Source organism: Ochlerotatus camptorhynchus, unplaced genomic scaffold (assembly GCF_037179485.1).
Source record: "Ochlerotatus camptorhynchus isolate MF236.1 unplaced genomic scaffold, CSIRO-AGI_Acam_v1.1 ptg000151l, whole genome shotgun sequence".
Classification (NCBI taxonomy): Eukaryota; Metazoa; Arthropoda; class Insecta; order Diptera; family Culicidae; genus Ochlerotatus; species Ochlerotatus camptorhynchus.
In genome coordinates, this window is record NW_027040641.1 from 1,371,409 (window position 1) to 1,485,386 (window position 113,978).

General features: G+C 43.2%; 1 protein-coding gene and 1 non-coding gene across 5 annotated transcripts; one reads left to right on the forward strand and one right to left on the reverse strand.

Annotated features, from left to right (window-relative positions):
• Window positions 1-24,227: 24,227 nt before the first annotated feature.
• On the forward strand, window positions 24,228-24,300 carry TRNAK-CUU (transfer RNA lysine (anticodon CUU)). Its single transcript has one exon. It is a non-coding gene; the product is annotated as a tRNA-Lys (tRNA).
• Window positions 24,301-25,371: 1,071 nt separating this feature from the next.
• LOC135701210 (uncharacterized) lies at window positions 25,372-105,911 on the reverse strand. Of its 4 annotated transcripts, none has more exons than XM_065221971.1 (9): window positions 105,443-105,537; window positions 88,399-88,753; window positions 54,835-55,084; window positions 38,497-38,835; window positions 37,000-38,427; window positions 36,668-36,938; window positions 36,124-36,408; window positions 35,784-35,963; window positions 25,372-26,009 (listed from the first exon to the last, which is right to left on the reverse strand). In XM_065221971.1, exons 3-9 carry the CDS (start codon window positions 54,963-54,965, stop codon window positions 25,833-25,835), a joined length of 2,811 nt encoding a protein of 936 aa, XP_065078043.1. In that variant the 5' UTR covers window positions 54,966-55,084; window positions 88,399-88,753; window positions 105,443-105,537; the 3' UTR covers window positions 25,372-25,832. The 4 variants fall into 4 exon arrangements, with proteins under 4 accessions (XP_065078043.1, XP_065078042.1, XP_065078041.1 ...); XM_065221970.1 differs by lacking the exon at window positions 105,443-105,537 and adding an exon at window positions 105,550-105,911 and having other exon boundaries at window positions 25,373-26,009; window positions 35,784-35,972; XM_065221969.1 differs by having other exon boundaries at window positions 25,373-26,009; window positions 35,784-35,972.
• Window positions 105,912-113,978: the final 8,067 nt, after the last annotated feature.

Below are 113,978 nucleotides of genomic sequence, written 5' to 3' on the forward strand. Positions count from 1 at the left end.
GATCGGCCCAAATTTGAGTTTAGTTATCTCAGAAAGAAGAAATAAAGTGCAGGAACTCAGCGATGAGTAAATTTGCCTCATGTTTTCCAGGATTTTCCAGGGAAAAAATCGGATTTCAGAAAAGTAAAGATAGGATTCACTCAGTCTATTGGTACTACTCCGAGACTGAATAAAATTTTCGTCAATTTCCTCATTTTATGGCAGATTTTTTAGGTTTTCCACAGGAAACCATGAGACAAATTTACTCATCGCTGAGTTCCTGCTTTTTTTGGCAATTATGAGTGAACTAAACTCAAATTTGGGTCGTTCTCATTCGCCGTGTACGCAAAAGGAAAAGAGCCAATGTCGTTACTTGTTAGCAAACTACTCATAATGGGAGGAGTCTTTGTAGCTTTTATACCACTTGGTTGCAAATCATTCTGCTTTAACCTAAAAAGATATAAAAGAGCGCTGCTGTATGGCATAAGCTCATTTTCGCTTCGGACGGCGTGGTGAACAACAATAGCAGCAGTAGGAACAAGCAACAATTGACTGGTCGTGGCAAAGGAGGAAAAGGTCTTGCGTCATCGCAAAGTTCTTCGAGATAACCGCCATCGGTCATCTGGCTCGCCGTGGTGGTGTCAAACGTATCTCCAGTCTGATCTACGAGGTGTGCAGAAGGTGTTCCTGGAAAATGAGGTCCGTGATGCTGTCACCTACACTAAACACGCCAAGCGTAAGTGGCCATGATGTCCTCTTCAATAAAACGGCCCTTTTCAGGGTTATCAAGCTTACATCAGTAAAGAGTTGGAAAAGAATTTATCTGTGCTTGTTTGTCCATATTCAGAACCACAAGCCCCCAACGACCACACAAAATGCTCTCCAGAGTTGTAATCTTGTAACCAAACTTGGAAGCAGGGGTACAAGTGATTTTGATTGATTCTCTTAATCAACTTTCACTTGGAAAAAAAATACTACAAATTTGGTACGCCTACAATTCAAAAACGGAAAGAGCTTAGATAATAGATGATTGATCAATTAAAAGAACTAAATGCTCTTCACATTTATTCCGTCCACTAGCGGTCCTACGTCAAGCTTCCGTTCGTGCCCCTAGGCACAGACCCTTCTACTTTTTTATTTCTTTTCCTCCCCCATTAGTTAAATTTTCATTTTATATTTCTGTGTTTGTAGTGTTTTCTGTGTATTGTGTCTGTGCGTTCAGTGGGAAAGCGTTTTGCGCTCCCACTAGTTGAACAAAATGGATGTTTTGTCAGAAGACGACATGGATGACCATTCATCTCAGAAAAATGATGATGTCATCCATGGTTCGTCGTCTCAGTCTGTCAATGAGCAGGCTGAGAAAAGCTCCAGATTGCGGGCCTACCCGAATGTTGTCTATTTTCAGCCCAAAAACAAACCCTTGAATGTTGTTCAGATATCTGATGATCTGACAAAGCGATTCTCTGCCGTGACCGAAATAACGAAGGTTAGGCACAACAAACTTCGTGTGACCGTCGCTAACCTGAAACAGGCCAATGAAATCGCTGTTGCCCAGTTTTTCACACTGGAATATAGGGTGGAGAAGCAAGCGGTTGGCCGATTCAAGAACCCCTTGCTTCCTCCGGTAAAGATACTGGCCGTTCATAGAATGAAGTCAGTATCGCTCAGCGAGGGTAAAAAGAGTTTTACCCCCACAGACTCGTTTCGGGTGACCTTTTCTGGATCTGCCCTTCCTCAATACATCGAGCTGGGAAAACTTCGTCTTCCTGTGCGGTTGTTTGTACCTCGGGTCATGAACTGCCAGAATTGCTAGCGGTTTGGACATACGGCCTCCCACTGCGGCAACAAGGCACGCTGCTCCACATGCGGGGAGAAGCATGAGGATGGCGCCTGCGCAGCTACTGCACCAAAATGCGTGTACTGCAACGGAACTCCTCCTCATGCTCTCTCGTCGAGGCCGGCTTACAAACAGCTCGGGGACAAAATGAAACGCTCCCTTAAGGAACGTTCCAGGCGGTCTTTTGCAGAAATGCTTAAGACAGCCACGCCATCGACCAATGACAAAAATCCCTTTTCTCTTTTGTCAGATGACGAGACAGACTCTGACTTGGCTGAGGAGGGAACTTCTTTCAGTTTTCCGGAAGGTTCTGCACGGAAACGAAAGCGCATCCGTTCGCGGATCGTTGCAAATAAAGAACCCCAAATCAGCTTGCCCAAATCAAGGAGTGGTGGAAAAAAGGAGTCTTCTACTCCTCCTGGATTCCGCAGAACTGACTATACCCAGGTTTTTCCACCTCTTCCGGGGACATCCAAAACCCCTGATACCCCAATTTTAAGAACAGAGACCCCTTCTTCATCTGGGTTGTTCTCATTTGATGACGTTTCGGACGGTACTCAAATACCTCAACATTTCTGATCCTCTGAAAAGCATTGTCCTCACATTGCTTCCCACTGTGAAATCCTTCTTGAAGCAATTGACTTCAAAATGGCACCTTCTTGCAGCTATCATCTCCTTCGATGGATAATTTTCCAAACGAGGTCGGGGATTTGATCACTGTTCTACAGTGGAATTGTCGAAGTCTTATTCCGAAATTAGATTCGTTCAAGTATTTAGTCCATAACAATAATAGCGATGCATTTGCCCTCTGTGAAACATGGCTCTCTTCAGAAATTGATCTCCCTTTTTACGATTTTAACATTATTCGATTGGATCGTGAGGATTCACGTGGAGGAGGGGTACTTTTGGGGATCAAAAAGTGCCATTCCTTCTATAGAGTGAATCTTCCCGAATTCCCCGGTATTGAAGTAGTCGCATGTCAGGCTACCATTAAAGGTAGGAGCCTTTGTATTGCTTCTGTATATATTGCTCCTAGAGTCTCTGTTAATCGCAAACAACTTTTCGACATATGTGCGGTATCAGATGAGCATGTAGACCAGTGCAGTGATATATTTACACAGGGTGTCGACTACCTGGAAAAACCTGGAAAGTCAGGGAATGTCAGGGAATTCTATTTATGATCTGGAAAGTCAGGGAATGTCAGGGAATTTTAATGTAGGTCAGGGAAAAAAATAATGTTGATCACATTGCAAAAAATCATGTGTGGGACACATAAAACAATCTTTGAAATTTTATCAGTGCATGACGTCAAAGTTTTTGGGAAGATCCCGGGCATCAGATCTATTTGCGTGGTATCTACAATATCTTCAAAGATGTACCAGCAAGACGAGCGTTTATCACGATGTATTCTGGATCTACCATATTCCCGCTAAAGTTTTGCGGTCACTGATGGTTGGAAAATAGTGCTGCTGTTCAGAGAGCAATCAAAATTACTCCGCAAATACGAAAATTTATTCAAGGCGTCCAGAAAGACAAAATTGAACCAACGTCAGCTTCCTACCAAGATGTTAAAAACTGTTTGAATGTCTCGCTGCTGATGGCTAATAGTACGTTCAGACTACAGATTTATAACATGTTATAGCACTATCTTGATGGTGGTTTCTGTATTGCAATTATTTGACAACCGTTATAACATGTTATAACTCTGTAGTCTGAACGTGGTATTAAGCTAGCTTTCTTTAAATCAGTTGCTGTCGAAGTTGAGCCATTTCAATGCGAATTTCAGATGGACAACCCTATGGTGCCTTTTTGGTGCAACGCAATGTCTCAAATGGTTAGAGGCGTTATGGAAAGGTTCATTAAAATTGACCATCTGAACGGTGTACATTCCCCCTGAACGACGTCTCGACTGTAGCATAATGCAACTTCATATGGATGCTGTAGAATTTGCTTCTTCTATGGCTAATTATTCGGATATCCGGAGTGATTTGTCCAAGTCCATCGCCGATTTATCGCGAATAAAAGCTCAATTTTGAAAACTAATAACACTGCGAGGTAGAGGTATGATTCCTATATCATTTGGTATAGTTTGTTTATAATATTGAGCTTTTATTCACGAGAAATCGACGATTGACGTGTTTGTTTACAAATACAATTACGCCCAAATCTCAAATCACTCCGGATATAATTCTTATGCTCGGTGATTTCAATCAAACTGGGCTTATCTGGTCGCACTCAGGTCAGGGATTTACATATCCAGATCCAATAGCATCTGTTACTACTCCGGCCAGCCGCTTGCTTGTGGACGGTACTGGTTTTCATGGATTGAGGCAGATATATAAATCTAGTTCCCAACTTTCAGTTTCATTTCCTAGACTTGGTGTTCGTTAGTGAAAATTCATTTCTTGACTGTACCGTTACTGAGGCGCCTGATGTCATCGTTCCTCTTGACAACTTCCATCCTGCTTTGGATATTTCTATCGCAAATAGATCTCAACTTCACTTTGATGAAACTTCGATTGTCTATCGTCTCAACTTCCGGAAGACTGATTTACGTTTGCTGCGACGTTCCTTGTCAGAGATAGACTGGAAAGTGTTGAATGACCTGGAGATCGACATAGCTGTCGATCGCTATAATTGCTTTCTGCGCGACTGTATTTCTGCTTCTTGACCAAACGGAATTTTTCAATTGCCAGTAACAACTATCGCCGCTACAACAAGCTTCTCTACCAGCGGTATGTAATTCGCACTGAACGCAATCTGCGAAGCAATCCTAGGGGATTCTGGTCGTTCGTAAATACTAAAAGAAAGGAAACTGGTGTCCCGTCGAAGGTGTTTCTGGGCAACGACGTAGCATTGACAACTGAGGATAAATGCAGACTTTTTGCAAGGCACTTCTCGAGCGTTTTCTCGAACGACTCACCATCGCAAGCTGAAATCAATCTAGCAGTCCGCCATGTGCCAACCGATGTCGTAAACATGGATGTTTTTATTGTGGATGTTGAAATGGTTCTCTCTACGATAAGGAAAACTAAATCTTCTTTTTCACCCGGACCGAGTGTTATGCCATCTGCTGTGCTGGAAAAATGCTGTGATATCTTAGCCGCCCCGATGACCCTGCTTTTTAATCTATCGCTCCATCAGCGTAAGTTCCCCACGCTTTGGAAATGCTCTACTATGTTCCCTGTTTTCAAGAAAGGAGACAAATGCAATGTGGAAAACTACCGTGGGATTACCTTGCTCGGGGTCGAATCTAAAGTGTTCGAGTCACTGGTCAATGAGAGATTGTTTGGTTCCTGCAAAACTACATTCGAGTGCGGTTAGGCATCTTGATGTCATTTGTGACACCGTTTCCGTTCCGCTTCTGCCCACATTGCGTTTGGGCCTTCAGCCGTAGCGCGACGTCAGATCTATGATGGTGTTACTCATGCAAGCGGGTTCGAAAACTTACAAATTTTGAATGAACTTTTCAGCGAGTTCGAAAAATCGCATTCGCTTTCCATGTAGACAAGGATCGTCGTTTACAGGAGAAAATTTTTCTGCTCAAATGATAAACATTTTTAAAAGTAATCCGAAAATAAACACATATTCAACTTGCAATTTCTCGTTGTAATGTGAACTCACTGAGAGAATAAAATGTTAATGATAATTAAACTTATATTATTTTACCATGTCTGCGGTTGTCATATGGAGTTCCAGAGAGTACGAAACTGACTAATGCATGAGCAGTGCATCCTCAGGTTCGGTTGCCAAAACAAGAATAATCACTGCTCTGTTATTTTACAAAAAAAAATATATGTAAAGAGAAAGGATCGTTTACGGGCTGTGAAATTATGAACACAAATTGAGAGCTTGGTGACTATTATTACTTTTTTTTTGTTGGGGGGAGTTGAACCACTGCGTCCATTATTTGATCTTTTGTGGTGCCCCTTACTTAGTAATGAATAGGGAGCCTAGTTGTGAGTTGTGTAGTTATTCATTATTATATTATAATATGTATCTATAGCCCTAGGTCTATTCACATCCTTCGTAGGTAGTCGGTCATATAGTCTGTAAAAATTGTATTAGTATTAAGTTCTGTTGTAAGTGCCATGAGTATGCTATTCTTGATATTTTCGAAAGCTTACCCTGCTGCTCATTTTAAACTAACCTCAACTTACGCTACGGTATAATAAAGCACATCACGTTGTAGCTTCTTAGGTTAAAATAACGAAGTTTTGTGGACTGGAATTTTTCTGAAAACCGACTGGAAAGTCAGGGAAAGTCAGGGAATTTTATTTTCGACTTTGAGTCGACACCCTGTTACAATTCCAATTATTAAGTCTACCGACCTTTTGTTCCGTTCCTTCAAATCGTTTTCTGGTTGGCACGGTACGATCTAGGTGGCTTCTGAGTCAACTATACATAGACGTCAAGGACCATTGCTCTGCAGGTTTCGATGGCATCTTAATCGCTAAGAAGAAATAACCTCTTCGGTTCGATAATGGGCGACCTTGCCTTTGTATACCAACAGTGAGTATCGGGACCAATTCCACAAAGCGACCACCAAGCGCCACCATCTCGCTACAACAAACGGTTGACCAGAAAGTCGTACAGCCATCGCTACAACCTTCAACAGATCAACCAATCAAATCACCATGTTGCCACCAGAATCGGCGCAGCACCGGAATATGATTCAAAATCTCATCGCATCCGCTCGTCGGATTGTCAGAGTATATTAAACCATACATTTGGAAAATACCGTGTTGAAAGTTGATCGATCCATTTGAAAAAAATATGAAATTCAAAAACTTAAGCACATTCTTACGTCATCCTTTTTTTAGCAACTCTCTAATTCAGATCAGAAGAACATCAGCCAATGCTGGTATTTTATTACTTCTTGGCTGTCTAGGGGGCATATTTGAAAGAATATCTTGTTACTTATGCACCTTCAGGAAGTTCATTGAGCTTTTCAAGATTTCTGACAAACCCTGAAGTCGTCTATATCTACGAAATTCCCTGAACTTTTTCAAAATGCCCTGTACTTCTATGAAGTCTAAGAAATTTCCTGAATTTGTGCGGAATTATCTGAACTATTTCGAGTCCATGAGATTTCATCAAAGTGCTCTGAAGTTATAAAAAAGGTCACTGAATAATAAAGAGGTTCTCTGACATCAAACAATTAACTTCTACGGAGATCCCTTAGCTTGTATAAAGTTGCCAATTCTACGAAGTTTTATGAACTTTTCCATGATCTCAGAACTTCAAATAATTTCGCTAAATCTGATATTAAAGCATAAAACAAAATATTAAAATAATACCAAAAAAACATTCAAAATCAGCGACAGCATGAATAGCCTCACTCAGCCCATACTGTCAATTTCGAGCTGCAAGGTGTATGAAATGTAGCTATCATATTACTTTTTCAGGTGCGTAGTCTTAAGGGCAAAGTAGCTCTGAAGAAGCCATGGTTTTCCGCAAAAAAAAATTAAAAAAAAAAAGATTAAATGAAATCTCAAGAAAAGATATAAACGCCGTATTTTCGATGGCAATGTGATAAATAAACATAAATTGATAAATCATGAAAGAACACTCATAAAATTAAACTGATTTTCACCAGAAAAACAAAAAAAAATGTAAATTGGTAGGGGGGTGGATAAACTTTTTTTGCATACTGTATGTTGAGTGGACTCAATTTGTACGATACCAATTCAGCTTACAAAAGGTGAAAATACTGTGCGCCGGAATTTCTAGCGGCAAAACCATTCTTAAACACGGTTCATAGAAATCTATACCCCATCTCTCAATCCATCCATCTGTCACAGGCGACCAAACTCGGCAGTCTTCTATAGCCAGCAAAACGCTCATTCTCCACGCCAAACACACCGACCGGACCCCGCCGATGATGCCACCGATCTCGTGTGGGTGAGCATCACTCTGCCTTTGCCCTACCTCGGAGTCCCGAGTGCCGAACGTGCATAATCGGAACATTTCTCTCACCCGGTTTCCAACGACCACCGGCCGAACCTCGAGCGACGACACCGCGAACGTACACGGAGATCTCACTCCAGAACGCTTTCTCGGAGCATCGTACACGGCCAGCATGATTCCGATGGGGGTAGGTCGGTTCACAGTCGTTCGCTTCGCGCTCATTCTGCAAAAGGCACATCGCGCGCGCAGTTTTGGCGCGAAACAAGTTCAAGGTCACCACCACCACCTAAGTATGTGTTCTATACGCTTTAGTACAGCGTTTCTCAAACTGGATTGTCCTCAGGTGGGTCGCAGAATGTTGAGTCAACTTGGCCAAATGTTCTTAAAATTTCTGAATCAGTTTGTGAGTCATCTCCCATAGAAATATTGAGCGTTGACCCAAAATTAGATTACTTCAAAAAAATATAACTCAAAAACGAAAAATTTACTGATTGTGTAAAAAAGCCTACATTTTCAAGGAAAAATATAAACACAGATTGCGCCGTCTGTCTACGAACCATTAAAACCATTAAAAAACAAATACAATCAAAGCTTTTTAATGCAAACTCCCAATTTTTTTAAATCATTTTTATTTTCCTAAAAAGTATTTATATAAACATTATTTTGATATTTTGATGTTTGAAATCGGCTCAGTGGTTCGAAAGTTATGAATTTTTGAAAAAGTAATTTTTGAAAAAAATCGAATCATGGAAATGGTCACCCATAATTTAAAAAAATATGAGTCTAATATTTTGCGATAAGGAACCAAACTACCACTAAATCGTTTTGCTATGGAACGGCTGATTGGCGTTTCAAAATCATTTAGGAATCTCAATGCCATTTTTTATGATTAATGCGTTGTTTTTTCACAGTCGTATTATTGTTGATATTTACAGTTTTGAAAATAGTCATTTTTAAGAATGTAATAGTAACAGATTTTTTTTTAAATGCTTAGTGAATTTTTGTGTTTTTAATTCAATCGTTACCGGCTATTTTTGTAAAGCAATTTTGTTAATTACAGGCTAGTTTAGCTATTTAGAGTCCATTTTTGGAACATTTACACAAGCCATTTTGGCGTATTCAAGATTATTTCGAGAGTTAGCAGGACGTTTTAAATAGTAATGTTTCTGAGTGTTTAAGGTCATTTGGTTGTATTCAATATTGGTCGATTAACTTGTAGAATTTCCCAAAACGAAAAAAAGTTTGACAACCACTGCCTTAGCATATGGTGGTGTAGTGACCGATGCGCGAATGAACGCCGGCGAGAGAGCGATGCTCGGAATATAGCACACGAAGCAGCATGCCACCACACTGTACTTCCCCCCCATGAAGGTGCCCTCAGCCGGGGCCAGAGTTTGCAAGGATATTGGACTGGTTTCAACTTTGACCGAATCTACGCATCAACATACAGCCACGTTGGAGGTCGTTTTGCTGTCCTATGTGGCTGGGTTCGGAATTGGAAGAGAGAGAGATTGCATCGAACGATGTTCCGAATCGAATGCCTGATGCGTAATTGCGAGTTCCCAACTGAGTGAGTGTGTCTCTCTCGATACCAGATTTTTTTTTTTTTTTTTTAAATAAAAGTGCATTGGACTTTTCTAGAATTTTCATTGTAAAAGGCGTCTACTAGTAAACTCTGCTAAATAATTACCTGTTTTATTCAACGATGATCTCTTACAACCTATAATAGAATCAACATCCTGCGACATATGTTTACGTTTGAAAAACACTACTTCCAAGACTTCAACATCAAACTTTCTTCAGGAAAATGCCCTTAAAGCTCTTTTTTCTCCGGATGCACTTTCCTCAGATCCCATGCGATCGAAGATGCCTGCCGAGTTCCCGACGAAGGACCCGGAAATATTCGGCTTTCTACGATTTCGTCACTTTCCAAGATGTACCATTATTGGCTAGAACACCGAGAAGAAAGAGCGCTGCTTGCAAAAACGGAAAACTCTGTTCTGTTAAACTCGCAATCGCGGGATGGGTCCGATACACGTCACGGTTTTCACAGGACTATACCAAGCTGCAAGGAGGAAACTTACCAGGATGCACCCAACCAAACTTCATACACAGCTCAGTACGGTTCGGGTCGGTTTGCTCTTGTTTTGACGCCAGCTGCAACGACGATTGATGCGACGGTGGCATGTGAAAATGCAGCTCCATATGGGACCACCCATCCGCCCTGCTCACCTGCTTGGAAAATTATGCCACAGAACTGGTCCTCCAAAACTTGGCGCCATCGTGTGATGGGAGCGTGGGAGAGAGCACTCTGGGGCTGCCTGAAAGCACGATGGTGTTGTGAGTCGTGAGAGCGAGAGATGCAAACAATGTGAATACCTACCAACGTGATTGCTGCAATGAGTGAAAGTGAGAACAGTCGTGGATACACGTGATTCTGGTTGAAGTTTGGAGAGTGATGGGTACCCGATGAAAATTGTTGCTCTGTTTAGTTGTAGAATTAATTTACACAATGAGAAGAAAACCCTTTCATGATTTGGCCCAGAAAAAAAAATAGTCAGGCGATGAGTACGAACCAAGCTAGGTACTGTGTCCATTTTGTCCACGAACATGGTTGGTTTGTGTTTTGGAATTTTGGATTATTCTCAAAAAATCAAAATAGCCATATCTGTTTAACCATTGAAAATGAATCATTTTTACTCCCGGTCGTAGGTGAAGACGAAGCATTACAATTATTATTCGACAAAATATCTTATTTTGGTCTTAATCAAATAAACCATGTAAAAAATCAACAAAACTCATATTTAGACCTTTTATTTACAAATTGTACTGAAGACTTCTGTGTGGATACATCATTAGCACCTTTATGGAAAAATGAAGTGTTTCACACAGCAATTGAATACTCAATCTTCGTACAAAATTCTTCTTCCTCCAACGATTGGGAATACGAGGAAGTGCCGGAATACCTTAAAGCAAATTACGAAGAAGCCAAACGTAGACTATGTACAATAAATTGGCAAAATTTAATAAGTATTGAAGGAAATGTCGATACTGAAGTAGAAAAATTTCACTTAATTCTACAAAACCTAATCTTAGAAACTGTACCATCAAAAAAAAGAAGACGAACACAAAACAATAAACTACCCGCATGGTTCAATCCACAACTGAAAAATTTGAAGAATAAAAAACAGAAAGCTCATAAACTATACAAAAAAGAAAAAATTGAAACCAATTTGCGAAACTATCACAACTTATGCAACCAATTACATACAGCCACCAACTCTGCATATGAGGACTATAACCGCAAAGTCGAAAATGAAGTCAAATCATGTCCTATAAGAACTTTTTTAATTATGTAAACACGAAATTAAAAAGCAGCAATTTTCCTTCGCGAATGAATTTATACACCACATTTTCCGAAGAAGATCGTGACCGCGATTTCTTTGCATTCATTCCTGAAATTTCTAAAAACATCTCTGTCAACCAACTTTCTCAACATGAAGTCCTCAATGCACTAAAAAACTTAAACGCGTCGAAAGGGTCTGGACCTGACGGCATCGCACCCATATTTTTGAAAAACCTTTCTGAAGAACTCGCATTTCCTCTAGAGCGTCTTTTCAACATGTCTCTGAAAAATGGAAAATTCCCTGAAATTTGGAAATCATCTTATTTGGTACCTATTTTCAAATCAGGTGCAAAATCAGACATTCGAAATTATCGTGGAATTGCTATTATTTCTTGCATTCCAAAACTTTTTGAATCAATCGTAAACGGCAATATTTTTCAGCAGGTGAAAAATCTAATTACAAGTAAACAGCACGGCTTTTTTAAAGGTCGTTCAACTACCTCTAATCTTCTAGAATATGTATCTTTCATTATTAAAGCATTGGACAGTGGCAAGCACGTTGAAGCGCTATACACCGACTTCAGTAAAGCATTTGACCGCATCGACATACCATTATTAATCCTCAAATTGCAGAAAATAGGAATGGAGCCTGGACTTTTGAATTGGCTTCAATCATACCTAACACATCGTAAACAAATAGTTCGCTTTCAAAATAAACTTTCAGAACCAATTTCAGTCACCTCTGGGGTACCCCAGGGTTCTCATTTAGGCCCACTTCTTTTTATTTTGTACATAAACGACATTTCCTACATACTTAAAAAAATAAAATTGCTTGTATATGCAGACGACATGATGCTCTTTATGGAAATTAGTAATTCTAGCGATGCAGAAGAATTCCAGAATGAAATCAATATATTCCACACCTGGTGTAGTAAAAGTCTACTTAAACTGAACGTAAAAAAATGTACTGCAATAGCATTTAGCAGAAAAATTGAAACACCGCATATTGAAATATCATTAGGCAACCAAATAGTAGAAAAAAGCAAAATTGTAAGAGATCTAGGTGTAATCCTAGACTCCAAACTAACTTTTATAGAACATTATAATACTATCATTAGTAAAGCAAACAGAATGCTAGGCTTCATCAAAAGGTTCAATCATAATTTCGAAGACCCATACACTATTAAGATTTTATATACCACATATGTAAGGCCAATTCTGGAATACTGCCACCTAGTATGGAATCCATACATTTCCATACACGAAGAACGCATAGAATCTGTCCAAAAACAATTCCTTTTATATGCTTTACGTAAATTGAATTGGACTGCATTTCCATTACCATCTTATGAAGCGCGCTGCATGCTCATCAATATACAAACACTTAAGGAGCGCCGCCAATTTGCAATGCTTTTCTTCATCAACGACATTATTTCAATGCGCATAGATTCGGCAGAAATTCTCGCACAATTAAACTTTTACACACCTTGTCGATATCTTAGAACACGGAATTTATTTTCAGAAACATCGTACAGAACAAACTATGCAAAAAATAGCCCAATCAATCGAATGATGCGCCTATATAATTTGCATTGCGGAACTATTGACATCACTATGTCCAAGCAGCAAATAAAAACTAAGCTAAAACAGAATAGAATTAATGCATAGTATGTAAGTAAACATTGTAATAATCATTGTATGTAGTCTACACTGGCTTGACGAAATGGAAATAAACAATCTTTCGGGCTGGAAAAAAAAAAAAAAAAAAAAAAAAAAAAAAAATAACCATGCCACCAAATGATTTCAAATTTTAATAAAAAAAATATCGAGGTTTTAAACCGTGGGTGAACCGGTTTTAAATCAAAAACAATAAATTGTCAGATAAGGGGATTCCCTAAACCCGAATCAGGTGCTAAAATCCTTGTGCGAAGTGTATTTTCGGCAGAAATTACAAAAACGATTTCTTAAAATGCATGGTTGCGCCTAAATGTAGGCAATATTTTTAAAAATCTTTTAAGAAATACAACAATCGTTGCTACTCTATGACTGTTTGTTTGAATGCTGATATTGAATACTATTGAACGTTAATTAAATAAAATTTAATTTTATCCAGTAAAATCTTCTTTTCTGCCAAAAGAAACGCGTCAGAGTCTAATGATGAAATATTATCAATATTTATCTTGATATCTATCACCGAAAATGTTCTGCGCGATAACTAAAAACGCAACCCATAATTATCAATATCACCCGGTAGCAAAATATCGATTTTGCTCCACCAAGATCGATCGATTTTAAATCAAGTCCTGATCATTCTCCCAAAATGTGAACTCCTTTGGTTGCCATCTCATACTGCTCTGGCGGTGACAGTCCATTTCACCAAAGGCGACAACCAGGGTTGGCTCCACTCACTTGCTATAAAAAATTGTTTTGACGTAGGACTACGTCTTTGATTTCTATATGGAGGTACACTTTGTTAAAACCGAAAATGGAACATGTAACAAATTAAGAAAGATTTTGAACGTTAATAACTCAGCTACCCCTGGTCCAATTTCAATAATTTTATCACCAATCGATCAGAAATATGGCTACGCATTGATAACAATGCTTCCGAATGTTGATTTTCAACAAGAAACTATTGAAAAACTGGTAAATGTTCAGCATTGTCCAAAAGCGTCGAATTAACTAACAAATCCACCAATTACCTACATGCATATGCTGCTTCCCCAGCACAGTCGTCAGAGAGTAGTAAGTAGACGAAACAAGTCGAAGTGGCATTCGCCTCCGATCCTCGGGCGCGTGCGAATAGGGAGCCATGTTCAGAACCAAACGCAAATTCTTCGAGATAACCACCATCCGTCGTCTGGCTCGCCGTGGCGGTGTCTGACGTATCTCCGGTTTGATTTACGAGGTGTGCTGAAGGTGTTCTTGAAAAATGAGATCTGTGATGCTGTCACCTACACTAAACACGCCAAGCGTAAGCGGCCATGGATGTCATCTACGTTTTTGAAGTGACAGAGACGCACTCTGTTTGGTTTCAGAGGTTAAATCATCACCAACATTGGAAACAAAACGGCTCTTTTCAGGGCCACCAAGCTTATTACAGTAAAGAGTAGGAATAGAATTCATCTGCCTGTTTGCCCATATTCAGAACCACCGACCACACAAAATGCTCATGTGATCAAACTGGAAGCAGGGATACAAATTGTTTTGATCAACCTTGATCAACTTTGAATCGCCACGGCCGAATATTTTCGATGGAAGAAGCAACAATCTAGCATCTAATTCGACGAAGACGGCAGGAAACATTTCTGGATCAACAATAGAATAGGGCCCATCAGCATTTGTAAACAAACCGTTCCAAAGCCTCACAAATCGAAGGCCGCTCACACAAACCAACACCAACATCTTGTAGGTAGAAGTTTCCCCTATCCGATGATGGTGTTGGTTTGTGTGGGTGGCCTTCGCTTTGTGAGTAAAGGGCTTTGGAACGGTTTGTTTACAAATGCTGATGGGCTCTTTTCTATTGTTGATCCAGATTTGTGAAGCCGAGTTATTAACGAAAGAGAGTGTCGATGAAGAGAATCGATCAATGTAGATAGGAGCTATTGAAAAGTGCCGCGAGATTTGTTTTCCGTATACTGAGCTCCAATGCTACCGACGCAAGGGAGGCAGCTCCCAGAGATGTTATGCCTTAGAACATGCCGATGGCGCCGATTGAGATTGGACCCAGGCCTGCTGGGGTGAGAGGTAATCACGCTAACCACCGGCGCCGATATCTATCACGGCGAATGAGAACGACCCAAATTTGAGTTTAGTTATCTCAGAAATAAGTGCAGGAGCTCATCGATGAGTAAATATTCCTCATGTTTTCCCAGGTTTTTCCTGGATTTTCCAGGGAAAAATTCCCGAATTTGAAAAAAGTAAAGATTGGAGTCACTCAGTCTATTGGTACTACTCCGAGACTGAATAAAATTTTCGTCAATTTCCTCATTTTCTGGCAGATTTTATAGGTTTTCCACAGGAAATCATGAGACAAATTTACTCGTCGCTGAGTTCCTACACTTTTGGCGATTATGAGTGAACTAAACTCAAATTTGGGGCGTTCTCATTCGCCGTGTACGCAAAAAGAAAATAGCCAGTGTCGCTACTTGATAGCAAACTACTCATAATGGGAGGAGTCTTTGTAGCTTTTATACCACTTGGTTGCACATCATTCTGGTTTAACCTAAAAAGATGTAAAGCAGCGCTGCTGTCTGGTATCAGCTCATTCGCTGCCAGACTGTTGAGCAGTTCAGTCGATTTGAATTCTCTCTAGTTTCTTTCGTTCGTTCGCAAGTCGAATTAGCTCCGCGTTGTGTAGTGACGCTCTCGCTGACCCAGCCATGGGTAAGAAATCGCGCGGTAACGCGAGTGCCGGTTTACCGGGAAAACAGACTCTCCCAGGAGACGGCGCGACCACCGAGCCAGCCCAGAAGAAGCAGAAGAAAACCCCATTGCCCATCCCGACAGGCGTTGCGGACCCGCAGCCGGGGCCTCCCGAAACTAAACGACCCAGACCTGAAGACAGCAGCGCCACCGTATCAGCAGCAAAAAAGCTGCTGAGCAACAATCCGTTCTCCGCCCTGCAGAACGGAGCGCAGGCGCAGTCGGACCCTGAGACGGTGCCGAAAAAAGTTAAGTTGCCACCCTTCTATGTGAAGGGCTTCCCTCCCGGGCTATGGGAGCAGCTGGATTTCTACATTAAGCAGGGCCTTCGCTGCACCATTCAACGGTGCACGGAAGGCTACAAACTGATGGTCCCGGCCGAAAAACACTTCAACGCAGTTCAGGCCCTCTTGGACAGAATGAAGCTGGAGTACTTCTCCCACGACATCGAGGCCACCAAGCCGCTGAAAGTGGTGCTGCGCGGGCTCCACGACATGGACACCACCACCTTAATGGACGAGATTAAGGCGAACGGCCTCAAGCCGGTCGAAATCCACAAGATGACCCGCAGCAAGGCCATCAAGTATCGTGACCAGCTCTACCTGGTCCATCTGGAGAAGAACTCCACAACCGTGAAGGATCTCCAGACGACACGCACACTGTTCCACATCGTAGTGAAGTGGGAGCGGTATAAACCCACCCACCGTGGCGTCACTCAGTGCTCGAACTGCCTATTGTTCGGGCACGGCACCAGGAATTGCCGCATGGCCAGCCGCTGCATCAAATGCGGCAAAAACCACAAGATCGACAACTGCGACAGCATCGAGGAAGCCACTCCCACATGCGCCAACTGCGGTGCCGCCCACAAGGCCACGAGTAAGGCCTGTCCGAAGCGGGCCGAATACGCCGAGATCCGGAAGAAGGCCTCGTCCAACAGCCAGCCCGGTCGCAAGAAGGTTCCAGAAAACAACGCGCAGAACTTTCCTCCGTTATCACCGGTCCAATCACGGCCAATTCCAGTGTTTTCGCCGCTCCCGCTCAACCAACAGTTGGCTGCCGCTGCAGTACCCGGTCAAGCCTCCGGGCCATCGACGGATCCCCCTGCTCCGGGATTGGCCGGTACAACCGGTGAAGCTACAGACGATTCTCCGCTGTCAACGGATGAGATCGTCACACTGTTGGCCCAGGCCATCATCATCAAGCGCACCTGCGCAACAAGAACACAACAGCTCCAAGCTATCATCTCCTTCGTCGCTAATTATGGACCGTGAACCCATAAAGATCGCCAACTGGAACGCTCGCTCCGTAGGGGCGAAAAACATTGAGCTTGCAGACTTCCTCCGCAAGCACGACATCGACGTGGGCCTTCTCACCGAGACCCACCTCAAGACCGGTGACAGCTTCTGGCTGCCCGACCACAACATTGTCCGGCTTGATCGCACCAGCTCCAGGGGGGGCGGTGTCGCGGTCATCATCAAGAAAGGCATCAAGTACTGCACCCTACCCCACTACCGCACTTCCATCATCGAGGCCGTCGGCGTTGAGGTGGAAACATCGACCGGAAACGTCCGGTTCATCGTTGTCTACTGCCCCCGGCAATGTACCGTTAGCAATGGTACAGCACAGCAGTTCAAGAACGACCTTGCCATCATAACCCACACCAATGCCCGCTTTGTAATCGGAGGGGACCTGAACGCCCGGCACGAGGCCTGGCGGAACTACCAGCAGAACCAGAACGGCCGCCTGCTATTCGACCATTCCCAGCATGGTCTCTATTCCGTCTGGTTTCCGGACGAACCAACCTTCACATCACCGACGGGCAACCCATCGACGCTGGACCTGTTCTTGGCAAACACCAGATTAGCCAAGCCGGTTGCCGTCAACGACCTGAGTTCGGACCACCAACCGGTGCTGACCGAGCTGGGCTACAACGTGGCCCCTGCACCGTGCCAGCGGAAGGACTACCATCGAGTCAACTGGGTCCAGTTTCGACGCGTGGTCGACCGCCACATCGACGACAACCCACCGCTCGACACAGTGGATGACATCGACCGGGCCCTGGAGGGTCTCCATCAAGCCATATCCGTGGCTGACGAAGAGTGCGTTCGACGAGTTCCTGTGAGGGGTAAGTTTCAAGCAATTGATTCCCACACCAAACTCTTGATTCGGCTCAGAAATGTTCGTAGACGCCAGTTTCAGCGGACTGGGGATCTGCAGCGTAAATACGAAATGGTCGATCTGAATCGGCAGATCGCTTCCAGAATGGTCTCAATCCGGAACGAGAGTTTCGGGCGGCTCGTTCAGAACCTGGACGACCGTTCCAGACCATTCTGGAAGGTTGCCAAGGTGCTGAAGTCTCACCCCAAGCCCATTCCACCACTTAGAGTCAATGACGAACGGCTTATCACCAACGAAGAGAAGGCCAATGCGATTGGGGAGCACATTGCCCAGTCGCATTTGCTTGGCTCTAAAATCCCAAGTCCACTCGAGAACCAGGTTGCGCAGTGCGTCCTGACGTTAGATGCCTCCCCTTGTGCCGTCCCTCCAGAAGAACGGATTACAGAGGAACAAATTTGCTCAGCGCTGAAATACAGTAAGATCATGAAGGCTCCCGGGTTTGACGGAATATTCAACCTAGCGTTGAAAAATCTCAGCCCGAGGGTGCACTCGCTGCTAGCTGCCACCTTCAACAGATGCTTGGAGCTGCACTACTTTCCAAGCATCTGGAAGGTGGCAAAAATCATCCCGATCCGCAAACCTGGGAAAGACCCTTCACTACCGTCAAGCTACAGACCGATTAGCCTGCTCTCAGCACTGAGCAAGCTGTTCGAAAAATTGATCCTCAGCCGACTAAACAAGTTTGTTGAGGAACATGACATTCTTCTTCCGGAACAGTTCGGGTTCCGTAAGGGGCATTCCACCAATCATCAGCTAGTGCGGGTGATGAATAACATCCGGAGTAACAAAGCTGTATCCAAGTCCACAGCCATGGCCTTGTTAGACGTCGAAAAGGCGTTTGACAATGTCTGGCACGACGGACTTATATACAAGCTTTGTAACTCCAACTTTCCACCATACCTTGTGAAACTCACCCGTAACTATCTCCAGCAAAGGTCGTTCAGGGTGTCGTTGAATAGTTCCCTTTCGGGACAATTTCCGATCCCAGCAGGTGTTCCGCAAGGGAGTCTGCTGGGACCACTGCTTTACAGCATCTACACGTCGGACATCCCTCCTCTAGGAGACGGTTGCGTGTTCTTTCTGTTTGCAGATGACACCGCGATTGCCGTCAAGGGTAGGATGCCTCGTGAAATTACGAACAAGCTCCAACGATGCCTTGACACCTTTACTGATTATGCCACCACGTGGAAAATCAAAATCAACGCCTCGAAAACCCAAGCGATCATGTTCCTTCACAGACAATCATTAAAACTTAAACCGTCTCCCTCCTGTACCGTAATAATGGATGGTACAAGGGTCGAGTGGTCCACTGATGTTACTTATCTCGGGATGTTGTTCGATGAGAAGCTCCTGTTCCGCTCGCACATAGAGAAAACCCTAGTTAAGTGCTCCGCCTTGGTTAGGTGTTTGTATCCGCTCATTTGCCGCAGATCCCGCCTCTCAAGGCAAAACAAACTGGCTGTTTACAAACAGATCATAGCCCCCGCGATCTTCTATGCCGCCCCGGTGTGGGAATCGTGCGCTCAGACCCACAGGAACAAAATCCAGGTTGCACAGAATAGAGTGTTGAGGATGATCCTAGATCGTCCATTCGACACAAGAATAGCAGACCTCCATCAAGAGGCAGAAATTCCCAAAGTAGATTCCAAAATTGATGATATGACAACTAAATTTATTCAAAAATGCAATCTTTCTGAACATGCTTTAATAAGCAATTTGTATATAGTAGGTTAAGTGTATATAGTAGAGTAGGTTAGTTTTAAGCTGTAAATAGTAGTATTAAGTAGTTTCTCTTCAAATTCTAAAAACAAAACAAACCAATCCCACCAAGGTGGTCGACCGTGTACTAAGTCTAGGACTAATTCTGTAAAACAAATTTTGAATTTTGCCCATACCTAAAGATGAAGAAAGCAATTAAATCACTTAGTAAAAATTTATATGGTAATCGTCCAAGTTAAACTAAAATAAAGATCATTTAAACTAAAACTAAACTGGTATCAGCTCATTTTCGCTTCGGACGGCGTGGTGAGCAATAGTAGCAGTAGGTCGTGGCAAAGGAGGTGCCAATCGTCATCGCAAATTCTTCGAGATAACCACCATCCGTCGTCTGGCTCGCCGTCGCAGTGTCTGACGTATCTCCGGTCTGATCTACGAGGTGTGCTGAAGGTGTTCGTGGAAAATGAGGTCCGTAATGCTGTCACCTACACTAAACACGCCAAGCGTAAGTGGCCATGGATGTCCTCTTCAATAAAACGGCCCTTTTCAGGGCCATCAAGCTTACATCAGTAAAGAGTTGGAATAGAATTTATCTACACAGTTCGAAAAGTATTGTAAATTTCTGTTCAATATGATGCACACAAATGGAGCGTCATATATCATATAAGTTTACATTATATATCATGTAAAGTTCTAGCACAATTCATGCAATGGAGCAAATATTGTATACAAAAGCCCATCTTTGTAAACAACATTGTTTACAAGTTGCTCGGTTGTGTGAAATTAAATTTAAGTTTACGTGAATGAATGTTTACATCACAATTAAAATTCAGAATTTTTATCTGTGTATGCTTATTTGTCCATATTCAGAACCACAAGCCCCCAACGACCACACAAACTTGGAAGCAGGGGTGCAAGTGATTTTGATTGATTCAGGGTGGCCAGCAAACCGGGAAATCCGGGAATACCGGGAAATATCCGGGAATTTGGAAAATAACCGGGAAAAACCCGTGAATTCTGCAAGAAAACCGGGAAAATAAATTAACCATATCATAGGAACAAATTTTTACATCAGAATTTCAGAATAAACCATTAAAACAGTGATCCTTTAGCAAATGAATGTCTTGCTCTATTTGTTGCATACTTTTCTTCAGTATACCGTCTTATTGTTTTTAGAATTTAATCACTCAGCAATATTGCAAATTGATTTTTGTCGTTTCAATTTCAGATGTAAAGTGCATGGTCCTCTAAAGAAAAGATTGAAGATGCTGGAGTTTGGAAACAAATATTTGTAAAAACCGAAACTGAATTATTCTTTTCCGGGGTTTTAAATTTTCGTTGCTCAAAATTCTCATGATGAATTCCAGAATTAACTTGGAATTCTGCTCTGAATTATCTTGAAATTGTTCTGAAATAAACCAGAAAACACTCCGCGTAATAATTACCGTTGAATGCTTTTAGGAATTTTCTTCCAACCCCTTCTAAGAATTTATTGGAATCCTTCATATAATTCCCGTTCCCGCCTATCCGGAGACTTTGATTCCTTTAAAAATCTTTTCAAACATTCCTTTTAACTCTATTCAAAACAAAAGAAATCTTTCGAAAATTAATTTATAAACCCCTTGGAGTATTTTAAAGAATTTCTTTCTAATTATCAGCAAATTTTTTGGAATCAATTTTGTTTGGGTTATGTGATGAATCATTCGCACTAGGGTTGAAATTATTGCCAGAACATTTTAAGAACTCTGTTTCTTGTTGAATTCCGATCATAATTCTCTTGGAATTCTTCTTAAAATTCATCTGTCATGTTCCTCACGATGCCCATACAAATCTCATCAGAACCACGTAGGAATTTTCTGCAATGTTTTATTTTTATTTTCACAATTCTTTTTTAAATCCACTAAAATTACCTAACAGTTTAATTTAGAACTTGCATTCTTCTCCAAAGAAATCCTTCCAAATTCATCAAACAATTTCTATGGATTTCATGTAAGAATAATTCTGGAAATCAGCTCTTCTCCTTCGAAAACTGTGTGGGAATCCTTCTCAATATTTGTTTTTAATCAACACTTTGAATTCTTTTAAATTTTACTAAAAATTCCAGGGTTTGTCCGCCAGATTCTACAGATTGCTATGTAATTTGTTATTACCCTTAAAATGCTTCCAAGTCTCAGAGCGTGACAATTATGACTCCACGACTCATAAGTATGATGTTTTTTTTTTATAAATCTGTGATCTTGAAAAAATTTAAAATTTCACATTTTAATTATTGTTTCTCCAAATCTTGCATCACGAAGCATGTTATTAATCACAAATTTTGAAGAAAAGTTCTAGTTTCAGACTCTACACAAATTTCAAAGCTCCAGAATCTTGGGAATCTTCTTAAATCACATTTTTTTTATTCTATCAGTAAATTTTGTTTTTTTTTTGTTGCATATTAACAACCGGGAATTTTTAAGATTTGAACCGGAAAAACCGGGAAAAAACCGGGATTTTCAAAATGAAAATTCACTGGCCACCCTGATTGATTCTCGTAATCAACTTTCTTTTTGAAAAAGATTACTACAAATTTGGATCGCCTGCAATTCAAAACCGGAAAGAGTAGAGATAATAGATATTAAATATCTATTATTTTGATCAATTAAAAGAACTTAATGCTCTTCACATTTATTCCGTCCACTAGCGGTCCTACGTCAAGCTTCCGTTTGTGCCCCTAGGCACAGACCCTTCTACTTTTTTTGACACTTAATTTTAAAAGCATGACATATTTTTCAGAAATTGATGTAATATTCAGGCATAAGACGCTATTTCACATCTAGATGTGTTTATTATTAAATGTCGACCTTTTTTTTTTTAAGTGCGTCTATGTGCACATAAAATTAAGTCGTTTGTCGAATTACATGACAAGAAAATTAGATAATACGTCAATTCAAGCTCGTGTAATTTTCAGTTTTTTTTAGAGTGTAGGGTAGAGAGCTACTTCAGCCTAATTGCCCATATTGGGCCTATCGAGCAGAAAACATCAAATAAAACCATGATTTCGGATATAAGTCATATGGTCAATTATGCGTTTGGTACGTTACTTCTGTTCAAAATCTACCGAACGAAGTCAATTAGAACGTGTAATATGAATGTTTGCACCCATTGTTCTCGAAAACTAAAGGTCAGAGCGCCTCTGACCGAATCAATTTTTATCTTCATCCGATAGGCCGAAGTGAATTCAATTGCTTTTCAATGGCGTTTCAATGCGTTAGGCCGAGTTTAGAATCCGCAGGCCGAGTTTGAGGTCAAGAAGCAGTGCTATTTTTTTAAACAATATATCAACAATGTGTTACTCTTTATCAAATCTTACGATACGTACGGAAAGATAAATAAATTTGCAGTGACAACATTCCATTTTGTGAAAAATAGAGGCTAAGGGCGGGTTGTGCTTAGTTACTAGGCCCAAAATTAGATCTAAGTCCTACTTTTGCTTTTTGTTGTACAGAATCTTACAGAAAAGCAAGTACGGGAACAGAACTATTGTCAAACAATCATGATAGGGTAGGTGTTCCAGTAATAGTGGTGCACCTATAGTTGCAGTATGGGGACTATGCTGGAATAATGGTGGAAAACCAAACTAATTTATTTTTCATCCGTAACACTCCTAAAATAAAGTTGATTAGCATATTAATCCACTATAATAGGAACCACAGTTAGCAACTACAACAACTACTGAACAGTGTTCCTATTAATTGACGTTTTTCAAAAAATATGCAATTTTTTCACAATGTAATCTTATATATGTAATAGAGGTGTAAAGGAATAGATTTACGTTGAAACAATGTATGAAGAACATAGTTGAAGGGCCTAATTTCAAATAACAGACTGAAGTGGTAATTTTTATACGATAGATGAGGAGATGAAAGCATAGAATTGATAGTTCCGTTTAAAGTACGGCAGCGTGAAAATTGCATAAAGAGAGAGAAAGCGAGCTAGAAAACTTTTAGGAAGGTACAAATCAGTTTTATCATCGCTCTTTACCAAACTCCCCCTTTGGAAAGGGATCTCACTTCAGTCTGTTATTTGAAATTAGCATCTTCAACTATGTAAATCGTTGACTTTACGCAGAAGTAATACTAAACATATAATCAAAGTATGAAGAACGTTTACTTACATTTTAATAATTAAATTTACTTAGTTCCTCCACTACTAGCACACCCAGCCTAACAATTTCCGTTTTCATGGACAACATATTTTCATTTTTATTAATCTGACAAATTACAAAATAATATTTACGTTATAATAATTAATTATGTATTGCCTTTTGATATGCATCGAAAATAAATCAATACTTTCCGTTTTCTCCGGACTGTTGGACAATGTGCACCAGGTAGGTTGGTAATGTGAATGATGGAAGCGTTTTTCTTGAAAAAAAAACAAAACCAAGGAGGCATGATTCAAGGAGATGAATACCTCATTGGGCGTGGTTAAGCTATGAAAATCTTCCGGCTTCTTTCTGCACTCACTCATTGTTTCCTCATGGAAAAAAATCCAGTTGGAAAAACATTATCCGATTGAAACTCAAGTACGAATGAGGTTAAGAATACAATCGGAAAGATCAGAAGTAGGCTGATCAAATCTAAAACTAAAATACATTCTAATGCTAAAAATATGAAAAATAACACATTGGCAATATAATTGCGTCTAATCTTATAAGAATTTCCACACCACCACGTAACATCGTATTAGATTTCCGGCTTAAGACCAACTGCCACGTATACAGTCTTAGGATGGGAAATGTCTTCTTAGAAGCTGTAGATAATGATAGTCTGTGAACCAACGGTGCCCATGTCTGCCCGGCTAGCTCAGTCGGTAGAGCATGAGACTCTTAATCTCAGGGTCGTGGGTTCGAGCCCCACGTTGGGCGCTTAGCTTTTTTGCATCATCATCATCATTCAGTGTTTGCCTTAATTGTTGACAAACATTTATTTGTGAGAAAAATCAGAACTATTCAAACACAATCAACCCTAATTCCTCTAGCTATACTAGCTCTTGTAAAAACAAACTCACCACCTACTGCCATTAAAGCCCTTCAGTAAAAGTATGGAGGACTGTCAATCGAACTGTCAAAATATGGTACAATCGATCAAAGCTAGTGAAAATAGTCAAATCAACGTAATTACTTTTGAAAACTATAGGGCTATAGCATAGGGGTTCAAACGTCCATTTACCAAAACTGATAACTTGCCCACGCTGTCCCCCAGCAGGAAGGGGAAATTTTCCCCTGTGTTAATTTCTGTGGGTGAGCTGATAGCTGATAGTTTCAATGAATTGACATTTGAAGTCATCGTTTACAATTTACTCTAGCCTCTGTTCGATCGGAACAAATTGTGACAGTTCCATTGGAACATCGTGGTGACAGTCGTCTATACTTTTACTGAAGGGCTTTAGCTGCGACGACATTGATACATCGATATTCCCCTTTATTCACCATAGACGAAGAAACGTTTCACTCAGTTCCACTATTCACCACCAGGCACCGTCACATGGTTTAGATCTTGACAGCGCAGAAAATCAACACAAATATACCCAGGGGTGAAACATTTCAAACACATCGCCACTTTTTTTTTTTTTGCTTTTTGATTCTATTTTATTTCCACCAGTCCGGTAAGCGTACAATAGTTTTATATAAATCGTTTTTTGTATAATGTTTCATTTATTTAACATACATTGTTCGGGTCGTTTCGCCCTGCTTTTTCTGTATCTGTTTCAGCCAAGCTTGCATTTTCGAACGAATGTTCTGTTCATTGATGAAATCTTTTGCTGTTAATAATCGTTTAAGCGTTTCCTAAATATTAATCATTATCGTCATGGTTGTTGGCTCTTTCCGTACAGCTGCTGTAGTTTCAATAATTGGAGTAAGTTTACTTCCTGTTTGGATATTGACATTTGCTGAAGACATTAGATTACGCTAGAACTAGTTATTTGGTTTGTTTTGAAATTCGGTAGGTTTGCCTCCCACATATGCCACTTTTTCACTGGTAAAAAATGGTTTGCTACTAATTCCATAAGTCTTTTCCCATAATGCCTATCTATCAAAAATGATCACTACTTGCATTTCGCTTGTCTCACTTGTCATGTATGTATAAAAACATGTTGCCTATGTATATCGGTGCTATTTTTGTTTACTATTATAAGTCGTCGGAGGAAGACTTCATCTTCTGGTTGTGTATAAATGGCTCCGTGTTCACTTGGCCTGAACTCTCATTTTAACATTGAACGCTTTTGTGAACTGGGTTCCCTCTTCTCCTACCGGGAGACATCAGGGTGTGTAACAATAATTATTGCTTCTTTTGTTTACATGAATTTACACAAGCTTTTCGTTTCCTATCTCTGTGTGTGTGTGTGTTTGAGAGTGTCTTTTGAGTTGAGATTTGCATACCGTCTAGCAGCCCTGCCTTATCGCTGTCCCGTTCGATCTATTCCGATCAGCTTATCGAAGAAGGAGCAATAGGAGCGATCGTTGTTGTAGTAGAATGGATCCTCCAGGATGTCTTTGGCATGCGACAGGGTTGCGGATGCAAGCTCTCCAACGGTCCACTTGCGGTCTTTCAGCACCCGACAAACGGTGTCCAACTGGAATGGCGAAAAATATAGTTAAAATTTTCTCAAAACGATGAGGAAATTACATTTTTAATATTTTTTTTCTTATTCATTGTACACAAATCCCCAGAAGAACGCGATGGATGGTGCTGTCCACCAATCGAGCTACACAGTTCGAAAAAGTAGTGTAAATTTTTGTTCAATATGATGCACATAAATGGAGCGTCACATATCATATACGTTTACATTATATATCATGTAAAGTTCTGACACATTTCATGCAATGTAGTAAATATTGTATACAAAAGCCCATCTTTGTAAACAACATTGTTTGCAAGTTGCTCGGTTGCGTGAAATGAAGTACAAGTCTACGTGAATGAATGTTTACATCACAATTAAAATTCAGAATTTTTATCTGTGTAATTTGAAACAGCCGAGAAAAAGCGTTTAGGATCAATCCGATCGCTTCCAGTTGAGTGTGTAATTGCATTACCTGAATTTATATACACACCTTGAACTATTTTGATTACTTGTACACTCTGATATATTAGTAGTCATCGATAGTTTACAATTGATTCATTTTTGTCATTCGCGAGGTTTACACGTAGCTTAGTATAAAAAGTATACTATCTTCAGTATATAGTTTAAACTAAACCGGATTTGTGCGAGAGTATTTTGACCAGTGTATTCTTTAGTAAACAATCATGGAGAAATGGAACAGTTTCTGTCATCTGCCGGCTGATTTTACGTGTAGCGTTGTCTCGAGGTGTTCCTTCGTGTGCCAGATCCGGGACTGGTCCAAGCATCGGGAGAACCTGCGTCAATGTTCGAACAAAGTTGAAATTGGAAACGCTCAAGAAACACAAGAAGGTGGTGGTGGTGGATAAGCCAGGCGATGCTGAAAAAGGCAGAAGGGGAGATGTTCGGAGTGGTCGTCCAGTGCCTTCCGGCGGATCAACCGAAGCGATGCTGGGTAATTTTGGTAGATTACGAAACTCAGTGCGACAAGCTGCTGCGTGACATCAATGGTCAGGTTAATCCGGAACGGAAATCGATAGGTACGATAATATACTGGTGGGTGACATCTATACGGCTCCGTATGAGGGCATCTACTACCGGGTGGTGATTTTGGAAAAGGTATGTATCGTGCGTTGAGCTTTTGAAGACAATAGCATGTTGCCGAAACTAATGAGTGATGGTATTGACTGATTTTTCAGATTGACTCTGCTAAATCTCTGGTCAAAATTCGACTGATCGACTTCGGAAACGAAATGATTCTGCTGACTGCCGACCTACGTGCTCCGCTTCCGATGATAAAGAATCTTCGTGCGTTTGCATTTCTTATTGAGATTCAGAATCTGAATCAACCTCTTGAGTTGACCGAAGTCATTCGGATTATTATCATTCGGTCGGAGAGCGATCGGAAGATTGTAGATATGGATCAGACGCGTTTAAGTTTGTTACATTGGCTTGGGAACACGACAGTCGGAGAGGGTAGAATCGTGGCCACTTTTTCTTCTCGGAAAGCGCTAGTTTTGCTGGCGTCTGAACCGGCGATGCCAATCATGAAAATTTTGCACACTCAGTTACCGAAAGTAGCTACCAAGTTTCCATTGGCAGACAATTCAAGTGTCGGAGATTTATTTTTCGTAAAATAAAGTAAATTATAATCTTAAAATGTGGAATCATCTGAACGTCGAAAAATTGAATATGTGACTAGTTAAAAAGGGCGATTTCCAAAGCACTTCCGACAACCAAAACAAACTTAGGGGGGCGTGGTAATCGTTTCTGGGATAAACCAGTATTAAACTACGCATGTACATTCAATAGATATACTATACCCCTTATACTTCAAGTTTATACTAGGCTCGTTTTGTAGGCAACTAAACGAAGTCTAGGGTCAACCAGGCGAATATCATTTTAGTGTGACTTTTATACTAATTAGTTTAAATTTGTTTCTGAGTGTATTTTACGGTATAATAAACACTTCCAAACTGTACGTCAAACTAAACTAACGTGTTTTCTGTTGTGCTGCGCTCGTATCCCTGCTCGAATCTTTTCAGGTTATGGGCCCAGCGCTACGCCCGAACCTGCAAAAGTGATCGTCGCGAAAGAATGTGTTTCGTCCGGTCGAGTGAACGGAATTTTCGTTTCGGTCGAGTGAGAGTGTTTTTTCCACGATGTGAACCTCTTTGATGGGAGCAATTTTGACAATTGGAGCTTCCGAATGGAGGTCCACTTTCGTGCATCATACAGGTGGCAGAAGATGTACCAGAATATCGTGTGCTTGCCGCAGACGCAGTTGAGGTTAAGTTGCAGAAGGAGAAGACGAGTGAATGATTTGAAGTGTAAATCGGTCCTGATTCGGAACATAGCGGATTCACAGCTTGAGTACGTCAAGAGACACTCTCCAATGATCAGTGTACGCTCGATTTTGTACGACCTCGTGCTATCAGTGACGATGTGAGGGTGAAAAATGAGTCCTCCGCTTTCGTCGGTAAATCGTTTGGTAAAGTGGCAACCGAGAGAAGAGCAAGCTGAAATGTTATTCGTGCGGAAAGCGCGGACACAAACGAGCGGACTGTCCGAATCGGAAAGAACAAGTCTAGATAGAACTAGAATTAGGGCGAAACAGCTTTTGTAAACAATGACTTCTCTCGATGATTTCTAGATAGCCATGGGCTCTCCCTGGCAAAAAGACATCACCATCGAGTAGGGTAAGACCACAAACGAAGTAACAGACGACTAACTGGCGAAGAAATCCATTTAAATAATGTGGTTCACTGTAATAGAATTTTCTTGGAAGCTTGTGCCATCATCCACCAAATGGGTTAGTTTTTTTGTTTTGATTTGAACAAAGTTGATTTTGAGTACAATGATTCTTTGACAGTGTGCAAAGAGTGCGTATCATTTTGTCATTTTTTTATGCATTTCAGTTTTGAGTAGAGTGAAAGAGATAGAACCAAAACATTCTAGTACATTTGGTGAAAATGCTATTTCAATCTAGTAGTAGTGTTGCCATGTGGTACAATCCAGTAGTAGTGGTGTTGCCATGTGGTACACTGAAAAATTGCAATAGCAGGTTAGTCACCAAAGTTTTCGAGCCGCTCCGTCTGTCACTTCGTTTGTGGTAAGACTTCCCTTACTCGATGGATGTGTTGCTTTATGTAGGCGTGGCTTTAATTCCTAGAAATCATCATTGTTTACAAAGGCTGTTACGCCCTAATTCCAGCTCTATCTAGAAGTGTCGGAAAAGTAGAAAAAGAAAATTGAGCGTAATGGTAAACCTCACGTCAGCGAAAAAGAAGTGGCTTTCGTTAGCAGCCTGGTTAGTGGCAGTATGGATGGCAGTGCAAACGATTCGTAGAACAGTGCCGTGACTTGGATTCTGGACTCGGGGGCGTCCGACCATATGGTCGGGACGATGAAATGGTTGCGTGATGTGAAACAACTGGACAGGCCAGTGATTATCAAAGTTGCGTCAGGGCAAGTGCTCGAGTGTAAACACACGGGGACAGTGGATATGACGGCAAACGTTGGCAAGAAGCATTAAAAGTGCGTTGTGCATGATGTTCTTTACGTCCTGGGATTGCGGTATAACTTGTTCTCGATACCACAAGTGGAAGTTGTGTTCGGGAAGAACAGTGCAGTGATAAAGCAAAATGGCGAAGTTGCTTGCGCTGCCAAACGGAAGGACTGCCTATATGAACTGGACGCGAATGTGTGGAAATTGAAAAGGCAGGAAGCCCTATTAAGTGAAAAGACAATGAGTGATGAAGAGCTGTGGCATAAACGTTATGGCCACATAGGAAGAAGTGGACTGATGAAGTTGGTGAACGATAATATGGTAAGAGGTCTAGTGATGAAGAAAAGTAAGATTCCAGAAAGCAAGCTGTGTGGCCCGTGCTTGAAGGGCAAACGGTAAGCGTTTTTCTTTCACTGACGATTATACCCATTTCTCAGCGGTGTACATTCTGCAGTGCTACAAAATGGTGAGTGATAATCTGGAAGGAGCAAGTTCCTACCTCACGCCTCCACGAGTCATATGATCACAAAAGACTGCCAGCTGAAACACGGACACAGCTGGTTGGCGTAGCCTGGGCAATGTTGTCAATCCGACAATAGCAGAGTGAGGAGGTGCGACGCGAACACTGGCGCGGTAACCATAGCACGGTGATAAAGGAAATGCTTCGCCAACCCGAGCGTCTGTTCACCATGGAGGTGCGGCTCAAACAGCGTCTGACTGGCATCCAGCGGCTGAATAAGAAATGCTCTTCCCCGGAAGCTACACCTAAGACCTTAGGCCAACCACCTACTGTCTCTGAAACCTTTACAATTGTTACAGAAACCAACAGAGAAAGACATCGAACTGATTTAATGGCAACGACTTTTAGCGCAAAACAACGGACACGAATTGGATCATGGAATGTATTGACGTTAGCCCAGCAGGGTAAACTGGCACAACTCGCCAACGAGGCGCGACGCATGAAGCTAGAAATCCTGGGACTGAGTAAAGTTCGTTGGCCAAACTTTGGAGAACACAAACTGCCGTCGGGACAGGTACTACTATACTTTGATATTCGAGGTGAAAACGCTCCCCGCCATCGTGGAGTTGGTCTCCTACTTAGCGTCCAGGCAGGTACTGCGCTCATCAAGTGGGAGCCTGTTAATGATAGGATAATCGTTGCCAGATTTAGAACACGGGTTCGTAACCTTACCATAATCCAATGTTATGCGCCAACCGATGCTGCCGAGCTACAGGACAAGGAGAATTTTTACAGTCCAAAGGGTGACATCAAGATCTACACTGGCGACTTCAATGCGAAGATCGGCTCCGACAACACGGACTATGAGCGTGTCATGGGACGCCATGGTCTCGGCGAAATGAGCGAGAACGGTGAGCTGTTTGCAGAATTTTGTGGCAATAACGACATGGTGATCGGGGGTTCGCTCTTCCCCCATCGGCCAGTGCATAAAGTCACGTGGGTTTCCCGTGATGGACATACCGAAAATCAGATCGACCACATCTTCATCAGCCGAAAATGGAGACGGAGCTTTCTTGATGTCCGGAATAAACGCAGCGCCGACATCGCGTCTGACCATCACCTTCTAATCGGCGAAATCCGCCTACGCATGGCGCGGATCCAGCGACGGGAGGAGAGACTCGGGTGGCGGTTCGACACACGCCGACTTGAAGATCCAGCGGTAAAAAGGTCTTTTGTTGAAGAACTTGAAACTCGAGCTGCGGACGTTCCAGAAGGTGGCAGCGTAGAAGAACAATGGACGGCCATCAAGAATGCCTTTATAGAAACAAGCGAGAACAACTTGGGTGAGCTGCGCACCCAGAGAAAAGAGTGGATCACATATGAAACCTGGCGGAAGATTGAGGAGCGTAGAGAAGCAAAAGCCGCGATAGAGCGGGTGAGAACCAGAGGAGCCAAGAACGAAGCCCGTCAACGGTACTCGGCTCTAGAGAAGGAAGTCAAGCGCTCTTGCAGACGGGACAAGCGAGCGTGGGTGAACTCCCTGGCCGACAAAGGGGAGAAAGCCGCAAACACTGGCGATATACGCCTCCTCTACGATATCTCACGACGCCTGAGTGGAGCAAGGATGAACCCGAGGATGCCAGTGAAGGACACGACTGGACAATTGCTTACCGACCCCACTGACCAGCTGAAACGCTGATTTGAGCACTTCGAACAACTTCTTCAAGTTTCGACGGCCAACCAGCCATCAACATCTCGGCATGATCCGCCTAGGGTGCGGCGCATCACTCGCGTCAATTCCGAGGCCCCATCACTGCAGGAGATTGAAGCAGCTATCCGAAGCATGAAATCCAACAAGGCTCCAGGGGTCGATCGCATATCAGCAGAGATGCTCAAAGCTGACCCCATGCTATCCGCACAAATGTTGCATCAACTATTCCGTAATATCTGGGACACCGCGACTTTTCCGGCCGACTGGATGCAGGGCATCTTAGTGAAGGTCCCAAAGAAGGGGGATCTGACTGTGTGCGACAATTGGCGAGGCATCATGTTACTGTGTATTGTTCTCAAAGTTCTGTACAAAGTTATCCTGAATCGGATACAGGAGAAGATCGACGCGACTCTCCGACGGCAGCAGGCAGGATTCCGTGCCGGAAGATGTTGTGTGGACCATATTGTCACGCTCCGCATCATCCTGGAGCAGGTCAATGAATTCCAAGAGTCCCTTTATTTGGTATTCATTGACTACGAAAAAGCTTTCGACCGTCTCAATCACGAAAATCTGTGGGGCGCCCTGAGACGCAAGGGAGTTCCGGATAAAATCGTCAACCTCATCGAAGCGCAGTATGAGGCTTTCACGTGCAGAGTTCTGCATAACGGAGCCTTGTCCGACCCTATCCGGGTAGTCGCTGGTGTGAGACAAGGATGTATACTATCACCGCTACTGTTTCGCATCGTAATCGACGAGATCATGGTAGGTGCAATTGACCGTGTACCGAACCGTGGGCTGCTTTGGCAACCTATCACCATGGAGCATCTCAACGACTTCGATTTGGCTGATGATGTTGCTCTACTAGCACAACGGCGCTCTGATATGCAGAGTAAGCTCAATGACCTAGCCGAACGCTCCTCGACGGTGGGTCTCATCATCAACGTCAACAAGACCAAATCGTTGGATATCAACACGGGCAACCCTTCCAACTTTACGGTAGCGGGGCAAGCAGTGGAGAAGGTCGAAAGTTTCCAATATCTTGGCAGCCAAATAGCGTCGGACGACGGGACCAAGAGCGACATAGGTGCAGGAATCAAGAAGGCTAGGGCTGCCTTTGCGAGTTTACGAAACGTATGGAGATCCAACCAGATAAGTCAACGCACCAAAATCCGAATTTTCAACTCGAACGTGAAATCTGTGTTGTTACTTGAACACTCAAAAGCTGCAGGTCTTCATCAACCGATGCCTGCGGTATATAATTCGTGCCTGGTGGCCTCACAACTGGATCTCGAATGTCGAGCTCCATCGTCGATGTAATCAGAAGCCGATAGCAACAGAAATTCGAGAGCAAAAGTGGAGCTGGGTCGGCCGCACACTTCGACGGGGCGGAAACGAAATCTGCAAGCAAGCGCTGGATTGGAATCCGGCAGGACATCGCAGCAGGGCAGACCCAGGGGCTCATGGCGGCGGAGCCTCAATAAGGAAATTAAGCAAGTCGATAGGAATCTGACCTGGGCCCAGGTCAAGGCAAAAGCGAGCAGCCGCCCAGGATGGAAGTCTTTCACGTTGGCCCTTTGCATCGCTAGTGGTGCACAGGACCCTTAAGTAAGGAAGTAAGTACATTCTGCACACCGAAGATGAGGTTCACGATGCTTTCATGACGATTGCGAGGCGGTTTTGACAGCTGTGTTCATCATCAACCGGAGCCCGACAGCAGCATTGCTAAGCGGAAAGACGCCGTATGAAATGTGGTACGGCCACAAACCCGATGTTTCGAAGTTCCGGATTTTCAGTAATAGAGCCTTCAGTTTTATACCGAAGGAAAAGCGGAACATGTTGGAGTCGCGTAGCTTCTTTGTTGGGTACGGAGTGAATGGCTATCGGTTGTGGGACGGGCGAAATATATTCATTGCCCATTACGTAACTGTTGATGAATCTGCTAAGCTGTTGAGTGAAGGAGGTGATACTTCTGTTGAGGAGCAGGGTTCCGGAACCGTTGAGTTGGCCGGGCCATCACGATCGGCCACTATGGATCCTGAGCCTGCTGCACCGAATTCAACGACGTATGCCGGATGGTGTGAATCCGGCGATTGCTGAGCTGGATGACGATGCGGAGATGCTTGAGGTCAGGGCAGATGAGGAATTCGGTGATTGCGAAGGTGATAGTGAACTTGAAGAGAAATCTGGAAATCTGCCAGAGTGAGCGAAAACGTAATCCGCCAACAAGACTGCAAGACTATTCTTGCACCGATTTTGCCCTTAATGCGGAGAGTTACGTTGACAACCTTCCAACCACAATCGAGGAACTAAGGAAGCGGGATGATAGGCCCGAGCGGAAAGTAGCCGTCGACGAGGAACTCAAATCCTTGGCCAACAACGAGACTAGGTATCTGGTAGATTCGATTCACAAGTAGGTTGGTTGCCAAGGGGTTTACCCAGCGCTATGGCTACGACTTTCACGAAACGTATGCACCTGTAATCAAGATGCCGACCGTGCGGATTATGCTGGCCTTAGCTAACCACCACGGCTTTGTTGTTCATCAGATGGACGTAAAAGCAGCGTTTCTAAATGGGGTTCTCACTGAAGACATATACATGCGTCAGCCCGAAGTATTTGAGGAATGGGAGAAAATATATAAACTCAGCAAATCAATCTATCGGCTGAAGCAGTCTTCCAAGACCTGGAACGATAGATTCGATGAATTCGTGAAGCAGATTGGATTCCGGCGCTGCGTGCAAAATAGCTGTTTGTACGTTCGCCAAGGGAAGTCCGGCCTCGTGTACCTTGTGTTGTGCGTGGATGACGCTCTCATTATGTCAAAGAATCTGCAGGAAGTTGAAGCGGTTAAACGGTTGCTGCTACGAGAGTTTCGCATGGAGGATCTGGGTGAGGCTCAGATGTTTTTGGGTATCCGGATCGAGCGAGATGTCAAAAATGGAGTCATGAAGCTGAGTCAGCCATGCTACATCGAGGCGATTCTTAAGCGTTTCGGTATGGAGGCCTGCAAGCCAGCGTCCACGCCCATGGCAACCAACTTGCAGCTGCAGCGGTCACCGGAAGAGGTGAAACTTGAGAAACCCTACCGCGAGTTAATAGGTTGCCTTACATACCTAATGGTAACCACACGTCCTGATATCAGTGCTGCAGTATCATACTTAAGCCAGTTTCAGTGCAATCCTTCCCAGGAACACTCGTCCCATGTCAAAAGAATACTACGATTCTTTAGAGGAACGACGCAACACGGCTTGGTGTATATGAGAGAGGCATCGGCAATGCAGATAACTGGTTTCGCAGACGCAAATTGGGCAACCGATCCCAGTGATCGCCACCCTGTCTCGGGGTATGTATTCCAGACTTTGGATATCCAAGTTATTGAAGGAGTTGAACCTGTTGGACAAGGAGAACGTTGTTATATTCGAGGATAACCAGTCTGCCATCGCGATAGTTGAATCAGAGGCTCCTTCAAAGAAGCTGGAACACACAGACGTTAAGTTGCAGTTCATCAAAGAGTGTGTTTTGAAGCGGAAGGTGACAATACAGATTGACAGTTTCTTCTGGGAATTTACCATGGAGTGAAAGGATAGTACGAAGTCCTCCATGTTGCACGCACAGTCTGACGTTTGCTTATTGATTTTAACATTGGAGTAAAGAGCTACAGGGTCGCCGTCAACGCCAATAAACACTTCCAAACTGTACGTCAAACTAAACTGACGTGTTTTTCTGTTGTGTGCTCCGCTCGTATCCCTGCTCGAATCTTCTCACACCACCCATCGCGTTCTTCAGAGGATTCCTGTATCACAAATAAAATGGCAGGCGGACTACAGGCAAATCACCTGAGGTTAAAGAGCTTCGCACAATGCCGAGCACAATGCATCCGGATCTGATCCGTTGCAGCAAATCGGACAGTTGGACAAAATGTGCATCAATTGAGCATAATATAACCAATATCCCAGCCAGTATCCATTTTTAAATCAGTTCCATATGATACAGGAATAGGATATTCTTCCAAAATTCAATTGCTGACATCAATAGAGCTTCAATGATACAATACAGTAGAACACATCATCACAATTCATCAGAATCCAACAAAGAATAAAAAACCACCCTACCTTCGACAGTTTCTCGTTCCCAGCCGTGTAGTAGATCAAGTACGGTAAACCGGCAACACTGGCAGCCATCCACTGAATCACCATCTTCAGCTGGACGTCACCGCGTTTGGAATCTCCGCAGCCCCAGTTCCCGGTGGCCACCGGTCGCAGGTTGACGTCTAGTGTGCGCTTCTGAGCTAGCTGTGAAATCTTAGAAGAAGGCATTCGTTAGAAAAATGTATTCCATCCAGTTCCTATTTGCTGTTAGTACACTGTAGATCTGCCTCGATTGGTGTGAGAAAGCAATGATACAAAAATATACACACAAAACAAAAATGCACCACTTTTCTATGCACTATACCTTCAGCGTGACGTCTTCGCACTTAACGTCCTGATAGTACGAAACGGACCAGTTCGGTTTGTAGTTCTGTAATCGGGTCTTCAGAGAAGACTGCCGCTCTGCGGACCTCTTGTGTAGCTTCTTCTTTGCCCGAGGCGGAACCACCGGACGCGGTCCGGACGTCGTGGAGCAAATTGAACTACTGGAGCGCAATCTGGAGAGCAGCTTCCTGTGGTCAGCCTGGTTCAGCTGAATGTTGGGACATTTGAAGAGTTTGGCCGGCTCCAACGCTAGGTACTCATTGCGCTAGTGCGGATCAATCAATCATGATGGGTGTGGAAGGTGTGGATGATGTATTGTACAATGAAACCAAACCAAAACCAAAGCCGGGTGGAACGGGGAGGATGGAAATAAAACGAAACCAAAATGGTTCAAAAAAGAAGTTAAAGTGTAAACCAATTGAGTCGTTCTAGAACTTTTGTCTACCAAACCCAAGCGAAGCCAAATTTTTGCCAATCGCTCAATCACCCGTGGGAAAAGATTCTATACCTATCGGAACACTTACCAGTTGTGCCGCAAGTTTGTGCTTGTGCTTCGCCAGCTCCAACGATAACGATCTCACATTCAGTACAAGCTTCTCCTTGTGACTACCATTGCTCCTTATCGTAGTTCCTTCCGAACCCTTCTCGTCACTCAAACCATCCTCTGAAAATGGAACTCCTACGAAACTTTCACTGAGCGTCCGTTTCAGAAGCGAATTGGCGAATCTGAGGACTGCTTCGTCCCTGGCATCCAACTTCTTTGGTTTTTCGCTACTGATGGGCTCCTCTAACCACCTAAAATGCAGAAAAAAAATACTTCAATTACGATTTCATTTGGAACCCTCAGCCCTCGTACTTGGCAAACTTCTCGTAGACCTCCTCCAGTTCCGATCCCAGATCCGAATCGAAACTGTACCTGGAAGACTCGTTCGTTTCGTTCCTCTCCAATATCCCGTTTTGCTTCTTTTTGCATCGATCGAACCATTCCCGTTCCTCCTCCGTACTTCCCATAGATCCATCCAACACGAACCCACACGATCCACCCCGCCTTACTGTAATATCCTGATCTTTGGTCTGCGATCCACTAACACTAATTCCCACCGCATAGCTACTGTCTTCCTCCGTACTTCCGGAGGGCAAATTACTATCCTGTAAAGCCTCCCGCAACCGTTGAGCAAATGTAAACCTCCTCTCTGGAGTGTCCAATTCGGTCGAATACTTCCTCGCTCGCAATCCGTCTTCATCGTCCTCATCGAAACTGTCGCGCGCACTATGGAACTCATCGGTACTCGATTCACAGCTGGAAAACGAATCCTTCAACATGGGAATCCTCAACGGGTGCCGATTCACTGGAAGACACTCCCCGGAAGATCCTAGAACTATAAACTTTCCCCTATGACCTCCCGTCAGCACTCCACTCGTCGACCCAGTCGAACTGTTAATGGTCGACGCTCCTCCTAGGTTACGTTCCGGAGTTAGCCAAGACCGCCTCTTGTTAATGTCTCTCTCCAGCTTGTTCGAATCACTACTGGAACGTTTCGAGTTCGGCGTTGGTTGCTTAATAAAGATCGTCGTACAAAAGTCCGGTGATCCGGGCGTTGAACCTTCCCGATCGCGCTCCCCTATGGGTGACAGTCGACCCTTGCTGGAAGCACTTTCCAGCTGATCCAAACGAGTCGGTCGTAGCTTCTCGTTTGGTCTTGGTTCCACCACCGGACAGGTTGTGTTCTGTCTAAACGCTAAAAGGCACTTGTTCAACTCACGTAGAATGTCATCCTCTTCGAACTGATGTGACGGAATCGCCCGATAATTCTCCGCATCGATACAGCACAGCGATGTCTTCTTCGGTTGCTCGATCCGTTCGAACAAAGCCTTTCCCTGAGGATCCACTATCCGTGCCACATGGTGAGCATATTCGACCTGTAGCGACTCGTTATCTTCCAGAGCCTCCACGTACAACAACACAGCCAACATTTCCGGGAAGGTAAAGAACTGCAAGGATTCTTGCGAATCTCCGGACGCCAGGACGTCACCACCCAACCGTGCATTGGCAAAAACCGTTTGCATCGTATCGGAACTGGTCTTGTCCAGGCGACCTTCATGCTTGATATCTACGTCACACAGCGGCAGTCCGCACTCCAGCCAATCTTCGATCGTCAACCACTGCTTGCCGGTCATAACCTTCCTACTGACTTTGAGCGACCCTTCCAGCACCGACGGATTTGCCTCCAACCAATCGAAATAGTTGAGGAAGCTTCTAAATTTGGCCTTTTGTACATTACTCCTGGAAGAGAAAAAGACGAGACAGGTTTTAGATGATCCTTAAGCAGCAAGCTCGCTATTTTGAACTCACTCGACTAATCCTCTAAAGAAATACGTAAAATTGAAGTCTTGTAGCGTGGGATGAGTTTTCTCAGTACGTTTTGGAAATGTGGAGAAGAAGGCATTGGCAATGAGGGCCGCCACCAGCCGGTAGCTGAGCTCATAGCAATCGGTTTGCTGCTGGAGGCTGAAGCTCAGTCCCCTCGGCGGACGGTGCAGCTTAAGGTTCCGGGCATGCTGGGCGATATGTTTGACGGTGTGGTTCAGGAAGTGCGTTCGCTCTTCCTCGTTCAGCGTGTGGTGGAAAAAGTGCTGCAGTCCGTCGAACACTCCCTGGTCCTTGCCGTCGTCGTCCGGGTCCAGACTGACACTGGAAAGAGGAAGGAGAGAATTAGGTTAATAAGGTCTTAAAAATTTGGCTACTGGGTTCACTAAGTTGAGAAGTGTTCTTTGATCATTTTCACAATTGTTAATTTAGAGGTTTCTAAGCTTGTACCGTTTTCACATCAGTATTATTGTGGGGCAAGTGCCCATGGAAGTTGAGAAATTATTCAAACCGAAAAATCCCTAGAACGGACCGGGAATCGAACACAACCGCCTCCATAGTATGGATTAGCTTTATTGAGAGATTTCAGTAAAATCTCAGTGCAGATGTCGCCACTGCATGATAATGTTCGTGTTGCATTAAATCCTAATTTTCATAAACCATGCACACAATCCTTCCAATATCGTGTACCCCCGTTAATGTTAACGACACTGCGTGCATACTAACGGAGTTCATTTTTAATTTGAACTTATAGTAAACCTACGACCATCAGAAAAGCAAGTTTCTGGTAGCCTTATTTGCTGTTTTGTTTTAATTCTGCCTTCTGTTTCGCTACGTTTCATTTCGGTTTTTCTCTGTTCCACGTTTGAGCAATTTTTAGTTTGCACGGCGTCAAGTGGACCCTACACGGTAATATTTTTACTCATTCAATCGGTAGTCCCAGTCTCCCTCGAAAATGCTTACTTTGTAGTCATTATTGGTAATTTTGCGGTTACCGTGTACATGATTGCTTTTATTGACAATAATCGTATTGTCAATACATTCTATATTGACGTCAATACATCGATATTGACAATATTTTTGTATTCACATCATCAATATTATTGTCAATAATTCCCCTTCGCTTCAATATATTGATACGTGTGGGGTTCGCTTCAGTGTTGGAAAAATACCAAAAAATCAAAGTACAGGATCACGTTTGATTTTCGCAAACAAAAATAAACAAGCAAACAATTGCGGTTGGTATTGCAAACTGTGATATCGCAGCTCATAATATCAAGCTAACAAAACTCACCAGCTGCAAATCTCACCAAGCTGTGGTGAGATTGCGTTTCATGATTTTGGCTTTACACCCGAATGCAACCGAAACTTCCATAAAGGCTAGTAGCGGCCGCTTCGTGTCCGCGATCGGTGAAGAGAATAAAGAGATAACATTATTATACCTTCTCTTTCTAATAAAACGAGGTGCAACGGAATCATTTTTGCGTTGATTCAACTCTCAGCTTCAACTTTACACGTTGTGAATAGTCTTGCAATATCAAAGGAGCTTGTAATATTTGCTCCAATATCACGCGCAGTACTGAAAGCGTATGAGAGCGGAAAAATATCAATTTACTAATGATTATGCCATAATCTGGACGGCGTGCAGACTAGTGGATTGCAAAATAAAAATTGTGCTGATTAAGAACGGTCATATTACCAGTGAAAAAAACCAATATTTGAAAATTTAATCCAAACTCGTACTGACTTTCTACAGTTAACCCTATATAATGATAAAAAATTATCGATTTTATTCATTTCCTACGAGTAATGGCAATTTGATATTATATCAACTCAGCATTTCAAAAACCTGGTAAAATTTACCCGACTTCGGTGATCTGAATACAGTGTGTAGAAACGTAAAAATATTAAAAATGGCCACAAAATAACGAAACTAAATTACCTAAAATAGCATCAAAACACAAAAATGACCTGTGAATACTTCTTAACATCACTAAAACGGACAGACAATTTTTAAAATGATAACTGAAATGTCCAAAAGGTTCTAAAACGCCAAAAATTTCCCAAATAACCCATTAATCGCATAATGGCATTTAAAATCGTAAATGATTTTAAATCGCCAAAGTATTTAATAAAGTATGATTCAATGAATTTGTTTCAAAATTTGTTTTAATTTTCGCATATTTTTGATGATTTGAAATTCAAGCCGTTCTTTAAAAAAAAAAACAATTTATTGTAATAACACTTAGATTATCCCAACATAATTTTGAATTAAGAAGAATTTTGCACGAAGTTTTTAAAACATGACCACGTTTTTCAGAGTTGGTTGGTAATGCTATCTAACATGAAGCTTTAGTGGGATAATTTATTACCTAGAGGATAGTCTGAAGTAGTTAGGTAGATAGTTCCACTAGAGTACACGGCAGTATGAAAATTGAATAGAAGTTTAAAATGAGTGAAGGGCCAGGGTTAGATTCACACTTATAAATAACTAATTTTACACGTGATGGAATCCATCTTTGACATAAAAGATGAGACGTAAACAAACATGTCATATGATGTTAAGTGCTCCGAGACTGAAAAGTTCGTTGCTCGACGAAGAGTACGTTTGATTAAGCTATATTTCACGTCTGTTATGACTCAAATTTATGTCAAAATTGACGCTCGTATATGTCACTCTCAGAGCACCTAAATTTACTTGTATTTTTCTAAGTGTGTAGCATTTCCAACCAACTCTGAAAATCGTAAATTTCACGTATGAAGTAACATAAAAACACTTTAAATGAGCAAGTTGTTCGAATTTCCGTGACCCACCTGGGAACAGCCAGCGACCCACAGGTGGGTTGCGTCCCATAGATTGAGTAACGCTGATTTAGAGTATAGTGCGAGTTGAGTAAATGAAGTTTCGTTGCGTTTTCTATCGAAAATGATGAGTATCAATATGTTTGCCTAACAATGGTAAAAATGAACATTTATTGAATATTGGTGTCCTATACTACCATTCCGCTATTATCACCAGTATGATAATGTATGCATTAAAAATTGAATTATTTTTAGTGATTTTTCATGCAAATACTCTGCATCGTCAATCATAGCAACCCTGTTGTGTACAGAAAAAAATGACAGCGTTATTAGTTGATTTGCAGCAGCCATGGCGGAAAGCAGTCAATCAACTACGCTCGATGGTTTGTTCGTACTGCCAACTCCATACCGGAGCGAAAAAGTTGGACATCATGAGGAACTTCGTGTCCGCCGGATATAGCCGATCCGCCAAGGCGAGAGCGTCGAACGGAAACCTGCTTCCGGCCGCCCGACGGTGCTGCGCGACCGTAATGTGCAGTAGAAGCTGAAGAGGAAGACCGAGTGCAAGGTGGCCTCATCGTTCCGCGTGAACCTGCCAAACGGTAAATAAGTACCTGGACAAGAAGGACATTGTTATCCGGAAGCGTCAGTCGAGCAGGCAATCATCTCGAAGGAGCGGCTGAAGGTTCTGGTGAAAAACATCTTTAAGACGAAGCGTGACGTCATGGTCGTGGAAGACCGCCATCCCTCACAACGTACCCCAGCTGCGACCGATAGAAAATTGTTGGGCGATCCTCAAGCCAGGGATCTATTCCAATAATTTCGAGGCCAAAACGGAAGAGCAGCTGATTGTCAAGGCCACGAAAGAGCTGAAGAATATGCCGACATCCACCTTTTCATCGGCCATTGCTAAGGTTCTGGCCAATTGCCGTAAGGCCATCCGGCAGGGCGTCGAAATATTTTTGTAGAAGGCTTAATAGACGGAGGATTTAAGGAAGATTTGTTCCATCGAATTACCTTTTGTAGTTCTTTTTTTCATCGCCATCCGAAATTAGTCCATTTTTTTTAATGCATATGTTAAAAGCTTTCCTAGTGGAAATTATAGATTCTATAGATTCCATAGATAAGCGGAGGCACAAAAAGTTGTTTTGGCAGCCATGAAAAATAAATGATCTTACTGGCATCCGTGAAAAAAGTTCATGCCATCAGAGAGCTCTTCGTTGTGCAGTTTTGTTTTGTTTCGTGCGTAAAAGTTCAAAATGAAGTGCAAAGCAAATCTTTGCAACAATGTATCGAGGAATTGTTTGATGTATCTTTCCTTCTTCCGTTGTCCGCAAAATAAATCGGAATGTGAAGTGTGGAAAGCGTTTTGTGGTCATAATATTACAATACTTCTCCCTCAAAAAACACCATGATGACGTCATGCTCGTTTGGCTACACTAACTGACAATTCGTTTGGCTACATTATACTTTTCCTCCGCTTATCTATGGAATCTATAGTATCTATAGTGGAAATCACACATATTCATCATATTCCGAAAAATGCAGGTGCGCAGGAGGTAACTGCTAATATATATATATATATATATATATTTTTAATTTTCCATAAAAAATATTTTGAACATGTACAAATGATAACGTTATCTCTGTTTTCGTAAACGTTTTTCCGAAACTCAGCCGTCATAATCGAGTACCACTTGGTTGCACATAGTTCTGCTTGAACCTGAAAAGATATAAAACAGCGCTGCTGTCGTGCCTCTGCTCAGATGAATAACATCCGAAGTAACAAAGCTGTATCCACACGGTTAGAAAAAAGTACCCAAAATTAAGTTCTTTTCACTCATCTCGGCACTATAGTGCAGGAACCCAAAAGTAGGTAAAGCGGGTCAAAGTAAATTTCATTTACTTGTGTGCAATTCGTATGGAATTTTCCACTGGATTTTTAACCAAAAGTAAGTTAGTTGTACCCAACAGTAGGTAAATATGATTATACTCAACGTTGGGTTCCCACACTTTACTACCCCTGTTGGGTGGTTTTGCTCCTCCGTTTTTGACAACATTTGAAGGAGAAAAGGAGACAAACTAGTCAAAAGTAGGTAAAAGTGAACTTTCCGTTGGGTACTTTTTTCTTACCGTGCAAGTCCACAGTCATGGCCTTGCTAGACGTCGAAAAGGCGTTTGACAATTTTTGGCATGACGGACTTGTATACAAGCTTTGTAACTTCAACTTTCCTTTACATCTGGTTCAAATCACCCGTAACTACCTCCAGCAAAGGTCGTTTAAGGTTTCGTTGAATGGTTGTCATTCAGACACGTTTTCCATCCCAACAGGAGTCCCGCAAGGCAGTCTGCTGGATCCCTTACTTTACAGCATTTACACTTCCGACATTCCTCCCCTCGGCGACGGTTGCGTGTTTTTCCTGTTCGCAGATGATACCGCAATAGCCGTCAAAGGAAGGATGCCTCGTGAAATAACGAACAAACTTCAACGATGCCTTAACGCCTTTGCTGATTATACCACCACGTGGAAAATCAAAATCAATGCCTCCAAAACACAAGCGATCATGTTCCTCCATCGGCAATCGCCCAAACTGAAACCGGCTCCATCTTGTACTGTAATCATGGATATTGTTCGATGAAAAGCTCTGTAGTCAAGTGTTCTGCCTTGATTAGGTGTCTGTATCCGCTGATTTGCCGCAGATCCCGCCTCTCAAGGGTGAACAAACTGGCCGTCTACAAACAAATCATAGCACCTGTGATCCTCTACGCAGCTCCGGTGTGGGAATCATGTGCACAGACTCACAGGAACAAAATCCAGGTCGCTCAGAATAGAGTGCTGAGGATGGTTCTTGATCGTCCTTTCGACACTAGAATAACAAATTTACACGAAGAGGCAGGCATTGCCAAAATAGATTCCAGAATAAATGAAATTAAGACTAAATTTGCAGAAAATTGTAATTCATCAGAACACAATTTGTATATAGTAGATTAGGTGTATATAGTAGTTGTAGGTTAGTTGTAGTTGTAAATAGTAGTTATAAGTAGTTTCCTTTTTCCAATTTAAAACAAATCAATCCCACCAATGTGGTCGTTCTCTAAAACAGGCCTGATAGGACAAGGAACTGTAATTAATAATAATTAAAATTTCAAAGGAACTAAAGTTGAAAAGACGCATCTGTGTCACTTGATAAGTTATACATGTAAACCCTAGCGGTAAGACAACTGTACTCAGAGTTAATATATTTGCAGTGAGCTACTTAATATTTACTCAAAAGCAAACAAAGTAGTCTAATATTTTTCATCAAATAATGTTCAAACAATCCTTGTCTGCAGAATGTTTTGATTTCAAGATTTAGGCTCTGAACCATTTGGTTAAAATTTGACAGATGGAAAGTTATCGATTAACCCTGCTATCCGAGCGTGATTATTTCTGACAGACAAGAAGTTAAATTTTGACAACCTTGGCTAAGTTCTGCTCGTAAACCGGTCGATCGACAGCAAAGGGATTTTCGAACATAGAAAATAACTTTCGAAATGTCACTTTTTACCACGAGTTAAATTTAACTCGGAAAATGGTTCACAGCCTTAGTTTTCATTCATTAAAAGATCCAAGTTAGATGGCTCTTGTCCAAGCCAAGGGATGTTTAGGTCTCTTTTGCTTTCTAGGATGGATGGCTAAAGTGTAATGTCTTTGAAGTTTTTGGTGATGTGGTGGTGTTAGTGTTTCCATATCCCAGCCATTTATAATTACCCGGGAATCTTAAAATAGCTGAAGACTCTTCCCGGAAATCGGGAAATATTTTCGGTAGTTACTTATTAAAACTTGAACTTCGTCAGGATTCCTCCCGGAAGATTTTTCCGGAAGTTTCTTCCAACTTCCCCTTGAAGATTTCGACCAGCTTCTTCGGAAGGATTCTTATGATTGCTCTGGGAGGTTTCGTCTGACTTTGCGCGAAAGTTTCTTGCAACATTTCCTGGAAGTGTTTTTTTTAACTTGCCCTGGAAGAATCTTCCACCTTCGTCCATTGTTCAACGGAAGTTTAATCATCTTTTCATTCCAAGAGTATCAGATTACCTACCGCTGGAAGTGGAAACTATTTCCCATTTCATCCGGACTTCCACGGAAAACTTTTCTGAATTATTCTGAAAGTTTCATCCGGCTGCCTAAATTTGCATGGAAGTCTCTTTTAACTTCACCCGGGAGTTTCTCACAGTTTGTGTCAGAATCGTCTACCTGTTTCGTTTGAAAGATTCTTCGCCAGGAAGCTTTCCTGACTTCGCACTAAAGATTTGTCAAACTTTCTCCGGAAATTTCTATCAATTTTCCCGAAAAGTTGTGTGGTCATTTTTAATATAATATATGTTTAACATGGTTTTCGTACAAAAAATCTGGGAATTGGGAAATGATAATTCTTGTAAATTGCCCGGAAAGGAAACACTAGATGGTGTGATTTCAAGACTAAGGAAGTAAGAATTCGGCCAAATGTTTTCAGAAGATTAAAACTCAATCTCACAAAATCGGTCAAAGAGGTTTCATATTTTGTTGCACTACATGCCTGAAATGAGGAAACTCTTTCGTGATAAGCAACATTTTATTTACCAGCATTCATTAAGAAAGAGGGGTTTAAATCTCTGAGAATATTTAGCTAGAAAATGTCAGAGTTAGGGTCAACTCTCTCCAGAAGCGTTTGTTGTTTTCCCTGATACTCCTGCAAAAAGACATCAATAGACACGAGTTGGAAAAGGTTGAACAGGAACAGGTTGAATTTTCATCGTCTGGTGTTGTTGTGTTGATCGATATTTAACATAAAAGGAGCATTGTTGAATGCAGTCTTTTATTTAATTGTTCATCCCAGGTCCAAATAGGTTAGTTCTGGCCAACTTCATAGTTGATTCTATTCTGAAACTTATATGAAGTTTGTCGATGAGCGATCGTTGAAAGGATGTAGGAACCATCACATACCATTTTTTAATACTGGGATTGTACAGAATCTACCTTTGGATTGACTGGATTATATGGAATGCCCCCTGGACAGTCATGAATCCCCGTCAATATTGAGTGCAATTCTTCCTGTGATTGTCCGGAATCCTCCCTGGGATAGTAGGATAGTGGGATAGTCCCTAGATAGTAGATAGTGACTGAAACCCTCCTAGAGATTGTACAAAATACCCCTAATAAAACGTCATCGGCATGGCAGTAAATCAAGGTCACCATATAAATCTTCCATTGATTTTGAGGGGACAGCTTGTAGTTCCTTTCATACACATGCAATTGCCTTTTAATTGCTGAAAGATGTTCCCAGTAAAGCATTGCAAGCGCATCGTTTAAAATGTTGTTGCTTTGCTTTGCTTGACAGTATCGGTTGCTATGTGTACGCGAGTTACTCAGAGTTACTCAAAATTAACTCCGGTTCTACTCATGATCAAAAGCTGTCTTGCCCCAAGTGTAAACCACACAAATTCAAGAAATATAGATCGTTTAAAGTAAAAAAAGGGTTCTACGAAGAAGGCCCGAATACAGACCGGAGCGTCAAGCCATTGAAGGTAGTTTTGCGAGGTTTGCAATCATTCGAGGCGGCCATTGTGAAGGCTGAGCTGGAGCGGCTTGGTCTACAACCAGAGTCAGTGTATCCGATGAATCGGCGACCCTTGTCGAACACCAGCTACCAGGACCAGTTATTGCTGGTCCACTTTATCAAGGGCTCCACCACACTTGCCGGGCTGAAGGACAACATCCGGGATCTGTTTCAAGTCATCATCTCTTGGCATTCGTACAGACCTCAACACCATGATGTAACGTAGTGCATGAACTGCCTATCTTACGGCCATGGCACGAAAAATTGCCATATGAAGCCACGCTGTGACAAGTGTGGAGGTACACACGCGACAGCGTCCTGTGGCCAAGCTGATGACAACGAGCCAAAGTGTGCCAACTGCGGTGGAAACCACCATGCGTTCACTCGCAACTGCCCCAAGCGAGTGGAATTCATTAATATTCGCCAAAACGCGACAACAGGCAACCAGACCGGTCGACACCGCAATAATCGTGCACCCCCGGCCATCACTGATGCTCAATACCTTGCAATCCAGCCCCGACGACTGGTTCCGGACCTAGCACCGCTTCCCCTCAACAATCAACGAGCTCTTAGCACCCCCGCTGGGTATTCTCCAACAGAGCAAGCGCCCCCCAGCCACCGATCAGCCCAGCATCGCCTCACTGCTGCAGCGGCCCAGCCGAACCAAGGTCCCTCCACTGCCCCTGGTTTATCGTATGCCAGTGCTGTGTCAGGTGAGTCCGTCGACGATTCCCCATTTACCTCGGAGGAACTTGTGCACTCGTGGCAGAGGTGATCATCATCCTTGCGCACCTGCAAAACCAGATCTGAACAGCTTTATGCTGCCCTGTCCCTTGTCACTAAGTATGGACCGTGAAGTTATAAAGATTGCAAATTGGAACGCTTGTTCGCTGAAGAACAAGCATATCGAACTACTTGACTTCCTTAACGCCAAAGAGATCGACATTGCCATCATCACCGAAACCCATCTAAGGCCGGAAGTCAACATCTACCTATCGGACTTTCGGCTCTTGAGACTCGACAGAACTAGTGCAAGAAGAGGGAGAGTAGCCGTTGCTGTGAGGCACAACATCAACTGCCACCTGCTGCCGTACATCAACTCGGCGGCGGCAAAAATACATAATCGCTGGCGACCTGAATGCCAAACATCAAGCTTGGGGCAACAGTCGGCGCAATCAAAACGGCACCATCCTGAACAACGATCTGCAGGAAGGGCAGTACAACATCTTGAGTCCGGACACTCCCAGCCGGTTGAGTAGGTCCGGTGCTCATGCCACCATCGATATCTACATCAGCAACATGGGCAACAACATCTCGCAGCCTGTCGTGTATCAGGAACTCAGCTCGGACCACTATCCGGTGGTGGCTGAAGTGGGTTCCTCAATCAACAAGTTCTAAGCATCACGGCGAAACTACCATCAGGTAGATTGGTCGCAATTCCAACACCGCGTTGACACCAGTATCGACTATGACGTCCACCCGGAAACAACCGACGACATCGACGCGGTGTCTGCGCTCTATCGATAAAAGCGATTTCCAGGGTCAGCGGGCAACATGTTCCAGTATCCAGACAGGTGAGTAATACTCTGAACCTTGACAGATCTACCGAAGACCTTATAAGACTCCGCAACACGATTCGTAGGCAGCCTATCCTGAAGACCAATTGCAACCGTTTGAACAAAATCATCCAATCCAGGATGGTGGATCTCAGAAATATCGATTTTGCAAACAAGATTCGCTCTCTCCCAGATTGCGCTAAGTCATTCTGGAAAATGGCAAAGATTTTAAAAAATAATCAGAATTCGGATCCATCCTTACTCATATTCCCAGTGGAAAAGGCCAATGCTCTTGGTCAACACTTTGTGAATTCACATAACCTTGGCCAAGCCATGGTGAGTCCCTACGAGCCTGCAGTATTGGAGGCAATGTCTAGAGTCGCTGCCACCCCCGTAGTAGTGCATGATGATAGTAGAATATCGGCTGATGAGGTGATAGCAGTGATTAAATCAACCAAGAACATGAAGGCCACTGGTGTCGATGGAGTGGTCAACCTCGAGCTGAAAAACTCGAGTGTTGACTTCTTCGAGCACCTTGCAGCGGTCTTCAATAAGTGTTTGGTACTTGGCTACTTCCCTGCATGCTGGAAGTTAGTAAAAGTCTTTCCAATCCACAAGCCTGGCAAAGACCCTACCAGTGCCAAAAGCTATCGGCCCACGGTTATTCGGTTATTGCGTTGTCGTTAAACGCTATCTGTCGATCATCGTTTTCCAAAAAAAGGCGTATTCACGCTAGCGTCGTTACACGCTAACACCACCTCAACCAGATCGCATCGAATGCAGCCTGACTTAACGACACGTACTCTGCCTCAGTAGATGATAGGGAGACGGTCGGTTACTTTCTTGTTGTCCACAGTACTGAGCTTTCGAATACTTGGAACAAGCTTCCCGAAGTTGATCTACGGTCGTTAATGTTGCTTCCCCAGTCGGCATCGGCGTAGCCGACCAGAGGTTCTGCAGTTTTGCTTCGCCGATATACAAGGAAATATTCCGTTGTGCCGTGTAAATAGCGCAATACATGTTTTAAGTGCGCCCAATGGATGTCCGTTGCTCCACTCTGGAAACGGCTGAGGAAGTCCACGGCCCAACTAATATCTTTGATATAACAATGGCTTCAGACATGGATGTACACGTTATTCCGATTCCAAAAATTCCCGTATTGTGGGCTTTTTCACAGAATTTCAATGTTTTTCTCTAACCGGAAGCCGCCATCTTGGATTTCAAAATGGCGTCAAACATAGATTTCTGGTCGCTACACGTCACCACGATTCCAAAAATACCTATATTGTGGGATATTTCACAGTATTTCCCAGTTTCCTAGAATCATAAAATAACCTCGTTATTTGGGATATATAAACTAAGACTGTACTCGAAAAAAAAAAATGTAACAGACAAAAATGACCACCTAAATATCATTTTAATATATTTTTAAAACTCTCAGAGAATAAATAAACACATATTAACTATGTTTTTGCAAAGCTGGTTGCCCGCACCTTGAACTTAACGCTACCCATCAAATCCTGTGCAACACTTGCGCCTTCTTTCTTACACACTTTCATCTACTCTTTCTTCAAGTCCTTGTCGTTTTTGAAGACCTTCCCTGTTTTCCGGAGCTTGGCCTTCATAAACGCCCAGAATTTTTCTATTGGGCGAAGTTCTGGCGAGTTTGGCGGATTTGCCTTCTTCGGCACAAAAACAACATCGTTGGCTTCGTACCACTCCATCACCGGTTTCGCGTAATGGCACGATGTCAGATCCGGCCAAAACAGAGCGTCACCTTCGTGGGACCGGAGGAAGGACATCAGTCGCTTTCCGTGAGGAGCAGCAATGCTACCGACGCCAGGGAGGCAGCTGCCACACCTGGACGCTACCTATCGACCCATCAACTCATGGACCGAGGACTAACGGCTTTACTTCCCTTCCGAAGGAAGGCGTGATCAGAGATTCTATGCCTCAGAAAATACCGACGGCACTGACACCCAGGCCCTTTGGAGTTATTGGCAGTCACGCTTACCACTACACCACCGGCGCCGCTATAAGCTTTTGTAAACATAAGTTATAAGGCCCCTTTACATGCGAACCGAAGTATGCCAACGCAAGCCAATACCACTATTGGAAAGGAGAGAATTTCCCCTACCCGAATATAATAGGCGTTGCATAGGCGTGCTTCTGTTCGCGCGTATAGGGTCAACTTATGTTTACAAAAGTTCCGACAGAACTTTCAAGTTCCATAAAGTTCTGACAGAAGTTTCAAGTTCCATTAAGTTCAAATTAAGTTCCCTCAGAACTTTTAAGCCACATGAAGCAATCCGCACAAGTCTTTATTAGTAACAAAATTTAATGTTAATGGAATGGAATTCAACAAGGTGTTGTGTTTCATATTCAAGTCAGTCAGCTGGCACTGAAAACTCCAACAGTAGGCGGGACAACAGCTCACTTTAATATATCTCAGATGACGTAGCGGTTCGTGCTGGGGCTCTCACGCAGAAGGACAGGGTTTAATTTTCAAACAGCTCCAATTCTACTACTAATGCTGATAAATCAATACACAGCCTTTAGAAATAACTTTCATAAAAGTGCGAACTAAATATAGAATTGGTGTTGAGGACAAAAACCTTTTTTAATTTATTTTCTAAAAGTTCCGTTCAAGTTCCGCCAGAAGCTGCTTAGAATGCTCTTCAATTATGGTACCGGAACTTTCAAGTTCTTATAACGACTTAAAAATGAGGTTCATTAGAATTCTATAGACCACCTTCAACCAAGTATTTGGGGTCGTGACATAAACATGGACCTGAATGGCCATGGGACCGTCCTCCGAAAGATCTGAAAAATCCGTAAAAGTGGACAATCCACGAAACTGATCCTAGAGCTCCGCGTTTTTTTAACATTAGGAACTGTGATATAAGAATGAATTTGGGTCATGGACATGGCCAGCGGAAGATTCGGAACATCCGCAAAAGTGGTAAATCCACGATCCTGATCCTAGAGCTCCGCGTTTTTTTGACATTAGTAACTGTGATGATAGAAAGAATATGGGATTGTGACATAAACATGGACTTGGATGTCCATGAGACCATCCTCCGGAAGATCCGGAACATCCGTAAAAGTGGTAAATCCATGAAACAGATCCTAGTGTTCCGTGGTTTTCTTAAAAACGTTAGGAACTGTGATATTAGAATGAATTTGGGATCGTGACATAACATGGACCCAGATGCCCATCCGATGTCCTCCGAAAGATCCGAAAAATCCGCAAAAGTGGTCAATGTATGGAACTGATCCTAGAGGTTTTTACGAAAACATGTACCTAGAAGACCATGGGACCGCCCTCCGCAAGATCTAGAACATCTTTTAAAAATGGTCAATACTCGAAACTGATCCTAGAGTTCTACGGTTTTTTCGAGAGCATGTGGAACTGTGATATAATAAATAATTTGGGGTCATGGACCCAAATGGCCATGGGGCCATCCTCTGGTAAGTCCAGAACATCCATAAAAGAGGTCAATCAAAGAAGCTGATCCTAGAGCTCCGCAGTTTTTTCAAAAGACATTAGGAACTGTGATATAAGAATGAATTTCGCGCCGTGACATAAACATGTACCTAGACAGCCATGGGACCATCGTCCGGAAGATCAACAACATCCGTAAAATTGTCACTCCATAAAATTGAGAGGTGGAAGCAGTACTATGACGAGCACCTCAACGGTGTAGTAGCAGAACTCGAAGGTGGCACGGCAACAGACCTTGGAGCACGTGCAGAAGACGACAGGCTACCGGCCCCTGATCATCGAGAAGTTGAGGAGAAGATCGGTCGGCTGAAGAACAACAAAGCAACTGGTGTAGATCAACTACCAAGTGAGCTATTAAAATACGGTGGTGAAGCACTGGCTAGAGCGCTGCACTGGGTAATTGTCAATATTTGGGAGGAGAAGATATTACCGGAGGAGTGGATGGAAGGTGTCGTATGCCCAATAAAAAAGGGTGACAAGTTGGATTGCAGCAACTACCGAGCGATCACGCTGCTGAGCACCACCTACAAGGTACCCAAATTCTATGCCGCTGGCTGTCACCATTTGCAAGAGAGTTCGTGGGGCAATACCAGGCGGGATTCATGGGTTCTATTCGCGATTCGGCAGGTTCTGCAGAAATGCCGCGATTACAACTTGCCCACACATCATTTGTTCATCGATTTCAAATCCCGATACGACGCAATCGATCGAGATCAACTATGGCAGGTTATCCACGTTTACGGATTTCCGGATAAACTGACGCGATTGGTCAAGGCGACGATGGATCGAGTGATGTGCGTTGTTCGAGTATCTCGAGTCCCTTTGAATCTCGAAGGGGGTTACGGCAAGGTGATGGACTTTCGTGTCTGCTATTCAACATCGCGTTAGAGGGTGTGATCAAAAGAGCTGGAATAGACACGAGTGGCACAATCTTCAGGAAGTCCATCCAGCTTCTTGGCTTCGCCGATGACATTGACATCATGACACGGAACTTTCAGACGATGGCGGAAACGTACATCAGACTGAAGGCTGAAGCTAGGCGGATTGGACTTGCCATCAACGCATCAAAGACAAAATACATGAAAGGAAGAGGTTCTAGGGAAGACAATGTTAGCCTCCCACTCCGAGTTCAGATCTTCGGACAGCAGAGGACAACAAGGCCTTAGCCTGATTGCAAGCAAGCTAGCCATAAAATTGATCCAGGAGTTCCACTTTTTTTTTTCGAAAACACGTGGAACTGTGATATTAGAATGAATTTAACATTAACATCTTAACATAAACATGGACCCGAATGACCATGGGACCGTCCTCCGGAAGATCCGCAAAAGTGGTCCATCCATGATACTGATTCTAGAGCTCCATGTTTTTTTTTTCGAAAACTCTTGGAACTGCGATTTAAGATAGAATTTAGGGTCGTGACATAAACATGGATCCGGCTGGCCATGAGACTGTCCTCCAAAAGATCCGGAACATCCGTAAATTTGTCAATCTGTGAAACTGATCCTAGAGCTCTGCAGTTCTTTTTTTTTAAACTGTGATATAAGAAACCACTGGACCACTTTTACGGATTTTCCGTATCTTGCGGTAGACGGTCCTATGGCCATCCAGGTCCATGTTTTTGTCACGACCACAAATTCTGTCTTATATCACAGTTCCTAATGTTTAAAAAAATGCGGAGCTCTAGGCTCAGTTTCGTGGATTGACCACTTTTACGGATGTTCCGGATCTGCCGGGAGACCGTTCTGGTGTCTCCAGGATCCATGTATAGGAACCATGAAGGTATTCTAACTAATTATGAACATTTGTGCCCATTAATGTAGATTATAGATCTTAAGCCATTTGCAAAGCCCATAAACACACTTAAAAAAAAAAAGTTTAACGACTCTTTTCGCATTTTGAAAAAGTAGACGACTCTATTTTCAATGGTTTAACAATCAAAATAATCTACAGACCTTAGGAATGCTAGAGATGGCTAAGCTATTCGGAGTGTGAAACAAATAAAATTTGAAAAACATTGTTTAATGTAAAAAATATTTAAAATATTTTTAACCTTTATCAATGTTACCCCGTTTTACGGTAATGAAAATGGTACCATATTGTTTTAAAATTTAAATATAGCCCTATGCCGTGTGTAAACGGGGATAAATCAGTTCTATTCTGAATTTGAACTATGTTACTATGAAACAATCAAATTTACTTTCAATTTACATATAAAAGACAACCTGAAAGTCTGTTAAATTCAAATGAAATTCAGTGTATCTGTCATAATTCTGCAACATCAAAATGATATATGGTGAATTAGTGAATTGCCGCTCTGTTATCTGAAAAATAAACATTTTGCAGTTATTGAAAGTTGAATGTACATGTTTGGAACTTAATTTTGAATGGAATAGGAACTGAACTCTGAATTTTGAAAATTTAATCTTAAATTTAGGGAATTGAATGTCGCCTTATTTCAAAACTTTGAACAATGAATGAAGTTTTGGTTGAATGAAATTTATATATTAGCTTCGTAGTTCTGCGTCATTGATGCGGCCGTGGTTGCAATTTTTACTTAAAATAATAAATAAAAACTTTGTAGTCTTCCAAGAAAGACGATATTTTTTGTACAACGTTGTCTCAGGCGTCATTTTGATCAGAAATGCCGGTTCCGTGCTAGAATTTTTGGAAAAATTTCAAGGATGCCATTTTGAAAATTTTAGAAGATCCAAAATGACCGAATTTCAGCAAAAATCGGAGAAGGTCGATTCTAAAATTCAAATTTGAATCTGCCCAAATGTAAAAAATTTTGTATGAAAAGGCAATTTTATGTTTGCCTTAAGTTTCTAGGGGAATGTTTGATCCCCCTTCCCCCCTTTCAGTGTATTAAACAAAGCATACTTACTTGCAAAGTTCATGCAGCTTCTGCATCACATCCAGGACGACCTCCAGTGTCGGCGTTTCCTCAATCTGGGCGAGCTTCTTCTGGACGTTGGACCACCAGGGAAGATCGCACGGTAGCATAACCAGCGCCATCTTGCATTGATGATTGGAAGTGTTGGAATATATGTAAGCGTTCACCACCGGAACCGAAATTCCCCCGTGTGTATGAGAGTCAACTGCGCTGTACAAGTTGTTTACGACACGCTCATTGCCTGTAAAAAACACGAGAACATTCGCCAACAAAAAGGAAAGGTTACAACCTGATTATGCTAATTATGTCATGTTTATTGCAGGTAAACCCATAGGTGTACCACAGAAAGCGAGAGTCCCCAAACGAAACGCCACGCGACCACGTCTGGTGTAAACTGTCGTTGCCTTCTAGTTCGACATTTCCGACCGGCGACGGACAAACACCCCAGGCAGCCAACAGCACAGCAGCGTAGTGAAGCGCCATCACCCTGCTTAACCCCGCCGGCAAACTGTGACCGACGTCATTTAAAAGGGGGGGTTATGCTTTGGGGGGAATTTCTATGGCATCCAGCGCGCGTGGTGCAACTCTTGATTTTTCGTAGACGTCTTGGAGCGGCCACCCACTACGCACCCGTCGTTATGACTGTATTTATTGCAGTCGAATGAGAAAGGGGAAATCGCGTCCTCCAACCGTATAATAGTAACATAGTTACAACGCAGAGAGTCCCTCCGGCCACCAACCAGTTTTCATCTACCCGCTAGTCGATAAACAGTTGCAATTTATTACCGCTAGTCAGGCAGTGCGGCCTGGCGTGGTGGAAACCAGGGTTGCCACATATACAGATTATTTGGCATTTTACAGATTTTTTTGGATCATTTCTTGACCAAGAATCTGAAGCTAGAGATATACAGATTCTTCCACTATAGTCAATGCTCACTAGGTAAAAGCTTTTAAAGCGAAAACTGACTAGAAATTTCTCAAAATTTAACTGACTATTTATCAAAATAATGCCACTGAATGTCAGAAAGTGCCAAATGCATTTTGGATACATTTGACAACCGTTTTGGCACAAACAATGTGATGTGAACTTAGTAAATGTCACTCGCTAGGTGAAAAGCAAACCCATGAAAGTTGAATTTACGTATTTACGTACTCACATATCCTTCACAAAAACATGTTTCTATGATGTTTAGGTTTTCACCCAAGAAACAATTTGAGTTTTATGAGGGTTTTATGAGGGTTCTGTAGATCATGGTTAAGACTTGTATAATGCTTCAAAACCACAACAAAACTTGCATTGTTACTTGGGCAGTTTAATACCGATTGTTTGCCTACACTAAGGCAAAAGAACGTATGAATTCCATAAGAACAACTTATGAATGTTAGCCTTAAAAAATCAATATGAATTTCATTGATTTTCCTTATGAAAAATAATAATAAAACGGAGCAGTGTATCCTTTTCATGGACGTTGAGATTACGGGGCCCGTGTTTGAGCACTTTTAAGCCTTGCGAAAATGAAATGGTTAAAGGCGTATAAGAGCTACCTCATGTTAGATGGAAATCATTCATAATCCTCACTTATTAAATTCCTAAGTTTATTTGCCTCAGTGTAGTGATGCAGATATAAAAATTTTCTCACAAAAAAATAAAACTGATTTAAATGTGGCAACCCTGGCTGGGAACGGAAGAAGCGCGCCCTTTTGCGTGCGTGTCGTCAAGTGGCAAAACAGTAGTGGCATATGACGGTCGAAGGGTGTAAAGTGTAAAACAACGAAACTAAAAAGGGTAAACGTATCTCTAGCGTGTTCAGCAGTTGGACGTGGTTCTCTACTATCAACGTCATCGCTCTGGCTGGCGTCGCGTGATTCTGACGTGCCCCGAAGACGGCGGATATTTGATGTGAAAGTGTTTGTTTTCAGTAGCAGCGGGCGTGCGGTTATAATAAGCAAGCTATATAGGCACTGAAGCAGCTTGATAGCTCGACTCTTGAGCGTCTGTCGATAAATCTAACAGCCAAGTATTCAACCGTTCTATTTTCAGAAAGTTATTCATGTCTCCATCGAATTAATTCGTCTTTGTTCCTTAACTGTTTGAATGATGTTTAAATATTTCAAGACTCTTCTGAATTTAATTTTAAAATTCTCCAAACATCTTGAAATTACTAGTCTCATTAATGACTTCTATTAGTTTAATTACCTTTGGCAGCTTCTGTTTGTAAATTCCCTAAAGGCAACAGTCTCTTAACCTTTAAATGCAATAGAGATACATACAAGGGTATATGTACCCTCAGACTAAGTTTATTTTCGTACTTAGTTCATAAATCAATCAAACCACCTGTTCACAGCCACCGAAAAGAGACCCATTCATAGCGCTCTATCCCCTTCGGAAACACCTAACAGCTTACACGTCTACCTAGTGCCAATCCCATCAACGCGATCGACGACTCGATGGTCAGGTTAAAAATAAATCGCAATTGATTCACCTATCGGTGATATGTGAACATTTCCAGGTCAAGTAGCAATCAAACAAAAAATCTTATTCGACCTTTTCCGATTTGCATGAAACTTTGCATAATTGTTTGTCATGGTCAATCGTTCACGCTTTAGCTGAAATTCGGCCATTTTGAATCTTGCAAAAAAAAACAAAATGGCGTATTCGATATTTTTTAAGATATCATAACTTGAAAACGTCGCTTCCAGTTGAAATGACGTCTGATACAAAGTTGTAGTAAACAATAATTTATGTTCAGGAAAAATATACACAGTAAAAAATTTCAAAAAAGTTAGAGATACTTAACGGTAAATATCAGACTTAAAGTGGCCATTTTATATAATCGATGAGGAGATGAAAGTATAGAGTTGATAGTTCCGTGAGAGTACGGTAGTGTGAAAATTGTATATAGATAGTAGAAAGCCAACAAAGATCAATTTTGAGGACGTTACGAATCGGGTTGATCATCTCCATTACCAAACTCCCCCGATGGGGAGGGATGGTGAGGTGTATCCCCCTCCCCTCACCACCACTGACAAAAGAGATGATCGCCGATTTGCTCATGTACCATCAATGTGCGGAAATAGTTCTATCGATTATTTCACACTGATCTGACGTAAGCCCCTCCCATCACTATCCCTCCCCAACGGGGGAGTTTGGTAAAAGAGATGATCAACCCGATTCGTACCTCGCACAAGGATCATTCTCTGCCTGACCATCAAGCTGTACAGTCCGATTTTCTTTTCGCTCGCTCTCTCGCAAGAAAGCTGGTGCCAGCAACCACACGGAAAGGTTGCTTCAGAGTAATCCGTTCTCGGCACTCCCCGAAGAAGCAGATATAGATCCAGTTGAGAAACGGGAAAAAGTGCCCCCACTGTTCACCTCGACGAAGGAACTCGCGTTGCTCAGGAATGAGCTGGCTAAAAATCAAATCCATCCGCTGTTCAAGCTGTACAGCACGGGGATCAAAATCTTGTGCTCGACGCTGGCGGACTACAACGCTGTTGGCACATTTCTTCAGCTGAACCGGTTTGAGTTCTACACTCACGACGTCCCTGGAAGCAAACCACTGAAAATGGTGATCCGTGGTCTTCCAAATCTCCCTGTTGCGAAGATTAAAGCGGAATTTGAGCACCTTCATCTGCAACCAATCAACATGTTTGACGTAGGACTACGTCTGTGTTTTCTATATGGGAGTACACTTTGTGAAAACCAAAAGTGGAACATGTAACAAAATTATGAAAGATTTTGAACATTAATAACTCAGCTGCCCCTGGACCAACTTCAATAATTTTATCACCAATCGATCAGAAATATTCCACGCATCAATAGTAATGGAAGCACTGATGATTTTTTAACAAGAAACTATTGGTAATGTCAAGCACTTCACTGTTTTCATGAAATAAACGTTCTTCCCAAACCCAGACGTCAACATCGAGTACCACTTGGTTGCACCTCATTCTGCTTTAACCTGAAAAGATATAAAAGAGCGCTGCTGTCTAGCCTCAACTCATCATTCGCTGCCAGACTGTTCAGCAGTTCAGTCGATTTGAATTCTCTCTAGTTTCGTTCGTTCGTTCGCAAGTCGAATTAGCTCCGCGTTGTATAGTGACGCTCTCGCTGACCCAGCCATGGGTAAGAAATCGCGCGGTAACGCGAGTGCCGGCTTACCGGGAAAACAGACTCTCCCAGGAGACGGCGCGACCACCGAGCCAGCTCAGAAGAAGCAGAAGAAAACCCCATTACCCGTCCCGACAGGCGTTGCGGACCCGCAGCCGGGGCCTCCCGGAACTAAACGACCCAGACCTGAAGACATCAGCGCCACCGCATCGGCAGCAAAAAAGCTGCTGAGCAACAATCCGTTCTCCGCCCTGCAGAACGGAGCCCAGCCGCAGTCGGACCCTGAGACGGTGCCTAAAAAAGTTAAGTTGCCACCCTTCTATGTGAAGGGCTTCCCTCCCGGGCTATGGGAGCAGCTGGATTTCTACATTAAGCAGGGCCTTCGATGCACCATTCAACGGTGCACGGAAGGCTACAAACTGATGGTCTCGGCCGAAAATCACTACAACGCAGTCCAGGCCCTCTTGGACAGGATGAAGCTGGAGTACTTCTCCCACGACGTCGAGGCCACCAAGCCGCTGAAAGTGGTGCTGCGCGGGCTCCACGACATGGACACCACCACCTTAATGGACGAGATTAAGGCGAACGGCCTCAAGCCGGTCGAAATCCACAAGATGACCCGCAGCAAGGCCATCAAGTATCGTGACCAGCTCTACTTGGTCCATCTGCAGAAGAACTCCACAACCGTGAAGGATCTCCATACGACACGCACACTGTTCCACATCGTAGTGAAGTGGGAGCGGTATAAGCCAACCCACCGTGGCGTCACTCAGTGCTCGAACTGCCTATTGTTCGGGCACGGCACCAGGAACTGCCGCATGGCCAGCCGCTGCATCAAATGCGGCAAAAACCACAAGATCGACGACTGCGACAGCATCGAGGAAGCCGCTCCCACATGCGCCAACTGCGGTGCTGCCCACAAGGCCACGAGTAAGGCCTGTCCGAAGCGGGCCGAATACGCCGAGATCCGGAAGAAGGCCTCGTCCAACAACCAGCCCGGTCGCAAGAAGGTCCCGGAAAACAACGCGCAGAACTTTCCTCCGTTATCACCGGTCCAACCACGGCCAATTCCAGTGTTGGCGCCGCTCCCGCTCAACCAACAGTTGGCTGCTGCCCAGTCGGCTGCCGCTGCAGTACCCAGTCAAGCCTCCGGCCCATCGACGGATCCCCCTGCTCCGGGATTGGCCGGTACAACCGGTGAAGCTACAGACGATTCTCCGCTGTCAACGGATGAGATCGTCACACTGTTGGCCCAGGCCATCATCATCAAGCGCACCTGCGCAACAAGAACACAACAGCTCCAAGCTATCATCTCCTTCGTCGCTAATTATGGACCGTGAACCCATAAAGATCGCCAACTGGAACGCTCGCTCCGTAGGGGCGAAAAACATTGAGCTTGCAGACTTCCTCCGCAAGCACGACATCGACGTGGGCCTTCTCACCGAGACCCACCTCAAGACCGGTGACAGCTTCTGGCTGCCCGACCACAACATTGTCCGGCTTGATCGCACCAGCTCCAGGGGGGGCGGTGTCGCGGTCATCATCAAGAAAGGCATCAAGTACTGCACCCTACCCCACTACCGCACTTCCATCATCGAGGCCGTCGGCGTTGAGGTGGAAACATCGACCGGAAACGTCCGGTTCATCGTTGTCTACTGCCCCCGGCAATGTACCGTTAGCAATGGTACAGCACAGCAGTTCAAGAACGACCTTGCCATCATAACCCACACCAATGCCCGCTTTATAATCGGAGGGGACCTGAACGCCCGGCACGAGGCCTGGCGGAACTACCAGCAGAACCAGAACGGCCGCCTGCTATTCGACCATTCCCAGCATGGTCTCTATTCCGTCTGGTTTCCAGACGAACCAACCTTCACATCACCGACGGGCAACCCATCGACGCTGGACCTGTTCTTGGCAAACACCAGATTAGCCAAGCCGGTTGCCGTCAACGACCTGAGTTCGGACCACCAACCGGTGCTGACCGAGCTGGGCTACAACGTGGCCCCTGCACCGTGCCAGCGGAAGGACTACCATCGAGTCAACTGGGTCCAGTTTCGACGCGTGGTCGACCGCCACATCGACGACAACCCACCGCTCGATACAGTGGAGGACATCGACCGGGCCCTGGAGGGTCTCCATCAAGCCATATCCGTGGCTGACGAAGAGTGCGTTCGACGAGTTCCTGTGAGGGGTAAGTTTCAAGCAATTGATTCCCACACCAAACTCTTGATTCGGCTCAGAAATGTTCGTAGACGCCAGTTTCAGTGGACTGGGGATCTGCAGCGTAAATACGAAATGGTCGATCTGAATCGGCAGATCGCTTCCAGAATGGTCTCAATCCGGAACGAGAGTTTCGGGCGGCTCGTTCAGAACCTGGACGACCGTTCCAGACCATTCTGGAAGGTTGCCAAGGTGCTGAAGTCTCACCCCAAGCCCATTCCACCACTTAGAGTCAATGACGAACGGCTTATCACCAACGAAGAGAAAGCCAATGCGATTGGGGAGCACATTGCCCAGTCGCATTTGCTTGGCTCCAAAATCCCAAGTCCACTCGAGAACCAGGTTGCGCAGTGCGTCCAGACGTTAGATGCCTCCCCTTGTGCCGTCCCTCCAGAAGAACGGATTACAGAGGAACAAATTTGCTCAGCGCTGAAATATAGTAAAAACATGAAGGCTCCCGGGTTTGACGGAATATTCAACCTAGAGTTGAAAAATCTCAGCGCGAGGGTGCACTCGCTGCTGGCTGCCATCCTCAACAGATGCTTGGAGCTGCACTACTTTCCAAGCATCTGGAAGGTGGCAAAAATCATCCCGATCCGCAAACCTGGGAAAGACCCTTCACTACCGTCAAGCTACAGACCGATTAGCCTGCTCTCAGCGCTGAGCAAGCTGTTCGAAAAATTGATCCTCAGCCGACTAAACAAGTTTGTGGAGGAACATGACATTCTTCTTCCGGAACAGTTCGGGTTCCGCAAGGGGCATTCCACCAATCATCAGCTAGTGCGGGTGATGACTAACATCCGAAGTAACAAAGCTGTATCCAAGTCCACAGCCATGGCCTTGTTAGACGTCGAAAAGGCGTTTGACAATGTCTGGCACGACGGACTTATATACAAGCTTTGTAACTCTAACTTTCCACCATACCTTGTGAAAATCACCCGTAACTACCTCCAGCAAAGGTCGTTCAGGGTGTCGTTGAATAGTTCCCTTTCGGGACAATTTTCGATCCCAGCAGGTGTTCCGCAAGGGAGTCTGCTGGGACCACTGCTTTACAGCATCTACACGTCGGACATCCCTCCTCTAGGAGACGGTTGCGTGTTCTTTCTGTTTGCAGATGACACCGCGATAGCCGTCAAGGGTAGGATGCCTCGTGAAATTACGAACAAGCTCCAACGATGCCTTGACACCTTTACTGATTATGCCACCACGTGGAAAATCAAAATCAACGCCTCGAAAACCCAAGCGATCATGTTCCTTCACAGACAATCATTAAAACTTAAACCGTCTCCCTCCTGTACCGTAATAATGGATGGTACAAGGGTCGAGTGGTCCACTGATGTTACTTATCTCGGGATGTTGTTCGATGAGAAGCTCCTGTTCCGCTCGCACATAGAGAAAACCCTAGTTAAGTGCTCCGCCTTGGTTAGGTGTTTGTATCCGCTCATTTGCCGCAGATCCCGCCTCTCAAGGCAAAACAAACTGGCTGTTTACAAACAGATCATAGCCCCCGCGATCTTCTATGCCGCCCCGGTGTGGGAATCGTGCGCTCAGACCCACAGGAACAAAATCCAGGTTGCACAGAATAGAGTGTTGAGGATGATCCTAGATCGTCCATTCGACACAAGAATAGCAGACCTCCATCAAGAGGCAGAAATTCCCAAAGTAGATTCCAAAATTGATGATATGACAACTAAATTTATTCAAAAATGCAATCTTTCTGAACATGCTTTAATAAGCAATTTGTACATAGTAGGTTAAGTGTATATAGTAGAGTAGGTTAGTTGTAAGCTGTAAATAGTAGTATTAAGTAGTTTCTCTTCAAATTCTAAAAACAAAACAAACCAATCCCACCAAGGTGGTCGACCGTGTACTAAGTCTAGGACTAATTCTGTAAAACAAATTTTGAATTTTGCCCATACCTAAAGATGAAGAAAGCAATTAAATCACTTAGTAAAAATTTATATGGTAATCGTCCAAGTTAAACTAAAATAAAGATCATTTAAACTAAACTAAACTAGCCTCAACTCATTTTCGCTTCGGACGACGTGGTGAGCAGGCAGCAGAAGCATCAATAGCAGCAGTAGGAAGGTGGTAGCAGGTTAGGTAGTCCACTCTTTTACCCAACAAGCAACAATTACTGGTCGTGGCAAAGTAGCAAAGTCTTGGCAAAGGAGGCGCCAAGCGTCATCGTAACCCAAATAACACAAATTCATATAGAGTAAACTTCTGTACAACCAAAACAAGTAATACAAAGGTTATATAAACTGCTATGGAACATGTGTGTTCCTTGGGAAGGTTCTTCGTGATAACCGTCATCCGTCGTCTGGCTCGCCGTGGCGGTGTCAAACGTATCTCCGGTCTGATCAACGAGAAAACACGAGGTGTGCTGAAGGTGTTCCTGGAAAATGTGATCCGTGATGCTGTCACATACACGCCAAGTTTAAACAGCTATGGATATCGTTTACGCTTTGAAGCGACAGACGCACTCTGTACGGTTTCGGAGGTTAAATCATCACCAACTTTGGCAACAAAACGGCCCTTTTCAGGGCCAACAAGCTTACAAAGTTGGAATAGTATTTATATGTGCCTGTTTGTCCTTATTCAGAACCACACGCCCCCTAACGACCACACAAATTGCTCTACAGAGTTGTAATCTTGTTACCAAACTTGGAAGCAGGGGTGCAAGTGATTTTGATCGATTCTCTTCACCTTTAATTAATAACTCGTTAATTGCTTTTTGCTTTCAAGGTATTGACATTGGCAAACTACGCAAAAGGAGAGTGTCGCTACTTGAAAGCAAACTACTCATTTTGAGATGAGTCTGTGTAGCATACCGGCGTGTGCAAAAAGAAAGTCAATACAAATTTCATTTTGTGATTGTTTCCCAAACGCAGACATCATATTGAAACACCATCGTGATTATGCATTGTAGCATTCTCTGTAAATTCAAATTGGTGCAGTAAGTGCTTCAGTGTTTACTCTTCGCGTTGGATAGAGTCAATATTCGAAGTGAAACAAGTGTTTATTGAAAAATTCTGTATAACTGTAAAAATATTCATGGCTGCTAAATATCTCCGCGATTATCGGAAGCGCGTGAGAGACCAGGAGGCAGGGAAACCTGCGAAACAGACGCGGACCGTTGCTGAACGCGTTCGAATGTGTCGAGCCAACAAGAAAGTGGACAAAGGTAAACCTAATTTTAGGATTTATTCAATAACCGCCCAATTTCAAAAACTTGAATAATGAATTGTTCATTTTGGAGTTAAGTTTCTAGACCACACACTTAGAAAAAATCATGTAAATTTAGGTGCTCTGAGACTGACATATACGAGCGTCACTTTTGACATAGAATTGAGTTATAATAGACGTGAAATTCAGATCAACAAACGTACTTTTCGTCGAGTAACAAACTTTTCAGTCTAAAAGCACTTAATTTTACATGACTTGTTTGTTTACGTCTCATCCTTTGTGTCAAAGATGGATTCCGTTACGTGTAAAATTAGGTTTTTCTAAGTGTGCATTTATTTTGATATTAGTGAATGGAGCATCAAAAACAATCTCGTAGTTCTACGTCAACAATGCGGTCGTGCTTTGGACACAATCCTTAACTTTTTCCCATTGCGAGACGTGATGAAACCAGTGCATTCCGAGACCAGTTGTACCTGGTGCACTTCGATAAGGGCTGCACCAGTGTGGCTGCTCTGCGGCAGATTTGCGCGCTGTTTAACATCGTGATTCAGTGGGAGCAGTATCGCCCTCGGCACCGTGACGTGACACAGTGCACTAATTGTCTAGTATTTGGGCACGGTACGAATAATTGTCACATGAAGGCTCGTTGTGGCAAATGTGCTGGGGCTCACAATACTACCACCTGCAAGAAGGAAGAAGAAGCTCAACCTAAGTGCGTGAACTGTGATTCCAACCATCTGGGCAGCGATAGGAGATGTCCCAAGCGAGCGGCCTTCATCCAGATCAGACAACAGGCTTCCACGAGGAACAAACCTGGTCGCCACCACAATAATCGTGCCCCTATTGTCAACATGGACACGTTTCCAGTACTTCAGGCTCGTCGTATGATCCCGAACCTAGCACCGCTTCCACTAAACCACCGCCAATCCCGCTGCGAATCCAACATCAGATCAAGCGGGTCCCAGCCACCGTTCAGCCTCACTGCCGCTGCGGCCCAGCCAAGTCATGGCTCTACTGACCCGGGATTATCGTACGCCCGTGCTGTGTCAGATGAGTCAGAAGACAATTCTCCACTCACAAGCGACGAACTAGTGATGCTCGTCACTGAGGTGATCGTTATCTTGCGCACCACCAAAACACTACCTGAACAGCTTCGTGTAGTTATGACCCTCGTGCAAAAGTATGGACAGTGAAGCCATCAATGGACATAGCATTGACATCGCCGTCATCATCGAAACACACCTGAAGCCGGAGATCAAGGTTCACCTCCCCGATTTTCGGCTCGTAAGACTAGACCGGGCCAGCTCCCGCGGAGGAGGAGTGGCTATCGCATTAAGAAGAAATATTGGCTGTCGACTGCTACCGAATTTCCAGCTGAAGATGATCGAAGCGGTGGGTGTGGAAGTCTCCACTCCTTTCGGCCCTATTACCATCATTGCGGCCTACTGTCCCAAACAAGTCACCATGAGGGACCTGCAGAGAGACATCATCAGACTAACTCAACGGTGTGAGAAGTACAACATCGATGGCGACCTGAACGCTAAACACCAGGCTTGGGGCAACAGTCGACGCAACCAAAACGGCACAATCCTGAATGACGACCTGCAAGAGGCTCACTACACCATAATAGCGCCGGTCTGGCGTGCACTCCACCATTGACACCTGTGTCAGCAACATGGGAGACAACATCTCGCAACCTGTGACCCACCAGGAGCTGAGTTCGGACTACTATCCAGTGGTGGCCGATGTAAGCTCATCCGTCAACCGATTCCAAGCTTCCCGACGCAACTACCATCGCGTCAGCTGGGATCAGTTCCAACACTGTATCGACTCCACTGTCCACTACGGTGTCTTTCCGGAGATGACCGAAGACGTTGACTGGTGTCTGCTTTCCATCGAGGAGGCGATATCCCGGGCCAGGGAACAACCCGTGCCAGTATCCAGACAGGTGAGCAATACTTTGAACCTTGATAGAATTACCAAAAATCTTATTAAACTCCGTAACTCCATGCGAAGGCAATACCAGCGTTCTGGCTTGCCTGTCTTGAAGACCCACTGTAATCGCCTAAAATCCAAACCAGGATGATGGACCTCAGAAATCAGAACTTTGCTAACGCTCTCTCCCAGATTGTGCAAAACCCTTTTAGAAATTACAAAAATCAATAAAAATAAGCCAAGACCCATTTCACCACTGACCCCACTGGATAGTCCCGGCGACCCAGTCGTTCATCTGATAACTCCTGAAGAGATGGCTGCCGCGATAGGTCAACACTTCGTCAGCTCCCATTATCTCGGACAAAACATCGTTAAGTCTCACGAAGCTGAGATTGCTGAAAACGCAACCAACCTCCATCAGATTCCTAATATTTTCCCCGAGGAATCCGAGATTACGGCTGACGAACTGTTGCTTGTATCTAATCATCTGAAAACATGAAGGCCCGAGGTTTCGACAACATCCTGAATCTGGGACTCAAACACTTGAGTTCCACATTCTACAACCATCTGGCACTGATTTTTAATCTGTGCCTCCGACTTAGCCACTTCCCCTCGTGTTGGAAGTCAGCTAAAGTTATACCCATCCGGAAACCTGGGAAGGATCCGTCCTCTCCTTCAAGTTATCGACCAATCAGCCTTCTCTCAGGGTTATCAAAACTGTTCGAAAAAGCACTGTACCACCGGCTCCTAACATCTGCCGATGAAAACAACTTGTTACTCGAGGAACAGTTTGGTTTTCGGAAAGGTCGTTCGACCGTCCACCAGCTGCCTCGAGTAACACACATTCTCAGACGGAACAAGTCTGTTTCGAAAACATCTGCCATGACATTGTTGGACGTTGAAAAAGCGTACGGTCTTTCAATCTTCCTAGTGAAGATAATAAATAACGATCTTTCGGACAGGACGTTCCGAGTCTCTCTGAATGGCATCATATCGGATGCTTTCAACATCGATGCCGGGGTTCCACAAGGAAGCATCCTTGGCTCCATCTTATTCAACCTGTTCACCTCCGATATGCCGACTCTCCCTGATGGTGGATCGTTGTCTCTGTTCGCAGATGACACATCCATCGTCTACAAGGGTAGGGTTATCGGAGCTCTGACTGCCAAACTTCAGAGAAGCCTGGACGTCCTGTCTGAATATTTAAACAGCTGGAAGATCCGTATCAACGTGGCAAAGACCCAGGTCGTCATCTTTCCACACTCTAAATCTCCTAAACTTGTTCCGTCGGAGAATAATAAGATCTGTCTGAACGGCACAGTGGTGGAATGGTCGAAAGAGGTAGTCTACCTCGGCTTAACATTAGACAGTAAGCTGATTTTCAAGGAGCACGTTGAAAAAACCAAAACCAAGTGTAACATCTTGATAAGATCACTGTATCCACTCATCAACACGAGGTCTACTCTATCCCTGAAAGATAAACTTGCTGTCTACAAACAAATCATCCTTCCCGTAATAGAATACGGGATGCCAGTCTGGGAGAGTTTCACCAAATGCCATCACCTTAAACTCCAAAGGATCCAGAACAAGATCCTTAGGATGATCCTAAACAGTCCTCCGCGAACTAGAAATTCTGAGATCCACCTCCTGGCAGGAATTCAGAAATTAGAAGAACGGAGAGTTTTTATCCTGGAAAGTTTCAGATTCACCTGTCTGAGATCAACTCATCAGATCATACGTGATCTAGCACGTTAGGTAAAGTTATACTCTCACGAGGAAGCGGTTTTAGAAAGTAGTTCCGCGGTGGCCACGCTGGCACGAGCAGAAATTATCTGAAATCACACATTTCAAAGGGGTTGCATTAACAATCAGTCAATTCAGGCGGCGATCGATGGATAAAAAAAACAATTTTTGACAAAATGGCGAACCAAAATTAAAACAAACCTAAAAACAGGTACAATACTGTCTTTAATCGGCTCTACAAACTAACTCACTAGAACATGATTCTCCGGCAAGAGCAAAAGGAAGATAGGCGTTTGCTTATCCTATACGGTAAGCTTGAGAGGCAATCTAATAATGGAGACGCCATCATCGCTACATGTATCCCTGATATTAAGGTACGCTTTGGAAATTTTACTTTCCCATCATCATTTACAGCATCTGAGAATTTTAATACAGAAAACTCAATCGACTCTTCCGCCCTATGTACTTCGATCCTAAATCACAATGCATTCGAACATGTTTTTTACACAGCCGATGAGATCGACGCAAAATCACTCAAAATCACAAAAACCTAGGTGACTCATAGACTGAGTAAAATTTTCCTCCTGAAAAATCTGCACTCATTTCAGGAAAATTGAGAAAAAAATTACTTACTCTATGAATAACCTACGTTTTTTTGCGAATTTGAGTAAACGAAACCTAAATTTGAGTTGATTTAATTGGCCGTGTACAATCCGTGCAAAGTTCGAAGATGTTTATTTATAACTTCATTTTCCGACCAATACGAGCTGACTGCTCGCTCGAGTATACTATTCCCGAACATATGTGTTTTCTTTACTGAAAAGCACTCTTCCAAATGCCAACAGGATCTGTTACGCACGGTATCCCGATCATAACAAATCATCATCACCATCACCACAGACAAACAGACGTAGCTCTTTCTCCTCAACCGTCGTTCACGCATTTAACGATCAACTTTAATATTATTAGTTCCGCGAATCCCCCACCCTCACACTTGTATGTAACAGATTTCGTTAATGAGCTGCGAGACAATATGTTTAAGTAAAATTTATTTAAAGGTTACGTCTGCGTGTCTGTGTCATCACCAGCGCCACCATGTAAATATATGCCGACGTGAATCGTGAGTGATGATGACCTACGACAATCGGTTTTCACTAGGTACACATGGAGCAAGTATCAAAACAGTAGCAGCAACAGCGTGCTGTTACTCGAGATGCCTTTACGACCTACGTCTAATCTATAGCTACAAAGGTACAAAATGCGTCTTATTTTCGTTCGAACATGTTGGAAAACACCTTGTTATTGTGTGTCACAAACCACACCGCTGTCGAAATCAATAAGATGCCGTACCGTGCAGTGTGATGAATGCCAAATTAAGCTGCAGTTATACCGATTTAATTATTGTCAATCGATTGTTAGGGGTCAATCAAGGTGCACGGTGGCCTAAGTTCAATGGAATGAGCATTAGACTGATGTAAAATTGGATTTTTTTTTGACTTATATGTTTAGTATTACTTCTGCGAGAAGTCAACGATTTACATAGTTGAAGATGCTAATTTCAAATAACAGACTGAAGTGGTAATTTTTTATACGATAGATGAGGAGGAGATGAAAGTTCAAGAATTGATAGTTCCATTTAGAGTACGGCAGTGTGAAAATTGCATATAGAGAGTAGTAAGCGAGCAAGGACAACTTTTAGGAAGGTACAAATCGGTTTTATCATCTATCTTTACCAAACCCCCTCTTTGGAGAGGGATGGTGAGGGGTGTGTGTGCCCCCCCCCCGCCACAACTGGCAAAAAGAGATGATCGGCGACCACTCAAGTACCAACGATGTGTTTGAAACAGTTCTACTGATTTTTACTTTTTACCGGAAATTTTTGCCCTACGGTGCTCAACCTGTTCAAAATCGGGGCCTCCCAAAATTTGATCTTATTTAGTATGAAACTGACTTGGTACTAGAAGTAGTAAAATTATGTTTATTTCTGTTAATTATGGTAGTACATTGATTTATCATTTTAGTTGACTAGCCTACTTGGCTCTTCATCTTTGTTTAATTTGATATTCTAAGTTAATATTTGCGTTTTTCAACTAGTTTACAGAATATCCCTTTGGGGATGTGTTTTATTTGAATTAATCATTTTGTTCGACCATTTTCCACAGAGATGGCGCTGTTCCGTAGGTAGGAAGTGATAAAAATCCCCATATAGAAATTGAGAGAAGTGGGAATAATTCGCTTTCGGTGCATATTCAGGTGAAAAAAAGTGAACGACAACCCAAAGAAATTAATCAGGGACTTTGTCGTTCAGTTTTTTCCCGGAAATTATTGTTAAACAAGCTACAATTAATTAAAAATGATTTTTCCCCTTACAATTTTACCTGCTTTACTACCAGTCCCCAGAGAGCCAAAAAAAATTCAAATTTGAGGGAGAAATTCTCTCTCACGAGCTCAATCTCTCAACATGCCATGTATTTTGTTGACACTCGATTTGTGATTTCCCTTTCACAGATTACAAAATAGAGTACCTGACACTACAAAACATGTCTGGTACCTCTATATATGCATTTGCTTTAACATTTGAAGTCCCTCCTGTTTTACATATTCTGCGCAAAAGATATTTTATGCCCCGCCCCATACATAAAATTCGGCGGGAAATTCTGTGAGAGTGAGCTATTTTGTGTGCAGAATGTGTAAAAACGGAGGGATTTCGAATAATAATCTCAATGCATATATAGAGGTACCAGACATGTTTTGCACTGCAGTGTCCTCTGTGAACAATTATAGGAAAACAGATTGTGTCTAGTTTCCGATATATGTCACCGAAAACAACAACAGTGACATCTGATGGAACATGAATGCAGAAGCTTGACAAAATGATCAATTGAAAAAAATGATAACCTACCTAACTACGAGTATAACTTAACCTAACGTGCTAGGTCACGTATGATCTGATGATTTGATCTCAGACAGGTGTCTCTGAACCTTTCCAGGATGAATACTCTCCGTTCTTTTAATGTCTGAATTCCAGCCAGGAGGTGGATCTCAGAATTTCTAGTCCGCGGGGGACTGTTTAGGACCATCCTAAGGATCTTGTTCTGGATCCTTTGGAGTTTAAGGTGATGGCATTTTGCGCAACTCTCCCAGATTGGCATACCGTACTCGATTACAGGAAGGATGATTTGTTTGTAGACAACAAGCTTATTTTTCAGGGACAGGGTTGACTTCCTGTTGATAAGTGGATACAACGATCATATCAAGATGTTGCACTTGGTTTTTGTTTTGTCAACGTGCTCCCTGAAAAGAAGCTTGCTGTCTAGTGTTAGCCCGAGGTACACGACCTCTTTGGACCATTCCACCACTGTGCCGTTCAGGCAGATCTTGTTATTCTCCCACGGAACAAGTCTAGGAGATTTAGAGTGTGGAAAGATAATGACCTGGGTCTTTGCAGCGTTGATACGGATCTTCCAGCTGTTGAAATATTCAGACAGAACGTCCAGGCCTCTCTGAAGTTTGGCAGTCAGAGCTCCGATAACCCTACCCTTGTAGACGATGGATGTGTCATCTGCGAACAGAGACAACGATCCACCATCAGGGAGAGCCGGCATATCGGAGGTGAACAGGTTGAATAGTATGGGGCCAAGGATGCTTCCTTGTGGAACCCCGGCACCGATGTTGAAAGCATCCGATGTGATGCCATTCAGAGAGACTTGGAATGTCCTGTCTGATAGAAAGTTGTTTATGATCTTCACTAGGAAGATTGGAAGACCGTACTGCTGCAATTTGAACACCAGGCCATCATGCCAGACATTGTCGAACGCTTTTTCCACGTCCAACAGCGCCATGGCAGATGTTTTCGAAACAGACTTGTTCCATCTGAGAAGGTTTGTTACTCGAGTCAGCTGGTGGACGGTCGAACGACCTTTCCGAAAAACAAACTGTTCCTCGAGTAACAAGTTGTTTTCATCGGCAGATTGATTGATTGATTGATTTATCTTTATTAGGGAGGCTTTCAGCCTGGGGCTGGTTCGCCTCCAAACCATCGGCAGATGTTAGGAGCCGGTGGAACAGTGCTCTTTCGAACAGTTTTGATAACCCTGAGAGAAGGCTGATTGGTCGATAACTTGAAGGAGAGGACGGATCCTTCCCAGGTTTCCGGATGGGTATGACTTTAGCTGACTACCAACACGAGGGGAAGTAGCCAAGTCTGAGGCACTGATTAAAAATCAGTGCCAGATGGTTGTAGAATCTGGAACTCAAGTGTTTGAGTTCCAGATTCAGGATGTTGTCGAAACCTGGGGCCTTCATGTTTTTAGATGATTTGATATAGGCCAACAGTTCGTCAGCCGTAACCTCGGATTACCCTGGAAAAGTATTAGGAATCTGAAGAAGATTGGTTGCATTTTCAGCAACCTCAGATTCATGAGGGCTGACGATGTTTTGTCCGAGATTATGGGAGCTGACAAAGTGTTGACCTATGGCTGCAGCCTTCTCTTCAGGAGTTATCAGATGAACCACTGGGTCGCCGGGACGATCCAGTGGGGTCAGTGGGGGAATGGGCCTAGGCTTGTTTTTAAGAATTTTTGTAAGTTTCCAGAAGGGCTTAGCACAATCTGGGAGAGAGCGGATCTTACTAGCAAAATCGTTATTTCTGAGATCCACCATCCTGGCCTGAATGATCTTTGTTAATCGATTACAACTGGTCTTCAAGTTAGGCAGGCCAGTACGCTGGTACTGCCTACGAATGGTGTTACGGAGTCCAATGAGATCTTTGGTAGGGCTGTCAAGGTTCAGAGTGTTACTCACCTGTCTGGATACTGGCACGTGTTGTTGCCTGGCCCGGGAAATCACCTCCTGGATGGTTTGTAGACACCGGTCAACATCTTCGGACGTCCCCGGTTGGACATCGTAGTTGATGGTTGTGTCGACGCAGTGTTGATATTGCGCCCAGTTGACTCGATGGTAGTTTCCCCCGGAAGCTTCGAATCGGTTTACCGAGGATCCAACTTCAGCCACCACCGGGTAGTGGTCCGAGCTCAGCTCCTGGAATGCCACAGGTTGCGAGACGTTGTGTCCCATGTTGCTTACGAAGATGTCGATGGTCGCATGGACCCCAGACCGACTCAACCGGGTGGGAGAGTCCGAGGCCAAGATGGTATAGTGGCCCTCTTGCAGGTCTTCATTGAGGATGATGCCGTTTCTATTGCTCCGACCGTTGCCCCAAGCTTGGTGTTTTGTGTTCAGATCGCCAGCAATGATAAAGTTCCCGCTCCTCCGGGTGAGTTTGATGATGTCTTTGTGGAGGGCCACTAACGACCCGTCCCTGATGTTGGTTTGCTTGGGGCAGTAGGCCGCGCTGATGGTAATTGGGCCAAGTGATGTGCTCACCTCCACTCCGATGGCTTCAATTGTTTTCAGCTGGAAGTTTGGTAGCAGTCGGCAACTGATGTTCCGTCTTGCAGCGATGGCCACTCCTCCACCTCCAGAGCAGGTGCGATCAAGTCTGACGAGCCGGAAGTCGAGAAGAAATACGTTCAGTTCGGACTTCAGATGCGTCTCGGTGATGATAGCTATGTCGACCTCCTTGGTGTTGAGGAAATCGAGTAGTTCTCTATGCTTGTTCGTCAGTGAGCAAGCGTTCCAATTTGCAATTTTTATAGCTTCACGGTCCATACTTGGTGACGAGTGACAAGGCAGCATGAAGCTGTTCAGATCGAGTCTTGCAGGTACGCATGATGATGATGACCTCGGCCACGAGCGTCACAAGTTCCTCCGAGGTGAACGGAGAATCGTCGACAGGTTCACCTGAGACAGCACCAGCGTATGATAAACCAGGGACGGTGGATGAACCTGGAATTGGCTAGGCCGCAGCAGCAGCGAGACGATGCTGAACTGTCCGATTGTTGGGAACCATTTGGATACTCGCAGGATTGGCTTGTTGGTTGTTGAGCGGAAGCGGGGCTAGGTTCGGAACATGTCGACGGGGCTGGAGAGCTGGGTACTGGACTTCCGTGAGTACAGGAGGCGAACGATGATTACGGAGGCGACCGAGCTGGTTGTTGATTGTGGCCTTCCGACGGATATGAATGAGCTCCACTCGCTTGGGACATCCGCGATTGGAGGCTTGGTGGTTTCCACCGCAGTTGACACACGTTGGCTCGATGTCATCATCTTGCTAACAGGACGCAGTTGAGTGAGTTCCAGCAAACTTGCCGCACACTTGTGGCAGTTTTTGGTGCCATGGCCATATGAGAGGCAGTTCATACACTGCGTTACATCACGATGTTGGGGTTTGTAATGCTCCCAACTGATGATGACCTGAAACAGGTCCCGGATTTTGGATCTCAGAGCCACAAGACTGGTAGATCCCTTCGTGAAATGCACCAGGAACAACTGATCACGGAAGCTGGTGTTTTGGTTGGGACGCCTGTTCATCTGGAACACGGCGTCAGGTTGGAGCCCAAGCCGCTCCAGCTCGGATTTCACCGCAGAAGCCTCGAATGACGGTAATCCACGCAAAACCACCTTCAGTGGCTTGCTCGATGGCAGATCATGCGTGAAGAAGTCCACGTTGTTTTCCTTCAGGAAACATCCTATTTGTTTGCACTCCGCCAGACTGGAGCACATGATTTTGGTACCGATGCTGCAAAGCTTGAAGCGAGGCAGCAGCTTGTTGCCAGTTCGGCACCCAGCTTGGCAACATCCTTCACCGGCGTGAAAAGCGGAGGAATCCGCTCTCGTCTTGCAATGGGAACGGCGTCACCATCGCCATTTTCTTTCGAGAGTACTGCATACTGGTTGGCTTACAGTACTCGTTTTCCGGCGTCATCCTGCGACGCGCTGGGCTTGATTAGCACCTTCTTTGAAGGGCCCGCTGCTGGCTCATTGGCACGTTTACGCACCATTTGTTTCGTGTTTGCAAGTTCAATTAAACTTGCCAGAACGCGAGAAGGTGGCGACACTTCCCCGACGCAACGCGACAGCACAAAACGAAACAAAATCGAATCGAGAACTCGAGCGAAAATACGGACTGAACAGCTCGACAGTCGAGCAAAGAATGGAGACTTACTTGGTACAATCCATTTGCAGTTTATATGGAAATTACTATGGGAAAACTATCCACACGGCCAGTTTACTCATAAATCACAAAAAAGTGCAGGATGAGTAAATTTGTCTCATGTTTTTCTAGGTTTTTGCAGGTTTTTCCAGGAAAAAAAAAATCCCGAATATTAGAGAAGTAAAAATTGCATTCTCTCAGTCTATTGGTACTACTTCTAGACTGAGTCGAATTTCCGTAAATTTTCCTCATTTTCCGGCAGAATATTTAGGTTTTCCACAGGAAAACATGAGGCAAATTTCACTCATCGATGAGTTCTTGCTCTTTTTTGCGATTTATGAGTAAACTGAACTCAAATTTGGGTTGATCCCATTGGCCGTACAACAATTCGCCAAACACACTAAGATTATTTTACCGAAATCTGTGATATTTTACCGTAATCACAACAGCTGACTGTTCGGTGATTTTTCACAGGATTCCTGTAATTTTTCACCGAATATATAAGAAAAATTACAGGAAATCTGTGAAAAATCACCGAACTGTTTACCGGTTCAGCTGTTGAGATTGAGCACTCTGTTTTGAAAAAAGGTAACTGCACAGCAAAAAATAATTTTGATATCACATCAAAGTGGATGCACTACAATCATGTCGAAAATTTCATGTAATTTTTATGACCACATAAATAAACAAATGCAGTAAAAGCAGCGTAATGTCAGTTCATGCATTGTATTAATGATAATTTTGTCCTTTTTAGCAAGTAACACCATATTTTCGACATGATTGTAGTGCATCCACTTTGACGTGATATCAAAATTATTTTTTTGCTGTGTGTACGTGTAGAACATATCAGCTACAACTCTATGGAAAATCACTTTTCGAACAAATGTAAGGAACAAGAGATATTCAAGTCACTGATGTCTTATTATTATGCGCAATCAACTGTTCAGCAGGCAACATTGGTTTTTCTGGCACCTGGCATAGACCACAACAATCATGACTACTTTGTCACACTGCAGAATACAGTGTTGCCCGCAAAACAGCTGCTCGTTTTTCCTGGCTGTTGCGGAGGCCGAATATGATTTGATCGTGCTGACGGAAACGTGGCTGGACGACCGAATTTGCTCTTCGCAACTTTTCGGGTCACTCTATTCCGTCTTCAGAACTGACCCTAAACAGTCAAAAATCGCGCGGTGGCGGAGTCCTGATTGCAGTATCAACCAGACCAGACTAGCCAGCTACGTAAGTACGTCACCCATTTCCAGTCAGTTGGAACAGCTGTGGATTGTCGTAGAACTTCCACAAAGCGAGCTTAGTATAGGCGGTCGCGGGGACCGCAAAAACGACTGCACGATCATCCGTGAGCATGTGGAATCGTTAGGCTCGATTTCTTCTCAATTAAGTCCCTGCTTTCCCGCTTTCGTATTTGGCGACTACAATCAAGCTGGTTTGTAGTGGCGCTTTACAGACAGTGGCACACCATTAATTGACCACTTTGTCAAGCAGTTTTGGCGTGACTTTCTACCAGCGATTTCACAAAACTGGACCAACTAATTTCTATTTTTTTATGAAACGCACAAATTTTGGCTACTTTTCTCGATGTTCTAGAAAAAAAAAATCTCAAAATAATGTTTTATTTCAAAGTTCGAGTGGTAGTAAACGTCATTTTAAGTGCTCGAATCAAGTGGTTAATTGATCCACTGCATTCGCATATGCCGGTTGCTTGCTGTGCTCTTTTGGACGGTATTAACTTTTACGGGTTAACATAAGCGATTACTTTTCCGAACCTTTTTTTTTTTTTATTCTTTATTGTAAAGATTTTTAGCCTAAGGCTAGTTCATCTCTACTTTTCCGAACCGAAATGGACGTTTGCTAGATCTTGTCCTTGCCGGTCGAGCCACTGATTGATCTAGATGCCGATCATCCCGCTCTCGTCGTGTCATTTAGTTTACCTTCGCCGATTGTTTTTACGCGTACCTACGCGTGCTAAACCGTCAACGCTCTGCTACCCTCCGAAAGTATTGTAACTCTCGCTCATTGTTCAATTTTGCGAGTCGTAGTTATCGAAATTACAATCGTTTTCTCTATAATCGACACGTGAGACGCACGGCAGCGAACCTTCGCGCGGTTGTCTGTCAACTCCAAACGGAAGGAATCCGGGTTGCCTTGTTCTATGTTTCTCGGGAATGACTCGGCTAATAGCGAAAGAGAAAAAGGCGACTTGTTTGCTCATCATTAAGCAAGTGTTCAACGATTTCTCCTTTCTTCCTAACCTACCAGTCTGAACTGCCATAATAAAACCGTATGTTGGACGGAATATCGGCTAAGAATTACCACAAGCTGCATGAGTATGGGATTCTTGACTAGGATACTAGGACTACGCTGGTTATTTGTCAGAGAGCAATAGAAATACAATGAAGCATAACTGCCTTGAAATTGAACTAACTGAATCCGATCAGTAGCGGTGCGGATTCTTTCTCCTTCTTCGGTGAATGGACGCTCATGTGGGCTGCAGCTCGCTGCTTGTGAATAGCCTTTCGTTGTGTACTGGAGAACAGTGTTCCATACCACGCGTCCGAAAGCTCTGCTGCTGCTGTTGATGACGACCGACCGGGCATCATCACACACGGTGATTGAATAAGCACCGTTCGGCGAGACCGGATAGAATTCAATTTTAAAATCTGTGTTAGGGAAACGCTTTTGGCAGGCAATCGGTGATAATTTTGATCACCATTGCAACAGTTGGCCATTTGTGTTATTTTCAATAGTGACCTATTGAAAATTGATAAAGTGTTCATTTTATATATTATTTATTTTATTTATTTATTTTCAAGCGATTTGTTTGTTTAGAATTAAAATCCAGAGTTATAAGTGGTCAAAACCTGACCAATTTTCGTAACGTGGTCGATTTTGGTTTTTTGAAATTGCGCCCCCAATGATCCATCGTCCAAAAAAAATTAAAGGGTTGTGTCCTATACACGTCCCAGTATGACGTAAAACCACGCAAAATTGTTGTATGTCATGCATTTTTGACTATTACACTTTATCTTAAATTTTTCAAATATGTCAATGTTTCGGTTTTGGTTCACTTTTTTTTCCTTGATTTGTTTTCCGTGCTGAGCACCAATGCTACCGACGCCAGGGAGGCAGCTCCCTCACTTGGACCCTACCTATCGACCTATCAACTCATGAACCGGGTTGGTACATATAACTTTTCCGCGTTTCGGTTTAGTGAAACGGGACCCAAGGCTCATTCCCTGGCTCATTCCTAATTGTGAAAGGTGACACGCCATCCACCTTTAGCCACTAACTTGGTCCTGCTTGTTATGTTTTGCATGTATAACTTTTCCAAGTTACTCATTTCCTCATTGCGATAGGTGGTCACGCCATGATCCACCTTAATCCGCTGACTTGCTCCTGCTTGCTTCAGGACCAAGTGCCACGCCGTCCGAAGCGGTAATGGGCAGAGGCAGTTTTTCCAGTTTAAATGATCTTTATTTTAGTTTAACTTGGACGATTACCATATAAATTTTTACTAAGTGATTTAATTGCTTTCTTCATCTTTAGGTATGGGCAAAATTCAAAATTTGTTTTACAGAATTAGTCCTAGACTTAGTACACGGTCGACCACCTTGGTGGGATTGGTTTGTTTTGTTTTTAGAATTTGAAGAGAAACTACTTAATACTACTATTTACAGCTTAAAACTAACCTACTCTACTATATACACTTAACCTACTATGTACAAATTGCTTATTAAAGCATGTTCAGAAAGATTGCATTTTTGAATAAATTTAGTTGTCATATCATCAATTTTGGAATCTACTTTGGGAATTTCTGCCTCTTGATGGAGGTCTGCTATTCTTGTGTCGAATGGACGATCTAGGATCATCCTCAACACTCTATTCTGTGCAACCTGGATTTTGTTCCTGTGGGTCTGAGCGCACGATTCCCACACCGGGGCGGCATAGAAGATCGCGGGGGCTATGATCTGTTTGTAGACAGCCAGTTTGTTTTGCCTTGAGAGGCGGGATCTGCGGCAAATGAGCGGATACAAACACCTAACCAAGGCGGAGCACTTAACTAGGGTTTTCTCTATGTGCGAGCGGAACAGGAGCTTCTCATCGAACAACATCCCGAGATAAGTAACATCAGTGGACCACTCGACCCTTGTACCATCCATTATTACGGTACAGGAGGGAGACGGTTTAAGTTTTAATGATTGTCTGTGAAGGAACATGATCGCTTGGGTTTTCGAGGCGTTGATTTTGATTTTCCACGTGGTGGCATAATCAGTAAAGGTGTCAAGGCATCGTTGGAGCTTGTTCGTAATTTCACGAGGCATCCTACCCTTGACAGCTATCGCGGTGTCATCTGCAAACAGAAAGAACACGCAACCGTCTCCTAGAGGAGGGATGTCCGACGTGTAGATGCTGTAAAGCAGTGGTCCCAGCAGACTCCCTTGCGGAACACCTGCTGGGATCGGAAATTGTCCCGAAAGGGAACTATTCAACGACACCCTGAACGACCTTTGCTGGAGATAGTTACGGGTGATTTTCACAAGGTATGGTGGAAAGTTAGAGTTACAAAGCTTGTATATAAGTCCGTCGTGCCAGACATTGTCAAACGCCTTTTCGACGTCTAACAAGGCCATGGCTGTGGACTTGGATACAGCTTTGTTACTTCGGATGTTATTCATCACCCGCACTAGCTGATGATTGGTGGAATGCCCCTTGCGGAACCCGAACTGTTCCGGAAGAAGAATGTCATGTTCCTCCACAAACTTGTTTAGTCGGCTGAGGATCAATTTTTCGAACAGCTTGCTCAGCGCTGAGAGCAGGCTAATCGGTCTGTAGCTTGACGGTAGTGAAGGGTCTTTCCCAGGTTTGCGGATCGGGATGATTTTTGCCACCTTCCAGATGCTTGGAAAGTAGTGCAGCTCCAAGCATCTGTTGAAGGTGGCAGCTAGCAGCGAGTGCACCCTCGGGCTGAGATTTTTCAACGCTAGGTTGAATATTCCGTCAAACCCGGGAGCCTTCATGTTCTTACTGTATTTCAGCGCTGAGCAAATTTGTTCCTCTGTAATCCGTTCTTCTGGAGGGACGGCACAAGGGGAGGCATCTAACGTCAGGACGCACTGCGCAACCTGGTTCTCGAGTGGACTTGGGATTTTAGAGCCAAGCAAATGCGACTGGGCAATGTGCTCCCCAATCGCATTGGCCTTCTCTTCGTTGGTGATAAGCCGTTCGTCATTGACTCTAAGTGGTGGAATGGGCTTGGGGTGAGACTTCAGCACCTTGGCAACCTTCCAGAATGGTCTGGAACGGTCGTCCAGGTTCTGAACGAGCCGCCCGAAACTCTCGTTCCGGATTGAGACCATTCTGGAAGCGATCTGCCGATTCAGATCGACCATTTCGTATTTACGCTGCAGATCCCCAGTCCGCTGAAACTGGCGTCTACGAACATTTCTGAGCCGAATCAAAAGTTTGGTGTGGGAATCAATTGCTTGAAACTTACCCCTCACAGGAACTCGTCGAACGCACTCTTCGTCAGCCACGGATATGGCTTGATGGAGACCCTCCAGGGCCCGGTCGATGTCCTCCACTGTGTCGAGCGGTGGGTTGTCGTCGATGTGGCGGTCGACCACGCGTCGAAACTGGACCCAGTTGACTCGATGGTAGTCCTTCCGCAGGCACGGTGCAGGGGCCACGTTGTAGCCCAGTTCGGTCAGCACCGGTTGGTGGTCCGAACTCAGGTCGTTGATGGCAACCGGCTTGGCTAATCCGGTGTTTGCCAAGAACAGGTCCAGCGTCGATGGGTTGCCCGCCGGTGATGTGAAGGTTGGTTCGTCCGGAAACCAGACGGAATAGAGACCATGCTGGGAATGGTCGAATAGCAGGCGGCCGTTCTGGTTCTGCTGGTAGTTCCGCCAGGCCTCGTGCCGGGCGTTCAGGTCCCCTCCGATTACGAAGCGGGCATTGGTGCGGGTTATGATGGCAAGGTCGTTCTTGAACTGCTGTGCTGTACCATTGCTAACGGTACATTGCCGGGGGCAGTAGGCGGCGATGAACCGGACGTTTCCGGTCGATGTTTCCACCTCTACGCCGACGGCCTCGATGATGGAAGTGCGGTAGTGGGGTAGGGTGCAGTACTTGATGCCTTTCTTGATGATGACCGCGACACCGCCCCCCCTGGAGCTGCTGCGATCAAGCCGGACAATGCTGTGGTCGGGCAGCCAGAAGCTGTCACCGGTCTTGAGGTGGGTCTCGGTGAGAAGGCCCACGTCGATGTCGTGCTTGCGGAGGAAGTCTGCAAGCTCAATGTTTTTCGCCCCTACGGATCGAGCGTTCCAGTTGGCGATCTTTATGGCTTCACGGTCCATAATTAGCGACGAAGGAGATGATAGCTTGGAGCTGTTGTGTTCTTGTTGCGCAGGTGCGCTTGATGATGATGGCCTGGGCCAACAGTGTGACGATCTCATCCGTTGACAGCGGAGAATCGTCTGTAGCTTCACCGGTTGTACCGGCCAATCCCGGAGCAGGGGGATCCGTCGATGGCCCGGAGGCTTGACCGGGTACTGCAGCGGCAGCCAACTGTTGGTTGAGCGGGAGCGGCGGCAACACTGGAATTGGCCGTGATTGGACCGGTGATAACGGAGGAAAGTTCTGCGCGTTGTTTTCTGGAACCTTCTTGCGACCGGGCTGGCTGTTGGACGAGGCCTTCTTCCGGATCTCGGCGTATTCGGCCCGCTTCGGACAGGCCTTACTCGTGGCCTTGTGGGCGGCACCGCAGTTGGCGCATGTGGGAGTGGCTTCCTCGATGCTGTCGCAGTTGTCGATCTTGTGGTTTTTGCCGCATTTGATGCAGCGGCTAGCCATGCGGCAATTCCTGGTGCCGTGCCCGAACAATAGGCAGTTCGAGCACTGAGTGACGCCACGGTGGGTGGGTTTATACCGCTCCCACTTCACTACGATGTGGAACAGTGTGCGTGTCGTCTGGAGATCCTTCACGGTTGTGGAGTTCTTCTCCAGATGGACCAGGTAGAGCTGGTCACGATACTTGATGGCCTTGCTGCGGGTCATCTTGTGGACTTCGACCGGCTTGAGGCCGTTCGCCTTAATCTCGTCCATTAAGGTGGTGGTGTCCATGTCGTGGAGCCCGCGCAGCACCACTTTCAGCGGCTTGGTGGCCTCGATGTCGTGGGAGAAGTACTCCAGCTTCATTCTGTCCAAGAGGGCCTGAACTGCGTTGAAGTGTTTTTCGGCCGGGACCATCAGTTTGTAGCCTTCCGTGCACCGTTGAATGGTGCAGCGAAGGCCCTGCTTAATGTAGAAATCCAGCTGCTCCCATAGCCCGGGAGGGAAGCCCTTCACATAGAAGGGTGGCAACTTAACTTTTTTCGGCACCGTCTCAGGGTCCGACTGCGGCTGGGCTCCGTTCTGCAGGGCGGAGAACGGATTGTTGCTCAGCAGCTTTTTTGCTGCTGATACGGTGGCGCTGCTGTCTTCAGGTCTGGGTCGTTTAGTTCCGGGAGGCCCCGGCTGCGGGTCCGCAACGCCTGTCGGGATGGGCAATGGGGTTTTCTTCTGCTTCTTCTGGGCTGGCTCGGTGGTCGCGCCGTCTCCTGGGAGAGTCTGTTTTCCCGGTAAACCGGCACTCGCGTTACCGCGCGATTTCTTACCCATGGCTGGGTCAGTGAGAGCGTCACTACACAACGCGGAGCTAATTCGACTTGCGAACGAACGAACGAAACTAGAGAGAATTCAAATCGACTGAACTGCTCAACAGTCTGGCAGCGAATATGGGCAGAGGCATGACAGCAGCGCTGTTTTATATCTTTTCAGGTTCAAGCAGAACGATGTACAACCAAATGGTACTGGATTATGACGACTGGGTTAGGGAAAATCGTTTATTTCATGAAAACAGAGATAAAATTATCATTTGTTCATTTTTCAAATGTTTTTTTTTTGTAGAAAATTGAAAAAAATATTTATTTCAGCAGATTCGTAGTGTAATATCCTATTGGCGTATTTGGATTTTATTTTCATCTATAAGTGACAAGGTTCCAAGCGTTCAAAACCTAACACTACAAAGACGTAGTTCTACGTCAAAAAAACGCTACAGATCGGGACTCGAACCATTAATCCTATGATCAACAGGCCTGCGTCTTGACCATTCGACTAATTTAAAGCGCGAATAATCTTATGATTAAAGGCATATGAAAAGCGCTCATAGTAGATAAGGGAACTAATTCGTCTGCCTTTTATGCACGTCGTCTCCCATATGAGCACAAGCGCATGAGTTTGGAAAGGTAATGATCCAGGAGGTATGGATGGCCAAAGTTGGATGGGACCAAAAGATATCGAATACGATTATCGCTCGCTGGGAACAGTGGCTCAATTTACCACAGGGAATGAATTAAGTGGAAGTACCACGCTGTTACTTTCCCGGATATGATCATGACAGCTACGACACGCTTAAGCTTCATGTGCTTGTAGACGCCAGCGATCAGGCTTACTTATGCATTATCGATCGAAAACGGAAGTTGCCCCTCTTCAGCCGATATCCACGTCCCTCGCAGAATTACTGGCAGCTTTATTGGGAGCTCGTCTACGGAGAACGATCGAGGAGGGCCACTCGTTGAAGATTCATCGAACGTATTTCTGAAGTGACTCTACAGGGGGAGAGGTAGCTCATCGATTCTTCCGGTTCGCCTCCTAGCATCGTGCTATAAGGTACCAGGCGATAACCAGGGTAGTTGATCGATAGCTCGATGACGTCATTTCGTTGACGTATGCAATGGGAAATTCTCATAGCAGGCGTTGACGATGGGACGTTGTCGAGTTGTTGAATAGCAACTATCGTGGTAGCTCACCGATTACCTGTCGATCTGCCAAATTTGGAAAGACGTCTGCATTGAATTGAATAATAATATACCGCCCACTATATCACAAGAAATTGCGAGTAGCTGAGTGGAATAGAGATAAGTTAAGCATTGGGTACAGGACCAAGTCTCCCCTGGGTGGTGCCAAAAGATGAGCGCAATAGAATCATCAAGTTGCCATAAGGCACGGAATGAGACTATTGCATGGCTGGGTAGTCAAAGTCTTCCATTCGTTAGTCATTTCAGGTGGATTAGAACAGGTTTAGGTGGGCGTTGGCCAGATTTGGATTTTTCAGATGTAATCCTTGATAGGACCCTGTCATTGAACGTCGCGTGAAAGTGGAACTTAATGAAGGCCTAAGTACTTTTTCGTAGTTTTTAGTTTTCGGATTTGAAAGATCGTCGGTTACAGTGGCCTGCTTACTGAGCAGAAAAACGCTGTCCCAGGTCCTTACATATCAAAGAGATTTATGGTAAAATCGCTTGTGTATCGTGTATTTTGCGAAACTCGTTGTTGTCGTTGGTTCCGGGTTTGAATGGATACACAAATTTGAGCAACGGTATTATGTGCGTTTTTGCTTACTGAGCAGAACATCATGAGTCTAATCTCAGGCCCATCCACACTCAAGATTCGTCAACCGTTTTATTTGTTAATATGACTACATGGTAATAACAGCAACTCGGTGATTAAAAAGGTGCTCGTCTGCCTAGTGGCAAACGTTTTTGCTTACTGAGCAGAAGACCGTGGGTTTAGTCCCAAGCTCCTTCGCGTTATATGATCGTTAGGACATCAATTCAGCTTATCGTTTACCAAAATGAACCCTGCTGCAAACCCAACCCTCTTATCCAACATCCCAGTGATTCCTCGTGGAAGTGCAGAGGTGTTCTCGGCTTCCATCAAAGCGAGTGTCATGTCAACACAATCCTTCCCATTCCTTTCTTGACCTGTGTTCGGGCGCGGCCGGCGCTGGTATTGCCTAATTTAAGATCACCAGTTTTTACACATTGAGGATGATTGCTAGTCCCAAGCATCGTCTATTGGTTCTCTGTGTAATTACAGCTGATCTGGCAGTAACAGAGTAGCAACCGTGGGCGGTCAATCAAGCTCAAGCTCAAGCTCAAGCGTATTTCTGGAGTGACTCTACAACCATACATGCTTGGATTACATCGGACCATCGACGTTACAGACAGTATGCAGTGCTTTGGGTTTATGAAATCCTAAACCTGTCTCGACCAGAGGAATTAAGATGGGTTGATACACAGCAAAATGCCACAAAATGGGGAAAAGGACCATCCTTCAATGCTTAAAGCCGCTGGTATCGGGCACCGCAATTTTTGCACAAGTCAGAGGAACACTGGCCTAGAGCTGATGGAGGATACACCACAGAAACGGAAAAAGAATTGCGACCGGCATACGGATGCAGACACTTCGCAGCAGTACCAGTTGTGGAAGTTCAGCATTTTTCGAAATGGGAACGTCTTTACAGATGTGTAGAGTACGTCCATTGTCACGGCAACAAACTGCACGTCGACTGAAGAAAAGCCTCACAACATCCGATCTAACCCAAGAGGAGCTGTTTCAAGCAGAACGGACACTATGGAGGACCCAACTAACAATTTTCGCAATGTAAACGCTTTACTCATTTCATTAATACAACTTCAAGCTGTATTCAAATGTTATACGATATGAGGAAACCTTTACTCAACCTCTGTACAAGCAAATCTGGCGAACTTAGTCAGCTACTTATGGCTGTTGGGACAGTTGGATCAAGTTCTTATTGCATTTCCTTTTACGCTTCTAAACAGCTGTTATCCTGCTGTTTAGTTGTGTGCGAACTTGAAAGGCGCTTTTTCAATCTTTTTCCGGTTTTCCAATAATCACTATACAGCTTTCTGTTGAAGCCGATTTAAATTATTGCTTACGTTTTTTTTGTTGGAGGAATCGATTGAGTCTATTTTGCTGTGAGAATCAAATTAATCGAAATTAGTTATAAGCACACCACCAAATTATTTACCCTGTACCGGAACCTGGAATCGAACTCGAGACGACCGTATTGGCAAACCTTGACACTACCAACTCCGCTACGCCAACACTTTGAACTGACGTAAACAAATATACATGCCCTTCTACAATAATATCGTTGAGTAGAGGCTTTATAATAGTGCACATGAATCACTTTTCTCGACTAGTTACTTCAGCTTTGTAAAGGAGCAGAGTAAAAGCTGTAAAACTGCACACGTCTAAAAATAAACCTAGTTGACTGTAAAAATGCTTCCGAAGTAGCACTAACACAGTTTATTAGCTGAGTACAGGTTGTTTAGTTGTTGAAAAAGCACTTTTGATGTTTATGTTATTCAGCAAGAGTGGTTGTTTGTATAGAAGCCATCAAATGAGTAATATATTCACTTTATTAGCTTTGTTTTGCAGCTACCAGTTTAAAGTTGATTAATATTTGCATAGAAGTGACATTAGTGTTCATTGGCTGCTGTTATTCAGTGCGACTGACAAATTGAATAATGGTTGTGACAAAGTTGAGTAAACGCTCTCCAAAACTATTTTGCTAGCTTCTGCTTTTAGCTGTATCTGCAGCTTTTTTCAGCTACTTCACAGCACCATGCTGGAAAAGTTTTGCTTATAAAGCTGAAAATGTTAGTTGGGGAAAGCTCAATCTGAGAAGTATTCAGATGAAGTAATGGAGGTTCTTGGCAAACAGTGCAAACGGTTGGCAAACAGCAGCCCGTTAGCCAAACTTTCACCAACGGTGGTCGTCAACAGTCTAAAGGCTGACAAAAAGTAAATTGGTACGCACAAAAAACCTGTAATTCGTGATTCAATAAGTTTAAAAAGTTCATTCATGGTTGCTTTACTGTACTTTTATTAAAATGTCAAAGTTACAACATTAACTGGTTACATTTGCCAGTTCGAACGAATTCTCGAACCTTCCTCTTGATGGAGCCCATCAGCGCCCGCACAGTGGAAACGGACACGGAATCAGAGCATTTCTTCCATTTTTTCCCGCATTTACTGGACGTCCTTCGTCGAAGTCGCTGCTTTGAAATTGCCCAGTGTTTTTCGATTGGTTGAAATTCCGGGAAATTCGGAAGATTCATTAACCTGGGAACAAAATCGATCTTGTTGGCAGCATACCACTCCAGAACCACCTTGAAGTGGGTGCAGCTGACCAAAAAGACGACTTTGCCCCTATGCTTGCGGATAAACGGCAATACACGCTTTTTCAGGCATTCTTCGATGTAAACTTGGGATGTCATCGTCAAGGATGTGACGACTGGATCCGTTTTCAGGCCACAACTGCAAATCGCTTGCAGGCCTTCTTCGTGAACTTGTCGGAAAACACGAACATGAATCTTCCCGGCACATCCCCACGTCAAGTCGCGATGTAAAACTTTTGACCGGGAAGCTGCTGAAAATCGAGTTTGACGTATGTTTCGTCATCGATCAAAGTGCAGCCCTTGTGTTTCGTCAAAACACGGTCGTACAAGAGCCTTGCACGCTTTTTGGCCACGGAATTCTGCTTCAAGTGCCGGCTCGGATGTTTACTGGCTTTGTACGATTTGTATCCTTCCCTGGCATGGATGTTCCGCACAGTTTGAAAGTTGGCGTTGTACCTTCTGGCCACATATCGGATCGAAAGACCGGGGTTGGCTTTAACGCACCTCAACTCTTTGCTGCGTAGGTCCGCTGATTCCTTTCCACACTCAGGGTTTCCTTGTACATTTTGAGCACTCGACAAACTGTTGTTTTCGGCATCTTCAACACTTTAGCCAGCTTGGAACCGGACCACTCCGGATTTTCCAGGTGTTTGTGCACAATACTTTTTCTTCTTTCGAGTTCCATTTGACGTTATATCTGAACGCGATCGACTACTTTGATCAAACTTGCACCAGTTGTTCTCTATAGAGCTTTTTGACGTTTAATCGGCGCACACTACTGCACCATTTAAAACGAACGAGTGCGAGCAAGAGGGAAACAGATTAGTGGGAAAACAAACCGTTCATTCATCCATGTGTGCTGATAGAGAAATCTTATTAAACGTCAAAAAGGTCTATAGCAGTGTAAACAAACCACTGTCAAAGATTTTCGATTCCCAACACTAGAGGCGTGCTAGCGGCGGCGGCGAGGGGCGTACCAATTTACCGAGCAACGGAGGTCTGGATGAGTGACATTTATGAGATTTGATTGTTTGATATTTGTCCAACACTGAACAGACCGATGGATAAAATTATTAGACCAATAAAATATTTAGAAAAATGCTGTAACAGATTTTTAAGTATAAAATTACACGTTTACCTATCTGAAATTCAATTATTTAAAGCAGAAGTTTTCACGTCCACGTAAATTTATATTAATATAGTATTTATAAAGCTTGTAAAACAATCTTTACAAAACGATATACACTTACCTTAACAACAAAATCCAAACAAGTATTCACGATTCCATCTATTCTATCACTGTTTAAACATCTCCTTCTATAATCTTCAATTCATTCGACTGTTTTCATCCCCAAAAACCCATCAACAAATAGCAATATCCTAACACTAGATCACTAATTTTCAGAACTTTCCATGCCTCACTCGAGCCATTCGATGTGATTCACATTTCCTCGCAAAATGTTCATTTACATGACACGAACAACTTCATTTGTTAGCTCCATCCTGAATTCGACACTAAGCAAACATCCACTCGCAATATCTTCCTTGTGCCTTATGCAAATTCAAATTTTCTTCGTTCCCGTTCCACTTGAAACTTTTGCTTTCCTGTAAAGAGTCGCAACAGACGCACAAAATTACAATCACAACGACGAAGGCGGCGGCCGGCGGCCCAACGAACGCTGTCAAGCTAAATGTTCACCACCGTTGGCTGCTCATCTAAATATAAAGTCACGCGTTCCACTCTGGCGGCATTAGCAGCGGGCGCTCATATGAAGCCTTTTCACATCGTTTTCCTCTCGCTTAATAACGACCTCCTTTCTTGACACTAAAAATGACGACGTCGACGCACAGATTGTGTGATACAATTTCCTCAAATCCGGAAGTGGAATTCCATAATTTCTCCGACAGCCGAAAACCGAGATTTTGAATTAGTATAATCTCACTCACACACGACGCAATCCGGCGAGATGAGAAGAGATGGGAGCATCCAAAGCAGCTGTGTTGAATTTTCCACCACCTAGTCACCCATCATCCTGGTAGCCCCTGCTATGGGAACGGCTATACATTGGTGACGGTGATGATGAGGTGATGCTAGACGCAAAAAAAAAATGAAAATGTCTATTTTCTCAAAAGCATTCTCGTTGCTTGCTGTTTTGGATGCTGTTGTTTTTGTTTTTGTTGATGGCTGCGCTAGTTGTACGGTGAGCGCGTGGGCTATTTTTATCATTTCACATATTACACAGGATTTTTTTCTGAGTCAGGAACCGCCATGCACCTTTGCTACTACAGTACCAGCAGTGGTGGGCCTGCGTGCTGTTTTTCGGATCAAAAGGGTGCGATTTTAATGTGCATTTTTGGTGGGTCAAAGAATGCGTCCGAGATAATTTTTATGTAGTTTGCATGATTCAGGAATGAAAAGTGTCACTTTGCACGATTGCACACGCTTTCAGTGTGCTAGCGCATAGCATTTTATGCTCTTGCATTCCAGCAGTTAACACAGCTTTGGTGCAATAATCTTAAACCGCTTAAATTCCGGCACAAATTTGATTCATTGGTCCTAGCGAGCAGTTAGGCGAAGCTTCATGGAATTCGGAGAGGAAACCATAAAAATCATTCGTCAGTTGGCGTGGAGCTACTCTTTTTCTAAGCCCTCCAAAGCTATTGGGCATGGAACCAGCTAGCTAATATATCATATTTAAGCTACGTGAACTCCAAAAAGTAATCTATCAGGTGGAAAGCTGAATATTTCATGATTATGAGCAGCGTTATTCATTAATTTTGTCCGTTCCCAGATTTTTTACTAGCCGGCGCCGGTGGTGTAGTGGTAAGCGTGACTGCTTTCTCACCCCAATGGGTCTGGGTTCAATCCCAGCCGAGGTCGGTGGGATTTTTCTGAGGCATAAAATCTCTGGTCACGTCTTCCTTCGGAAGGGAAGTAAAGCCGTTGGTCCCGGCCCATGTGTGTTGTTGAATGGGTGCGATATCCTGCGCAGGTGTTGGAAGCTGCCTTCCTGCACATTCGATTGCCGTCAATGGATGTCAATCGATGTCCGTCGGTGATTGGCACTAGATTGCGGAACAGAGACCGACGTTAAATAAAGGAAAGAGATTTTTTACTGTTTTTACTGGTTCAAAGTGATACCGAAAAATTAACCCAATATTGACACCCCATGAGTGAGCGATAAAAACATAACCATATTCATTTTTGACGTAGGACTACGTCTGTGATTTCTAAATGGGGGTACACTTTGTGAAAACCAAAAATGGAACATGTAACAAAAATATGAAAGATTTTTAACGTTAATAACTCAGCTGCCCCTGGACCCATTTCAATAATTTTATCACTAATCGATCAGATATATTTCTACGCGTCTGTAAATTTAAGTATTTATCATATTTTCCAAATTTCACAATTGAAAATTGCACGATTGCTATGATAAATAAAATTATCACCGATTGCCTGCGAAAAGCGATTTCCCTAACACAGATTTCAAAGTTGAATTCCATCGGGTCTCACCAAACGGTGTTTATTCAATCACCGCGTGGTGAGTTGTGGTGTTCTCCAGTACACAACGGAAGGCTCCCCGCAAGCAGCTAGTTATCAAGGCTAGCCTCAACCGCTGATCGGATTCAGTTCCAATCACCGTGTGTGGTGGTGTCCGTTCGTCGGCATCAGCTGCAGCAGCAGCAATTCTTTCGGCGCGTGGCGTTGAAGATTGTTCTCCAGTGCACAACGAAAGGCTGCCTGCAAGCAGCGAGCTGTAGCCTACATGAGCATCCATATAAGGAGGAAGAAGCCACGCCACTTGATCGGAATCAGTAGCTCTTCGTGAGTCGCGGTGGGCCATCTCTGCCAAGCGCGTAACCCTCATTCCAAACAACATACAGCTCACCAGCCTCATATGTGTTTAACACCCTGATAGTTCAACAGTATTCAACCATCACGACAAAACGGTCATTTTCAGGACCACCATAAATTTGTAAGAGTATTTTTTGGACAGTCAAGGTCATCAATCGGATGTCAGTTCTCATTTCAAGGTGTTTGCCCACGCAAATCAACATCACCATAAGATAGAGTAAGACTTCGTCTACACGACGGTAATGTTGGTTTGTGTGGGCGTGCCTTGAATTCTTAAAAAAATCATCGAGAGAAGTCATTGTTTACAAAAGCTGTTACGCCTTATTCCAACTCTATCTAGATATGTTTAAATCTAGCATACCATGTTCTTTAAGGCAACATTGACAGGGCTGGTAGCGAGTCACTTTTTAGTGACTTGGTAACTTTTTTCACGCCAGTCACTAAAAAGTCTCTTTTTTAAGGCCAAGACACTAAAATTACTTTTTCTTGTAGTCAGTCACTATTTTCGATGAACCGGCGTCCCAACCAAAACACCAGCTTCCGTGATCAGTTGTTCCTGGTGCATTTCTCGAAGGGATCCTCCAGTCTTGCGGCTCTGAGATCCAATATCCGGGACCTGTTTCAGGTCATCATCAGTTGGGAGCATTACAAACCCTATCATCGTGATGTAACGCAGTGTATGAACTGCCGCTCATATGGCCATGGCTCCAAAAACTGCCACATGAAGACAAACTGCGGCAAGTGTGCTGGAACTCACTCAACTGCATCCTGTGAGCAAGTCGATGACATCGAACCAACGTGTGTCAACTGCGGTGGAAACCCCCAAGCCTCCAATCGCGGATGTCCCAAGCGAGTGGAGTTCATTAATATCCGTCGGAAGGCCACAATCAACAACCAGCTCGGTCGCCTCCGTAATCATCGTTCGCCTCCTGTACTCACGGAAGTCCAGTACCCAGCTCTCCAGCCCCGTCGACATGTTCCGAACCTAGCCCCGCTTCCGCTCACCAACCAACAAGCCAATCCTGCGAGAATCCAAATGGTTCCCAACAGTCGGACAGTTCAGCATCGTCCGCCGCCCCTGGTTTATCATACACGCTAACTTGAAAGTACTCATTAATGAGTAAAAAAAGACCCATTTTGAAGAAAAGTGGCTTAACTCATTAATGATTAAACAATTTTACCCATTAATGAGTATCTGTTACCCATTAATGATTAACAATTACTCATTAATGGGTAACAGATACTCATTAGGTAAAAAATTTACTCATTTAATGAGTTAAGCCACTTTTCTTCAAAATGGGTTTTTTTCAACCATTAATGGGTACTTTCGAGTTAGCGTGTACGCTGGTGTTGTCTCAGGTGAATCTGTCGACGATTCTCCGTTCACCTCGGAGGAACATGTGACGCTCGTGGCCGAGGTCATCATCATCATGCGCACCTGCAAGACTCGATCTGAACAGCTTCATGGTGCCTTGTCACTCGTCACCAAGTATGGACCGTAAAGCTATAAAAATTGCAAACTGGAACGCTTGCTCACTAACGAACAAGCATAGAGAGATACTCGATTTCCTCAACACCAAGGAAGTCGACATTCCTATCATCACCGAGACACATTTGAAGCCCGAACTGAACGTATTCCTTCCCGACTTCCGGCTCGTCAGAGTTGATCGCACCTGCTCTGGAGGTGGAGGAGTGGCCATTGCTGCAAGACGGATCATCAGTTGCTGGCTGCTACCAAACTTCCAGCTGAAAACAATTGAAGCCATCGGAGTGGAGGTGAGCACATCACTTGGCCCAATCACCATCATCGCGGCCTACTGCCCCAAGCAAACCAACATCAGAGACGGGTCGTTAGTGGCCCTCCGGAAAGACATCATCGGAGGAGCGGGAACTTTATCATCGCTGGCGATCTGAACGCAAAACACCAAGCTTGGGGCAACGGTCGGAGCAATCGAAACGGCACCATCCTGAATGAAGACCTGCAAGAGGGCCACTATACCATCTTGGCCCCCGACTCTCTCAGCCGGTTGAGTCGGACTGGGGTCCATGTGACCATCGACATCTTCGTAAGCAACATGGGACACAACGTCTCGCAACCTGTGGCATTCCAGGATCAGCTCCAGCTCCAGCTAATGTAGTGGTCCGAGCTCAGCGCTCGGACCACTACCCTGTGGTGGCCGAAGTTGGATCCTCGGTAAACCGATTCGAAGCTTCCCGGCGCAACTACCATCGAGTCAACTGGGCGCAATATCAACACTGCGTCGACACAACCATCGACTACGATGTCCAACCGGGGACGTCCGAAGATGTTGACCGGTGTCTACAAACCATCGAGGAGGCGATTTCCCGGGCCAGGGAACAACACGTGCCAGTATCCAGACAGGTGAGTAGCACTCTGAACCTTGACAACCCTACCAAAGATCTCATTACACTCCGTAACACCATTCGTAGGCAGTACCAGCGTACTGGCCTGCTTAACTTGAAGACCAATTATAATCGATTAACAAAAATCATTCAGGCCAGGATGGTGGATCTCAGAAATAACGATTTTGCTAGTAAGATCCGCTCTCTCCCAGATTGTGCTAAGCCCTTCTGGAAACTTACAAAAATTCTTAAAAACAAGCGTAGGCCCATTCCACCACTGACCCCACTGGATCGTCCCGGCGACCCAGTGGTTCATCTGATAACTCCTGAAGAGAAGGCTGCCGCGATAGGTCAACACTTCGTCAGCTCCCATAATCTCGGACAAAACATCGTCAACCCTCATGAATCTGAGGTTGCTGAAAATGCAACCAATCTTCTTCAGATTCCTAATATTTTTCCAGGGGAATCCGAGGTTACGGCTGACGAACTGTTGGCCTATATCAAATCATCTAAAAACATGAAGGCCCCAGGTTTCGACAACATTTATTTATTTTATTTATTTATTTAATACAAGTATTAAGCGTAGTACAAATAACCACATGTGTTCTCAAAGCTCGTACTACACTGAGAGATGATCAGTTCCGTCTCGAAAATAATTGTTTACATTGATTTTTAAAGCATACGTATGAGGCAGCTTGTTTGCAATTCATAGGCAGTTCATTCCATAATTTCGCAGCACGTTGATGAAAAGAGCATCTGTAGATCTCTGTACGACATCTAGCGAGTGTTAAATTTCTTGAGCGAGATGACCTCAAAAATGAAAAGAAATTATGCAACTAAACAGGACCTTCATTCAGAATTTTGTAAGTTTGGGTACATACTCTCAGCTTCACGTAATTTTCATAAGTGCAACCTAAAATCCCCTTGTGATTGATGCCAATATGTTCAAAGCGAGGAATTTTATAAACATATCTTGTAACAGCATTAAATGCAAGTTGTAATTTTCGAGCATTATTGGAGGAAATAGATGTATATAGAACATCAGCATAGTTAAATAGCGGAACTAGAAGACTTTGAGCTAATTTCAAACGAATATGTTTAGGAGTACAGTTTCTCAACAGCACTAATAAATGCAGACCAAAAAATACTTTTTTTGAAACACTGTTTACTTGTGCAGTCCAGTTCAGATGCGAGTCCATTATTATTCCCAAATTCTTAACAACATCTGAATATGCTATTGCGGTATCACCTATCATAATGCAAGAAGCATCTGAAATGTTTACTGATCTATTTTTTAATATGATTGCTTGAGTTTTGTTTGCATTTAATTGTAAGCCGTTTGTTACACTCCATTCAAAAATTTTTGAAATATCCGAATTAACACAACGTACGATATTTTGTAAATTTTCGACTTTACCAGAGAGGTATAACTGAACATCATCAGCATAGAGATGGTAAGCACAATAATTTAAAATACTTGGAAGGTCATTGATGAACATGGAAAATAACAGTGGACCTATAACAGATCCTTGTGGCACACCACTTGTTACATTCAAAAGTTCCGATTTTGTATTATTAAATTCAACATATTGCGTTCGTCCCGTAAGATATGAGGAAAGTAAGTTTACAGAAGTTGTATCGAGATAGAAAAAACTACGTAGCTTCCGACATAACAATTTATGATTGATAGAATAGAAAGCTTTACTAAAATCTAAAAGAACTAGAACTGTTAGATTACGTTTGTCAAGCGCAGTTTTTATATCGTTTTCTATTTTAATCAAAGCTGTTGTAGTACTGCAATGTTTACGATAACCAGATTGTAAAGGACATAGTAACGTATTATGAATTAGATAATCGTTTAATTGTTTAGTCAGAAGACTTTCAAAATTTTTGGAAATAGCAGGTAGGATGCTAATCGGTCTGTAGTCCTTGTTGTTCATTGGATTATCAATTTTGCCAATAGGTACAACACGTGCTATCTTCCAAAGCTGTGGAAATGTTGAAGTTGTTATAATGTGATTGTATAAGTTCGTTATGGTAGGAAGAATGACAACAAGAGTTTTTTTTCAAAACGCTGAGTGGTAACTGGTCAAAGCCGATAGAATCACTGGACGCGGAATTAAATTCGGTCAGGACTTCTTCATTCGTTACATTCCTAAATGAAAAAGAAGATGACGAGGACCTACCAGCCACAGATTGTTCATCAAAAGTAATAGGAGCTTGATTTGACATGAAGAACTGATTCAATGATTCGGCAGTGATGTTACACACATCACCACCACCTGCTCTACTTTGAGTTTTTGAAAGTCCCAAACGTTTTATATTCTCCCAAAGTTTATTGGAAGAAAGTGAAGGGTTAAGGAGCCGAGAGAAGTAAGTGTACTTAGATTGTTCACTACACGGTTTGACCTATTTCGCTACCTTGCAAAAGCATTCCATTTAGCTGCGCTGGGTTTATCTGTTTTCCATTTATCATAAGCTTCAGATCGTTTTTGGAAGAGATTTTTGATGTATGGATTAATGCATGGAGCACTAGGATCAACAGTAGTTTTCATTTTCAACGGGGCATGATCATCAATGACAGAATAAAGCATATCGTTTAAAATTTGTAATTTTCCATCAACTGAGTTGCAGTAATAAATAGCATCAAGATTGTACCTTTGCAAGTCAGCTATTAAACTATCAGTGTTTATCTTGTGATATTCTCTTGTCCAATACACAGCTGGAGGTTGATGAGGTACCTTAACTCTGTAATCGAAGCAGATCAAATCATGATCGCTAACACCTCCTATAGAAGATTGAAAGATGTTGCTAACGTTAAACGATTTCCAAGTGCATAATCAATAAAAGATGAACTGCAGCCTGATTTATGACCTTTGGGGGAAAGAGGTAAAATTTTAACAGAAAGCGATTTAACCATATCGATTAACTTGTTTGTAACAGGTGAAGAAGTGTCACACAAATTTATATTGAAATCGCCCATCAATACGAAATGAGATTCAGTAGCACTGATTTCCAGCGCAAGTTCGAAAATACTGTTAAGTTTAGAAACCCTTACATCTGGAGGTCTGTAGACAATGCCACACACAAGCTTTGAATGAACTAATTTAACAAAAAGGTAATCAATTTCATCACCAGCATCAGACTTAGCAAGAACCTTATACTTTGCTTTACTGTTTAGATAGCAAGCAAACTCCTCCGCCTCGCTTCTTATTGTCTAAAAGTCGATCAGAACGAACAATTTTGTAGCCATCTAACTCAACAGATTTGTTTGTTATTGAAGACTTCAACCAAGACTCAACAATCCCCAACACAGCTAGCTTTGAGTTCTGAAAGAAGGTTCTGTAATAATCAATATTTTTAACAATGGATGGCAATGGAATTATGGAAGGCAATTTTAATGTAGTTCCTAGCGGGTTTCTCAATAAAGTGTTTCATGATCGTATCAGAAATGCAACGTGAATTAACCGATTCATAGACATCATCGGGCCTTACCTCGGAACTGATCATCATCTCATTTGTTAGGACTGCTGAAGGCTCACTGGTCGATTCGCGTTTTTTGATTCGAATTCACGGACCTGAACGCCTTCGGGCCAGTAGAAGGAATCACTGACAATACCAACCAGGTCATCAGATACCGTCACCTTGAAGGAGATGAATGTTAGCTCATCGATGTTTTTGTTTCTCGGAACTAACTTGGCACAGCGAAGTGTAGAATTCTCAGCGTTCGAAATCTCTTTGATGTATTCCAGGATGTCGACTTCTGTTTGATCAATGGCGAATGGTGTTACATAGAAAGACCTCAGCACTTCTTCAGTCTGATCACGTTGACGTTGGTTCCTATTTGCAACTCTCAGACGACATTCCGTTTGTGGGTTTCGTTGTTCATCATCTCCCGGGTTAGTGGTGACCGTTGCAGCAGATGATGAGGAAGAGAGAGCGGTGGAGGTGGAAGCAGTAGCAGCAGTTGAAGTGGAAGCAGTAGCAGCAGTGAAGTGGCAGCAGGAGTACTGGCAGCAGTAGTGGCAGTAGCAGTAGCAGTAGACGTGGCAGAGGTGACAGAAGTAGTAGTGGCGGCAATGGTAGTTGGAGCAGGAGTAGTGGCAGTAGCAGCAGCGGTAGTAGCAGTAACAGTTGCAATAGTATTGGTAGATGCAGCCGAAACGGAACTTGCAGTATTTTGGGTGGCTGTGAGTTGGTTCACAGAATTGTTTTCCACGATAGGTGATAGAGCTGCCAGACCATCCTCACCAGCTGATGAGTTCTCCAACTGCGATTGTAAGGAACTGTCCAGGTTTATCCGATCAATACTCGAATGAAAATCCGCAAGACCGCCACCAGAACAGCCGGAAAGTAATTGCTGGAGACGATTGGATGCACTGGATTCCCTTCTGTTAGATGGTACAGCCGATAACATAGTATTGAGAACTTTCAAATTTTCTACATATTGTCCGATGCGCAGGTCCATGGAATCCACACGTACCAGAAGATCCCTTAAAGTTTTCAGCAGCACTGTCTCTCGGTCCATGGCAACAGGATTGAAATTTACTCGGCAGATGTCACAAAACCACAGTAGTCCCACATTCGCCGTCCAGGCTTTGTGATTCGTCGCGTTTAATCCAACACAGCAGGGGTGAAAAAAATTTGCGCATGATCCACTGCACAGGATGGTCTTATCCGTGGGCTCAGTTGGATTGCCACAAATTCTACATGGATCCATGATCATCAAATTCACCCTACGTTTCTGCAGCACACTTTCAGAGAGAAGTCCCTACCTGGAGAAGTATGTAAATTCAGTTGGAAACAGGAAATAGCAGAACTCAGAAATCTACCCTGAAACTAGAACTGCACTGTACAATTGCAAGCTAGGTTAGGATCTATACAATGCGAAATAACCGTCTCGCTCAGAATCCACCAAAGCATCCGACCAGAACCAGAATCTAGCCGAGCTGATGTATACCAACTTTTGAGACCGCCGATATACACAACAACAGCTACTCTATTCACGCATCAGAACCGCACGCACTGTTTAACTTCTGACCAGGACTGGCTCAGGTTGAACAACACGACTTTTGAGACTGTCGTATATAAACACCTTCGCTAACCTATCTAATCGTAAACAGTGGAACGTGTGAATAACTGGAGCAAATCAGAAACAGCAAATTCTAGTACTACCCAAAGAGCAACTAACACAGATACAGTATGAGCACAAAGCAGATAATGAGTAACACCACCGATCGTTCCCTAAAGAAAACACAAACACTCCTGGCAACGAAATATCACTGTCAATGGCGGCAGAATAGAAGCAGGGAGTGAATTTTCAAACCAGCTCACCACTTCGATTTGGGCAAAACTCGATGCGTACTTTATGTTGGATGGTACAGGAGCTAATTGTTTACCGATTCACTGAAGTTGCAGTCCAAATGGTATTAAACGATACTATTAAAACCGATTCGAAAACAGAGCGCTTATCTATGCAGGTTTGACGATTTAGCCGTTACGTTACGTTGTAAATACTGAATCTGGAACATTGTAACATCCTGAATCTGGAACTCAAACACTTGAGTTCCAGATTCTACAACCATCTGGCACTGATTTTTAATCAGTGCCTCAGACTTGGCTGCTTCCCCTCGTGCTGGAAGTCAGCTAAAGTCATACCCATCCGGAAACCTGGGAAGGATCCGTCCTCTCCTTCAAGTTATCGACCAATCAGCCTTCTCTCAGGGTTATCAAAACGGTTCGAAAGAGCACTGTACCACCGGCTCCTAACATCTGCCGATGAAAACAACTTGTTACTTGAGGAACAGTTTGGTTTTCGGAAGGGTCGTTCGACCGTCCACCAGCTGACTCGAGTAACAAACATTCTCAGACGGAACAAGTCTGTTTCGAAAACATCTGCCATGGCGCTGTTAGACGTTGAAAAAGCGTTCGACAATGTCTGGCATGATGGCCTGGTGTTTAAATTGCAGCAGTACAGTCTTCCAATCTTCCTAGTGAAGATAATAAACAACTATCTATCAGACAGGGCGTTCCGAGTCTTTCTGAATGGCATCACATTGGATACTTTCAACATCGGTGCCGGGGTTCCACAAGGAAGCATCCTATTCAACCTGTTCACCTCCGATATGCCGGCTCTCCCTGATGGTGGATCGTTGTCTCTGTTCGCAGATGACACATCCATCGTCTACAAGGGTAGGGTCATAGGAGCTCTGACTGCCAAACTTCAGAGAGGCCTAGACGTCCTGTCTGAATACTTCAACAGCTGGAAGATCCGTATCAACGCGATCAACTTCATTAATCAGCTGAGTTGTAAATACGCACTTCGGAAAATACACAAAAATACGTAAATATGTACACGTTGAAACTTTAATACCATAATAAAAATACTTAATAATACATCAAAAATCCTTTATACCAGAAAAATATATTTCATAAGGAATTAAATACACTTTAATACCAAAATGCACAAAACTTAAAAAACCATAAATAACAAAAAAATAAAAATACACCTTTTCAAGTCGGGTAGATGAATCAAAAATACTAAAGTTGAAAGCCCCTTGAATTCTCTTCATCAACTTTCTCTTTGAAAAAAAATACTACAAATTTGATCGCTTTCAAATGAAAATCGGGAAGAGTTAAGATAATTGATGATTGATCAATTAAAAGAACTAAATGTTCACTAGCGGTCCTACGTCAAGCTTACGTTCGTGTCCCTAGGCACAGACCCTTCTGCTTTTTAAATGCGTTAAATATATGCTTTTTTTGTAGATCAAAAACGACAGCAAATTATCCAAACGTTATTATGACATGGCAATCAGTTTTAAAGAAACAGTTTTACATTCAAATCCATTGAATGTTGAAGACTTACTCAATTTCTCACTCAATAAAGTTAAAAAAAAACTTACTTAATTTGAGTAAGTCCAAGATCTAAAATTATTAAATACCTTGAAGTTTCGTATTCCAAGTTCAAAATATTGAAAATTTTCAAAGTGCCAGAATCACGGGGAAACAAATTAATGAATTATTTCAAGTTCGTTAATGTAGGAACTTTGGAAAAGTGCTGAGTAACGAAAAGAAATGCTGAGAATTTCAGGGAAGCTCCATAAACAAACTGAGGGAACATAAAAGATACGCGGAAAATATGAGGAACGTACTGGAAGCTTTAAGAACCTCAAAGCGGTTCTTTTAGCATTGGGAAATTTTCGGGAACTTTTTTGAAGTTCATAGAATTTCAGAGAACTTCACAGGTGTCAATCGAACTTGAGAGAAATATAGAAAATATGAGGGGTTGGTGTAAATTTATTGGAAGTTCTAAGTATCTCAGAAAAGCTAGATCTTGAGATTTTTGGGGAATTTTCCCAGATCTTAAGAGCAGTTTCCGTAGCTTTAGTCCAGACTTTTGGAGCAGTTTAAAGATCTATAATCGTAAATTTAGAAAAATTCAGGATAGTTCCATGATGTGCTAAAAAAAAATCGATGACTCTTAGGATGTTCCGAGAATTTCAGGGAAGACCAGAGTCCTTCAGAGAATTTATGAAAACTTCGGAAATATTTCAGAAACTTTACAAAAGTCCAGATATTTTTAGGGAAATTTAAAGGTGTTTACGGGAATTCCGAGCAGCAGAACCGAAATCTTCAATAGAATTGAGAGTTTTAGAGAAGCTTCGAGAACATCAAGACAGTTTAGATAATCAAAGGGTAGTTGAAATAATTTCAAGGAAATTGTAGAAACCTTAAAGAAGTTGCGAGAAACTCCGGGAATTTCCGGAAATTTCAGCAAAGCTCTGAGAGAATTTCTGGAACGTGATAAAAGCATATGAACATCCGGAAGAACTTAAAAAAAAGCGAAAATTTAGCTAAATTAATAAGGAAAAATCAACGAAATTCCATTAATTAAAAAAAAAAGCGAGAACTTTTAGCAAGCAGTGATATCTTCAACAAATTCCAGAGAACTTCTAATAAATTTAGATACTTTTAGATAGTTTCATGATGTTCAGCGAAGTTCCGAGTACTTCAAGGACGATCAGATAGCTTCAGAATAATCCCATTAACTTAAGCAAATTTGCAGAGACTTACAAGGAGTTCCGTGGAATTATGGGGTATTCCATGAATTCTATGATTGATCCAAAAACGTCAGAAGCGTCAGGGAATTATGAGTATATATCAGAAAACTTGCCGGATTATTAAACAAATTTAGAGAACTTCAGGTAACCATAGATAAGTTCAGCGAAAATCAGTGAGCGTTTATAATACTTAAGGAAAATTGTCGAAACTTCAAGGCAGTTCCGTTAATATTAGAGAAATCACATAAATTTTAAAGAAGTTCAGTGAATTGTTTAACCTTTAGAGGAGATCCATGATCGTTTGAAACATTGAGGAAACTTTAGGAAGTTCTATAAAGTTCAGGGAAGTTTAAGAATTTGATGAAAAGTATTGTGAGCATCCGGCTAGTTTCTCAAACTACCAAAGAACTTCAAGGCAGTTTCATTAACTTCAGGAAAAATTTGGGAACTTTCAAGTAGTTCTGAAGACCTCAGAATAGTCCATTGCTCAACATTTCAATAAAGCTATCCTTCGAATTAAATTTTCTTTTAGTTTTCCTCGGAATTACCTTAAAATTCTCCACAATAAGAAACCTTTTGGGAAAATTCTCCGTATATTTATTGAATTCATTTCAGATTTCCTTTTGAATCTCAATCCTTCCCTTGGAATTCTACTCACATTGAAAGTATCCTAAGAATTCATTGGCATTTCTTTTCACAAATTCGTTAGATTTCGTCTCATAATTTGTTTGGCAAACCCTCCTTAATTTATTTTCCGATTTCCTTTGAAGATGTTCTGGAGTTATTCTCAGATTTAATTGTAATCCTCCTTTTAGTTGTTTCAAAAAGATTCCAAGGACTTATGCTCCGGATTCGTTTTCTCCCACAAACTTTATAAAATTATCCTCGGAACTTGTAATTTTTCTCTGAAGGAGTTGTGCTACTCAGAAATTTTCAGTTTTCATTAAAATATGCTTTTAACTCAATTTCAGGGTTTCGTGAAATTCTACTCATAACTATCAGGCTTCACAAGAAATCTAAAATTCCTCAGAACTATTCTTAAGAGCAGATTGCATTTGATGTTTTTTTGAAAGATTATTTTCCCAGAACTTAGAAATTACAATAAAATTCCACGAGCTTTTAAAACTGTGCATGGATTTTGACCCCAGATTCTTGAAAATTTCTTGAAGTATTATAGCTTTTAAGTCCAGAACTAGTTAAAATTTAACATTTCTGGGAAATATCCATGTTCCAAAAAAAAAAATACATTATTCAAGTCTCTTTTTTTAAATTTATTTGTTACTGAAGATTAGTCCACTGTGGATCTATAAAGTTCAAAGTGTGAATGAAAATAACGAGAAAAATTAAATGCATTTATTTTAAAATACATTCTTTTCTTTAAAGTATCATTAGTAAGAAAATTATAAAATTCTCTGAGCCGTCCAGATATATTAAGGAAAAATAACATTTTCAGAGGATTCCCGGTTTTCCAGGTTTTTGCAGTTAGTAGACACCCTGACTAATACTGTGGGTTTGGCCATAAACTTGAATCTTTCGCTTTAAAGGTTCGTATGGTACAGACATATGGAGTATGGTAAGGTTCGTTTGAGATACATATTGAAAAAGTCTAAAACATCAAACATTTATTTTCTCTTAGGTCACTTTTTAGTCACTTTGTTTACAACTATATGTCACTATTTGGTCACTTATTTCTTCAACATGGTCACTAAAATCATTATTTTTGACAGCATTGATCGCTACCAGCCCTGCATTGGGGGTGCGATTTTAAAAACCAAAGTCGGTCCTGGCATGAAAGTGGTCTGATTTTGATTCAGAAATGATGGATTTTAATTCTTAATACGCCAATCGATAGGATTTTTTTTCTACAAATCTGATAAAATTAAGACTGTATCATTTTTCAAAATGCCACTATTGAAAATTGCATGGATGTAAAACTGTTGCCATGATAGTTTAAATTATCACCGATTGCCTGTGAAAAGCGATTTCCCTAACACAGATTTCAAAGTTGAACTCCATCCGGTCTCACCAAACGGTGTTTATTCAATCACCGCGTGGTGAGTGGTGGCTGCCTGCAAGCAGCGAGCGGCAGCCCACATGAGCATCCATAGAAGGAGGAAGAAGCCGTACCGCTATTGATCGGAATCAGTAGCTCTTCGTGAGTTGCTGTAGGCCATCTATGTCAAGCGCGTCATACTAAAGAGTATAAATAAACAGAGAGAACCCCGCTCAAATTCTTATTCCTACACAAAACACAAACTCCAGCTGCAGTTAACAAATAAGATTTATTATATAAGACCGCGTTGTCATACGTCACCATTGCGTACAAGCCCATAGGGTTGTCTATTGTAGTTTTACCAAGCATTTAAAACATCTGAAGCAAACACACCAAATTTCAATAATTCCCAAACCATAAGTTCAACCACTCACATTTCCCATTCATTTTATGAACATCACCACGGCATGGACTCCCGCTGAAAGTCATTCACACTTGGAGAGCTACACTTTCGTTTTCCGCTTCATACCGGTATTCCTTAATGGATCCACAGCTAGCATTCTTTCGCCTATGGCAGCAAAGCAACGAAGATACATATTTTTATCACCGTCAGCAGTGCGCATTCCTTGCAAAGACCCTTTTGCCTACCTACACTTATTTCGCCGACATATTCTACAGCGCAGTCACTAACTAGATGACACTTCTATTTTCCACTCCCTGTGCTTATTTCCGTATGATGCACTTTACCGGTGCATCATGAACGGGTGCACAAAAAAGAGACCGCGCCGTCACCATGTGTCATCGGCCGGCCGATGCAAGTCGCCTCGTACAGATCTTGAGTCGAGCGAGACTTTGTATATTTTCGTTTATATTTGTACTGGCTGCTGCAATAGCACGGTGGCAAACACTCGCGAGATGAAATCAGGAAAAACTCCCGCTGCATCCCGCGAGTGTGAGCAGTCCGACCAGATGCTTTTCTCACCCACACCCCGGTCACTCGAACGCTAACGAACGACTAGGTATATGTAGGAGAGTTTTCCCTTCCCTCTGTCCTGTTATCAGGGTGTTTTCCTTTGTCTGCGCTGGGCTGCCACTGCTGTCTGTATATCCGTTGGCTCTCCTAAACGGCTTTGGTGTTTGTGAGATTCGTTTGCCGAAAATAATGGCTAAGGATAGATTTTTCTCAATCAGATGGGCTGAATGTTTGCGGGAAATGTTAGTTGGACGCCCGAAGAATTGGAAAATGATTCATTTTCATTCAAATCAATCCCATCTTTCATAATCTACAAAAAATAACGATCGTGCAACGGTAACGATCGTCAAAAGCAGTAAACAACAACAACAAAAACAATTACAGAGAGACAGAAATAAACCAAACTCACATTTAACGGAAGTTACGCTAGCAGAGTGCACTGTAGGTCAAATGTTAAAAATCTCGGGTAGAACTATTCTAACCCTTAAAAGAATTGATACGAATTGTATGACAACCTATACAAGAGGATAAAATTGGTTCGAAAATGTTAATAAATGCCGAGATGGGCGACGAAAATGATCCAATGAGGATTCTTAAAAACATAAAAATAACCTTCGGCTGTACCACAGTGGATGGAAAAGCACTAAATCGTGGCATAAATTAATAGTACCTGTTAGGGCTGCATTATATAAACAAAGTGGCTTAAGCTTAATTTCAAGACCTTCAGTAATTCAAAAGTCTAACGCTGGGGAGCCACTTATGTTAACTTGCTAAGCCGTTAAATTATAACTTCTTGTAGGAGATTGATGATAACATTATCGAGACAGAGAAAAAAACGCTATAAATCGTCAAATCTGTATCAATTGAAAGTAATTAGCACCAATTTTACCGCTTGGCCCACTGTTCGGTCGGCAGTGCGAGGATGATATTTTTTTCCCCTACTATTTTGTGCCATTAAATATTAATGGTCCACATTTCTTCACATCTCGACAGATTCCGTCCATCCCGCCCCGTTGAAGCTCATTCGCACTTTTTCACTTGCCTTCCGACAGATTTTGTTATTTTTGCAGCTCGTAGTATTGTGTTTTTACGTTACTCATCAGCACTTGAACCACTGCTTCGTCTTCTTCTTGTTCTTTCTTCATTTACCGCTTCCTTCGAGTAGAGCAAAAATCTTCCCTCTTCGGGACACAGGATTGATTGAATAAACCTGGTTTTCCCCCTCCGGAACAGCGGGTTCTCTCCCAAATCACAATTCGATCAGTTGCATTTATTTCGAGATTCTCCTCGGCACCTTAATGGGGAAAAAATAGATCCAACCAAAAAGCGCTAGACAAACGCGTAGGAGGAGAAGATTTTACACCGCCACCGCACCGTCCCAACCGTCACGAGCTGGATGGACGTCCCAAGGTGCTAAAACGGACCGACGACACGCACAGAGACAGCGAGAGAAGAAGTGAGAGGTAGCACAGCAGAGCATAGAAGGTAAAGAACAAACCGAAACCGACCGACGAACCGTACGCGACGAAGATTGAGGGAAAACTGGCAGCTCACTGGGAAACCTCGACCGAGAAAATTGGCTGAAACTTCTTTTTTCCCGCACACCGACATCCAAAGCGGCAGAGTGGAAATGCCACCCACCACCACCACCACCATCACTACTATTGCCTCCACACCGGTGCGGATCGACCGGCTGTCTACCTATACTCTACATAGCACCCGCATCATAATGGATGGGATCCGACCACCGCGAATATCCCTGCACGATTGGATCACACGAATGAGTGTGCGTGTGTTGGTGTGGTTGGTAAGTGCGATGGATTGTCGTAAAATTCTGCACGCAATGGAAGATGTGGGTGATTTGTGTACGATTTTGGCAGTGCAACCAGATCTGCTCTGTTTCACGGTTTCGGGGTGTAAATGATATCTAAGCGAATCGATTATACTCTAGAACAAAGCAGGCATAACATTTTAAAACGGCACAAAAGCATTTGTAAACAAACTTGCTAAGGCCCTTTACAAGCGAACCAAAGTACGCCCACGCGAACCAACACACTTCAGTTCAACTCTCACATTGACAATGTCATCAAGAAAATTGCCAAGAAGTATGGAATTCTATGTCGACTGAAAAACGATTTAACTATTGCCAGTAAAATACAGCTATACAAATCAATCATCTCTCCTCATCTTGACTTTACCCCTTCCATTTTGTTTCTGGCCAATGCAACACAAATATCGAGATTACAGCGCTTGCAGAATAAAATAATGCGTTTGATTTTGAGATGTAATAGATTCACTTCCTCAACTTTGATGCTAGACGCCTTACAATGGTTGTCGGTGAAGCAAAGAATTGTATATTTGACTATGGTGTTCATTTGTGTTAGTAGTTAACGGTTTGCTGCCTCGATATTTGTGTGATCGAATTGAAAAAGGAAGTGACTTTCATAGATATAATATTAGAAACGCAGCTGAAATAAGGACACCACATTTCTTGACTTGTGCTTCACAAAATTCATTTTATTATAAAGGAATAAATGCTTTCAATTCGATGCCTAGACATATAAAACGTTCAGCAACACTTACAGAATTTAAAAGACACTGCATTTCACACGTTAAAACTGTCTTTTGAACAGTTATCCAGTGATTTTTTTATGAATTGACAAATTATGTATCTTGACGAAGTTATCTCTAACGGATTATTTTATATGGATAGCTGTCATAACAAAAACAAACACTTTTGTTCATCTACTGAATAAAAATTGACACAACAGCGGGGTCCTGTTTTCTAAAAATAAACACACATGAATAATACTCGCATAACATTTGAAACGGGCCTATCAACTTTTGTATACAAAACTTGTTAAGTCCTCTTCGCGCGAACCGAATACTCTCACGCAAACTATTAACACCATCGGGTAGGAGAAACTCGTCCCGTCCCGATAGTGCTCTTGTGAAAAGGACCTAGCAAATTGTTTACAAAAGTTGATAGGCCCTTTTCAGTTAGGCGAGCATTATTCATGTGTTTATTTTTAGTAAACAGGGCCCCGCTGTTGTGTCAATTTTTGTTCAGTAGATGAACAAAAGTTCACCCGTGCACTCGTCTTCTACTACTAAACAAGTATGGGAAAATTCAATCACTCGCGCTAGCAGAGCAGAAACAAATAGCCAGCCTACAAAAAGATTGCCGAATGAGTTTAAATTATTCCAACCAAGTGACTCTGTAGGTAGACTCGGAACTGACAGCAATAGAAGCAATGAAGGACAAACTGAAAGGCAGCCGAACAATGTTCTCTACCGAGGGAGAACCCGATTAAATCAAGCTGAACATTGCATTAGGTCCTAGTAACATCCCTCAAGGTGATCCTGCAAGGACTATACGACATGAACATAGGCGTCCCCTTGGAAGAGCTGGTGGCTAATGGACTGAAGCCGGTCCAAATTCACAAGATGGCCCACCACAACAAGGCCGCAAGTGCCGCGACCAGCTATACCTGATCCACCATGAGAACAAGTCAACAAGTTTGAAGGACCTCCAGGGCATCGGCGTGCTGTTCAACATCGTGGTGAAGTGGGAGCGGTACAAGCCGGTCAGCTGCGGAGTCACCCAATGCTCGAACTGCCTGCTGTTCGGGCATGGAACGAAGAATTGCCGTATGGCCAGCCGCTGCACCAAGTGTGGCAAGCAACACAAAACCGACGCCTGCGACAGACTCGAAGTAGCCAATACCATTTGCGCCAACTGCGGTGCTACTCACAAAGCTACAAGAAAGGCCTGTCCGAAGCGCGCCGAGTACATCGAGATCCAGAAGAAAGCATCGACGAGAAACCAGCCCGACCGCAAGAAGGTGCCGGAAATGAATGACAAGAACTTCCTACCCGTTACACGACGACCGATTGCCGATTATTCAATCACCGTGTGTGGTGGTGTCCGGTCGGTCGTCATCATTATCAGCAGCAGCAGTGCTTTCGGTTCATCTGCTCCTGGCAGTTTTCGATCAAATTCCTGGGCAGGAATGTTATACCTCAGTTGACCGGAAGAGTGCCCCGGAAGAATGTAAAATCAAAAAGAAGTCGAAATTCCCCAAAAAGTCCTTATCTGGCAGGCAATCTGCAGTTGTGGGCTGACACCATGAACCAGCAAATTTACTAGGAGGAGTGCCTACGGAAAAGACTGCTGCCTTTTTTGGAGCAGCATGAGCTGGATTGCCTGTTCTGGCCGGACTTGGCAAGCTGCTACTACTTAAATTCCACTTAAACAGTGGTACTGTGAAAATGGCGTCACAGTGGTTTCCAAGGAGATGAATCCAGCCAATACTCCGGAACTAAGGCTGGAACACTGGTAAATTGTGAGGCACATACTGAAGAAAAAGGGTGGAACTGCAAGGAAGGATTTCAAGCGGAAATGGAATTTGACAGCCAATCAGGTGGGAACAGGGCTCGTGCAAACGATGAGCAGCAGTGCTTTCGAGTTTAGGACTGTTCTGTAAATCAGCATATGTAGCATCGAGAGTTTTCCGGATGCTTTTCCACAATATGCCATTTCAGCGAATAAAAACTTGCGTAACGCGAGTTACAACGTGGATATGTACAGTCAAAACGAGCATACGTGAGAAAAAATGGCTGTCTAGTTTTAGACTCAGCTTCGAGAGCCGAGTTTTCGGTTAAAACTTCCATCGTGAAGTTGAGTGCAAGTAGAACGTTTGACGTTTAACACGTTTTAGCGAATATTCGGTTCAGTTTACCGTGTTTCTCAGTTTTCACGTACCTAATTCGTAAATGTAGATACTTCACCGTACTTTTCGGTTCAGTCTTCATTTCTATCTGTCAAATTTATACAATTTTACCGGAATTCGGGTCTGAATACGCCTGAAAAAAAAAATGTTTTAAACAATTTATTCGGTTTCTCGTTGGTGACCGAAGAGGTTCGGTAGAAAATTAAACCGAGTTCTGTATTATTTTCTAAGTGTGTGTACTGTCTTCGTTGCACCGATTATCACTCCCGAACATTCTCCTGACCAATCGACCGAACACTGCGACTGCACATACTATACTACTCATCGATCCCAGAGCAATCCTGCTTGGAGTACTTACCTATACCAATACTCGTGTGTTATCCAATGATCTCACCACTATATGCACAGTTCATTGTATGACATATCCGATACATCTCTCCTTGTTTTTATTGGTTTGTTTTTATTATTTCATATTTGTTCTCACCAATATTATTATCGAGTTTATTAGACATTAACGCAGCTCCTTGCAACCTCCCTATTGTAATATCTACAAAACAAAATCATTGAACCTTTTTGGTGTTTGAACCCTGCGCTTTCTCAGTTTAACCTGTTCTTCCTGCAAATTTTCCTCATCTCCTTTAAACTCCCTTTCCTTGATTGCTTGATCGTGTGAATGTGTTATATGGCTTTCTAGCTTCTTCAAATGGCTACTGTTTCTGACATAGATATTACCATTATCTTTAGATCTGATCTTTGCCTCCCCTCCATTTATTTCGACAACTTCGTATTCTTCTGCTCTGAATCGAGGTTCTAGTGCACCTGGTTTCAAATTCCTCATAATGACCAAATCCCCCTGTTTGAGTGAATGCGGCTCGGCAGCTCGATGCTCATCACAACGGTTCTTACATTTCTCCTTTGAAATCATGTCGTTGTCTCTCGCTCCTTCCAAATTTAGAGCGTCACTTTTCTCAAGTGAGGGAACAGTTTTTCTCAACTCGCGACCAAACATCATCTTGCCCGGTGAAACGCCTGTTGTTTCCTGTGGTGTGGAGTGATACATCATCAAATAATCCAATAAATCGGCTTCCCAGTCCGTGTCCTGGATTACGCTAATTTTCACACATTTCCCAAGGTTCCTCATCTGTCGCTCCACAGCTCCATTCTGTTGAGGCCAGTATGGAGCGGAAAGATTTAAGTGTATGTTATAACTCTTACAAAATTGCTTCATCTCTGTCGACCTGAACTGTGGATCATTATCGGCGGTTATCGAACGAGGTATGCCGAAACTAGCAAATATCCTTAATAATGCACTAATTACTCTCTGAGATGTTGCTGGTTTCATTGGTTCAATTTGAATAAACCGACTAGTGTAGCAAACAACAACAAACAAAGATTTCACAGAAGGTAATCCTTCTTTAAAATCCATAGCCAGAACTTGCCACGGTTTTGTTGGTATACGCCGAATGATAGGATTTGGTTTATCTGGCAAGGCGGTCATCTTACAAGGTTTGCACTTGCTAACTACTTTTTCCACCATTTTATCCATTTCAGGGAACCAGACTTTTGTTCTTATGTGAGCTTTGATTCCAGTGCTACCCTGATGTCATAGATGACCCAGTTGTACTATTTTCTCTTGTAGATTCCTAGGAATAACTATCCTATCTCCTCTTAGAATCAAACCCCCGTATCCAATCAGATCATCTTTGATTGTTTTGGCCCTATATTGTATCGGAACATCGTCCCACACACCTGAAGAGAGTGCTTCTCTAACTTTGTTCAAATCTTCATCTTGTAAGCTTTCCCGCTCCACTTCTCCTACGCTTATCGCCATTGGCATCATTTTTTTTTTTTTGCTAACCAGCTAACAACGTCAGCTTCTCCTACTGTTCCTGAATCATCAATTGAAAGTCGGGAAAATAAATCGGCCAGATTGTTGTCTCCTGGTTCATATTGTACATCAAAATCGAACGCTTGTAGCCTTAAAATCTATCTCTCAATCCTTGCTGATGGTTTCGATCGGACCCGGTTGAATAGGTATTGTAATGGTTTACAATCGGTGATTAAAGTGAAACGTTTTCCGTACAGATACATTAAAAATTTCTCCATGGCCCATACTATTGCATAGCATTCCTTCTCGGTCTGGCAATATTTTTTCTCATGAACGGCCAAACTTTTAGAGGCACAATATATTGCTCGAGATATTCCGTCTTTCACTTGAATAAGAATGCTACCGACTTCTACAGGACTAGCGTCAGTGACCAACAAAGTTTCATCTTTAGGGTCATAAAATCCTAAAGATTCTACCCTGCCTAATATAGACTTAATGTTGACCAATTCGTTGTTGTGTGGTTGATTCCAAATAAACGGAACACCCTTAATCAAAAGGTGGCGCATACCCGAAGTCAGCGTTGCCAGATTTGGAATAAATTTCCCCACAAAATTTATCATTCCCATTAGCGATTTCAGCTCCGTCACATTTTTGGGTGGACGCAGGTCTAATATGGCTTGAATTTTATCTTGGGTTGGCCTTATGCCTTTGATGGAAATAATGTGTCCCAGAAATGTTACTTCAGTTACTCCTAACAAGGATTTTTTTTTTCGTTGATTCTTAAATTTAACTCTTTCAGCCGTTTTAAAACCTATTCTAGTATTTTATCGTTTTCCTCATCCGTTTTCCCATGAATAAGAAAGTCATCCATGAAAACTACAAGGCCATCAATGCCACGAAATAAATTTTCCATAGCACTTTGGAACAATTCCGGAGCAGACTTGATTCCGAACATCAAACGACGAAATCTATATACTCCACTCCTGGAGGCAAATGTTGTAATCTTCCGACTTTCTGGTTCTAACTCAAAGTGGTAATAAGCCGACTCTAAATCAATCTTCGATAGTTTTGAAACTTTGTGGATTGACGCAATTGCAGCGTTAATATTAGGCATTGGATGGATTTCCCTTCTCACGGCTCGATTAGCTTCTCGCATATCCACACATAGCCTAATTTTCCCATCACCTTTCCGAACTGGAACCAGAGGCGATACCCAAGACAACGGACCACTAGCACGTTCAATTATGTTTTTCTTAAGCAGCTCCTGAATGACCTACATACATTTTATATATTTTATGACAAAATAGTATCCTGAGCAATAATAAATAAAACCATAACCTCTTACCTGTTCAACATCAGCTTCCATTGCTAACTACTGCTGCGGTGGCCGCTGCCGCTCAAGTTCAAACTGCCGGAGCCCCTGCAAATTCAGGATCCCACTCAGCCCCTGAGCTAAACTGGCGTCAGGATGGACCGTCCCTACCGCAGCCCACAATCAACGATGGTTCTTGGTTCACCGCAACGAATGTGGAGCTCAAGCTCATTCAACAACCACCTGGCCTCCGACTTGGCTACTTTCCCTCGTGCTGGAAGTTAGCTAAAGTCATCCCCTTTTGGAAACCTGGGAAAGATCCTTCCTCTCCTTCAAGTTACCGACCCATCAACCTTCTCTCAGGGTTATCCAAGCTGTTCGAAAGGGCAGTCTATCATCGGCTACTAACATCTGTCGAAGATCTCAACTTGTTACTCGAGGAACAGTTGGGTTTCCGGAAAGGTCGCTCGACCGTCCACCAGCTCGAGTGACAAACATTCTCCGACGGAACAAGTCTGATCCGAAAACTTCTGCCATGACATTGTTGTACGTTGAAAAAACGTTCGACAATGTCTGGCACGATGGCCTGGTCTATAAATTGCAGCAGTACGGTCTTCCAATCTTCCTCGTGAAGATCTTCCAAAATTATCCATCGTATAGACCGTTCCGAATATCTCTGAATAGCAATAGCCGGGGTTCCACAAGGGAGTATCCTTGGCCCCATTCTCTTCAACCTGTTCACCTCCGATATGTCGGCTCTCCCTGATGGTGGCTCGTTGTCTCTGTTCACGGATGACACATTCATCGTATGTAAGGGTAGGGTGATCGGAGCTCTGACTGCCAAACTTCAAAGACGACTGGACAGGACGTCCAGTCGTCTTTGAAGTTTGGCAGTCAGAGCTCCGATGTATCCAAAATTGTCAAAATCGGAAACGATCCTCAAAAGCAAAAAAAAAACTAAATTCATTTTGCCATAAATGATTATTTTGAATATTGTCGATTGCAGAGCCTAAATCCTCGATATTATCATCAATTCAGCCAAAGGCAATAATCTTCCTTCGCCCTGAGTGAAAAAAGCAGCATAATACGTTCCACAACGGTATATTTGTGTAAAACGAAAATAATCATTTCGCATTTGATACTGAAAATCATCCCCACCAAGATGATTATGAATATTGATATGGCAACAGAACAGGCGATAATGAATACGCATCTTTGGATGAACAAAAACAAGTGTTAACTTCGAAACTCAGCGGTTGCCTTGATCAAGAGCATGTTATCATGTAAAAATTCAAATTCATGCAGGTAGTTGGATCATCTTACAAGGTTGCCTTCATTTTCAGCTTATTTGAGTGTAGAAGAAATGATTTTTATCAGCACTGGGGAAAAGGATAATGATATATTGCTTGCCTGTTTTGTTGCAATATACACGGAATCGGACATAGCTGGATCTGAATCGAGAAAAGACATAACAACTTTGCTTCGTGAAGCAGCTTGCCAACAATTTGCTCGTTTCCTTCTACCGCCCCGAGTGAGCTGTGTCACACGGGCTACTTGTCATGAAAAAAAAGGAACATGCTATTCGCCCAAGATCCTAAGCAGTGTCTGTGTCCTTGAATCTTCAATATATTTCCACGCCTATCGTTTTTCTAGAATCTTAAAATTCAATCCCGAACCAAATCGGTTATCCTTCCAACTCTGCTCA

Coding starts and splice junctions, on each gene's coding strand:
- LOC135701210 (XM_065221970.1), bottom strand. CDS start 54,965: ATGGCGCTGGTTATGCTACCGTGCGATCTTCCCTGGTGGTCCAACGTC. Junction 38,836..54,834: donor AAGCTGCATGAACTTTGCAA/GTAAGTATGCTT, acceptor TCCTCTTTCCAG/TGTCAGTCTGGACCCGGACG. Junction 26,010..35,783: donor GGAACGAGAAACTGTCGAAG/GTAGGGTGGTTT, acceptor TCGCCATTCCAG/TTGGACACCGTTTGTCGGGT.